We start from the raw sequence: 115,650 nt of genomic DNA, 5'->3' as shown, positions 1-115,650 counted from the left end.
GCCCACTTGAGATCAAATTGGACTGTATGTGGCCCCTGAACTAGAATAAGTGTGTCTCTGCCTTAACCCTATAATGCAAAGTGAATCATATTTGATACATGAGTATCTACATCATCAATGTGATTATTCCCCCCCCCCTGAGAAACGTGATGTATAACATCAGATACATGTAGTGCACAGATAAGCCAATGCAGTGTTACTAATATTACAAAATATTTTGTAGTTTATTTTATTATATTAATTCCTGTTGAAAATGTGTGTATCAAATGAGATGCAGCGGGTACAGAATGCATTATGTATCATCATCATACATAAAATAGTTTTGTAGGTGGTGATTTGAGCTTTACGCAGGACCTATAAGGGCTTTAATCAACATTGTATTCATATGTTTTTTGTTTGTTTAAAAAAATCTATGAAAAATAAACTGCAAAAACTTCCAGATGTATCAAATATAGTACAAAATTAAACACATATATGCAAATGTGATTTTCTTAAATTAACACTAAACGAATAAACACTAAAAGAATTTTCTTGCAGTTATTTGATGGTTCAGGCTTTAAAAGCAAACAACAACAGTTAACAGCTTTTGAAGGCAGATCTAGGAGTGGACAGGATCCGGGGCTAAGCCCAGAGTACACAAAGCTTTTTTCTGGATGGTTCATATGTGCAGAATTTAATTTTACTGCAAGTTGAAAATCTTTACTGATGTACATTGTATAACTTGTTGAGAAAACAAATTATACAACGTACAATGCCTTCATCATCCAGGAACTGCCTACACACTCTGTCCGCATAAAGCTGGGCCTTGTCCTGGACCAGGAGGAACCCAGGACCCACCACCAAATCGGTCATGCTGGATGATGTTATAGGCAGCATAACATTCACCATGGCGTCTCCACCTCCAGCCTGTCACATGTGCTCAGTGTGAACTGCAAACATTAGTGGTAGTAGCAGTGGTTCATTATGGTCTTTATTAACAATTTTCCAAAAAGAATGCACATAGAAATAAATAAATAAATAAATAACAATAGGGCATTCAATCAAAAAGAAAACAAAAAAAATCACATTAATGCCTCAATTGAAAAGTCTTAAGAAGTCTTGCTCTTAATCAAAATTGTTACATTTGTTTAAGTTAAAAAATTCAACAATGCAATGACACAAAGTACTCAATAAGGACAAACACATAAAGGCTCCCCCACCATCCACACCCACTGCATCTCTTACAAGTGTCATCTGTACATAAAAAATGAATGAATAATAAATTATCAGACCAAATAAGATCATGTCTGCTTGTAAGCTAAAAATGAAGTTACTCAATCAAAAACAAGAACAAGCAAAGAGGTTTTGAAGTCATAGAAAGAAGCAATCAACCAGAGTAAAGTAGGCAAATTATTCCAATCAGTGCTTTAACTAGATGTTTGAAAGCACCTTCTTAGCTCCAGTCACTTAGGTTCCAATAGGTGCTTTACACTTAGCAATATTCATAAAAACGTATATAAACTATAAAACTATAAAGTCTCCCAGTTTCTTTAAAGATGGTGATTATGTAGATTTTCCAGCCAGAGTAAGGGTTTAGGGCCCTTTAAAGTGTCTTTGCCCAAGGACCCATCATCTCATAATCCATCCATGTATCCTATCAACACCTGAATTATTAAATACAATTTTTCAACCACAACAGACAGGACAAGAAAGTACTCACATAAGCTTTGATTGAAAACTTGCTCAGGTGTTGTAGTATAGGACGTCTGTAATGGGATATCTGGTCTGTATGTCTGTAAACGTGCTCCCAAGATCAGAGTATTAAACCAAGGTTATTAGAATGGGGAAGAAATTGGTACAGATAAGAGCACAGAGATGATACCAGCAGTAACATCTGGCCTCTTTTTGCTCTTTAAGATTTACAGTAAATTGAGTTATCTGACAGTTGCCGAGAACTCATTCTCTTCTTCCACTGAAAACAGGGAGTATTTTTTTTATTTTGTAACCTTATCAGTGCTTCTCTGCTGAGTCATGAGTCCATTAAGCATACCAAGCCTGAGAAAAGACCCTTTCAACCAACAATTTCTTAAAGTTGCTGCCAAGTAAGGCACTGGCGAGCTTCGAATAGCCGCATCCACAATTGAGGCTCTGAAATGGATCTACTTGAGGACTCGGCCTCTTGTTATGCAGAAAAGCTTCTTCAAAAGCGGGAACTGAAAGACTTCTGGACATAAATCTCTGCCCAGTTGCTCCACCAGATGTTCGAGATTCATCCTCAACACCTTTGGCTCTGTCCTATAGCCTCTCCAACTACTAATGCAACTCAGCTCCAGAGGTGTACGTTTACCTTATAGTCTTTGTGGCAAAGTGAACAAATTGCAGATTTGTTTGGAAATGTGAACTAAAGCATGATTGGTCTGCTTTTTTACCTAATCTTGAGGCGCTGTTGGCAGTGTATATTCCAATATACTGTAGGCTAAGTGTGTTTTTTTGTTTGGTTTCTGAGTCTTTGGACAAAATATGATGAAAAATCAATAGAGAACAGGAGGAAAGATATCTTATTTTGTACCTAGCAAGTTGATCCGGTCTTGCACATTTTGCTCTGGATGACTCTAAAAACTCAAATAAACAAGTTCCAGAGCTGACACTGTGCAGACGCCTAACTACATAGTATTAGTCATAATCAAAGCTGGCGCTTTTTCATAACCAGAGAGCAGTGGCCGGAAAATTATTCAGAGGTTTTACTTAAGTAAAGCACCACGTAAAAGTACGTAATTAAAATTAAAGGGCATGCATTTCAATATGTAAAAAATGTGCTCATGTGCTGTACTTAAGGAATTAGATGACCGTGTATTAGTATTAAAGTTTTATGCCACTTTCAGAAGGTAAATATTTTTATTTAAGTAAAAGTACCAATACAACAATGTTAAAGTACTCTGTAACAAGGGTCACCAGATACATGTGAGGGGGCGTGAGATGATTAATGGGAGAGGAAAGAAGACAAAACAAAGCTCTGATTCAAAAATCTGTTTTCAGTTTTTAGACTTTTTCTCTAATCTTTGACTTTTGGGTGAAACATGGGTCATTTGAACATTTTCTTGAGATGAAACCGTGTAAGAAGTTTAGATGGGAAAAAAATCACTATTTGGTGGAGCTGTTAACAACTCATAGACATCTGAAATGTGACACAGGCTACACACTGCTTTCTGTAAAGACGCCAAAACTGATGAACCACTGTTTCATCTTAAATAATGAGTTTTCCACTGTGTCAAATCTTCATAAATGCGGAGTATAAAGTACGACATTTTCCATCTGAAATGTAGTTGAGTGTAAGTAGGCATATAAAGTAGCATCAAATGGAAATACTCAAGTACAAATACATCAAAATTGCACTTCAGTACAGTACTTGGGCACTTACTTCACTCTGTCACTTGTATCTTAAAAATACTTTTACACTACCTCACTGCTTTTCCTGTGTGAATTGCTACGTGACTGGCGGTGACACAAACCATTCTGTAGAAACAGTGTTATCCGGGAAATAAGAGAGAAAGAAAGAAAGAAACCCTTATAGGGAGGAGGAAGGAGTGCTGGATGATCATTGCGGGTGGTTTGATTTGCATGAGCCCGGCCCACAGGGAGTCGTTTTGGGGAAGGGGTTACAGTACACTGTACTCCTATCATTGTTGTTCACACACCATGTGACTGTCAGTAACAAGCTGGGTGTCACACCTCACAGCAGCAGCAGCAGCCTTTAAACCTGAACTTGTATGGATTTATTTTATTTATGCGTGTAACAGCGTTTTCTGGACGTTTTCTGCATAAAACCTCTCAGAGATGTTTTGGTTCCAGCAAGGATTGTGCTTTTTACCAGCGTTTCTGGTCGTCTGGTCATCCAGCACTTTTATTGTTTCCTACCTTATTGCGCTTTTCAGAAAAGATGTCGATGTGATCTTCCCCTACATAAGGTAAGTTTTAATACATTTACTTTGGAAAGGAGAAGAAAAGTCAGCTGTTGTTTGGTCTTTAATAAATATTCGGTCGGCTATAAAAACGCGCATGTAGATTATTAATTGTAAGTGAAGTGATTACTGCAAAACTTTAGTTTCGTTTTCTCTCGTGTTGGCTTGGCTGCAACCCAAACTCCCATCTGTTATTTCAGGAAACTCAGAATACAGCTTTTCTTCTCACTTCTCTCTTTAAAATTAGACTTATTTTAAGAAAAAAGTCGACTAAAGGTTGAATTCACCTTTAAATTAAAACCTGCATAGACCCAAATAACGGGAAGTTATGACTTAGTGTTAACAAATGTCTGCAGTGTGGAGTCTTAGCATGTCTTTTCCTTTTTCAGTGATACAGCTGCAAACCCCCCAGAGAGCTGCATTTTTGGCTTGATGACTATCGTTTCTGCATTTGCAGGTATTTTCACCAGAGTTGCAACAATACTGATATTGAATAGGTTGAATACTGACTCAAATGTCTTGATTGGGTATCTGTGACAATGGGCTGATGTGGTAGCCTATCAGATAACATTATTTTAATAAATAACAATAATAATTTTTTGCTTTTACAAATTTAGGAGAGCAATGTTTAAGTAAAGCCTGATTTTGCTTTACACTTAAAATAATGATACCAGTCTCTTCCACATAGTGAGGACTACACTTTTAATACACATACACTATTAATTAAACACTGATACTCTGTCTAGGTATCTGTATTGTTAACTTGGATCCTTAATTTTCATTCAATATCAACATCTGAAGCCTCATCTCTGCATGACACAACTTTGGGCTTTTCCAAGGGAGGAAACCTCCTGAGTCACACTTCCCTTTTTTAAAGAAAATGAAAGAAGAGTTTACTGGATGGGATGAAAAAGTTTCTTTTTAAAAAAAAAGAAAAGTTTCAAAAATGTTTTTGGTAAATGTACAATCTGAATTTCCCACAGGAACAGCCACCATCTATGCCAGGTACAAGTATGTTGAGAAGCTGACTGGGGAAACAAGAGTTATTCGTCCATGTCTGAATAAATTTGTTCTTGTGTTGGGGTTGTTGTCCTGTTTGGGCATGTGCATCGTGGCTACTTTCCAGGTATGTCTTCACACATTTTAATCACATATATATTATTACAAATATATATATATTTAATGTTTAATGTTGAGTTGTTGTTTTTTTTTCTTTCTGATTGCAGGAAACAATACTGCAAGCTGTTCATGATACCGGAGCGCTGCTGTTCTTCATCACTGGTGTCTTATACATCATCTTCCAGTCTTATATATCTTATCGTGCCTATCCATATGGGTCCTCCCTGACTGTGTGTCGATCTCGTTTGAGTATCGCCGTCCTCGCGGCTGTGGCAATTTTTCCCAGTATCCTTTCACACAAGTTAAATCTGTCAAATTCCTGATTTCCTGTTTACTAAGAAAGCATGCATTATTTATTTGGTTATCTTGTTGATATTATCATTAGTGTCACTGACAATGAGTGCATGTGATGCTGTTTACACATTGTTAATTGTCATTTTCCTTAATGAATAATTCAGCTGTGATCTGTGCGTTTTTTGTGACACAAAGCACGCTGCACAGAGACAAATACGATGAGGTAGGCCGCAGTCTGTCAGTGTTGTATGTTTGTTTAAAGCTGAATCAGTTAGTTGAAAATTGATCAGCGACAATTTCAATTGCAAGTTTAATTTTTTGCAATTTATCAAGCAAAAATGCCAAACATTCCCTCAGTTTATGCTGTCTTATGTGATAGTAAACTGAATATTTTCGGGGTTTTTGACTTTTTGACAGACAAAACAAGCAATTTGAAGATGTTAACTTGGACTTTAGGAAATTGTGATTGTGACATTTTGTGACTTTAAAAAAACAAAAACTTTTTTCTACTTTTTAAAGGGAGGAAAGAAGTTCATGCGCTCATGTTAATGTTCACACTGGCCTTTAGAAGATACTCTTTATGCACACTAACAATACATGTATGGGTAAATAGTCAGTGTTTTCCTGTTTAGCCGCAGAAAGAGAGAAGTTGGCAAAAATGTGGACTAATTTGGACTATTAGAGCTTCATATGGATAACTAGGTATAGTTCATTCGGGACGCTTAGGGCAGATTTGAAAAATTCTGACCTTATCCTTTAAAGATCTCATGTCTAACTGCATCTGTGTCCCCTCTTGCAGGACTATCCCTACCATGTAGCCAGCGCCGTGTGTGAGTGGATCGTTGCCTTCAGCTTTGTCTGCTTCTTCCTCACTTACATCCACGATTTCAAAGTGAGTATCACACCACTGCACAAAGTGGTGACTCAGCTTTCCTTTAAAAGTAAAAACTAAAAGTCATTTTCATCTCTCCACCCTTCTTATTTCCTACAGACGTTTACCTTACGAGTGAAAACGGATTATGAAGAGTAGCCCGGATCAATCTGCAAAAATCATGGTAGAAAAATCATTATCATCGGTGAAAAAAATGTGCCTCAATGGTTTTGGGAAATGTTTGCACTATTATACATCATCAACCGCACAGCTTTTCGTAGATTATGTGTTTCGAATCACCTGATTGATTTTTTTTTTAGTACAATAGGTACCTTTTATGTTATTTATACATTTTGTACAACAGGCTGTCTGTCAGGTGTGTCATTATAGAGAAAAAAAGACAACTGACCACAGCCTTTATACTTTTTCATCCTCATTATACTTTTTTTAATATACAGTTACAGATGATTTCATATCCACATATTGCTGTATGTGTTCAAACGTCACTTTGCACTTTGCACCCGGTTGTTGCCACAGCAGCGTGACACATGAGACCTGTGACCACTATAAAGAGAAGTTCATCACACAGTTAACACATGATCACTGTGCAAGTGGTTAAATGAGAAAACCAAACTAATGATGCTTTTATCTGTGGGGATTTAGCAGTCTGATCTGTTTTCTTAGAAACTGTAAACTGAGATGTCACACTGATACTGTGTGAAGGTGCTTATTAATTCTTAAATGTTGGGATTATTGTTCAAAAGCTGCCAGTTTCTTACCAGAGTTTGTATTATTTTTGTAGCATCTTACAATTGTGCCCTCTTTGAAGCATTATGTGACAAAATATTAGGGAGAAAAAACATCTTAAATCTTGAAATACTCCAATCAAGAGTTCTGGTTCTGAATCAGGGCACAGACTCTTGTTCTACAGTGCAGCTATGAATGTAATCTTGCATGTGTCTACAGCCTTTAGACGTCTCATTCAACAGGTATTTGGCCAATTAGTAGAATGACTCAAGCTGTCGGAGTTTGTTCAGTAAAACTGCCAAATGTAATATTTGTCTTTAGTAAAATAGATAGGGCTTTTTTCACTTCTCACCCCTGGAAGTCCAATTGAAATCCCATTTAATCATCCCTATTTGGAGTCAGAAACAATGTCAGCATGTTTTTTAAATGTATTGTTAATATTTTCGTATTATTATTATATGAAGAAAGGAAGTGTCTGAGGTTTGTTTGGTGACATTAGCTGATATGCTTCGGGTGCTACACAGCAAAGAACTGTCTCCACAAACATACAAAGATTTCTATATATCCACACAGACCTGAGAGTATGTTTTATAAAGTGTATTTACATGCAACTAACAAGTCAGTGCTGTGGCTACAAGTCATTGACAGACTGCATGCCAGTAACAAGGAATGTTAGATGAGCAATGACCAAACTAGCATTTAAAGGGTCTGAAGTGACATTTTCATGTGTGTTTACAGCTGTTTAATGTTTAATGTGTTATTAGCTACCTATCCTTCTAGCTGATATTAGAGGTAAACTTTTATCTGTTTGTTTGGTGGCTCCATCATCAAGTTAAAGTGCAAGACAAGACGTGTGCTGATGTTTGTAAGTGAGATAAGAAATAGACTTTAGCAGGAAAACTATTATGGGTTGTTGCTGGCTCAGTGTGACCGTCTGCTCTGCCTATGATAGAACTATATACGTTTATGCTGTGATTTGCTGTATCAAGATAAGGTTTTCAGCTCTGTAAGAAGATGGTGGAATGATATTTTATCAAAATTATATAAAAGGGACACAATCATGAAATCGAGGAATTTAAAATATAATTTTATCTTTTGGTTTCTGATTTTTTTAAAAAGGAGAACAGAGGACATGTGACTCACAGAGCAGACATGCTGTAGTAGACAAAAAAAGGCATTATTACTTTCAGTTTGACTTAAAAACTAATTATTGCCTACTTCTGACCCCTCACCACAGGTTATGGCTTTAGTATGGATGTGCATTTTAAGAAGTCAATCCAAGTAGTGACTTCTCCTTCTCAAATTGTGTAATACAATGAATTCTCAAAGAAGAAAAAACAAATTATCAGAGAAAATATAATATTTTTTATAACAGATGTTTTATTGATTTATTTTTTTATATATATATATATATATATATATATATATATATATATATAGCTTTATTATCTCTTTATTATGACGGTGACCCATTATTTAGGGACCCCTTGTAGGGTCATGACCACTAGGTAGGGAACCACAACGTTGAAGCATATTGCCAGTACAATAGACTGTAAGAATCTTCAAATTTGTGATTAATTGATAGCATTGGAATGAGGAAAACTGTGAAATACTACCTGGCTGGTTCAGGTAGTGAAATGAATTTCATTGTGTTCCTCTCTATTGTTAAGAAAAGTGCTTGTTGGTACATCAGTGGCCAGTATGTTTGGAGCAAGTTTATAGTCTAGAATTGGTGATTGAACTCTCTCAGTATGCTGCATTTATATGATAACCCTCTGAAAATAATCCTGTAATGTAAAGTGGACAGAAAGGGGATCACATGACCCAAAATTAACTTTGTCACTACAGATACTGTATTAACCTTGGGAAACGTAAAAAAAAAAAAAAAAATCATTTATTTTGTATCGTTGCTGTTTTGCTTATCACATTATGTTGTATGCTGAGCTGAATAATAAAAAAATACACTTTTTTAAAGCAAAATGTTTGAGTGTTTATTACAGGCAAAATCACAGATCTCAAACTCCTCGCTTTTGTATACAAAGTGCTTTCCAGTACTCTTATCACTTTTTCACAGTCATTATAGTGTGATAACCATTCATAGAAATCTTATCAAAGAATGCCTTGTGTGCTTAAGCATTCTTCACACTCTACTTTACTATTTCACATGTAGACCAACGAAGAAACAACAAAACCTGCAGTTTATCTTTTTCTTTCAAGTGGTGATTATCAATGATTTATCCCATTAGTGGAAGATGTAATTATAAAATACACTGTTATTCCTTGCATAAACATTATCATCTATCACTGCTGGCTGAATCATAGTTTTTATCTGTGTGATAAATCTTGACACATCATTTTGTTGTCTCAATTGTGATCACTTTAATGAGAAACTTACAAGTTGCTACGCAGCTGTAAACCAGTTAAAACACTGGGAAAGCATGATGCTCCTCCACTGCGACTTATTTACTATGTCCTGTATTAACACACCAATGTATTACTTTTGTTTGAAGTGAACATGAAATCATTGTCTTTGCACACAGCAGCTCTTTAAAAACAGACAGAAACAGGTATTTCAAGCATTTTGTAAAAAGGTCAAAATATGGCAGAATAATGTTAATTTAACTTCCAGTTACTTTGCAGTTCAACGTAACATGCAAACTTCCTTCATTCCTTCCTTCCTTACTGTGATATATTTCTCCCTGTACACATTCTATATTCAAAATATATTTATTTTCTATTTTATCTGGACCCTGTAACAAAAACAGACAAAACTTACAACTGATGAGTGCATCTGTGCATCTGTTAAAGGACCAATGTGTAGAATTTAGTGGCATCTAGTGCAACAGACTTTGCAGAAATGGAGAATAATATTCGTATGTATGTTTTAATTAGTTTTTAATCCCATCAAAATAAGAATCACTGCAGAGTGGGTCCTCTTTCTGAAAGACCCGCCATGTTACACTGCAATGTTTCTACAGTAGCCCTGAATGGACAAACCAAACACTGGCTCTCGAGACTCTTTTTGTGAGTTTCTCCTACACACTTAGACGGGGAATGAGAGATGCGAGTTAAATCCTACACACTGGTCCTTTAAAATCATTAGACTGTGATAATAGTGGTGCCTAAAGAAAAAATAAATGATACGTTTAACAGAAAAACTACTTGCTACTGTCACAATCTGCTATTCGTAGATCACCAACAGGAAATCTTATTTCTCGCCTTTCTGTAAAAATAATCATTTCTCAAAATGCTAATGACGTATCAAAATCGAGAGGGTCACGATTGACCAATAGGAGAAACATTTCAGCTCATTAACGCTGAAATTACAATCACACACAGCAGATTCTCCTGTTTCAGGCACCTACAGTACATCCGCTGTGAGTTGTATCCACCCTCTCTCGCTGATACTCACTTATAGGCACACTGCAACCAGCTTCACCATGTCAGCACAGGAGTAAAGAAGCTCGGATGGCCTGAACAGGATGCTTTGTGGTGATGGGAACAGAGTTGAGATGTCAATCACTGAAAGAAGATTCACTGTCAGAGCTATTGGCATCAGCATCTTGGTCCTCTGCACTATTTATTTCTCCATCAGGCACGGGGGCATCTGGTTTGCTATAATCAGCAGTAAGGGAATCATGAGTGGCCAGTTAGAAATAAATAACATGAATGCAGAAATATTTGGTTAAAAGGGGAAAATTATAGTAAACTCACTCAAGCAGGTTGGGATCTAAGCCTTCCATGGCCATTTTATTCCTTATAGCCTGAGCTGGAACCCCCTGTAACAGTCGAAATATGTTTTAAGATACAAAAAATGTTACGATGCCCCTCGCCTCCCTCCTCCCCCGACTCCTCCAGTTGTGTTTGATCACTCACCACTTGAACCATTTTCAAGTATCGGGCATAACGTGGATCCTTGGCCACCGTCATGACATTCACTGCAGCTGCTTCTGCTTTCTGTGTCACTGCAGCTTCTGGTGCGCTCTGAGTGGGCTGCAATACATAAAATATGCAAATTAATGAGTAAAATAAGAAGTGCTTCAGATGGAGGTAGATATCACATGCAGTAGCTTATTTCTGCCTCTCTGATGGGTGGTTCACTTTTGTAGGTGTTATAATTGTGAATTGTGTGAAAATGTCTTCTTGATTTTCGATCACGTGTTTATAATACTAAATGAACTAGATCACCAGCTACTTGTAATAAGTGTTTGTACATTTCTTAGACATTTTCAAGCCATTGTCTTATTTTTATATGACATTTGATAAAAACGACACATCTGGCAGACTTTAGCTGGACTTTCATGGCTTTACACATGTATTTTTGGGCATTTTAAGCTTTTTTTTAAAAAGTAGATAGCGTAGAGGCCAACAGGAAACAGGGAAAGAGAGGGGAATTACATGCAGCAAAGGTTGCCTCCCTTGCTGGAGTCGAACCAGGGACATTGTGGGGCGATTTTGCAGCATGTGTGGTAACCACTCTGGCACCAAAGTGCTCCGACTTTTTTGACTGAAAATGAGTTTAAAAATCCCTCCTAGCTTCTGGCTGTTCTGTGCAACAATGTGGTTCAACAATACTATATGCTTATTTGTGTGTATTTGGCTGTATCTACCTCTGGGACTGGCAGGCTCCCCGCTGGTGCACCATCTGTCTGGCCCTGACTGGCAGCGGCGGGCCCAGACGTCTGAGCAGTTTGCTGCTGACCGACTCCATCAACCGTGACATCATCCAGTCCAGGAATGGAGGAGAGCTGCTCGGAGCATTATAATATTCCACATATTATACATTTGTGAACATGCAAATGACATAAAGTATCATAAATTACAGATTAAATGATTAGAGACTAAGGTGATAAACCCACCTTTGCCTCCAAAATGCACAGCGTGGTTTCAATCTGCTGTATGCGAAGAGATATGTTTGCAAGTTTCTGTGGGAAATACATTCAGGATATTCAGTAAAAGGCAACGTGTTAAAGAAAGCAGGAAGATACATTTATAAAAGTAAAGAGCAGAAGTACAAACCTCTTCACAAACTGTAGAAAATCGGTTGAGGAACCGAACCGTGTGAACAACAAACTGATTGAGATAAGCAACAATTCTTCTCTGCTGAATAGCAGGAACCTGAAGGAGACACATAGATGAAGTTTTTTTAGTCGGTGGTAAGAGGAGAGGAAGAGACCCGGGTGTCACACACAGAGGAAACGGAACAATTCACACCATACTAATAGAGTAGTTTCACCTCTGCTTCCAATAAAAAGCAAGAAAATACCAAAAATGGAAAAAAGAAGGAAATCCACTGATTCAATTTCAATATATTACACATGGTGAAATCTTACCTGAGTGTTCAGCTTAACACAAAGCACTATAAGAAAGGACACTTACACAAACACACACTAGTAGTATTGTAGTGTAGTAAGCACCTCAGCACTCTAGCACTCAGACACTTTGATGTGTCTACACTATAATTAAGTTTGCTGCTCCTATTGTTCTATGGTGGTTTTTGCCATCTATTGCTTTGTTTTAATTTAGTGTTTTTATGAATTGCACTATGGCCCTTATTTCATTCCTGCTTTCACATAATCAGTAAGGAGAGGAATGACAATAAACTTGAACTTGAAGACAGACTGCTCATCTAAACTTTAATTTTACTAATCACATCTGTTGAATTTCAGTTTCATATTTTGGTAATCTTTGGGTACTGTCTGTAAATGCTGCTGTTATCATTATGTATATAGTTTGAGAAGATTATATCCATCCATCTTGCAGCTGAAATTGTAATCAGACCATACTATTCAATGGGTCACAGAATTTTCTGTAACACCCCAGATAAGATAAGATGATCAACAATAAAAGACAAAATAGGATAAAATAAATGAAATACTATATACAGTAAACAATCCCTGTGTAAATAAATCTGCAATATATAAATGTGCAAAATGCAGAAGTTCCTCAGATTTACATACAGATATATATCCTCATACTGACTAAATTAAATGTGCAATGTGCAGAAAATCTGATATATTTACATGTGCAATGTTCCTGAGATTTACAAAGTGAGGTAAAGTAAATGTAAGAAAGCTCTGCAAGATATTGCTTAAGTATGGCAACATTAGCATTTTCAGCAAGAGTGTTCACAGACATTTAAGTTTTTACGTCCTTGGTTGGGGGCACAGCTGACAATAATGTTTGCTAAATAATAATCTCATTGTCAGCTGTTTTAGTTACAGCTAAACACCTTCAGTGGCTTGTTATTCACATTTTGACCTGCTGTCTTGCAGAAATACTGTCAACAACTGCCTGTTTCTGCTCATTTCCTCCATAAGCTAACATGTTAGCTGGACACGCACCTTGGTAAGATCAACTCCAGACCCCACAATGGGCAGCCCGTCCTCGTCCATATTTGCTACTGAAGCCTAGCTGCAGATTTTAGTGCAGATTCAGTGTTAAAAATAACACTTTTATGCGGGAAAAAGCAGGTATTGCGGGATAAAAATGTATGCGGTGAAGCGACTCATGTGACTCTGAAACGTATGATCGCGTCGTGACGTCACCAAAGGCTTCTGACGGCGCCCCACCCCCACCCGCATCCTGCGAAGACCCGCCCCCTATGCTGCGTCTGATTGGTTCTAATCCGACGAACATTAAGACTACTAGCCAATCAGATGCAGAGTAGGGGAGGGGTTCCTCGGAATGCGGGTGGGAAAAAATAAGGCAGGAGGAGAGTTGAGGAAACGGGTGTTTGCGTAGCTGCAGCGCATGTTAGCCACTAAAGCAAACAACATCATTTTAAATGTATTTTCCAACTCTATAGGAGACGTATCATAGTTATGGAGGTTCTTGGACCAACAGAGAAAATGAACGGTGTGTATTTAAATAATCTGGCCCTGTTGTAATACAAAACAGCTTGTGTTTGTGTTAGTCAGACTGATAGCGGGGCCCGTCTATTTAAAGGAATCATGATATGTAAAGCTAATCCTTTTACTAGATTAATTCAGATTTAAAAGATGAATGTCATGTCATTTCAATTAATTGCCTCTTTATAGATGTTTAGGTTGCAAATTCAAAAAACAAAACATATTAAATAGGTTTATCCAGCAAGTACACAGGTTCATAATAGTAACAACTAATAAGAGTAATAGTTTGTAGTTAACACACAGGGCATGAAATATAAATCCATCAGTAATTGTGTCAAATCTCATATTTTGCAAATGATCACTTCATGTTATAGATCCATGGTTAATAAGATAATTTAAATAAAATAGTTGATATCAAATAGGTTTTGAGGAGTGTGTCTGAATTGAATGAAAAAGGGAAAAGCTCATTGCTGCCCTCTAAAGATCAACTCTCTCACATTACACATTTCTTTCTTTCAGACTCAAGCTTGCCTCTGTCATCTCTTCGCCTCCTGGTTCCTCCATTGCAGCTGCTGTCTGCCGCCATGTGGCAGCTGGCGAAACAGAAAGATGTGATGAACTACAGTAAGCTTCAGGAGTTTGTGTTCATGGTGACAGAGGCAGTGCCAGGACTGATGAACCACAGACAGAGAGCCCAACTCATTCTGGGCCTGAGAGCGAGAGTAGGTACAACATGTGGTTCAAATAAGCAGGGTTGGGAAGGTTACTTTGGAAATGTAATAGGTTACCGATCATTAGTTACCTTATTTAAAATGTAATAAGTAATGTAAATATTTCAATTCTTATTACATTTGATTACTTTTCTAATTTTCCAATGAATGTTTTCAATTGTTAGGGTAAGTGTACACATTAAGCACCAAAATCTAAGTTTAGGTGTTTTTCATGGATACTGATATGATTTATAAAGGAGATAATTTCTTTTTTTCTCTCATCTGAAAATGTATTCATTAGTTCATGTAGATTTTGGAATACAAAATAAAGATATTTTGTGAAAAAAGTCAAAAGTCTGGCATGGGCTTAATTGTTACTGTGACACCATTTAAGCCCATGTCATGATTTATTTACAAAACATAAAAAAATATTGATTTCAAATAATTAAAAACAGTAATAAATGTATTCAGTAACATGTTAAATATTAAAAAAACAAGGAAAAAACCTCCTTGAACAAAATCTTAAAGATCTGACTTCAGATTTAACCCCCTTTTGTAATCATCGACATTTTCATAAGTTACTAATTTAATAACACATTTTTTCTAAGTAACTGGAACACAATATAGTTACATTTATTTTGTAATTAAATTACCTAATTAACTAGTTACTCCCTGACACTGACTATAATGTTGCATTAATTCAATTCTTTTAACATTTTCAGCTGATTCTGGAGCTGTGCAAAGGCTCCCATCGAGGTTCGGTTGATTCTCAAGTTATCCAGACTCATTTAGAGAGACTTCCCATAACCTCTGCAAACACAGATGTAAGTACAAGCAAAGCAGCACCTGTTAGAAAGCAAATAATGATCTGATAAGTCTTCCTTTAATGACATAAATCCAATGTGTGGCAGTACAGGGATGCAGAGGTGAAAACAATAGAGTCCACTTTCATCGCTCTTGTTCAGAGCCTGCTGAAAGATCCAGTCGAGAGAGCGTACTTCTTCCAGGTCAGACCAATGTTGATAATCACCCTCTGTGCATGAGAATACTCTTTTAAGAAGTAGTCCTGTAGTAAACTGTTACTTAATGATCTCTTACAGGAGGTATTTCCTGTTGAATATGGCCAACAATACGATGCTGCCCTGCATATGTTATTGTGGGAGTTGCTGTCAAAACTGGAAAAGCTGCTTCCAGTCCCTGACCTTAAACAGGTATTCAGTCCGTCCAGCCAGACACTTCAGGTTATTTATTTTACCTTTGCATAGACATGCGCTATTTAACTAAGAACTTAATAACAAGTGCACTGTGATTACAGACTGCTGCCTGGCTGGGCTCTGCTCCCTCTGTCTTGGAGGAATGTGCTCAGGCCACACCTGAAGAGCTGAACTTAATCCTCAAGCACTACAAGAGTTCAGGACTATTGAAAATGCCATGTAAGTAGAACCAGAAACAATAAGTTGATCAGTAACAGTATTTTTAGTCAATAATAAAGCAGACATGTCAAACATTTACTGCCTCCACCTTCTCAAATGTGAGGGTTTGCTGCGTATCATTAGGACTTGGTTAAACATTTTTTTCCAATTGATTGCAAGTTTAAATTCAATTATCACACTATCAAAAGATTAGAAAAGGAACTACTAGTTATAATTCTTATAATGTTATCATATATATGGAATTAAAGCAGCATCCATATGGCTCCAAACTATTCAAAGATCAAATAATGAGAAAAAGTCAAAGGTAGATATGGAAAAAAGTACCACTATTCACTTATTTTAAAATTATAAAGTTGTATGATTTATGATGGCATTGTGTGTGTTTTTATCTTTTTTTACAGATGGCCCCTCGTCCACCATTGGTAGCTGCATCATGTCTGCTTTATCCATTCCTCCCTCGCAAAAAACAAACATCTCATTCGGACGTGAATCCATCCACAACTACGCTAACGTGCTAAACCCCGTCACCATAGTCAGAGCGGACCAGTACAGCGTCGTGGCCGTCTACACCGAAGTGGAAGTCGGAGTGTCGGAGGTGGGTGAAGAAGTAACCGACTCGGCTGAAATGAACGTTCATACGGATTGCTATGAAGAAGAGATCGTGACTGTAAGCGCGGATGTCTCCGGCGGTGAGGAGTCTACGAGCTTGAGGGCGGAAGAGACGAGTGAAACCGTGGATGTCGCCAAAGCTCTGGAGACTCTGACGAAAACGTTTGCGTTAAGGAAGGAGAGCCTCGGTCCAGATGTGCTGACAGAAAAGATTAACGACTCAAATAACGAGTCAACTGTTAACGACGAGGCCTTAGAAAATACAACAAACGAAGAAAAAACACTTGAAGGACCTGAAACAAGCGACCAGACTGACGAGCAAATAAAAAACGTTGTTGAAGAGATAGAGGAGGATTTCCAACCTGAATGCACAGAGAGCAACACGAACTCCGGCACAGAATTAAAGGATAGTTATGAATCCTTCTCTGTCCATGAAGAAATGAGAGATGTCTCCAATGAACTTCCTGAAACACATCAGTCTGCATCCTCAGCTAATGTACGCAGATCCTCTCGTCTACAAATGAAGCCTTCACCGAGTTGGCATGAGAAATTCAAGAGACGGTCGAGAGGAATCAGCGAAGAACCGAAAATGTACAAAAAACATTTATACTCTTATACTATAATTGCTACCATTTTTTACAGTCAGCAGCTGATTATCTCAGCTTAGCACAAAGACTGGAAACAGGGGGAACAGCTAGCCTAACTCCATACAAAACAAACAAAATCTGCTTACCTGAAAGCTAATTCAAACTAACTTAACAGGTTATATCTCATTTGTTTAATCCTCATATAAAAGCAGTGTAGCACATAGAAATACTCCAATGCCATCAGTTCCTTAAACAGTTGCTTAGTCATTGTTACTATATTGGTGAAGCTACTTATCCCCCAGTTCCTCACAAGAGCTTTTTTACTTGCTGACCAAATAACTATCACTTTCTAGTACATTTTCTTACAACTCACAGGGGTTTCTTATTGTAGTATGTGTTTATATGTGCGTGATCAACATAAAAAAAATCCAACTACAATGTCTTTATGTCACTAGGAGCAGAGCTGATGTGTCAGTTGCCCCATCTGTGATAGCAGTCAAAGGAATGGACAAAGGTAATATTTATCATATTTAAATAAATTAATATTTTAACATTAAACTAAAGTGACCTTAATGTTTTATTCACTCTATTTTTCTTTTATTTGCAGGTGATTCAGACGAGATGACGTCCATCATCTTCACCTGCTCACAGTGTCCCTTCCATAACTCCGAGGAAAACAGCCCTGCTCACTTCCACATGCAGAGTGTTCGCACTGAAGTATACAAGACTCTCTCTGGAGCTAAATTCACACCGTCTCCTTCCAGTACAGACGAAATTTTTACATCCATTAAACTTTTTCCTAAAGGAAACGCAGAGCAGGTCAAAACAGAACAGCCTCATAATCAGAACATCAAAGACAGCACAGTTAATGTTTCTCAGTCCCACAGCAGACAGAAGGCACTCACATGTGAAACGTGCGGGAAGACGTTCACCCGTACGTCAGACGTCAGAAGACACCAGCTCACTCACACGGGGGAGAGACCGTTCCACTGCTCAAGGTGTGACCGCACCTTCCAGCACTCGTGGGATCTGGCAAAGCACGAGAGCAAACATCACAACGTGGCCATCTCTTTTTCCTGCCACCTGTGCGGGAGCTCCTTCTCCAACCTGCGCGCGTTAACCGTCCACCACAAGAAGTCTCACTCGCAGGAGAGCCAGCTGCCTCAGATCTGCTCCATCTGCAGCCAGAGCTTCCCCTCTTCCGCTGAGCTGCTGGAGCACCGAAAATCCCACGTCACCAGTAAACGTTACATCTGCCAGCAGTGCGGCGAGGGCTTTGACACCCTGCTCGCACGCTCCCAACACCGGCAGATGCATCAGGTGAAACATCAGTTCAAGTGTCCACATTGCGAGAAGACGTACACTCGTAGGTCTGATGTGAAAAGACACCTGTCCACCCACACTGGGGAGCGACCCTACCAGTGTAACCAGTGCAGCAAGCGGTTCTCGCTCCGCTTCATGCTCATGAAGCACCTGCGTGTTCACACAGGTGAGCGGCCTTTCCAGTGCTCCCACTGCCCCAAGAGGTTCACCCTGGTGTCGGTGCTGGCAAGACACGAGAGGATGCACACGGGGGAGAAGCCGTTCCTCTGCTCCCAGTGCGGGAAGGGCTTTTTATCGCAGGGTGAGCTCTCCAAACACCACAGGTCACATGTGGACGACAGGCCATACTCCTGCCCTCAATGTGACAAACGCTTCAAGAGCAAGAAAACCCAGCAAGAACATATCGTCTCACACACCGGCGCCCGCCCGTACCCCTGCACCTACTGCGGGAAGGGCTTCACCAAACCGTACGCATTGACCAGACACAACCTCATCCACACGGGAGAGAGGCCGTTCCCCTGCGGCCACTGCGAGAAATCGTTCCTGACCCTCAGCGAGGCTCAGCTGCACCAACGTATCCACACGGGGGAAAGGCCGTATCCCTGCAACGCGTGCGAGCTCAAGTTCAAGAGCTCCTCGGAGCTGGCGCGACACAAGCGCAGCCATTCGGGGTTGAAGCCGCTGAAGCCACACTGTGAGCTGTGCATGAAAACATTCACATCCAAGGCAAAATTGAAGAAACACATTGAGACACACAGGGAGGAAGGAGAAGCAGCACAGTCTTTGGACATCATACAGCCTGAAGATCCCAATAATAGAATAAATAACTCAGTGGTTAATTGAGTAAAATAGTGACAATGAATGTTTATAAAGGATGCTTGAGTTTAGATGTTTAGCGTCATCACATGTTTCAAGTTCTGATTATAAGAAAATATGAATCAGGAGTCCACAACTACCTGACTTGACATGAAGGTGTCACATGACTTTACATGTTCCCGTTTGGAGGGTTTGTTACTGTTACAACATTTGCAGTAAATTACTCGGAGAACTGACCTTTTAATACACATCATTTTAACATATCTGTATGTATATCTACAGTATATATATGTACAATTCTCTCATCTCCACTTTGCCTTCCTGTTGAAGCCAAAAACTACAATCATATTTCAGTGATAGTGAATAGTCTGTTTTAAATGACAATCATAGTTGGAAGAAAATGAAATGACAATAGTTTGTTTTTTTTCACTCTGAAATACTGTCTGTTCTTTCTCAGTTTTGTCACTGTAATTTTGGTGCATCTGGTGTGCACAGACACTTTAGAGACTCAAGGGCTACAAACAAAACAAGGGCACCTTCTCCGGTCTTTAGAAGCAGAGGATCTGTACTGTATCATCCAGAAAGAAGAAAATGTCTTAAGGCCAACATTAGATTGAATACTGGAAAATATACGTATATTAATGAGTGGTATTAATGAATCATGCAATAAATGCTACCTTTCTTTTGGCTGAGGTTGTGATTTTAGTGATTTTAGTGCTTTGGTGTTGAATTGCATTATGCTCGTCAAACCCCTCAACGGTTAAATCACAAAGAGTCATGGGAGGATGAACACAGGTGGTAAAACACATTTATGCTGCACAAAATACGCTTTTAGAATCATGTTTTTTTCCTGTAGTGCAGCCATGTGGTTGCTACTATTAGGTAGAGCTGCAACAATTGTTTTAATAATCGATTAGTTGCTAAGGATTAAATTAATTGCCAGCTTTTAATAATTTACCGTTTTGAGTCATTTTTTAAGAATATGTCCAAATTCTCTGATCCCAGCTTCTCAAATGTGAATATATCAGGGTTTTTTTTTTAGCCTTTCATAAACTTAATATCTTTGAGTTTTGGACTGTTTTTGGGGGCATCATCTTGGGTTTTAGGGAACGACTGATCCATATTTTTCACCATTTTATGGACCAATGAATTAGATTAATTCCTAGTTGCACCCATAGATGGACTGCCATGAAATGTGGTAGATCAATTTTAATAATTGATGATCCCTTAACTTTTAATCAAGCTCCAGCATCAAGTCAAAAATATAATTCCTCAAATACCTTTCCTATAAACTTACATTGTGAAAAAGTCCCAACTCACAAAATGACTAATTTCACTATCAGAATTTGATCAATTTGGTCCGATCATATTCAATCAATCAATCAATCAATCTTTATTTGTATAGCGCCAAATCACAACAAAGTTATCTCAAGGCACTTTACACATAGAGCAGGTTCTAAACCGTACTCTTCAAGTTTTAATTTATAAAGAGACCCAACATTCCCACATGAGCAAGCATTTAGCGACAATGGCAAGAAAAAACTCCCTTTTAACAGGAAGAAACCTCAGGCAGAACCAGGCTCAAAGTGGGCGGCCATCTGCCTCGACCGGTTGGGGTAGAGGGGAGAGAGAGGAAGAATAGGAGAGAGAGAGAAGCACATAGAAAATAAACATTGAAGCTAGAAGGTCCGGGACTGGAATCTGTCATCCGGACGTCTACAGGCCCAGATTGCCTGTGAGATGAGAAAGCACAGACAACTCCGGGGAAGAAGTGTAGGTTACTGAATGCATTAATAGTACATGAATGTTATTGGATATAGATGGATGGATATAGAGAGAGAGAGAGGAGGAAAGAGGAGCTCAGTGCATCGTGGAGGTAGGAGTCCCCCGGCAGTCTAAGCCTATAGCAGCATAAACTAGGAGCTTGCTAACTATAAGCTCTATCAAAAAGGAAAGTTTTAAGCCTACTCTTAAAAGTAGAGAGGGTGTCTGCCCTCCGGACCGAATCTGGGAGATGGTTCCACAGGAGAGGAGCCTGATAACTGAAGGCTCTGCCTCCCATTCTACTTTTAGAGATACTAGGTACCACAAGTAGGCCTGCGTTCTGGGAGCGCAGTGTTCTGGTAGGTACATAAGGTACTATGAGCTCTTTAAGGTATGATGGAGCCTGACCAGTAAGAGCTTTAAAAGTGAGGAGAAGGATTTTAAATTCTATTCTTGATTTTATGGGAAGCCAATGCAGTGAAGCTAAAATAGGAGTAATGTGATCTCTCTTTCTAGTTTTTGTCAGAACGCGTGCAGCTGCATTCTGGACCAGTTGGAGAGTCTTTAGAGACTTGTTAGGGCAGCCTGATAATAATGAATTACAATAATCCAGCCTAGAAGTAACAAATGCATGGATTAGTTTTTCAGCATCATTTTGAGACAGAATATGTCTGATTTTTGAAATGTTACGCAGATGAAAATAGGCAGACCTTGAAATTTGTTTTATGTGGGAATTAAAGGACAGATCCTGGTCAAATATAACTCCTAGGTTCCTTACAGTAGTACTGGAGGCCAAAGTAATGCCATCCAGAGTAGTTATATCATTGGATAATGTGTTTCTAAGGTGTTTAGGGCCAAGCACAATAACTTCAGTTTTTTCTGAGTTTAACAGCAGGAAGTTACAGGTCATCCAGGTCTTTATGTCCTTAATACATGTTTGTAGTTTAGTTAACTGGTTGATTTCATTAGGCTTTATTGATAGATATAATTGAGTATCATCTGCATAACAATGAAAATTTATTGAGTGTTTCCGAATAATATTTCCTAAAGGAAGCATATATAAGGAGAATAGTATTGGTCCAAGCACTGAACCCTGAGGAACACCGTGTTTTACTTTTGTTTGCATGGAGGATTTATCATTGACATTTACAAACTGAAATCTATCTGACAGATAGGATTTAAACCAGTTTAATGCTGTTCCTTTAATGCAAATTAAATGTTCAAGTCTCTTTAACAGGATTTGATGATCAATAGTATCGAAGGCAGCACTAAGATCTAACAGGACGAGGACAGAGAGAAGTCCATTGTCTGATGAAGTTAGGAGGTCATTTGTAACTTTTACCAGTGCAGTTTCTGTACTATGATGAGCTCTGAATCCAGACTGAAAATCCTCAAATAAGCTGTTATTATTTAGAAAGTTACACAGCTGATTAGCAACTGCTTTCTCTAGGATCTTAGAGAGAAAGGGGAGGTTCGATATGGGCCTATAGTTAGCTAAAACCTCTGAATCAAGAGTAGGCTTCTTGAGAAGTGGTTTAATGACAGCTACTTTAAAAGACTGTGGTACATATCCTGTCACTAAAGACAGATTGATCATATTTAATAAGGAAGTACTAACAGAGGGAAGGACTTCCTTAAGCAGCCTAGTTGGAATCGGGTCTAAAAGACAGGTTGATGGTTTAGAGGAAGTGATCATTGAGGTTAATTCTATAAGGTCGACTGGAGAGAAACAGTCTAAATAAATATCAGGTTTAAAAGCAGTTTCTGAGTTTCCTATGTTAGAGGATGAATCAGTGCTTATTGAGGGCAAGAGGTGATTAATTGTGTCCCTAATAGTTAAGATTTTGTCATTAAAGAAACTCATGAAGTCATCACTACTGAGAGTTAAAGGAATACATGGATCAGTAGTGTTATGACTCTTTGTCAGTTTAGCCAAAGTACTGAAAAGAAACCTTGGACTATTTTTGTTCTCCTCTATTAGTGATGAGTAGTAGGCAGCTCTGGTGTTACGGAGGGCCTTCTTATATGTTTTAAGACTGTCTTGCCAGGTTAGGTGAGATTCTTCTGATTTGGTGGAACGCCATATTCTTTCTAGTTTTCGTAAAATTTGTTTTAATTGTCGAGTTTGGGAATTATACCAAGGAGCTGTTTTCCGTTGTTTAATTACCTTCTTTTTTAAAGGAGCGATGGAGTCCAGAGTTGTTCTCAGTAAGTCTGCAGCGCTATCAACAATACAGTCAATCTGGGGGGGACTGAAATCAGAATAAGTCATCTCTGTTGTATTGATACATGGCATTGAGCTCAACATTGATGGAATTTTTTCTTTAAATTTAGTGACAGCACCATCAGTCAGACATCTAGTAAGAACATGTCTGTCCAGTGGTGTATAGTCCAGTAATAAAAATTCAAATGTTATTAAGTAGTGGTCTGATAAAGAAGGATTATGAGGGAAAACTATTAAAGGTTCAACCTCAATACCATATGTCAGAACAAGGTCGAGGGTGTGGTTATAACAGTGAGTTGGCTCATTCACATTTTGAGAGAAGCCAATTGAATCTAATAATGCAATAAATGCAGTGTTAAGGCTATCATTCTCAACATCCACATGAATGTTAAAGTCACCTACTATAATTATCTTATCAGTGCTAAGGACTAAATTTGATAAAAGCTCTGAGAAGTCAGATAAAAATTCGGCGTACGGGCCAGGAGGACGGTAGATTACAACAAATAAGACAGGCTGTAAAGTTTTCCAGGCTGGGTGAGAAAGGCTGAGAACAAGACTTTCAAATGATTTATAATTAAGTTTAGGTCTAGGGTTGATTTTTAGGTCTGAGTTAAAAATGGCTGCAACTCCACCTCCTCGGCCGGTGTCTCGAGGGATGTGGGTATTGATATGACTGGGAGGAGTGGATTCATTTAGACTGACATATTCATCCTGACGCAGCCAGGTTTCAGTAAGACAGAATAAGTCAATATGATGATCTGATATTATATCATTGATTAATACACCTTTAGAGGAGAGAGATCTAGTGTTTAAGAGTCCACATTTAACTCTCTTATTTTGATGGTCCATTACTGGAGTGGTATTAATTTTGGTCAGGTTTTTATGTATCACTCTTCTATTAAAGAGAACATCTTATTATATTAACCTCATTTAAATTGGCTAGAGGGCTAAACTGGAAGTTAGCCGTCTCAGCTGGTGGAAGTCTCTAATGAGCATGCTTCATGGGTGCATAGAGTGTGCACAGTATTTTTCATCAATGTCTTTTTTTCATGGCATAAAGTGACTTTTTTGGCTTCATGCACCATTGAGCAACTTTCATATGAATGAATGAGGCCCACCTCCGACGCTGTATCCAGCTTTCTTTATTCATCTGTGCTACAGATATAAAGGGAGTCATTTTTAAGGTAAAGAAAACACAAGAATTCCTAATTTCAGGTCCCCCTAAATCTTACCCATTAGTTCATTGGAAGAGGTCACCGACTTCTTAGACTTCTGTTCAGCACAGCTGTATTTTCAAAAAGCTGCAGTGGAAGTGCCTTTAAAATATCAACCTGTGTGTGTGTGTGTGTGTGTGTGTGTGTGTGTGTGTCAGGTGATGTATTTCATTCATTCCTGTCCAGCATGCACATAAAAGTGAATGGCTCACAGAGCTGATGGTTATAAAGCAAAGATTAATTATAAACATCATAAACATAACCTCATTTCCTCTACAGGCATCCAGCTGTCTGTGGTAAAATCCCTCTGTCTAAATCCTGCTCACTGTTGAATTTCTCATACACTAGAGAGAACAAGGTGCTAAAATACGCCTGTTGTTACATTGCAATTGCAAACCATGAGTCATTGTGCAAAGTTATTTTACCTTTTTATTTGTATTTTTAATCCAGGAAAATTTGCTTGGTTGTAAAGTTATTTTCTTCTAACCCAAACAGAATTTCACAGGATGTAACGAGTTTGTACATTGCACGTCTGCACACCCTTTCCTCTTCCCTGGCCGATCTATTTGGGTGTTCCCCTTTCTGTCATCATGTCACTGTTACGGTTGCCCTTATAAAAAGAGGCATTTGCACGTGATTAATTAACCGAGAGGTTTTAATTAGCTATTATTGGACTGGGGGGTTGATGGGTGGCCAAGCAGGAATCACCAGGATAAAGACAGCTGCGTCATTTAACTGGGGGAGCAACAAAGGGCAATTACAGTGCAGTCTAAATGGGGGAGGTTTTTGTGGTTTGACGATAATTTGCTATTTTTAGCAGAGAGTATACGTTTCTAAATGTTTTTTCACACAACTATAGTACAAATAAAAATGGCTATTTATAGATGAATACAGAAACTATTTTAGGATAATGTGAAACAAACTGGTTAATAGATGTAAATTAGAGCCCCATTACATTACTACTGAAGCTGTAAGAACAGTTTTATAAAGTCCTCGGTCGCTTTTGCAGGAGCTTTCTAAAGGCAGAAAATAACCCTGATGATGTCACGGTGATGTTATCGGGGTTATCTGGTTATCTTGGAGGCAATTTTTCGTGAAAAGCTTACAATCCACAAAGGGACACAACGTTTAACAGACATGACATCTATCAGGCAGGGAGGATCTATAGAAAGCTATTTCAAGTTGGTCCATTGGGAAGGGAGGAAGGATCCAGTGTTTTTTAAACCTGACTCAGCCTAAAAGTCAGCATATGTGAGTTTCAGTTTTGACCATTTTGACCAAAAATCTGAATTTCATGAATGTGCAATACTAAGTTGCTGAAGAAAGTAGGAACACTGTAACTAAAACAGTTTTTAAAGGGTGATTTGGCCAAAATCCATAGTAGGCTACATTAACAAAAAACTTCACAGGCATATTAACAGAAACATATTGAAATTGTTACGTAGGGCATGTACCATTTAACCACAACATCCATGGCTCAATTCCAAACCAGGATACCCCTGTAGCCACCATATAAACCCCCAATTGAAGGCAAAATAACCCAAAAAATAACATTAATAAACAAATGAACAAAAACAGCCACGTGTCCACATATTGATGAAAAATGTTATCAGTAATTTAAATGAAAAAATCTATTGACTTTGTTGCTCACACTGCCTCATTGCAATTAAGACTTTGCTAATAATAAACTAGACTTTTAATAATGAAATAGGGTTAGGGTTTTTTTTTCATGCTTTACCTTCCATGTCATGTTTACTTAATGTAATAGAGAAATAGGTTAGGGTTAGTTTTGAAAACAAGTTTTCGGGGACTTTCACATTTGTGTTAGTAAGTAGGCAGTGCTCAGGTTTTAGATGACCTGCATGAGGAACTGACTTTATGTACTAAAAAGTTTGTGTTTGCATGTCCTTCTGAAGTAATGAAAAAGGTTGCTTCAAGACTTTTAAGTTTTATTTATTTGATGTTTGAATATGCAACACAAAAATCTCTCTATCATAAACCCTTTTTTCCAATCTACAATGTCTGCTACTTCTTATTTGTCAATAATCATTAGCGTTAAACATGTGGAAAGTTTAGATTTAACAAAGATAACACTGTTTAGACATTGGGATTTTTTGCCGCCATATTTATTTTACAAAGGAACCACAGTTAAACTCAAACGGATGTCTCCTCCACACCGAGAGAGGGTGTGCACGGCTGAATTCCTCGTCCATCCCACTGCAGTCACCTCTTGCCGTGACCAGAGCGAGGGGCAGCGTCGAGCGAGCAGATGTGGGGATGTGGAACTCAGCCGAGGAATTCGGAGTAATGGTGACCATGCAGGTGGAAAGAACACCCGAAATTAACAGATAAATAGGGTGGAAACAAGCGGGCTGCGGATGCAGATAACAGCACGACGCGACACCCATCAGTGTGATTTACAGTCCAGCCGGTGTTGGTGGCGGATTAATAACCAGTCATAAAGAAGTGGGAGGGGGATTGTGTATTGCAGGAGACGAGAGTGAAGGCACTGATAGAAGAAGGACGAGAGAGGGAGAGTGTGTGAAATAGAGAGAGAGGAGTAGATAAAGCCGGAGCCAGCATCATGAGCTCGGCACTACCGTACGATTCCCTGTCAGCTCGGCTGAGCCCCAACAGACGAGCTCTGGATTGGGAGCGCGAGCAGCTAGCTGTGCGAAGACTATCCTCTCCAAGGAGTCTCGACCTCCTCACTCCTCCTGCTCTTCCTCGTCGGCCATCGCCAATCCCGGGCTACCTGCTGTCCCCTTATCAAGAGCAGGAGGAGCAGCTTCACCAGCAGCAGCAACGACTATCATTGTCCGTGTGCTCAGAGGCCTCCCTGGCGCCCCCTGCACCTCCACCTGTGGGCGCTGCCCCACCTTGCTGCCGCCCAGTGGGAGTCATGCACCTCCTGCGTCTGGGTCTCCTGGCTTTCAGCTGCCTCTTCTGGGCAGCCGGCTTGGCCCTCTTCACCCTGGGAGTGTGGGCTCAAATTTCTCTGGCTGACTACATGATGCTGTCCGCCAATCGCTACCCCAACGCCCCGATCATCCTGCTGTCCACCGGCGCTGCCGTCACCGCCTGGGGCTTCCTGGGTTGTCTCGGGGTGGCTGCAAACCTGCCTTGTGTGCTACGAGCTTATGGGTTCTTTCAACTTGCTGCACTTGTAGCAGGTTTGGCAGGTGGACTCTCGGGCCTCTTTTATCGTGAAGACATTGCTGGAGGATTTCGCAGTGGCCTACAGCGAGCGGTGGCCGGCTACACAGAGGATGAAGGCCGTGCCGATGCTTTAGATAGCCTGCAGAGGGCCCTGGAGTGTTGTGGAGCTGAAGGTTGGCGCGACTGGCTCACTTCGGATTGGGCTATCCAACATATGACCTTTCCACCCACCGAGAATGGCACCTCAGTATCCCTGCCGGACAGCTGTTGCGTGAGGCGCAAGGGCTGCAGGAACCGACCTCTGCCGTCAGACGATAGCGAAGGAGTGATTGCTGCAGGAATCCATCCGCACGGCTGCTTCCGCAAAGTTTTCAGCTTGGTCAACGACAACGTCTTCCACATTGCTGCCACTGTGTTGGGATTGGCCTTCACCCAGATTGGAGGCATTGCCCTGGCGTGTCTGCTGGCCAACAGGCTGGCACCGAGACAACACCGACGTGTAGTGGCACATTAATGGTCAGTTTTAAAAATTAGGCACGCTACGCCACAGATCAACCAATTTGTATATAATTAGGATTTGCAACAAGTAATCCTCTTTCAGTATAATAGAGTTGCAGAGTGGGGGGAGATTTTTTGGGGGGTGTTAGGAGCACTGCAAAGGCTTAGATGTTCAGTTCTGTTGTGTGCAATACTAATAGTGAGCTAAAGGTTACACTAAACCTGATTATACCTCCAGCACTTTGAATCAATCCACTTTTATTTTTTTGGGTCAACTGTGGATGAAGTTCGGCATGGTGTTTTGTTCCCAATTTTAACAATGAAGCATTCTGAATTTGTTCCAGCTGTAATTTGCACCTCTGACTGGCAGCTGATGCTCATGGGTATCGTAGCATTTAGAGCCATCGACCATCAAACTGCCAAAAAACAAATCAATACATGATTTCTCAGAAACAAAGATGAAACCATTAAAAGTGACAGTCACAACAAAAACGTATAGTGTTGTTAAATCGTCCTGGAGACATGTATCTTTTTCTCTATTAAGGACCATTGAAGGTATCATTAAAAGAAAACATGCAAATGGGCATTTACAGCTGTAAAAAAAAAAAAGGCTTCTCTGACCAGCGGCTCCTTTCACTTTTCAACTCTATTAAACTCACTGTCTGCCTGACTCTGCCTACTGCAAAATTTTGAAAAAAATACTTATTTTATTCAGTGATAATGAGAGGAACAGGGTGGGGTGGTAGAGTGTAATGTGTCAAATGGGGATGGGGTTAGATTGGGCAACAGATTTAAAGTGATTACACTAGAAACAGTACTGTGAGGCTTTTCTCCCTGATTTTCTGGCGTTTGATTTCTTAAATGTAAAAAAAAGAGGGCATGGATTCATATGCTTCACATACGGAATATATAAAAACATAATTATGCATAAAAACTATGATTTAGAGTTGAAATACTCTTTAATCCCCTCTTCTTTCAACTCATTTAGTACACTTCAACACTGAAAATGCACAAAAAATGTTCACCAGCAGTTTTTCTTATCAAACAATTCAACCTGGCTGTGTCCAACAGATGTTGGCATTTAGTTGTTTGGTTTTTTTGCATCACATGGACTACACTGGGCTATAATGGTGCTTTAGACAAGAGCTTAATGATCACTTATTACTGTCTGTGATATTTTGTGCCATTCATACATCGGACCAGCTGTAATAATGTTTACTGTGTTGAGTGTTTTGGTAAGAGATGGTAAGACTGCTTTAAAATGGTTTCTTTCAGGTGTCACTGTGTTGCTTTGAATGACTTTGTATGCCCTAAAGCACAAGTTCATCTTAAATCACTGCATTTTATGAATGACTTGCTTCCTATAATGCTCAACATGCATTGGCATGACCCAAATGTTGAGCGGCCCACTACAAGCATGAATCACTGAGAAGTCTAGACTAAACTAGACTTCAACATCAAACTAAAGTTGACTTAAAGAAATAGTTTTACAGACTGAGAGATGCAAACCAGAGCAGATTCACATTCTTGCTAATACACTTTTGTTGAATGCATATAATAATAAAACAAACAATGTTTAATGTGTTAATTATTGAACTTCAAATGTGCTGGTAGACAGATATATTACCTTTGGACTGAGCCAAGCTAGCTTTCCCCCCTGTTTTTATGCTAAGCTAAATTAACGGGCTGCTGGTGCTAGCTTCAGTTAGCATTCAGACATGAGTGGCATCTTTTTTTAAATGTAATTTTTAATTTAAGTGTATTTCCAAAATGTCAGAATACTAATTTAACTCTTTAGCATACTGTTCAGGTCAAATTTGACCTCATTTTTACAGAAAAAACACCCTTTGCACTATTATTTGAGCTGGAAATTTACCACCAATTTACTGGACTTTACCACCCAGAATATACTTTTTTGTGTAGCTGGACATTTGTACATTTCTATTTGTACATACTGTAGACATAATTCATACATCATTCGAAAAATAAACAAACATGGTATCTTCATATTAATTGAAATTATTATTGCTGTCACTGTTTTATAACTTTATGACCATAATATACTGTGATTGTGAACATTTTTTCTCCATAAACCAATAGTGTAAAAGATTTGTGGTTGTCTGATATAGAGACTAATTCTGTCTAATTATGTATTGAGTATGTAAGGATTATTTTATTCTCATATTGTTGTTATGTGTGTATCATACATAGCCTTTACTCACAAAGACACCTTCTTTCCTTCCTCACTATAACACATTTCACCGTTCCATATGGGGTATTTTTATTGCTCTTGTAACTGTATGTATAATATCTATATCCCACATACTGTACAGTAATGTATCATCTATTCTAATAATCACCTACAGTGCAAACAAGCATGACTGAAACTGTAAACTATATCTGTCAACAATAAACATCAATAAAAATCTTTCCCTAATTGCAGATTATGATATTGAGTTGAATGTAAAGGTCCGCTGCCCCTGAATCTATTAAAAATGGTAACAGCCTTTATGCAATGTAATGTAGTATGTACACAATCAATCAACAAACAGTATAGCAATGCAGCAATGCTAGAGGCACATATTGTCTAATAAAGATCTTGTGAATTGCCAAAATGTTGTATATTTTAAGTTTTAATGTGAGTTTTTCCTGTTTACACTGAAAAATAAGCAGATCATTTATCCCTCAACTTTATAGGCGGCAGATTTGAAGCTGTTGTCTGCATTTTAAAGACCTTAGAAACAGGTCTGGGGTTTTATTTTATGTGAAAGGCCATGCTGAAAATGTGCCAAGGTGGTAAATTCTCCTGCGCTGGCTGTCGTCGGATTGATCTTTAAACTGAGACCTTTGGCCGTGCAACTCTGAATTATGGCTAACTGCATGACATCTCATTTCTACCACCTGAGACAAAGGTGATTAGATCTGCCCTTGAAAGGAGACACAGATCCTGACAACGCTGCTGGGCGTGATGACACACAACAGTCTGACCCAGCATTGATTCAATCACAGGGCAGAAAGTCATGAACTATATCCTGCGGTCGAACTGGGCAATCACATGATATGAAGCAGATTGTCATACATTCACAGTACAATTTACCTTACAACCCACATATATCAATGTTCAGAGACAGATGAAGGCAATGGACCGTGGCCTTTAAACAATGACTACCATTTTCATGACCTAATTATGGTATTGATTAGCCTACATTAGGCTCTAGGCTTGCGGATGATTTCTGTCTGATTACATTGTCCTTGTTTAACCTATTTTGCCTGAGATTGCCACATTCCCGACAGCAGTTTCATCAAACAAAAGACATTCGAGCAACACTTTAAGTCAGGAGAACCACAAGGGGGATTTTTTCCTGACAATACCTCTGAAAACTATCCTGGGTTGGACAATTGGGCTGCTTTAACGTGCACTATTTATTACTGGCACTGCATTAAAACATCTGGCGACCAGAAGGGACACAAAATGACTGCAGAGTAGGGCAGAGGAAGTCTCTGTCATATCTGTATGGCCTCAAAGCGCTCACCAAAGATAAAGAGAAGTGAAGGGAAAGTGCAATAACTCGATGTTTTACAAGCTTTTACATGTATGTTTACTAACCCTACATTATACAATATATTTAGATTATAACCTTCGAAACCCACCAAACTATTAAAAAGTTGTAGAATAAGTTCTCACATTTCTATTGTGAATGTTTGAAACCTTTAATAATAATCATAATAATCTAAAAAATACCAGGTGGTTTTGCATATTTAAAATGACTATAGCATCCTTGAACTTCTTGAACTGCTAATATAAATGTGGCTTTAGGCTCTCTGTATAAATGGGTGTGTCACCAAAGGCTGTGCAAGCCTCCTGAATCTGATAACAACACGGATACCTCGTACTTGGTCATGGTTTTTTGGTTGGCAGCAAACCCAGAAATACAGAAACCAACTTTGTGATGATAAATATCTCAAACCCTGGAAATGTAACGTATTGGATATGTCTAATTTTGTTCTGTGGGTTTGTCCATTTGTGTTCTAAAGTTAAGAGCATATGACAAAAAACAAAAAAAACCTAAAGTAGCCTATATTTTTGTGGAGTTTCATTCAGATGGTGACAGTAGTGTTTTATATTTTTATAATATCTCTTAAATGATGAGACAAGTATTCACTGTAAAGGAACGTGTGGCACTCCGCGTTTTTATCTCTACTCTCCGCCTCTTTAAGTCTGCCCTACATCTGACTGCTTTTGGTCCCCTTGCAGTGTGCACTGCAGTCTGTGCTCTGCCCCACATTTTATTTGGCAATTCTCACCACCGCCGCTGCGTAAAAGCCATCGCGCTGCGCTTGGAAATGTAGTTGTTTTGCGCACGCCGGGGTCTCCCAAAAAAAAAAAAAATGGACCTAAAATCCGAACTCCTCAAGTCTATCTGGTACGCTTTCACATCGCTGGACGTCGAGAAGTGCGGGAAAGTGTCGAAATCGCAGTTAAAGGTAAGCAGAAAAAGTATGGAGTCATTTGAAGAGCAGGAAACTGAGACATCCGAGGGGCGTCCGCTGGACAGCACAGAAACAGCCTCTAACTGTGTGTTTAACCTAGTTAACCTATTTACTTTTAACGCTGCGTTTGGCTGAAGTCCAACCAGACCTCAGCAGATTATATAGTGGTCTTTATTTGTTGTGAAAGGTTTATGGGCGAATTTGTGTAATTATTTGAAGAGCAGTCATCACCAGTGTAAATACAAACTCAAAGCCAATTATTTGAAAAAGCTTTAAAAGCTCCTCCAACAGACATATAACCTGATCAGACTGGAGGTAAACTGCCCACTTTCAGCTTCAGGATGAAAGTCCAACCTTTTCCCTCTGGCCAAGAAACATAAATAGTGACACAATGCCACCACTGTCAGTCTTTTTTTTTTTTTTTTAAACAAGACAAGACAGACTTCAACATCTAGATATCTTATTTTGCCATCTTTCGCTTTAGTAAAGTGTTATTTTTGTCTGTCGTGTTGCTTTCCGTCCAGTTCTTACACGCCTGTCTGAACCCCCCATAGGTGAGAAGAATCCAAGGAAATAGCAGAAAGCTGTCCTGACATGCTTAGTTACTGAGGAATAGCTGCCTGTGCTTGTGTCTGTGTGTTTTGTGGATATATGAAGCAAGCACAGACTGAAAGCGCAGAGGACACATTGGAGACAGACTGCTGACATTTACACATTCACAGTGACTTCACCTACTGTATATATCTATAACTATATCTGTGTTTATTTTTCAGGTGCTTTCCCACCACTTGTACACAGTGCTGAACATCCCACTCGACCCCGTGACCCTTGAGGAGCACTTCCAGGACGATGATGACGGCCCGGTGTCTAATCATGGCTACATGCCCTACCTCAACAAATATATACTGGATAAGGTACTGTGGCCTTTAAAATTACTGTTCAATTAATCTGTTTGCTCTGTTTCTTGAAGCACTTTTCAGGATGGGTTAGGGTTAGGGTTATGACTAAAGATCACATTTATGACCACTGACAAACTTTGACTTCAATATAAATTTATGAATATTTGACATAACAAGATTTTTAAAAAATGGATAATTATAAATCAGTTGATATACTAGATTGAAATTAATTTTACCCCTTTTCTGTCAAGGGTTCCCCAAACTTGTTTTGTTTGTGAGCAAAGTGACAATAATATACATTTTGAATCAGGATATTTTACTTTCACAGTAAATTTTATTTCAAATGTGACAGTAAAAATAGAACAACATGATCTTTTGAACTGTGAACTGCACATAATATGTAACGTATTTATCTTCTCAATTGACTGCTGATCCTTTTTCCGGTTATGTTGTTTAAACAAGTTTTAAATCGTTGGTCATATTTTATGTGACTGTATGAAAAATGTTATTCTTGATTACACTGCAGTTTTTTAACTCAGATGATCAGATGATAATCCCGGTTTCCTGAATATTAAAAGGACATAGCTGATGATTTTATAGTATTTTCCTATTCTTAACAAACGAAACCAACAATAAATTGATCCTACTGATCTATCGTCTTCCTCTGCACTGTAGAGCTCCACTATTGTCCCAAAAAATGATTAAAAACACATCAATGAACCATGTTGCTGCACTGGTTGAAGGTTCCTTCATTACCGGAAACATGGGCACATGAGTTTTACTTTGAGTCATTCACACTGTCCTTCTGATGTAAATGCTGAAAAATGTCATAATCCGCTGCTAAAAATAGTCCCCCTGTATAAATGTGTTATTTCCTCTGGTTTGAGTAATGTTTGCTAAAAGCTACAATGCCCAGCTGTTTGAGGAAATGATTTAGCCTTTTCAAAACATGGACCTGTATGTTTTTGACTTGTTTTTAAAGATTTACACCTTTAGGACTATTTGGTTTTGGGCTTTTCATGGTATTTGCCGGCAATGAGAAAACTAAGGAATATCACCATTCTTACCCTTTAAGTTCCTCTTGTTTCCTGTAACAGTTTTGACATACTTGTAACATCTACTACACACTTAATATCTATCATTAACTGGTTTGAAGTTATTTTCTTACTTGGAAAAATTTGAATTTTAGTTCGACTGGCATTCCTCGGAAGCAGAGCTGCTCCAGAGACAAAAATAATCTCACTGTTTTTTTAGTTAAACCTCACTGGGTGGAGCAGTTTTCCATGAATCGGGGTTAGGGTTAGGAGAAATAAATACTCTCATTGGTTGAGAGATTCCTCACACCCATTACATCTAACATTAAAAATGTTCACATCACATGAAGTTTTAATCCAGAGTCGGATAAATTTCAGCCATGGCAACTGTTTTTGTGCTTGCCAGGTCAAAGACGGGATGTTCGACAAGGAGAAGTTTGACGACCTGTGCTGGATGATGACCATGAAAAAGAACTTCAAGGGGGTAAAAAAGGATGGACTGCTTTCAGAGAGAGACTGTTTCAAACTCTTCTGTTTATTCAACCTCCTGTCTGAGGACCGCTACCCACTGGTGATGATACAAGAGGAGGTAAAAGAGACAGATGTGGACAGTTGTGTCTCATTGTAGCATTTTGGGATTGTAATTTTCTTTTATGGTTGAATATTTAAAACAGGAATTTGTGATATGATGTTGGGAGAGATGTGAATTTAGGATTTAATTGAGACCTAATTGATTAGGGGTTGGCTCGGAAGAATCGACAATATAGTTTATTTGATGGATTTTTTCAACTCATTTTTTCAAAAACATTTTGACACTACGGGAATACAAAAGGGACATATTTTGACATAAATAATGAAATAAGTGCAAAACTTAATTTTCTTTTTATTCACTAGGCAGATAAAGATGGATATAAGTTTTAGTTGCACAGGAACAGAAGGCATTAACAAAAAAATGCATATGAGGCACTTTCACTGTGATTGGGTGATTTCCAGAATTAAATATTATGATTTATATCAGTGCTTATCAACTTTTTTGGCATATGATCTTATAAAATGAAGCAATGTGTGCTTCTGAACCTGACATCAAAGGCTCTGGCTTGGTATGCACATGAGTTGTAAGCAGGTCAGACAAAAAGGGAATTTTTTTCCCTCTTCCCAACTTTCAGTAGAGGGATTGTAGACATGAAGAATGATAAGAATTTGTAGAATAGAAAAGTAGTCGGGGGAAAAAAGGACTTTTGTACAAACTTGCCTTTTCTTATCCCTTAAATCATCTGGCGACCATTTAGTTTTTTCCTTGTGGACCCATGAAGGGACCCGAGCGTCGACTGGCTGGGAACCACTGCTCTATTTAAACCAAGCTTGTGTCTAGAGCTGCAACGTCTAGTCGATCGACAGGAAATAATCTGCAATTACTGTGATAATTGATTAATCACTGTAGTCATTTTTAAGCGAAAAAGAAACATTTTTTAGTTTCAAACTCTCAGATGTGAGATATTTGATGTTTTTCTTTGTAATACATGAGAGCACACTGAAGATCTTTGGTTGTGGGAAATGATACTGGACATGTTCACAAAGCTATTAATCTACAAATACAGAAAATAATCTGCTAATTAGTCATCAATGAAAATATTTGTTAGTTGCAGCCCTTCTTGTATCCCAGCAAAGTCAGATCTCTTGACATTTTTTCACAGTAGAAAAAAAAGTGCAAGTTAGTAAGTTAATGAGGCTCTTCCTTCCTGCACTTCCTCCATAATGCTTTTGGTTTCCTGTAGACACAGGCAAAAATAAACCGCTTTTGTCCTATCAGCACAGTAGCTACCCCTCTAAAGATAAATGTTAGAGACGTACACTGACACGATATGTCAGCATACTGTTAGTATCAGAAAATAAAACCCTTATCTCCTGTCTTATATTCACTGTGAATGTTTGATCTTTTCTGCAAATGTTTTCTGCTCTCAGGTGGAGTATCTACTCAAGAAAATCTCCACAGCAATGAGCCAGGAGTGGGATGAGAGACCCTTTGAGGACTTACTATCCGAGGATGCTGTAGCACGGGAAGAGGGCATGTCTGTGTGGGCCTTCCTGGAGCACATGGGTGCACGCAGGCTGCTGAGGGTCACCAGTGCTGAGGCCTTCAGTCTGGCACTGAACGAGGTCTATCTGGAGATGTACCACAATGTCCTGAAGAGTGTGAGACTTTAGTTTGTACCTCTCTGCCTTTTTGTAGCCTTTCTTGTTTGCTGCGTTCTTCATTCTCTCATATATTTCTCTGTTCTTTAAATCTCCGGTTCGCAGGGCTACATGTGGAAAAAAGGGCACGTACGCAGGAACTGGACTGAGCGCTGGTTTGTGCTGAAGCCCTCCTTCATAGCTTATTACATCAGCGAGGACCTCAAAGACAAGAAAGGGGAGATCCAGCTGGATACGACCTGTGTCGTAGAGGTTGGTGAGGGAATTTTAATTCAGTTTTGCATGTTTAATTACTGTATGGAGAAGGTGGATGTTATAAGAAATCAGAAACAGGTTTATTGCCAAGAAATTTGCCTTGGTGTTGTGGTACATAACAATAAAACATAAAAGGTAAGAGAAAACACAACTACCAAAATGTGACATACATGTATAAATACAGTTTTTTACAACTAAAAAACAAAATATCATGAACATAGTAGTGAAATGAGCTGTTGTGCCAGATATTGAAGCCCTTTGCAGTGCCATAAATCTCCTAATTCTTGCGTTTATGATAGATTATATGAACTAAACTAAACTAAACTATATAAGATGTGCTCTATTTTCTAAATCTGATTTCCTCCTCTTTATATTTCAGCCTGTTCCAGACAGAGAGGGGAAACGCTGTTTGTTCTGTGTGAAAACCCCAAACAAAACCTATGAGATGAGTGCGTCAGACCAGAGACAGAAGGTCGAGTGGACTCAAGGTGTGTTGGTGTGTACAAGTAGCAACACACTCGTAGACGTGGCACAAAGTTTAACTGCATTGATTTATTTGTGCGTGTGGTCACTTGTGTGTTGTGCTTGTAGGGATTTTACGATTCCAGTTTATGATATGATATGATTTATTTATCGGTTACAGGCACCAAAACAAAAATCCAATGGATGTTAAATTGAAAACAGTTATTCCCAACTTTGTCTTGTGCTTTTTGGTGAAATTTTTGTTGCATGATCATTGGTTTTGGACATTGTGTTTTCCACCTCCCACATCACTTATGAACAGGGTTGAAGTTTCCTTTGGAAATTTAAAAGGTTACAGATTACTAGTTACCTATACAAATGTAATAAGTAATGTAAATATTTCAATAACTTAATCAAAGTAATGTAACTTATTACATTTGATTACTTTCTAACAAATGTTTTCAGCTGTTGGGGTAAGTTTTCATGGTTACTCACATGATTTATAAGGGAGATCATTTCTTATAAAGCAAGATTTATCTCTCATTTGAAAATGTGTTCATTAGTTCATGTAGATTTTGGAATTTAAAATAAAACATTTTTAATAAAAAAGTCAAAAGTCTGGCATGGGCTTAACTGGTACTGTAGCACAATTTAAGCCCATGTCATGATTTATTTACAAAATATAAAAAAATGTTTTCAAAGAATAAAAAACAAAAATATTAAGCATTCAAAATGAAGAAAAAAACCCTCCTGAGCAAAATCTTTAAGGTCTGACTTCAGATGTAACTCCCTTTGTAATCAACAACATTTTCATAAGTAACTGTAATTTAATTACTTAATTTTTTCTAAGTAACTTAAATAACATAATGCTGTTACATTTAATTAGTCACTCCTCAACACTGCTTGTCAGCTAGTCAGTGGGTTTAGTGCTGCCTGTTTTTTGTTTATTTTTACCTGGGATTTCTTGTTAAAGGCAGCTTTTCTATAACCTTTTTATCATGGTAACCACCACTACTCGTTATATTTATTGCAAAAATGTTGTGGTTACCAAACACTTTCACTTCCTTCTGTTTGTTGAGTTACTTACTCTTGAATGCTGGCGATAATGATGAAAAGGAGTGCTGGATAAATTAACAAAAAAAAAAACTACAAACGTTCAGAACAAAATTGAGCTGCAAGTATCATTTTTTGTAAAAATGAACCAGTTGATAATTCCTTTGAGTTATCGATTGATGATTGTTCGAGCCGGAATTTGATCCGAAATAGGCGAGTGGACAACACGAACAACCGATGGAGCAACCATAGCAACAGCCTTAGCAAGAGAGGCTACATAACGAACCACTGCTTTTGGGCATGCATGAACAATCAGATAACAGTTTGATGGAGAAGTAGAGATAACTTTGCATATGAAGACATCCAGCATAATAACTGTATAGAAAACATATAGAGCATCCTTTATTGGCAATTCCCTTTATTGTAAGGATTGTGGAGGCTATGGAACCACCAAGGAATAATTCTCTTTCATTCATAAAAATAAAGAAAAATGGGCCATATCAGTATCTATCCAGTTTTTATTCTTCATCCAAGCAAACAATCTTGTATTGAAATATCTATGCATGTGTGTGTCTGTGTGTGTTGTATTTCCAGGCATCCAGACAGCCCTGCGTCTCCAGAACGAAGGCAAGTCCTCCTTTCACCATGAACTCAAACTGAAGAGACGGGTCCAGCGGGAACACAGCCAACGGGAGCGCAGCCGGAGCAGCTGCAGCAGTCGGAGCAGCCAATCAGACGAATTTGCTATCCAAGAGATGGAAAGGTTGGAGAAAGAGAAAGACAGACAGGATCAAGAGATAGAAACCATCATCCAGGTAAAAGAGGATGGGACTCACTGTTTAAAATGGTCAACAACATAGAAAAAAAACATCCCAAAATTAAAAATACAATTTTTGTTGTGTACAATCATTACATTTTCATGTAAAATGTCATCATATTAACTCATTTATATATCAAATCAGCTCTCACTATGACCATATGTGTGCAATCTGATGCTGCTGTGCTGTTAAAGATGTAGTTACCTCTCCTGCCACGTCTCAGCTCTGCACATAGAGTAAATACAAAGTGTCTGTGTCTTCTTGCAGCAAGCACGTGAATTGGAAACCCATCGAAGGGAGGCAGAGGAGAGAGAGAGGAAGAAGCAGCGGGAGGTGCAGATGGAGTTAGAGAGACAGCTGCGAGAGGCCGAGATGGTAAGATAAAGTTTGCCAGATGACAACAATTATTTACAGTTTCCTGAAATGGGATTAAGAATCCATCCCTTTGGCTTTGATCTCAGCTGCAAAAAGTTGGCATTATAAAATTCAGCCTTAACCTTCAGTGATTTTTAGTGTTTTTAGTGGAAATGGGTAATGTCATTCCTGGAAAAGGTGATTCAGGAAAAGACAAGTTCTTTCCATTCAGTTGGTGTGTGTGTGCGTGTGTGTGTGTCGTCTCCCAGTTGAGAGACAGCATGCAGGCTGAGATGCAGGAAAGGGCACGGGAGGCCGAGCAACAGAAGAAAAGGATCCAGGAGTTGGAGATGACGCAAAGTAAACTGGAGGCTGCTCTCAACATGGAGATCCAGGCTCGACTGGAGGAGGAGAGGGTCAGGCAGGAGCTGCAGAGGTAACACACACACACACACACACACACACACACACACACACACACACACACACACACACACACACACACACACACACACACACACACACACACACACACGATATCACCCTATAATCAAACCAAACTGTAAAGAGAATCATAGTTTACTCTCTTCTTAAGGGTGCTGCAGGCTGAAGACGAGAAGAAGAAGCAGTTCCAGCTCCTTCAGGAGCAGCAGAGCCTCAGCCCGACACAGGACGCCTCAGATGACAGTATGAAGTATGATACCCCCTCGGCCCTCCACTCGGCCTCTCAGGAGCTCCAGGATCTGCGTCTATCTCGCCAGAGGAGCCACCGACGCCTGGAGGTGAGACAGAGGCAGTGAATTAGAGCAGGCAGCATGAGGTATATAACACTATATGTTTTATATGATTAAAAAAACGGTTTGGTCCTCTCACTCCAGGAGGTACAGGAGAAGCTGAGGAATGCGAGTCAACACGTCCGGCATTGGAACGTCCAGCTGAACCGCCTGATGACGCCCATCACTCCTGGAGGTGCAGTATACTCTATGTCTTGTTTATTTGGGTCTGATCTGAAGGGCAAGATTGTGAGAGAACCACTTTTAGTCTGCAGTTTCCCACATCATTTTTCTATTTGAATATTGAAAAGAATGATTCATGTTTATTTTTTAAAAAAAAGTAAACAGAACAGTTAAGGAGTAGTTAGGTTAGTTATGTGCTTTACTACATTTCTGTCTATGTTGACTCACTGTACACATAATGAAACCAGCACTCAGAGAGTGCTAAAGATACATTATCCCATCATTTGCTTTTAATACAATACTATGAAATATTTTTCAACATGCATCTGGATCCAGATCTGCATCAAAATACAGACATGTTAACCCTTACATACTGTTCGTATTCTGCATCCTTGCAGTATGTTTGTCGAAGAATCCCCTCATAAAATGTGTCTACCAAATTTTGAACCACAGATCTATTTATAAAGCATCAATAGCCTGTATGTCAGATGTGTGAATAATGTGTGATTAAACCTTGATTAATGTTTCAGAGAGAAGAGAGAGTGTATTTTTTAGGTTTTTCACCACTTGTTTTTGGAGAAAAAACACCTACTATCACCCAATATCATGTCCTATTTTACCCAAGACATGAAAATATAACATAGCAATAATGATTTAAATGTATTTTATTGAAACTGAAAATTACAAGAACTTTATGGAACAGTGGGGTTTATTGTATAACTGTAACACCCATCAGTCATCATATTATATTCATATTAACTATTAATTTAACATTAACTAATATTTAACCAACAAACACCTTAAAACATCATAAACAGCACCCTGGGGAACTAGTCTTTGCATTCAAAGCAGTAGTACTACATCAATGACCTGATCCGATCACTCAAACCACTTGCTGAGGTGATCTGGGACACATTTGACCACAAACCTTTTCTAGTGTAAATGCCTGTGTGTTTGCAATGTCCAACAGGTGCCTGTCTCTATGGCAACCTGTGCAAATATGGTGGGACCACAGGTAGTTCTCCTGACAGTGTCAAGGCCCCCCATGAATTCTGTCACCACTGTCCCATAAAAAATATACACAGACATCACATGTACAGTTTCAAGATTCCCTAAAACCACAATTGTCCTTGATTTTTCCTTCACTGTGGTGAATCTAAAAGCTATGCCAATAGATACGGCTCAAATTTGACCCAGAACGGTAGTACAACATTTCTGTGCATTTCGGGCCACAAAAGTTATCAAATGATCGAACAGTATGTAAGGGTTAAGTTATGCGATTTTTTTCCCATTCAAGTAAGTGCATCAGTTCATGAGAAGTTACTGAATACTAGATAATAAATAATGTCAAATATTGTTATGTAAAAAAAACTGTCTAACTATGCACCAAATGTAGTTCAACTGTTTCATTTATAACCTTTTTTTAGCTATCCAGCTAAGAAAGTAACAGTGAACCAAAACATATCAGTTTATGGAAATTATTACAGTGTTGTAATTTAGTACAGTCGATTTTTGAAGAACTTGTGCCCATGAATCAGTGAATATGACAAAGTTCAAATGTTTTTTTGTTGTTTTTTTGTAGAACGATTGGAACATCGCCTGTCATCAAAAAGCACGTGTCCAAAACAGGAAGGTGCTCTGGCCAGTAACGAGTTTATCACTAAACTCAAGATAAGAACCGATCCGAACAGCATGACACCTGAGAACAACAAGACACTCGAGGAGCTGGTGGAAGCCGCAAACCTGTCAGATGGGTGGGATGAACAAATGTGATCACCAGGTTGACGGTTAGGAGGGGAGCCAGTTGTCAAATCGACAAGTTCAACAATGATTCAACAAAGAATGTTGTGTTGTATTTATATTTTGAGATGCACACTAAGATGGACACCTGTGATGACAAGCACATTGTAATGCAGGATTTAATGAAAACACATTTGAATAAGATCAACTGAGATTTACAGTTTTGTACAATAAAATGTATGTTAATAATGTGACTTCATGCTGTGATGTTTGTGATTTTATTCCTCCACACTTCATTGACAACTCCCTGAAAGACTCCCTTATTAACTTACTTTCCATGTCAGCCTTCTCTGCTCTAGGCCAGCCTGTACGTCCATATAAAGACCTGCAGCTGGTGCTAGTATTAATTTTCCAGAGTATGAAGTTCTATCTATCCCATCTTCTTCTCCTGATCTCCTCTTCCACAGGTTGTTAGTCCGCTCTCTGACACAGTTCATTATTGCTGATTGTAACTGTTCAGTGGATGTTCGACACCCACCGCAGGCAGCTGTTGATGAATCTTTGTACTTTTGTCATTGTGGTCTTTGGTCTCATTATCTCTAATTCTATTTGCTGTATACTTTCTGTCAGGGGGTTTCAAAGTCTGAAACTGTGGGCCTCCCCTCAGACAAAGCTTGGAAAAAGCCCCCCCTCACATTCCCTTAGTTTACTTCCTCAGTTTCACTCAATTCCTGGATGTCAATGGGATCATGATTATGTTATTTGATCTCACAGACACTTAACAATGGAGCCAAGATCGCCTGATAATGCTGTTTCACATACTTCACATTATACCTAATACATAAAGAAGGTCAAAACTGCTGTATCTCTCAACTATTAATACATCACACACATTTAGGCTATTCTACATGACATCCTTTTGATAACTAATATAATAACTAATGTAATATTTTTCACTTTCAGTCACTGAACCTCCCCTGAAAGTATTTGGAGCTGCTCTGAGGAGGCCTGCCTCCCACTGCAAAAACCTCTGCTTTATATCGACTTACATTAAAATCATTGTAGAGATAGAAAAGCTTTTCTGTAAAAAATGTAATAAATGAAATACATTAAAATTAAAAGGAATATTATAGTACTAAAATATAAGGAATAATTAGGCCATAATTCAACCTAGAATAAAAAATAAAAAAGCAAATTTAAAATGTTAAATGATCATTTCAAAATGTAAAGTTTTCTGTGTTTCCTAAAATATTGTTGTATTTTATAAAATGTTGTGTTTTGACACTCAGGGCCACCATATCCTTGATACTGTTTGAAACATAATCACCTGGTTGTCGGAACTGTGTGATAAGTATTCTTTTAAAACAGACAATACATGTTGTAGCAAAACCTTAACTTTGCTTCTCCTTAAATAAATAACGTGGATGCCTTTGCTCCACTTTCTCCATTGCTCAGACACTTACAGTAAAGGGTTAAAAGTGTCTGCCTCTGAGACACCGCCTCTTTTCAGTGACTCAGCATAACAGGAAGCAGGAAGTGCACACACAAACAAGCTCGTATCTCTGTCACAGGACTTGAGGAGTAAGGCTGACAGGTATGTGTGTCTCTACCTCGTTTTATTTGAAACTGACTGTTCATGCATTTGCTTTTAAAGCCTTTAAAGACTGATTTGTATTCAGTTGTCTTCATATGGTTTAGTAAGCAGAAAGCAAAGCAAGTAATCATGGGTATCAGCTTTCACAGTGTTTGAACAGTTGCCTTTGCCCTACTTTCATTTTCAGAGTAAACACAGTGCTGGGGTCAAAATGGCTGGCAGGCTCTCACTCCCACAGGTGGACCTCTCCTGTCCTATATGCTGTGACATCTTCAGGGACCCGGTGGTCCTCAAGTGCAGCCACAGCTTCTGTGCAACCTGTCTGCAGTCGTACTGGGGTCGAAGGGGAAACAACCGAGACTGCCCTCTGTGCAGAAGCCAGTCCGTGGATGATCCTGTGCCCAGTCTTACTCTGAGGAACCTGTGTGAGTCTTACATCCAGGAAAGTGAGGGTCTGGAGGAGACGGACACAGCAGGAGAGCTGTATTGTGATCCAGGGGAGATGTGCCCTCTTCATGGAGAAAGGTTGAAGCTCTTTTGCCTGACAGACAGAGAGGCCATCTGTGTGGTTTGCCACACCTCCAGAAAGCACAAACAGCATGATTGTTGCCCCGTCAGCGAGGCTGTTATGGATGTAAAGGTAAATATTTCACCAATATAACATTCAGTAGAACAAAGGTGGAATAATTTTATATGTTCCTTGCTGCAGGCTTGGATAGAGAAAGAATTCTGCACTTATCAGCTTCTATTTAAATGGCTTTCAAATGATGTTTCTCTGAATTATCTTCTCAGGAGAAAATAAAGACTGCGCTCAGCTCTCTACAGGAGAAGAGGGATGCTTTTGACAAAATGAAGAAAAACTATGAGGACACTGTGGTGCACATTGAGGTGCAGAGCTACTTTTGGTAACTTTTTTCATGCTATTTATAGGCCATGCTGATTATTTCAAAGCCATGCTTATGCAGGTTTTTATTTCAGGTCCAGGCTCGATTTGTGGAGAGGCGGACCCGCGAGGAGTTTGAAAAGCTGCATAACTTCCTCCAGGCCGAGGAAGAGGCCAGGATGGAGGTGCTGAGGAGGGACGAAGAGGTGAAGAGTCAAGCCATGAGGCAGAAAATTGAAGAAATGACCAGAAATATAGCGTCTGTGTCTGAATCCATACAAGCTTTAGAGGAGGAGATCGCCTTGGAAGGCATCTCTGTGCTTCATGTAAGTTTTTAAATGTTTGAAATGTGAAAATGGATGTATACTGTGTTACTGTTCAATCATATTAGTAAAGTCTATTTTCTTTTTCAGCGATGCAAGAGCACGCAAGCAAGGTAAAAGAAAAAGCTTTATGTATAAACCTTTTATCTTTCCTTTTTATTCATGCTGTAACATGAGATTAAAAACTGTTCATTGCTTTTGTCTGCAGAGCTAACTGCTCAGTTGAAAATCCAGTTATGGCTCCAGGAGCGCTCATAGATGTGGCCAAATTTCTGGGCTCCCTGTCGTTCAACGTATGGCGGAAGATGCATGAAATTGTCGAATACAGTGAGTATAAATGAACTGTATAATTATGACTGTTCAGGTCATAAAGGGATGTATGGGGATGCTTCATGAGTTCCTGAGGTGGAGGGAAGGTTATAATTCTGAATGAACATCAGTCTATATGTTGCTACAGACAGCTGACAATCTACCGTGTTTCCTTCAGCTCCAGTGACTCTTGACCCCAACACCGCCGCCCCGTGGCTCATCTTGTCAGAGGACCTCACCAGCATCTGTGACAGTGAGGAGAAGCAGAAGCTGCCTGACAACCCAGAGAGATTTGACCCAGACACTGCCGTTCTGGGCCGCCCTGGTTTCACCTCCGGAAAGCACGTGTGGGAAGTGAATGTGGGAGAAAATACAGCATGGGTGGTCGGTGTGGCGAAAGAATCTGTCGAGAGGAAAGAGAAGGTGTCTTCAGTGCTGAAGAACGGCTACCTGTCCGTGTACTTTTACCACAAAATGTACTTTGCAGGGACCTCACCGTTGACAAGGCTGAACTTGAAGAGGAGCCCGAAGAAGATCAGAGTGCAACTGGACTTTGACAAGGGCAGGGTGTCTTTCTACGACCCGCATGACAACACACACATCTACACCTTCAAGCATGCCATCACTGAGAAAGTCTTTCCTTATTTCTGGGTGGGTTGTCAGCAGTGTCCTTTGAAGATTGAACCACAGGAAATTGTTATAAAAGCTATTGATAATTGCTGAGAGCACATTCATACTTCACAACTCTTCAGCACAAAACTACCAGGAACTGTTTGGGATTTAATTATGTTGAGTGGAGTGCTCAGAATCTAAAAATCAAATTGGATAATTTCTGCATTTTCTTTGCGGTCCCACTAAAATATCTTTCAACTTTTTTTTCTGATTTTCAGTAATAAATCACCTTATTTGTACTTTAACTTGATTCCTGCACTTTGATACTTTAAAGAGATACTAATTCCTTAAAAGGTCTTGTCTGAGATATTGATACTAAAGAGAATGTAACAGAATATTAATAATATTTGACAGCATATGCTTGAGAAAATCACAGTAGAAAAAAACCCCAGCTATTATTGAATAGTTTGAAAAATGATTCTGCATTTGCATGTAAAGCTCTTATTATTGATTATTTTATGGAGCCCAATTTTGTTAATAACTGATCTGTGGCAAACAACACTAAGTTGGCTTTATGTGCAAATGCTGACGTTACTAATATTTTTGCATTAATGTAAAATAAATCATTTGTAAATATGTCTTCCCTCAGTGGTGTGCCTACTGCAAGTTCAGTCCATAGTACAGACCTATAGTAATAAAGATATTTTGCCAAAAAACAAACACACAAAAAACAGTGAATTGATGCTTTATATTAAAAGATTCTGGAACACTGTATGTATATGGTAAGAGGTTTACTGTTGGTCACCTTATTTTTAGTTTACAGTACATAAGTTAATTCCATATGAAATTAGCACATGTAAATATTCACTCATCGTTGACATTTCAGTAGATAAAACTACATGAATACAGGATATGGCCTCATCAGCAGTAAATATTTCACTTAAATTTCTAGTATCTATGAAAACTTACTTCTCACCAGTTTTTCCCCCTTCACACACAAAAAAGCGTCTCTAATTTTATTTTTTTTATTAATAGAATTTGTCATACTAAATTATTCAGAATTTGTGTAAAAGTGTGTAAATAGTGAATGTAAATGTTGAGTGTAAATGCTGAATTTGTGTAAATTCTGAATCCCTTCATGAGGATCTCAACGTTGCCTTAACAATGCCGGGAATAATGTGGTGGATTTCTTTAGTTTAAAAGTAGTCAGATGTCTTCATGTGTAAGTTTTTAGTTTTAATGTAACTTTTCCATGGTTGCTTAAAAATAAATATATTAATTTAAAATAGTTTTCTTCTAGAGGGATTGTTGTGTGTATCTGCAAGAACAATCTATTTTGCTTATTTAAACATTTTTGTAATAGCAATACCAATACAGACCTCTATACACACTCACTGACCACTACACTGTGCAGTCTAATATGATCCAATAACATTTGATGACAGCAAAACTTTGGAAGAGCATATCTCTATTAGGTGTTGAAAGATAATGTTGGTTTCGCCACGAAGCTGAGACTTTCCTCTTAACAGTAATTTTGAGAGCTTATGCAGTTATTGCACAGTAGAGGAACATTATGGACAGTAGGGGGAGCCTGACCCCACAATAATTAAGTGTCGCACTTTATATACAGACATGATAATGCCGCGTTGTCGCCAACTGGGAGTTGGCACACGCTATAAAACAATTGTGTTTAAAAAAAACAAAGAAAATCATGGCAGCTGATTGGATGAACTACCTGTCTATCACTGACTAACCTTGCGAGGCAGTTGGATGCACAACGCTGATTGGTGCAGGTAAAAGCTGCTCTGATTTCCCACAATAAACGTGATTTAAGGTTAATTACAGCCCCCAACAACACACGGTACGTTCTTTTTTTTGCCTTAATGTGAGGTCGTTAATTACCCTTCAAATGTACTAAATAGCCTCTCATATGCGTAATTATTTAAAGTGAAAAAAGTTAGAAGTTGAGAATTTTATTTCACTTAACAAGTTGTCAAAAAAAATGCATAGTTCATGCTAGTAAACACTTCGGTGAACTTGCATTTGAATGAATTTTGACTTAATTTTAGTGGACATATCAACCACTAAAATCATCATAATTAAAGCATTATTCAAGATAGGCTAACATCATTTAGTTTTCATACTTGATAGTGAATTTCATAGTTTTTAGAATTGCATGATCTTAATTGTTTCTGGAGATGGTTGGTTGAGGTGACATGACATTTTTGATGTCCTGAGTGTAAAATATAAGTAAATAAGAGCAAAATATGTGACAAATTGTGGTTGTATTGTTTAGAAAATGCGGTTTTATATGAACATACAGAGCAGTCATGAGATTAAAATCTTCCTGTTTTTCACAATTTTCAACCTAACCAGAAAAAGCTCATAGGGCGTGACTGTAAAAAGGGTTAGGGTTAGGGTTAAAAGAAAAGAAATGCAATTTTTAAGCACAAATTGATAATCTAGATGTCTACCTGTGAGTCTGTTCCTCTAAAAGTCCAGGTGTAATATTTTGAATCAGCCCTAAACAAAAAGATGTTGTCCCAAAATTGGATATCATGTAGTGTGACACCATATTATTTATATATTAAAATGGGAAATTGTTTGGAGACCCTTGAATCTATGTTACCATGTTGCAGTGAGGATTTTGTTATTGTAGCTTGTTAACTTATGACCACAACGCTCATTGTTGTGCATGAAACCTCATATGGTGTGACAGGGTTTTGTCATCACACTGTATGATTAATGTGTCACACTTTACGTTAAGTTTAATGGATATTTTGTCATATGAACACATTTTAAAACATATTATTTAAGATGTACACTTACTGCATGTATGGTGAATCCCTACTACCCCATTTTTTAAACTGATTCCATATTAAACTACAACATTTTGTCATTCAAATGTTTCCCTTCTATGTTATTTTTCAGCTTGAGGCAGATTTCAGTAGAAAGATGATGAGTGCAGAAAGAACAAAGAGATACAGGGAGAGATTCAATGCAGGTCCAGTTTGACTCATTCAAGTGTCAGTAGAACAGAACTCAATGCTTTCCATTCCTAATATCTGAACATTGTTTTCAAAAACTTGTTTTCAGCCCAATATGTCAACCACCCAGATACTCAGAAAGAAGCCAAAATTGTCAGCAGATGTTTCAGCTTTAGAGCAACAGTCCAAATCTTCCAAAGTCACCTTGCAGAGCCCATCTCTTCTCATCCTGGAAATCCCCCCTGACACCAACACCAGCCTCCCGGTGTGGGAGGCCATGATGTCCCAGCAGGTGGCCAGCACCTGGACCGTCAACCCCTACAGCATCGGTCTCCATTTAACCCCTGCGACCCCAAAGCAAAAGAACACTACAGCTCCCAGGAAAAGTGAGCGCGTTTCCAACATGGCAAAGACCTCCAAGACTCCTTCCATGTTCGTCCACCCGTATTCAACGATGGTCATCCAGCCCATCGCCCAGCAGCATGGGGCCTCCCAGAAAACCCCCAGCGTCCTGCTCACTTTTCCCCAAAACCAGTCCCAGGTCCTTCCGAGTCCTTCAAGTGAGTCTCAAAACGTAGCTCCAAATCCAGCCATGTCATTCATTGCCTCCCTGCCTCTGCTCATCACCCAGCCTCCTCCTGCTCCCAAGCCCATGATCCAGATTCTCCCAAAAGCCACCAATGCCAAGCCTCAAGCGCCAGCCGGGCCACAGTCTATCCCATCCCTGTTTCACACAAAGAGCTCATCTGACATCAACATCTGTGACAGATTCCTCTTAAGTGTGTGTCAGGCAGGGAAGAATTGCGACATGCACCACACGCCTTATCCCTTTCACTGGCAGCTGTGGTGCATTGTCAGCCACCAGTGGATCAACATCAGCCTTTGCTCTCAGGTCTTACTTGAGAGGATCTACTGCAATGTCAAACACGAGGGTGTTAAAATCAACGACGGGTGAGTAAGCGGGTACAACTGATTTTAGATGTCCTGTACAGTGTTTGACTCTTATCTGATATGTTGTAAATGGGTTTAATTTGTAATCTCACAATCATGTTTTGTCCAATATTCCCTTCAGAAAAGACCACTACACTCTGGGCTTCGAGTCAATGGAAGTGAACGGCACCTATAAATATGAGAGTGCTAGACGACTGTCTAACTCTGATAGTCTCATTATTAACCCTTACTTTCCCACCAAATGGAGAATCTACTGGTGGGACTCTGGCTGGGAAGAGTACGACCAGGTTAATATTCCTTCTTTCTGTTTTTTGATTGCCTTTTTTGTACTTTTCATTCCCTTTATCATGTCCATTCCAGTTTTATCTCTTTTGTGGTTAAATTGCACCCACTCAAGGTGCCATTTAACTGCAGCTGCTAGTCCACTGATTGGTCCGTCTCTTTTTAGGACACGTCTGACTTGCTGCGCGAGAAGATGAGTGAGAAGGAGTCAGAGTGTTTCTTCCATATCGGCCGCCAGGAATACAAGGTAGACTTCGCCATGATGACTCAAACCAACGTTACCACTGGATACCAGAGAGCAATTCGATGCAGACCCATCTACCGCTCAACTGATTCCATGCAGCCTTACCTGAAGTTGGTATCCTGCCTCTTCCTCTCTGTCTTTCTTGTCTTTGTTTCATTTGCTTGAGAAGTCAACCGTTCAGTGTGTCAAGCAAACATATTTTTAAGAGTAGTGGCAGTCCACAAACTGCTCTGAAAGCTACAAGGATCAAAACCAGAACTCTTAAATATAAAAATGTGATTTCTTAGAGAAAGCAGGAGATGCTTAGATGTTGATTGCTACATTTTAAAATAAAAAGACTGCATTGGGGTTACAAGTGTTGAACTCATCCCACTTTCCTCTAATGTGAACCTGCTACCTCCAGTACTGTACCTCAGTATTCAGATACACAAAAACAATCTAAAAATACAAATATGACCATGTTTGAAAGATTTAAAATGCCACAAAGGCATATTTGTAAAAAAAAAAAAAAAAAAAAAAAAGGATAAATGTATCAAACACTGGCTAATATCATCAAAAAGGAAAAACCCTTAAAATACGAGTATAGATCCTCTTTCAGACAAGAAGGCACAGTAAAAGCCAGGAGAGTCCAGTGCGCCTGCTCCTCATCCAACGAGAAGCCTGATACAACAAAGACTAGACACCCCAAAAAACAGCACTTTACCTCACGTAATAATCCTAAGAAACAAAACAAATGACGAATACAAGAATACAGACAGCACATACAGGCTGGTGATTACTATAACTTGACCTCATGGCTTCTGTATACAGATATTTAGAAGCTTATGGTGCCAGTTATTAAGACATGCTTGTTCTGCTTGGATTATCTGTGATACAGAATGTTTTGGAATCTAATTTGATCATGTTTTTGTAATTTATTGTTTTATTGGCATTCAGTATCAAACAAACATTACCGTGACAAGTGTTTCAGATACTGTAGGTATATATCAATCTATTCATGTTTGTCACATATCTCAAAATTGTCCTTTTCAGAAGTACACACACAGAAAAGTCTTTTCTTTACAACATAATCATTGATTTGTGAAACTGATCAACTCATCACATCGACTCATTCACTGTGCAGATATTTACTACAAGCTATCAATTGTAAGAAAGGTCCTTTGAAATGGCTACATATCTCTTCTTCATCACATTAATATCCTGCCTTTCTCTTCCTACTTTTACTCTCCACACCCAGGACAGGAATTGAGACGGACCCCATCCAGCCTGCTACTGATCCCCCTGGGCACAACTTCAGCGTGGACCCTCTGAAGGAGTTCAGTTCCTGGTACCCTCCAGTGTGGGGTCTGGCCTCAGAGCGGGACTACAGCCTGGTACATGTTCCGGCTGGCACACGGGCCTACCGCTGTGTCCAAAACCTTTTCTATGAGAGCCTGCATGCCACCAGCGTGGACATCATCAGCATCCAGCAGGTCCAGAATATCCTCCACTGGGACAAGTACCAAAGGTCTAGCTGTTGTTTGTGTGTCTTGTCTAAAAACTATAAAGTTCATATTCAATGTACTGACTCATGTCGCCCTCCGTCACGAGTTCAGGCAAAGTGTTGAGTGAAGTCTGCATGTTTTGGCAACACTCAGTCTCTGCAGTTGAATGCATGAAATAAACTTTATGTGTAAAAGATTAGACTTTAAGCTGAAATGCTTAGTAAGTAAGCAAGTAAATATGTTTTTATCTGAAAATGTTGAACTATTCCTTTTAAGATCTTTCTTGCACTAATGTATTGTTGGTCAGTGATATACTTGAATTAGCATTGTAAAAAACAGCACCTGTATATCTAGGGATGCAAAATTATTATCATTTTCACAACCAATAAATCTGTAAAATGTCCGGAAATTGTGAAAAATGCCAATCACAGTTCCTCAGAAGGAATTGCGACATCATACAACAGTCAAAAACCAAATCATATTTAATTTACAGTGACGCACAACAGAGAAAAATAGTTAACATTTTCCATTTTTGTTTGGTAAATGACAGGCTGTTTAACAATATTTTAAAGATCAGCAAAATACTAACATTAGTCTGCTCAGAGAGAAATATTAGTCCTAGTTTCTACGTTTGAGTGAAATATAGAAATAAAGATGAGAAGGGTCAGCAAAGTTGCATCATAATATGTATTAAACCATTTGCATTGTCATTACAGGCACAAGGCATACATGCAGAAGCAGCCCTCCAAGTCTAAGGAGCCTCTGGAGAGACATCTCTTCCACGGAACAACCAAAGAGGCCTCAGAGGCCATCTGCCACAACAACTTCGACCCCCGTGTGGCCGGCGTCAACGGCACATCCTACGGTAATGGCTCCTACTTCGCCACCACTGCCGACGTGTCCAACTACTACTCGACCTTGCGAGATGACGTCCGCCACATGTTCCTGGCCAAAGTCCTGGTGGGGCAGGTGTGTGTGGGAAGGACAGACTACCGCCGCCCACCGCCAATCAAATCCAAGATGAGCCAGTACCGTCTCTACGATAGCTGTGTGGACGTCATGAACAAACCCACCATGTTTGTAGTTTTTGATAGCTGTCAGTGTTACCCCTACTACCTTATCAAGTACAAAGACCTGCCCGCCGAGATTGATATTTAATGAAATAGAGTACAGCTGTTGATAGCGGGCGGGTTACAGTGTTCAGTGTGTCAAGTTATAATATGTCCTGCAATGTTCAATCAATTTATCAAATGTTTGTTACAGCAAATTTTCAATGTTCTTACATAAAATACCCAAAATTTCAATCATGTGCGATGAAGTTCTACTTGACAGCAACATGAACAGACAGTTAAAATGTTCAAATATATAATATAATATAAACATATGAAGCACTTTATTTTCACACAGTACCAAAGATGAAGGTTTTTGAAGTATTTTATTTGATTTCTATTATATGCACTGTGCCAAAAATTCAAATAAAAAAACAAGTTCCACAAAAAAAAACAGTTTTTATTTTGGTTATTTAAACGTTTTACATGGATGGAAATAAGTACTTTTGTTTTGCTCTGAATCAAGTTGACATTGGTCATGTTTAGGAAAATAAACAGTTTGCTGAATACATTAATCTCTCAGTATATTAACATGATTCACACGTTTGATCATCCATTGATATTTTTCACCCTGTTGAAATGCTGCCTCGACTGGAATGTGTTTCACCAAAGTCTCTTGTAATAAAAGTATACAAATTCCAAAATATTTTTCTATAAACTTTTTTTTCTCTCTCTTCAAAACTCCCATTGCACACTTTCTTCATAATGTCTGAGTACAAAATGACAAAAACTCTTAAACTGCTGGCACACAGTTATTTATGATTATTTGTAACATTGATTTCTTTGAAAGTATAGTATACAAGATATTTATAGTTTGCATGTTGCCTACTGAGATAGCAGTTTAAGTTCAGTCTACCCCTGAAAAACCATCTTGATGCAGGATATCCCACTGAAGACTTATGAGTGAAGGATCCAGATTAGGTTGTATTAAAATGACTGCCACTCAAAATGATTCACTGCTGGTTGTATGTACTATACAGATGTTTTCACTTTTCATTTTCATCACATGCATACAGTACACTTAAAAAAAACAAAATATTAGGGACATTTAATGATGAGCCATATAAAAGTCCATTATCCCTTATTGATTTCCCTTAAGTTTTCCTCACAATTCAAAAGAGAAGACACAGGCAGTTACAGAAGGCAGGCCAACATGATGTGGTGTGTTTAACATAAGGTCCGACTCTTTCTCTACTCAGTATAAAACGTCACATATACTGTATCTTGTTCAATCAGTGTAGACACAGTAGATTTTCTACATGAAAACAAACAAAGTCTTCTCGGATGATTTCTGTGTTTGTGTCGCCATGAACTTTTAGTATTTTATGCTTAAAGACGGCTAGATTAAATGAAATAAGAAGAAGGCATTACATTGTATTTTATATACAGTATGTATATCTTTTCATTAAATGTGCAATTCTGCGTTTGCTTTTTTTTTTCTCTCTCCATGATAATCCAACTTTGCTAAAACAAAGAAAAATCACAGTCACAAGATAAAAATGACACTTATTCACAAAAACACAATAAACATAAGACAGGTCTCTTTTTTTGAATAATGCACCTTCCACACATGAAAAACAAAAGGAGTGATGATAACATGATAATAAAGACTGAAATTAGTAGTAGATGGCAGATTAAGCCGTACTGCCACGTTTAAAGATGTAAACAAGACTTAAATTCTGCAGCCATGCTAGCGGAGGAGACTGTAACGCTAATTACACACCAGGAAAAACAGTACAACCACTTTGCTTTTTGCCTTGTTACTAAAGCAGGGTAGAAAAAGGAAGTCTAAAGTTTGGCCTGAAGGTGTCGCCAGAGGAAAAGCCATGCAGTTTGGTTATTATTCAAAATGGTTTATGCTCTGCAAAGTGAAACCTCAGACTCCATTTGTCAGGCTCAACTCTACATTGTCAGGTTTGACTCATCAGTCCAAGCTGCATTTCATCAGCCTCAGGTGTCTGGCTCGTATAATCTCAGCTGCAGGAGGGACAGAGGACGTCAGTACCAAAAATCCCCACAGCGATCCATCAAATGTTAAAATACTGCAGCCTGGATAAATTTGTTGGACTGACACACTGATCGCCATTAAAGCCGCGCCGCTAGCATGGCAAAAAAACACTGTGTGAAATCAAATTTAAAGGCAACTGAAACAACAGAAAATACATGATTGATACGAATCTCACTGCTTTTCAAAAAAGTACTGTCATAAATTAACACTGGTTCTTTTTTGAATCAGATGTATGATAAAAGCGCCTTTTCTCCAGCACTGATGAGAGTGGTGTGTTTTGCTTTGTCTTTTCCCTTTTAGGTTGTATACATGTGTACAAATACACATAAACTGTACACAAAGGATAAACTGATATTGAAACAACCCCTGTAAAAAGTGGCAGGAAAAAAACAACAACATTTAAGTCTGGAGGATCGCTGGATTTGCCAACAGAGCACCGACATTCCTCACCAGCATCTTCTTGCTTTTATTCATATTGGTTTCTTGACTTCGGTGTGAACAAATTCCCGATGATTTAAGCGGCGATGCTGACGGCTTCCAAGTAGTTCAGCGAGAAGAGATTTTTGCAGGGAAACAGGAAAGGCGGAGGCGTGGGAGCAGAACTGGCGGCGGTTCATTCACAGGCCAGCTTGCTGTCAAAGCTCGATAAGCCGATGGCGAAGGCTTGAAGAGCACACATGGGGTAGTTGAAGTCCAGGGTGAAGATGTCTTCGGCCACTCTGCCGAACTGCATGACAATGTAGTCAGCTGGAGGGAGGGGGAAACAGAAAGTCCAGTATTAAATGCATATGAGCATTTAAAAGTGTGAAAATGTGTTCTATTTACTTCTATGGACTAATTATATCTATCTTTTTTGTCAAGTGTGTTTTATTGAAAATGGAATAATGGAGGAAAGGGACCCAGTCTACATATTCAATTGAAAAGGGAAACAAAGAAAATACAACCAACAGTGTCCAAAATAAACACACGCACGCACGCACGCACGCACGCACGCACACACGCACACACGCACGCACACACACACACACACACACACACACACACACACACACACATCTTCATACGTATACCCGACCACCCTTCCTTCCCTCCCCTTCTGCTCAGTTTGTACTATAACATGTCAAAGGTTAAAGAGTAATGAGTGTCTACTATGGATTGTTTCTTGGGTAACAGACAAGGTACAGCCAAATCTTGTTAAATTGTGATTCTCTGCTCCTCAAACAGAACCTTATTTTTTCAAGGTGAAGCTTGTCAGTCATTTCCTTGAGCCACTGCTTGAAGGTAGGAACCTCCTTCTCCTTCTGAGCTCTATTGATATCTATCTATGCACAGAGAGAGGTAACTTACGGTCATTGTCGTGAACTATTTGAAAGTTCTTGACCGAAGCTTGAGTCACCCGGCCGTGGAAGTTCAGCACATAAGACTGGGTGTCATCGTTCCACACGGGGGCCTTGTTGTGCAGCTCGATCAGGTTGTCCAGTGAGTGATTCTGCCACCTGCTCAGGAGGCTCTCCTGCTCCTGTAATAGTTATTTTGAGATGTCAGTTTGGGTACAGATGAACAGAAACACACTAGGTTGTTAAAAAATGATGCACAGTCAAAACAGGATCGCATTTCATGACCGTCAGACTCACATTTTGAGGCCTTACAGGGACTCTTTCAAAGTTCATGTTCATGCCCGGGATGATTACAGTCATCTTACGTGGTCCTTTGAATCCCAGCACGTTGGTTTCCTGCCCAGCGGTCGAGAGAATGAGACTTAATTTCATGAATGAACTCAGGATGAAGCGAACACATTAATAGCTTGTGTGTGCGCGAGTGTGTGTGTGTGTCTTTGTTTCACACTCACATAGCAGATGGCAGCCAGCTCCTGTCGCGTGTTGCTCTCCTCCAGCAGCGCTCCGGGGTTTTTGCAGGGATTGGTGCCGTTGTCGTACACTGTGAATTTGGTGCCCATGAGGTTGGACCTGGTAGAAATGAGAACAAAAAACACTGATTGACTTTGTTGAAAACCAACCAAATATCACTACTAAAATACTCATGTTTAGGCAATAATAACTATTAAGAGCTGCTGTTAATTGTCTGGAAAATGAAAATAAGCACTGCTCATAGTTGTGCCACATAACGCAACTATTTGACTCATATTTGTGGATTAAGTAGTTTGTTTCATACAATCAGCACAAAACGCAGTCTTGTAGCATATACAAAAAACAAGTGAAATGTTGTTAACATCGTCTTAATTCACCAACACTTTCAAGTGGATTTACGCAGATGTTAGTATAGCGATGTAGAAGATAATCCAGGTTCTAAAATGAGTTTAAGAAATGACCATGTAGCCCCTCATGGACTAAAACAGATCTAATAGAAAGTGTGGTTTTACCTCAGTTTACCTATGAAGCTCTCTCCCTCTCTCGACAGATCAGTAGCATCCACTGAAATAAGGTAGTTGGATGTCTTACTCTTCTTCCTCTTTCTTCCTGCCAGCAAAAACACCTGAAAAGAGACACCATGATGTATTTATACCGTATCCATAATGTCCACGATGGGTTGAGATGGTAGTTTCTTATTAAGTGATGGATATTCAAATATCTTTTTTTGTGTATGTTTTTCTTTAAACGTCTCCAAACCTCACCCTCTTGCCATCCTCTCTCTCCATGTGCATGAAGTAGGTTGGATAGAGGCCACGGTCCATGCCCTTCTTGTCCCTGGTAATTCGACATTTGACGCTGTTGCCACGCGGAGCCGGACGCAAGACAAACTCCTCTAGATTGGTGACATCGATCAGCGAGCTCTCTGCAGTGGGCGATCCGGACGTCACCTCCTGAGGTAGAATCAGTACATGAACTTTGTACACATTGTTTGGCTCTTGTTGAGGAGTTGTGTACTGTTGTGTAGTGCTGGCAATGTTAGGATGTTAATTGTGAGTGAATTTATTGGGCTACTCACTGAAACGTCCTTGCCACTGGCAGCGGAGGATGGTCTGGTTGTGTCTGCGTTGGGGGACAGAGAACGTGTCCGCTCTTCCTCCGCGTCATCCTCGTGCTCGCTGGATTCATCAAAGTTCATACTGCCAGACAGACCTGGTAAGGGACACGAGGCAACGGTGAGCTTTAATGTTTAGCTTTAAGTCTTTACCATTTTCATGCTGGGAAGCTTTTTCAAAGAAGACCAAAAAAAGGGGAAATGAAACCCAGAGGCTCTCTGCATATCCCCAAATGTACAAGAATCCTAAACACTTTATTTCATTTCCTCACAAAGTTTTTTTCATTTGGCATCAAATTGTCCCCAAGGTGTATTTTACATCATTTTGGTTCATTTATAGTCTTTGATGTGTGACAACTAATTACTGAGGAACTGATGTAAGAACTGATGCAATACTTGAGATGATAAAATTGTGCATTATACACTTAATTATAAATATAAAAGGACTGGAGTGATAAATGATCACTCCTTTTATATTACTGAGAAATATTAATAGAGGTATTGTTTTGAACACAGGGGAGATTCATATCTGTAACTTCATAGCAAACAAGGAATCAGAAACAAATCCTTGTGAATCTGAGCCATCTCCACGCTGCTTTCTATCTGACTGAACAACATATTATTCTGTTAAACTGCTCATCACTCACCTCACCGAAAGGTCACATTAAGCTAATGGCCTCGACTGGCCCTACCTGTCAAAACCTATGCATCCCGGGTGTGATTAATGTCAAGAGATGAGACTGACATCCCTCCCGTGGCTCACATCTGTGTCCTCATGGAGAGACAGCTCTATGCAATCATGCAGTCATGCAGATGTAAAATCGGCATAGTTGACTGCAGCTAGTCTGGACTGCTTGAGACATCTGTTTCGTCATTGATAATTGGATTTATCAGCCAACTCTTGGATGCAGCTGTACCCAATTTGAATGCACTGTCAGAAGATGACAATGATCCAATGGTATGGAGAGATGTCAGTAAGCAGAGGAAACTGTTGCAGTATTTAAGATGTATGTAAAACGTGGGCGGTAAGAACATTTCAAACTGGGATTAAAATGTAATTTGTAGATTAATTGCTTGACCAGAAGCAACATTAATTATAGTAATGTGGCTGCTATAAAATGATATGTTGCATAAGTCTGTATAATTACTGGAATCCAATCTTTAGCTTTGACGTGTATAAATTACAGTAATTTTGGTTTTGCTTCTTAAGGCGCACAAAGCATTTTCCATTTGGCAGACAAAAGAGCCATTATAGCCTCAGACACCTCTGACACCTCCTCCTGTTACCAATCACTTGGACTAACATATCCTGGGCAGGTTAGAGGGTGTGCAGGGTAGGAATTGAAAAAGATGAATAATGCGACAGGCAGCACAGCCAAAAACAATATTTAAACTGGGTTATTTGCAAGAGACGAACCCTGGATATGCAGCAATCCCTCAGAGAAAGTGAGAGCCATCATGAAATACAGATTGCAAATGTTAGACTCCCTCTAACAGTGACTCCAGGGCTCCAATTAAAACACCAAACAAACTTATGTGAGCCAGTGGGTTATGAAATCAACCATCTGGAAATGTCAGAGAAGACTCTTAATGGGCTAAGCAGCAACCTCTCTCAACACAAGAACTTTAAGCTAGTAAATAAACCAAAAGAGACACATATCCACATCATAATAACCTCACAGGGAGTTTCAAGTTTTGCCCTCACCTGAAAATACAGGTTGTGATTGAATGAGCTCATCAAATATGTATCAAATATGCCTCAGAATCTGAATTCCTTCCATTTCCTGGAGGGCTGGGATAATATCAAGGGACAGGGAGCCAAAAATACCTGTCTCAACTCCTGAGGAAATAATGTATTCCTATGCTAAACTGGGGTGACATTAACAATGAGGCTTTGCATTACTGAGGAGGACAATGACATTTGCTACTGCAGCATCACGTCACATCGTAGAAAAAAAGATGCGGTAGCTACGGCAGCCTTTGATCAATTTTTACCCAATATTATTTTCAAAATCAACTAATTTCCTCCAACATCTGGACCAAAAGTGGCTTTGCGATCCCAGTTTTGAACTTTTTCTGTAAGTCAATGTGCATTTAGGATGGAGAAAGTTGTTTCTGCACCACAGCAGCAGGTGGATCAAAAAAAAAAGTACATAACCCACTCGGGTCATATCTTCCATAAACTTTATAAATCCCTGCCCAGCTGGCTGGTGTAGTGTGGGTGGTAGTAGCTATAATGAGGCCACAGATAAGCGCTGCAGTGTGAACAATGCTCCGGCCTATTATTAAATGACCCATTTCTCACTGCGTCACCATCAATCACGCCACTGTCTGCATCCATATTCCATACTGCAGCAAGGGCTTGAAATTCTGGGCATGTCACAAAGTCTGGCAATAAATGCTAATCTGGAGTGACTCAGAGGTATAACTGCATTAACTCTGAGTGCATAAATACATTATACACTCTCAGAGTTCAGGTGATTGATTGTCATCCTGATACGAAAAACACTCTCTTGCCATTCCTCGACAATTAGTACCGTCAGACTCACATTTAGTACCGCTTTTTTTCCCAGGTAGTCTATGTCTAGGGGGTGATAACTGGTTGTGCAAACATTATAATTTTGGGGAAAGTATTAACTTTCTTCCAAAAACACTTAAGCAACAAGTCTGTTCCCTCTAAAACCTAGATCTTTATTCTATCTATCTTATTCTATCCCATGTGCTAAACTCACACCTTGTTTCTGCAGCAGTTCGTGGATATCTGTCTTGGGCTCCAGCAGCGTCTCAGTGTCTCCGTCCCTCTCAGGCTCCTCCGCAGCAGCAGGGGACTGAGGCTTGGACTGGGACTGGGGTTGGAACTGAGACTGGGACTGGGCCTGGGGCTGGCTCACCGACAGGATTTGAATTTTCGTTCCCATATCAGGGGCTTCTGATCCCAGGAAAGCTGCTGGGCCGTCGATACCTATGGCAGGAAAAACAATCAGTTGTTAACGAGCCTGTGTTGTGATAATTACGCAGCTGTGTTTGTCTGTGACTGAGCTGAGTCGTACCTGAGTCATCACACTTACTGAAAAGCTTCACTACGAGTGCCTTAAACAGACTCTAGGTATCTGGTATATGATTGTGTACCGTTTATTATCCTGTATGTGCTGAGTTTCTCTTCAGGCTTTTCTTTATTTAGCATATACCTGTAAGCTTCACCTGCTAAGAGACAGTTAATTAAAATGTGTCTAAATGAATAATCCCTCCCTTGAATTTTCACTTAATAACATGTTTTTATGTTTAAAATTATAAGAGTCTGTCTAAATAAAACACGGAACAACCATATGATTAAAGAGAATTTAATTATTATAAAAATTGAAAATGACATACTACTAATTACCACAACATTAATTTTTGCTATGTAAACTATCCTTAAGTGACCTGCTAAAAACCTTGGCAAAGGAAGAACACGTCAAATATGAACATTAGTGTGTGTGTACAATGCAGTAAAATCTACTATTATTCTGCTTTTAATATCTGATAATAATCTGCTAACACATAATTCTTGGAGACAATATGAAATGATGCTATAAAATGGGGCACCGCAAGTGGTTTTTATTTTTTATCCAAAAAAAACCACCAAGCTGATGTCAGTGGAACATTGAACATGACAAATTTGTGCTGTTAAGGTTATATAATGTGTTTTTTTTAAATAATACCTGTTGCAATATGAAGTCAATGCCCACTTTTGAGTGTGTGGAGAGAAGATTGTTTGAAGATGCCTGTGTGATTTTACATGCCTTGAGAAAAAAAACGTCCCTCATGAATGATGCAAAAATGATGCAACACAAACCAGCGACCAGTGTTTCCCTCTTACCATCCATGATGACATCGTTGATGATACTGAGTTGAGACTCCACCAGCGGGGCCTGCTCCTCTCCACGCCGTGTCCTGGAGCGCCGGGGTCGAGCCTCTGTGTTGGGCTGGACCATCAGCGGTTCCTGCCGCTTCCTCCGCTGCTTCTGTTCCAGCAGCGCCCTCTGTAGACCAAAAAATGCGTTAAACTAAACACATTTAGAGACTCACATGGCACCAATCAAAAATCACAGCATAGATAACTATAGCCAGCGTGGCTGAGACAATTTAGCCAAACTGGAGAACATCGGCTTTATGAAGTGAGGGTAATTACATCTGTATGCATGATGAGATACAGCTTGTAATTTCTGCTATCAGTATGTATTGAAAATGGCGAAAAGGATAACATTGAAGATAAAGTCACAGGTGTCAGCTTTGATTTCCATATTACTTTTAGGGGTAATCAACATGCAAATCTGGATTTATCCTCCTCAGACTGCAAATGTTTGTACAAAACTTCACAGTAATCCATTAAATACTTGTTAAGCCATCTTTCTGACCCACCTATCAACATTTCCATCCCAAGAGCCCCTCCACGAGCATAGCTAAACACCAATCTAAACTGGACGAGACATTTTAGTCACACATCAGTATTCTGTTTCTGTAAACCACCTGAACATCAGAGGGAAGAGGTCTGAGCCTGTTAGGCAGTGGTATAAATCTTGCATATTGACATGATGGAATAAGTGACTCAAAATGTGAATAATTTACACGATAGATAAAGCATCCTTCAAACTCCTGCACAGGGAACACTCTTCATTCAAATGATAAGCACTGTGATAAACAACCACACTTCATCTACGGTGTAAATGAACAGTACAGGTTATGTTTTGTGAATACTGAATGACTCAGTGAAGCCAAAAGAGAGGAGGGGGAAACATCTATAATAAAGCATCACAATCCTGCCAAAGCATGCACTGAATGGGTTCACTGAAAAGCCAAAATGAGGGGTCTCTTTTGGTGTTATGTTGTATGCTCTATTCAACGGCATCAAGATTCTAGTAACGATGATCCAGGACCCATCGTAAAATAATTGGCGAAATTTGGTATTGAAAATGTGTATTTGAATTAAACAAACCTATGATAAACCTATGAAAAATACATATTTAGCTAAATATTTTTTTTAAAGAAAGCTAATAAATTACCTTCACTTCAGCCTTTAACTAGCTTTCATTTTCACACTGATGCACTACTTTCAAAACATTGTATTTTACATGATTTTATATATTCTATTTATTCTATGTTTTACTAGGCACTATTTTTTTTATTATTTATTATTATGATTTTATTTTTATCATACTGTTTTTATTAATGTTTTTTTTCTCCTTTTAGGCTTTTCTAATGTGAAACACTTGGTTTATGTACTTCCTTTAGTTGTAAAGCACTTTGAGCTGCATGTCCTGTGTGAAAGGTGCTATCATTATTATTGTTGTTGTTATTATTATTATTATTGTTGTTATTATTGTTTGATAATTGCTCAGAATTGGTATATACAGCAGCTAGGTATGGTGTGGTATAGTAAGGGTTGGGAATTCACCCTAGTCAAGCTTCATCCACTTCACCCCCCCAAGCCCTTGTCTCTGTGGTCAAAGCAGGATAGATTATGCAAGAACATTAATTAGCGCGCCGAATGCACAACAAGTTCTCTTTAGTGATGCTTAGCGAGCTGGAAGAGACCAGTAGGCCTTGTCTCATATTAGATGGAGCAAAAAGCTTTCATAACTCATTAGTCATTGAGTTAAATACTGAAAATGTCTCAAAATCTGCAACAGCAACATCAACAACTGGATTTATGATTTATGAGTGGAAAAGTGGATTGAGGTGATTTTTAAAAAATTGACCAGCATTATAAACAATCAATTTCCACCATGGGTGCAATGACCAGAGCCATTATTAATTGACAAAGGATGAGAAAATATGCTCATGTGACTCTACTATGATTATGAGCAACATAAAAAGGTACATTTGAACTCTGTATCTATGTATGTATGTTTGTTCTTTAATGGACAAGCTCATGATAAGTCTGGGAGCTCCATCATTCAGACGTGGGTTAGTTATCATTTCAAAAGACTCCGCTTTTAAGAGGACCAGGATTTGCATTCTCTCTTTAGTGGCTATAAATAAAAGAGACGACTGAATAGAGCATAAAGCGCCGGGATTATCATAATTGACATTATTATTGTTGTTAAGTAATAAATGGTTGTGAAAATACTGCCAAATTTCAGGATGCACAACAATGGTCGCAAAAGAAAAGAAAAAAAAAACACAGACAACTGTAGATGAAATGCTTACTGAGCTCAATTTTGTCCTGGTAGTTATACATTTCTTGACAAATTTTACAGTATAAAATCTTTATATTGTGTCTTTAAACATAATATTTAAGATTATCTTTACTCAAAAGTGATTTATTCTACATTTTGTCAAGGTACTGGCTATTAAATTAAGTAAAACTGCATCAGAAACAACTTTTTTGACTGAAATTGACCTTTTTAGACTGATATTTACTTGCACTGTAGTTCCACACACTAGACCAATTCTTTGTACTATCGCAGTCTGACCAGTATGTTTTGTCTTCCCTCCCAGTGAGCTATTTTAAGGCAGTCCATTGTAGTATCCCATTCTTTGATAAAGACTCAGGACTTGGAATTATTTAGACTAGGGTGTGACTCCATGCAGTCTTTCAACGGTTCTTCCTGTGTCGGCCAAAACATGGAAAAAGTGCATCAAATTTATAAAGCATACGTTGAGTTGATGAGACTTATAACATATACGTGTGTGTGTGTGTGTGTGTGTGTGTGTGTGTGTGTGTGTGTCCTTGTAAATAATGTGTTAACAATAACATGACCTACATGAGATGAAAAAAGACCAAGTCATGCATGCACAACATTCACAGTATAGTAAGTGAGTAAAATCTGAGAATTGTCAGTGAAACATTGTTGTCTGGATTCTTTCTCTCTTATCTCCGGAAGACAGATTGGAAAAACAGTCAGAGAGGAAGACTGGATAATCAACAGCCACGTACACTTTGTATCACTCATACAAACTCTTCAGACAGCTGAAAAAAAGGTAATATATCAGAGAAAGAAAATATTAAAAAGTTACCAACCCGTTCCATTGACATCCTGACAAATCGTAAGCCAAATTTAACAATTTTCTCTAAAGTAAAAACATCCCTGGTCCCATCTGTCTTCAGGTCAGATGGAGCTACATTCTCCCCGAAACGAGCAGCACTCCCACTGGGCAGAGCTCTGTCTTCCTGTCCCTCATTCCTCCTCTGGAACTGAGTTGACGATCAAAAAAGAAAAAAGAAAAAACCCCAACAGCCTCCTCTGCACTATGTGGTCCTCTGACATAAGAGGGGTCTGTCTCTCAGCCAAATACTGAGCGCTGGTGTGTTTGTGTGTGTGTGTGTGTGTGTGTGTGTGTGTGTGTTTGTGTGTGTGTATGTGCGACCACCGTTGCTAACTGAATAAGCAGTCATTAGCGCTACAGCAGAAAAGAGACAGGGAGGGAGAGAGAAAGAGAGAGAGAGAGAGGAAGCGGTGATAGAAGCTGTGAGGTACGCTCAAAGTGAGATACAGTTACATGAATAATTCTTATTTGACTATTTGATATTAGGGTGGGTAAACATGTAAAAACGCAGTAAAAAGGTGGATTTGAACTTTTATTCTTTAATATTTAAATATTTTTTTCATATTTTCCATAACTTACCTCTGATCTCCCTGCTGAGCTCAAGTGTTTGTGAGTTATATAAGAACACAAGACTCTCAAGCGAGGCTGTTTCGACTCGGCTGAAAGTGTACGGCACCACTGAGCCACGGAGGAACCATGAGACACACACACACACACTAACACACACACACACACACACCAAAACACACACCACTTACAAAGCCAGGCACCCCACACTAAATCCTCCTCTCTCTTTGAACTCACCAATCTGGCCCTCCTGTTTCTTTCTGCCTAATGTGTGAGATAGCGGCGTACGGCTTCCAGCTTAAACCAAAGCTATGCGCGCCGCAGCTTTACAGCAAGGTCGGGTTTGGGATCAAACATCTTACAGAGACTCGTGGGAAGGAGGGGGGAAAGGATGAAGAGAGAACAAATGTGCGACAGAAGAAGGGCTCTGTCAGGTAATGGTGGGATAAAGAGAAACAATCCAGCTTCAGGAGTGAGTAAGCATTAAATATTCCAACAGCTCGGCATGTGGAAAAAAGAAGAGATTTCCAAACCGACGACATTAATCATTAAATTGCACAACTGGTGTAGTTTTGTCGAAGCTGCTGCCAACAGCGGACGCCACTGGGTGACACCGGAATGGGAGAACACGGGGTCATCTCTGCTCTTTCACTTCACCAGACCAGAGCAAAACTCTTAGCAGTTTCTTATAAATACAACACAGATTACCATCTATTTGTGAGTTAGGAGACTTAATCAGACGAATGCTGCACCGTAATCACTATTGACGACACCAGATGTTCTTTGAAAGACCCTAAATAAAGTGTGAATTTGTTTGTGAATTAAGTTTAACTACCAACCTGTTTTTCCAGTTTCTGCTGCATAAGACTGGAGCTGTCATCTTCAATGCCGCTGCAGAGAAAAGTGGGAAAAGGTTAGAGACTTAACACATTTATCTTAAAGCATCTCTACTATACATTGAGTGTGATTATCCTCATTATACCAGTAGGGGTCACCACTGCAGTTACATTAATACAAATATTTTTTATCATGGATGGACTTTTATCACTGCAGTGACATTTTCATCAAAGTGTACGTAGTTAATGTTGGGAGAGTTAAAGCCAGTGTTGGGGAGTAACTAGTAACATTTAACAGCGTTATGTAATTAATAAATGTAACTGTAATGTGTTACAGTTACTGAGAAAAAATGTGTAATTAAATTAAAATTACTTATGAAAATGTTGATGATTACAAAGGGTCAGACATACATTACATCAGAAGTCAGACATTTAAGATTTAGCTCAGGAGGGTTTTTTCCTCATTTTTTAATATTTAACATGTTATTGAGTACATATATTGCTGTTTTCTATTCTTTGAAATCATTAAAAAATTAATATAATATTATAATATTTAGTTACAATAAAAATATTGTAAATAAATCATGACGTGGGCTTAAATGGTGTCACAGTATTCATTAAGCCCATGACAGACTTTTGACTTTTTTCATAAAATATCTTTATTTTATATTCCAAAATCTACATGAACTAATGAATACATTTTCAAATGAGAGATAAATCTTGCTTCATAAGAAATGATCCCCCTTATAAATCATATCTGTATCCATGAAAAACACCTAAACTTAGATTTTGGTGGGCTTAGTGGTACACTTACCCCAACAGCTGAATACGTGCGTCATAAAATTAGAAAAATAATCAAGTAATCAAATGTAATAAGTTACATTATTTTGATTAAGTAATTGAAATAGTTACATTACTCATTACATTTTAAATAGGGTAACTAGTTATTTGTAACATATTACATTTCCAAAGTAACCTTCCCAACCCTGGTTAAAACAATAATGATCTCTTAGACTAGAACCAAATCAAACAATAAAAAAAAAGATAGAAGCCGACTTGACTTTCTGAGTCTTGGCATCTCTGAAAGTTGTTGACAATATTTTTAGTTTCGAGACAGAAATAGACAGAGAACAAGAAAGAAAAAAAGGACAAGGCTCCAGCTGAGAGGATTCATTGTAGTCTGGGTCCTCTGGGCATTTATCCCGGACACCTATCTAAAGGGACCAGGTCCATGTTGCTTAGCTACAGTGAGGAGAGAGACGGAGAGGAGGTCAACAGCAGGAGTCTGTACTGTCAGACACCTACAGTATCTCTACTCTTCTCTCTTTCAAACACACACACTCCATTTCTCTTTGTCTTTCCTCTTTTTTTCCCCGTCACAGAATATATTAAACGTCACATGCTCCGGTGGGCTGAAATAGAAAAAAGGATTGATGATATAGAATGAGAAGTCTTTAAATCACGCTGCCTATCTCTCCATCAAGTAAGCTCATCAGATATCTGACTCGCTCATCCTCCTCACTCGCTATTTCCATCTCCCTTAGTCGCTCTCATATGCTTTCCACTCGTGTGTCGGTGACGATGATGACACACGCACACACACTCACACATACATTGCTTAAAGCACCTCAAGCCCGACGCCGGCTGACATCATGGCTCATATTCTGAAGGACGGACACTGAATGCCAAACTGAGTGCTGGAAACACATCTATACCACGAAGCTGAAACACACACGCTGTAATAAAGCTGTGTTACAATCGTACCAGAGTGTTTTATCATAACTCATAAATCCTTCTCCCTGGTGAATATCCCTCACTGTTGACGCTGGCAAAGAGATGGGTTCCCTTGGAGGCCATGATGGTGCAGGTGACAGAGAGAAGGGCTTGAGAGTGGAGAATGATGGTAGGTAGGGATATCGACCGAAATAAATCAATACCAAGTAGAATGGAAATGTCTCCCATCGAACAATACCTGCAATTGATCATTTTTGCACCCAGAGCTAGATAATATGACTATCTGTATGGACTTGCTCACAGCCAATCAATGCCAGCGTTCTTTGATTTAATGTGACATGTGATTGGCCCACTGCCACAGCAGCTACAACCGATCTATGGTGGTGAAGTCTCGGTGAATTTGAGTTAGTGCTCTTAGCAGTTCAGCAGCCAAGATGCCACCTAAATGCTCTAAAGTGTGGCTTACACTACACACCTGTTACGCCAGACAAAAGCAAGGGCACAAAATGTGTAATGGGTATCAAATGAAGTACTCAGTTCAGCATTTTCCATTAATTATATAAGTCTAATTGTAGTCTAATTTGTGCCACTAATTTTGTAGTTTAGTTATTTGAAAAACATAACACGAACTTAAAACAATGTAGAAAAAGATATGTACTTAAAAAAATGTCAAAATCTAACAGTATTTTATATGTTGCCAAGTAATGCACTAGTTGAACTTGGATAATAATTTCAGCTTTCTTTGTTTTTAGAGCTGAAATATGGGCATTAGTCTTCTTTGATGGTTTGTTTGGAGCATTTATGAACAGTTTTTTTGCTCTGTCATCACCATTCATAACTATACAACCAGTAGTTAAATTACTAAAGCACTAAATTGTTTAAAATACTTTTTATTATTGATATAACTTCTTAATTTGCTCTCAGAGTGCACCTGAATGATACATTTGACTTAAAAATGTAAAAAATGTTCTTCCAGGGGAGGCAGACCTCCCTAGAGATCCAACCATCATAGTCTCTCAACAAACACTGCAATTGGTATCAGTATCACTTTAAGGGTACTTGGATTGGAACTGGTATCATAGTTTTTTAAACGATACCCAGCTCTAAATGGTAGGTGATGGTTTTTAATGATGACACATTTATTACAGTAAAGAGATGGTGGAGGCTGCGCAGGTGGGCTGAGAAGCCAGACCTGGGTCACTGTGGATTGTTGCGGGTGTGTTTTGGACACCTGTGTGGATTAGATAACTTCTTCTAGAGTTGCATTTTTACCAAAAGACTCCCAGATTTACAATACAGTTTGTCTCCAACTAATGAGATAATGGCCAATTGTAGGAGAAAGGCATTAACAACTGATTAAAATGTTTGCTGAGATTTCCCATCAGGCTGTGCCAGTAATGCTGCTGTTTGCTACAAAGCATTCACAGTCTGATAATGGTTAAAGATGCACCTCCCTGAGTTTCCCTGATGAATTCAACCTCACACAAAATCTTTTTGTCATCATGTTATAACCCTGGGGGGAGATTTTTGTGTTAATATTGTAATTAAACTGCGCTTCAGGATATTTTTCATATAAAAGCTTCATCATAGCATGTGCAAATATATGCTATTCATTAGGATTGTCTGTAGCCTGGAGAGCAATCAAAACTGATTAAAAAGTGGAAGAGACACAGCAAAGAGTCTTGACACAGTCTTGAAGCAGTTCTAAAAATGTTGTTAAATAAATATGATGTTTAGTTTATGGATAAAAAACCTTTGAAAACGCATATTTTCTTGCTTGTGCTGCATGATCACAATGTGGTTTTCTTTATCATACAGGAGTAGAGGTTAAATTCAACCTCCTGTCCAGTCAGTCGATAATCCTCTGTGGACCGGGTAATTCGACTGACAGATTGTGGAAGAAGAAGGTTTGTGTGTGAATGTGTATGTGTGTGTTTTTTGGAGGTTTTGGAGGGGGTTGTATTGGTGTTTACCTTGCTGCTGAGTTAGAGGAGAAGCTGGCAGAGCTCGAGGGTCTTCGGGGACGATGGAAATTTGGCACCAAGGCAGCGAGAAGCACAGGACGTGTGAGAAAAGAGAGAAAAAAGTTACGCAACAAGACAAAACAAATATAACACGTAATCTAGGGGACGTTACTGATTTGAAGCTAACAAAGTGATAATGCAATGTAAAAAAAAAAAGTGTTCGGAAAAACCTCAATGTGTTAGGGGTTAGGAGAATGTCCTCATCACACACACACACACAAACGCACGCACACACACACACACACACACACGCACAGGGCACCTCGTCACAGCTGCCAGTGATCAATGTTTCATTAGTCTGTCACAGCTTGGGTGACAAGAGGAGGACACGCCGCTGTTGTCCCCTCCTTGTGTGTCAGACCGGCGTAACCATGGAGATTTCAGCTCCGTCAGCGGCGCACCTCCACCGGCATTGATTAAAAACCTGCAGCCGGCTTCTGTGTAATTGGAGGCCTTACTTAGCACTGTGCTGTAGAGATTTACAGACTGCTGCACGTCATAATATCTATTAAAAGAACATTTGTGGAGGTAAATATGATTTTAAATATGCCTGAAAATTATTTTAATAGCATAAGAATAATGGTAATGTTTCCTCTTCAAAGCCTGGTGTGTGTTTTCCCTAAACTGGACAAGGATAAGCACTCAGGTGGTTTAAACACTTTCTAATCTATCAAGTAGCAGGGTTAGAAAAGGCAAGTGTAAAAATGGTAATTACTGTCCATTACACCGCTGTTCATTCACAGTGAAAAAGAAGACAAGTTGACCAGTGACCTCTTTTCAGATATTTAAGCTATTTAAAAGGGGGGGAAAAAGATGCATGTCATTAACCGAAGGGATCCTATTATCAGAGCGCCGTCCATTTTGCCCATTGTTCGTTTTAATTAAAAGTCTTCCACTTCGCCACTTCAAAAAGGGGAATTTGAAAGTTGAATGAGCTGAACTTAATTTCTGCCACGGGCGATTCAGCTTTTCAAATGTAGAGAGGACACAGAATTTAAAAAAAGGAGGACTGATAAGATTAAATGCTTAATTCCCTCCGGGGGAAGAGAGAGAGAGAGACAGAGAAAGAGCGAGAGAGAGAGAAAGAGCATCACAAAAATACACATAAATGAATGAAAGAGGGATAAGTGCAGTAGCTCCTCTCTTAGTATGAAACTAGCTGGTGAGATTTAACTTTTCGCCTATTAAGCTCCCTTTGCTCGTTCTGGCACAGGTTCTGGTTTTAGGTCTGAACAGGCACAAAGGTACCAAACCTGGCAACTTCTCCATGACGACAAGACTCCGCAGCAGCAGCAGCAGCAGCAGCAACACAGTCGTTACTCCCAGCTGTTGTTTGGTGAGGTGTAATTACAGCCTCAAACCCCCTCCCCAACCCTTTAAAAAAAACATATTTGCATGTTTGTTTGTTTTTTTAACATTTCTTGATGTGCTGAATATTCAAGCTAAATTCAACTTGTGCATTCGTGAGCTTATGAGGTGCTGACAGGTAGTGTTTAGAGGTGCTATACTTACCCACATCTTTTAATCTTACTCTCAGAAATGAAGCGAACACAATTCTACTTCTTTTATCTTTCTTAACCCTTACATGCTGTTTAATTTGACAGCTGTAAAAACACTGTAAAATCTGACTTTTTCCTAATGTGACCAGCAGTATACAAAAATGGAAATAAAAAGCATCATTAGTTATATTTTTGTGCAGCTGATACATATTTTAATATGTGTAAAATTCAAACATCAGCATTAAAACATGTTGTATTCATCATATTCAATAAAATCTTCTCATGGACCATATAATAGTGATTCTCCATAAGATTAATCAAACAGAACATTTATTAATGACTGACAGGGAATTTATGAGTGTGTATTGATGTAGAGATGAATTAGGAGTCAGAAACTGACCAGTATGTGATGGTAAAAGCATAACTTTGGCTCTCAAAAGAGTTTAAGCTCCTCTGTCAACGCAGGTTCACACAGTTACGCAAATGACGTTTATAGGTGTGGAGTTCAAGTGATTGTGCAATTAGCTTTTTCCCAAACTGGATAATTACACACATTCAATTCGGGATCTACACATTTCTGAGTGTTGCCAAAGAAAAAAAAACACACTTTCACACTTTTTCAGCTGTTTCAGTAATCAGCTGGAGGGATATTCTGAGCACATCCTTAGTTACATGAGTGTTCCCATCAAGCAGCCAAAAAAAAAACAACAACCCTATTAAGACACACACACACACACACACACACACACACACACACACACACACACACACACACACACACACACACACACACACACACACACAAATCACCAACTCTGGTTACAGCACAGTCACTGCCTTACGCTCTGAATAAGTAACGACATGGTGGCAGAAACATGAGCGAGAGGCACACATCTTTGACGGCGGGGTCAGCCATCCAGCTGGCCAGCGCAGGGATTAAGCAGTGACTCGGAGGAAACATTATAGTAGTGCTGACCTGCGTCCTGGCACGGGCCATCCTGCAATCTTCCCCTAAAAAACAACACGGTTTGCAGAAACTAAAGAAAAAAACTGGTTTGTCCGTGTCTTGATAGAGTAGCTGGTTCTTGGAAGGCACACAAAAGACAACTCAAACAACCTCTTCTAGCACTAACACTGTCATATACGGGTCAATGATGTGATGCAACCCAGTGTCAATTGGTGTTACCAGTATTTTTTCATTAAAATCTGATTATATACAGGGAAATAAATGTGAACTAAAATGTAGAATAAATATAATCTACTTTTAGCAATGCAACACTATGTTTTCTTTAACACATTTTACATCATTTGTCAAAACTGTTTTTAAGATATGTTGTGCTCAATATTGACAAAATTCTCTATAATTCAAATGTAGAAATAATCCAAAAATCTTACTTATCCTTTGATGTTTTAAAAATGAAGTAATTATTTGTATAAGTACACTTAAATACACTGTAGGTAGATAAAAACTATCTAATCTTTATCATTCTTTTATGGTTACGCCATTTGACATTTTCAGGAGCATTTAGTTCATTTCAAATGACATAAAACCAACAAATATACAAAATGTACATTTTAACAAACCTGATGTTCTTAAAAATATTTTTAAAGATATTTTTGAATTGCTCATCTTGCCAACCCTTATTTGTCCCTGACCCGCATGTGTGCCTGTGTGTGAGGCTACCTGTACGACCAGCGGCTGTAGACAGGCTGAGATCCACCGTTCTTTACAGTGTCCATGGATGCTGCCTCAGGAATGCTAGTCCGGGGGCTCTCCTATCTATACGAGTATCACAAAAATATTCATTTACACCTCGAGCCTGGAGCCTGGAGTCAACTCTGCAGTGCTATTAAACAGTAAGCCTCCCAGATCTCCCTGCTGTTATGTCACTGAGACACAGAGTAGCTCCGTCCCACCCAGGGGAGTGACAGCTACTATAGTGCCGAGGCGAACTGAGGTCGGAGGCTTGGACCTGTTACCATGACTTCGCACTTCATGCAGCTGCAGAAGGACTCAGCCGGAAGCGAGGGGGACCATGAAATCAGCCTTTTTATTTTCACAGACTGTGTGTTAGGTAAAGTTACTTTAACACGTCTGAGCCTGTTCATGCTTGATATTAAAGGCCAGTGGCTTTCTAACTAGTTGCTCTCACCTAATTTCCCCTCATTTTTACCAACTTTCTGAGCTCATTTCCTCACTTCCTCTGACTCACATATAACAAACCACAGATGCACATTCTGTCTGGCATCTTTCATACGCAATAGTGGGAATTTATTGAGCTTTAAATAGCCTGAAATCGCCTCTAAAAATGAATACTCTGTCTGTTAATACTTCTGGATTACCCTACATACGCAACAGTTGGTGTGTGAGTAACATATTAGTGTCTGTGTTCCTCGTGATACCGCTGATAAAAAAGTACATGCTGCTATAGAAAAGGTAACTCAATAAACCAAAAAAAAAAAAAACCTATAGATTACCCTTTCTAAAAACCGACACGGTGTAAAGGGGGGGACCTTAATCTAGTTGCTAGGAGACCAGAGCCTCCCAATCTTGTTGCTGTGCCTATTTGCAAGAGAGTGAGAGAGAGAGTGAGAGAGAGAGGGAGATAGAGAGAGAGAGAGAGGAAAAAAGGAAAGCCACAGAGGAGAGAAAGCATGTTTGTGTATTTTTTTGTCCTGAGAGACGGCGGTAAAACGGCGTATAAGTCGACACTGATGATAAGTGGAGGGGGCGGGGGCGAGGGGGGATCAATCACCACAGGGAGTAATTATTGAGCTCAAAACAAAATGATGGAAATAAGCTACAAGAGTTGTTAATAATACCATTTCCCTTTGGGGCAAACACGATGTACAAATACGTTGATTAGACAGCTTTTAAAGAAATGTAAGCAGCTTTTTGACACTATAACTTAAAATTCATGTAAAAGTTGCAGCATTCAACATAGAGAGAGAGAGAGAGAGAGAGAGAGAGAGAGAGAGAGAGAGAGAGAGAGAGAGAGAGAGAGAGAGAGAGAGAGAGAGAGAAAGAGAGAGAGAGCCCCCCTTTTGTTTCTTAAAAAATACCAGGGATGTTTGTTTTTTTCGTCTCTCTCCGTGCATGGGAAACAGAGCAGATTTACTCGGGCCAGCTGGCCGTATATGTCAGGAATCCGGCAGACAACCGCAGTGAATCACATCCGAGCCACAAGCCATCATTGCTGCTGCGGAGGTTAACCACTATACTTTTTTTTTTTTAATCAGTTCATTGATTTATATTGATCGTGTTACAATATCCAACTATGATAAGCAAAGTGCTGCTTTCGGTTCATTCATAGTTGACAGCTTAGGCAGAAAACTTGTTGGTCAGCATGTTTTTAAACTATGCTGAAAATCCCTGAAAACCAGTGATGATGTTTTTTTAATTTAATGATGTATTATGTAAATAAATAGCAGGGGCGGAGCGAAGTTCGTGGGGGGGGGGGGGGGTGCAGCCTTGAATGTTTTGTGATAGTTGATTTTATCAATATCGCCCAGCCTTAATTGGGAGCTGGAGTGTGCTGACTATTGTCTTGTTTCTAATAAGTACAGAAATAAATCACTACTACTACTATTAATGTTTGCAGTAGTCATACAAGGCAGTAAAATGACATTCTGCACATGTGAACCATCTAGAAAAGAATCTGACCCTTGCTCTAGGCGCCCTTGATCTTGTCCACTCCTAGATCAGGTGATGCTGATTAATAGAACTAGCGGATGTTATTATAACCTTGAAATCATGTCAGCTGATCATTTGAGGATGTCGATGCTACCGAGGAGGACCCCTGCTTTTCGACACCGCGCTGACGTATAAGCAGTTCTTGTGTCGCTGTCGGGAAAACTGTCACTCCTCAGATGTGTCATCTCTCAAAGCAGACTCTCGGATCCGAAAGTGTTACAGTCTGCAGAGTGACTCAACGGTCACCAGTTTGAAAAGAAATGGAGTAAATATAGAAGAGAGCCTTGAATGTGCAGTGACGTTAAGCGACGAGGAAATATATAACAGAGGAAGTTGGGAAAATGCCCCCTTTTTTTTTTGGTTGATCATTACAAATGCTGAGCCAGCCATCTGTGAACTTTAACACAAACTGTCTGGGTGGATCTGAGCTTACGACCGAGCGGCGTGCATCACAGCTGGCGTGCTGATCGGGGAAGGAGTCTGTCGTTGTGGTTCACATTACTAACCAGACACATTTACAGAGCCAAGACGAGACTACGCTGTGTCATTTTCTATGTAGTAGCTTCTTTATATTCCCTGAAATAGAAAGCCACATATTTATTTGTAGTGTAATCAACAAACATACTATTGTCTCTGCCTTAAACCTTACATACTATTCTTATTCTGACTCATAGTTAGTCTCTATACCTTATTCACATTCATAAATCCCCCATAGGTCATTAATATATGTTTGATTAATGAGCAAACATAGTGTTTATCTATAGAAAAAAAGACATTCACAATCACTATATTATGGTCCAGGAGAACATTTAGATGGGATAGGAAGAATACAACATGTTTGAATGGTGTTTTTTGGTGTTTTTATACAAAAATGTGTATCAGCTGCACAAAAATTTAAAAAAAATATGCATTAGTGTATACTGTGGGTCAAGGTCCAGCTAAAAGAAATGTGTATATGGTGTTTTTACAGCTCTCAAATGTAAAAAAAATGGGTCAAATTTGACCATGAACAGTATGTTACGGTAAAATGGTAGCACTGGTGTGCAAACTGATAAAAATCAAAAATTCAGATTGAGACTCTAAACTGTCTGACAGGAAAGGGTGGGAGCTACGATGGATTTTTATCTCACTGAACAATAAAAGCAGACGTCTGCTCCAGTGCTTAAAATAGTGTAAAGTAGCTTCTGTCATGCGCGCACACACACACACACACACACACACACACACACACACACACACACACACACACACACACACACACACACACACCCTAAATTTGCAGGACTTTAGAAAGGAAATGCAGGACTTTGGTCCCCAGAGGGTTCCTGGTCCCATTAAGGTTTGTGTTTATACCAGAAAGGGTCCCCAAGAGAAAACAAGAACGCGCACACACACACACACTATACGACCTGTATGTCCGACACCTGTTTGCATGGACATCAGAGGGTATAGAAAGCACTATCATGAGGTATGCTGAGGTGAGCCAGTTTTTGGTTGTTGTTTTTTTCCCTATAAACATACGTAGTGGAGAACAGGCTTTGAATTCCTCATATACTGTATCCTGTATAGATTCCCTTTTAATGGGTTTAATGGGAGGCTAAAGTGTCAGGTAGGAATAGAGTGGTCTTACTCTCCTTTAGCTGATTCTGTTCAGAAGATACAGACTGTCAAATATGTGACAATCGCCCCCGTCATGGGGGTTGGTCGTCCCCATGTTATTATAATGGGGAAATTTAAAATTAAAATGTAGGCAATCTTAGAAAAATGCTAAGTTTCATTGAAATACAACAATCATCAGACAACACATCCCCTGCATCAAGAGAACATAAACAGGAAAAATCATTCCTATCAGTGCTTTTTTAAATCCTTATATGGGTCAGTGACAAATAAGGGTTGGCAAGATGAGCGATTCAAAAATATGTTAAAAATAGTTTTAAAAGCAGCATCAGGTTTGTTCTAATGTACATTTTGTATTTCTGTTGGCTTTATGTCATTTGAAATGACATTTGCACCATTTTTAAACCAAAAATAAGACTGAATGCTCCTGAAAATGTCAAATGGTGTTCACAATTATTTTCCTGTATATAATCAGATTTTGATGAAATAAATACTGGTTACACCAATCGACACTGAGTTACATCTTGTCATTGACCCATATAACAATATTCTGCATTTTCTCCTCTCTGACTGCTCTGAGCTTTACATCAGGTGGAATCTGGCTTTTGTTGGTCTTCCTGACAAAATCCCTGCTCATTTTGCTCTCTAAAAAGAAACAAAAGAACTAAATATATCACACCATATATGTATGCAACCAACCTTGTTCTCCCTCTATGTGTATAATAACATACACACGTTTTATATTTTACCCTACTGGCTCTGATTACCTAATAGCTTGTTGAGTCAAGAGCCGAAGTGGTCTCATTTTGGGTCGTGACAAAAACAGATGACTCAAAGGGAGACATGTTCAAGCATGACATGCATACATGTTTTTCTTTTTCTCCTCCTTTTTGCCTCTCACTTCATTGTACTCAGAGCTTAGGAGTGGAGGCTGACTGTGGCTATATCTTGATATCTTGTGTTATATATTTTAGGTGATATATTGTAAATAAACAGAGTGCTACAAAACACAATGCAATCTTATATATTTAGCCAGGTGGTGTAGCTGTAATTATGTTTTTAACAATTTTTACTCTCTGTGTGGGTTAAATAATTGAATAATGGCTGCTCTTACATCGGGTTTTACAGCGTTAGATGAGTGACATCCATTGGTTTTCCATTTTATCAGGGTAGTGGACACAATGCTTATAAACAAGCAAAGCTAAAACATCATTAAAGCCTGTTAGCCGCTTCATCTGTGTATATATGTGCCAGCTGCGGTGTGTTATAACAAGCTTGTTACCATTTAGATGCTAACATTAGCCTTTTCTAAAAAGTTGTGAAGTTTTTCGCGTGTAAGTTTTTTTTTCTCGTTAGCTTGTCATTCTCAAAGCTGCCGACATACAACAAATACACACACAATTTAACCCCCCCAAAAAGTGTATTGTTTAAACTCACCTAATGCTGTAGTAACTCATGTTTATCCACGGTTGCTAAGGAAGATCAACGTGCCGCAGTACGCTCTTTTTTTTATGTGGACGCTGTTGAGGAGAACTCTCGGTCCTTAGTTACCGAACACACGTAGAACGAGCGCTGCTATTGGTCGAGAGTTTATGTAGGTTGAAGCTGATTGGTGGATAATCTGGAGAAGGGGGAGGAGAGAGAGAGAGCCCCATTAACTGTGAATGGCTCTTTTTATTTTTCACTCTATCTTGACAAATTAGCACACACACAAATAGCAAATGTGTTGTCGCAGGAATAACTAAACCAGGGGTGTCAAAAAATCTGGACTACTGTATAAAGATAAAGATAAAGATAAAGATAAAGATAAAGATGAAGATGAAGATGAAGATGAAGATGAAGATAAAGATAAAACTTTTATTGTTCCAGCCCACCTGAGATCAAATGTGGCTGTAGGTATGTGGCCCTTGGACTAAAATGAGTTTGACACCCCTGAGCTATACAAAAGAACAACAGTGTAGAAAGAGAAAGACTGAAAAGAAGGGAGTGGAGCCTAAATGGTCTGCCCAGGACCGGGGGACAAACAATTACAGGTTCATATCAATCATATATTGAACATTAAGCAAAATGTTGTCAATCAGCATCTTCTGTGCAAAATAATCTGCAAAAGACTGAGACATAATATTGTTGAAACTGCAATCATTTTTCTTAAGACATCTCAGCATATTCATCTCCGTTGTAAATAGATGGTTCATTATAGTAAAGTTACATTATGTATTATTTGTAGGTTATTATACAATGGTTTTACTGGTCCAGCCCAATTGAGATCAAATTGGGCTGGATGTGGCCCTTGTACTAAAACGAGCTTCACACCCCTGAGCTGAATAAAAAGAAGGGTTAAGACAAGTAACCATGACAACACGTAGTTACAGAAAGCCAATGAAGCTCATCAAGATGTCCTTCCAACAAAACTGGACCCTAATATTTCATTTCTGACAGTATGACTGACATCTTAGAATATAAATCAGAATTATAATTATTTTTCACTCTACCTTGACACATGCCACACAAATAGCAAATGTATTGTCGCAGGAATAACTAAACAAATAGAAGAATGGGTTAAGACAAGTAACCATGACAACAAGTAGTTCAAGAAAGCCAATGAAGCTCATCAAGATGTATGATTTATATCCTAGAACACTTTGTTTTAGCAACAAACCTTTTTTGTTATATTTTTTCATGTTAGTTATTACACTGCACTGAGGAATGACTGCAGCCTAATGGTAATAAATTAAACTGTGCTCGCTGCACTTATATATTTATTTAATGTCTTTTATGACCCACAATTGAAATACAAAATATGCTCTAACATCACACAATATTGCTCACAATCACCTACAGCAGCAATCAAACCATCTTTCAGCAGTTCTAGCGTTAAACCAGTGACACAAGATTTCATATTATTGACAAAAGTTATATATTGGGCTTGTATATCTGTTATAATACACATAGACACAGCTTTGTATTCATCTACCATTAAAATGCACAAGTATATGAATATTAAACAATAAGCTTTTGCTGTAAAAGGTTAGTACTGGACTGAGGATTGAAAGATTGTGTGTGAATTGCAACTTCATCTATATACAGTATCACTAAAATCTGTCTAAACAAATATTCAACTGCAAGTTTAATTGATGAATTATTTAATTGGACATACATAATCCTGCCATCTTTACTTCCAGATTTGTATGGAGGGGGTGGGTGGGAGAGTCATTACATGCCATCCTTGACTAACCATTCAGACGTTCAGCCAAGCTAAAAAGAAGTAAACTTTCATTGAACTGAAAATTGAACATCACGTAAGATAGTTCATAGAAAGGATTCTGGTAACAGAAGTGTTTCTGGGAATATTTAATGTCCCCTCTTTGATGAGGTTGTTGCCTGATCCTCTTTTTAATGACATCAGCTTGGAATTAGTGCATCCGAATTGGAGAGATGACCTCTCTCTATTGACAACAACATCAAACCTTTCCTTCTCCTCCATGTCACCTTCACCCCATAGTCCCTCTCTGGTGTGTCAGCCACCAAAATGTCAGGCGGCTGATTATGTGGTGGTGTACACGGCCGAGCCAGTAGCAAATGTAGAGCGGGGGAGGGGGAGGAGGGACAGCTACTCTCTTCTTGTATTGCTTTTGGAGTGTCCACATCAGGTGGCAGAAAGACTTCAGTGCTGACATCAGCAGAGCTAAACTCTTTGGAAGCAGGTGTTGATGCACCTTCTGCTCGAATTCTGCATTTCTCTGTCACTTGGATGGGTGGAGGCTTATCCAAACATCTGCTTAAAGAGGCAGCACCATCACAATATGTCCCTGCACTCCTTTTTCTGATTGAGGCAGACTGTCTCTTTGGCGTGTCGAGGCACTGTGCACTAGAAACTCCACTTGTGATCTGGCAGGATCCCAGTGGCTGATTGCCTGCATCGGGCACGACAGCAGACTCTGTAGCTTTCCTTCTGCGTGTATGCTTTGGTTGATGAGGCTGGTCTCTTCTTGACCTTGTCTCAAACGTTAATGAGGGGAATTTGCACACACTGTTTTTCCTGGACAGTTGACTGCAACCGTCAAGAATGCTTGTGGCAGAGTGGCATTTTCTCCTCCCTCGTCTCACAGGGAGTGCAGCTGCAACTGAACTGTCAAATTGTGGGTTTACCTAAAAAGATTAAAAGTGCAGTAAACAAACAGCTAAATAAAACTTAAGTCAAATATAGCAATGCTGAGAAATGACTGTACAGGAAGGTCAAAGTGTGGACTCTTTGAGACAGAAGAGATTCTCTGACACACTCAGTGACATTTTAGCAGTGGGATCTGGAAATACAACAGACATCTTACCCAAGAATTCAAATCTGAGCTCGTATGTGCTTGTGTCTCTGAGAAAAAAGCTTTAGGATTGTGTGCAGCTCTGACTTCAAGGCCATTTTTGAGTCTGGCTCCACCCACAGGCCGCTCCAGGAACAGCAGTGGAGGCTTCTCTGTCTTTATGCTTTTACGGGGCATTAATAGAAAATCATGCTCGAAGACCTGGTGGAATCAAACATCAACAAATCAGTTTTTAAAAAGTCTTATAAAAATAGCAGACATTTACATTTCACAGACTATTGTTTACAGTTCAGATATCTATCGCCAGCTGGCCACAAGACAAACCTAACATTAAACTTACCTTAATGAGGTTCTTCACATGACATACATCTATCTATACATGCTATTTATTTCATGATCTTTGTCTACTGAGTTATAACTGTTTTTAGTTGTCCATCTTCTTGTATGTTTGGTTCTTATTATTTCCCGGTCTGCAACATTGTCGAGATTGTCGTCCCCTGATTGGCTAACATCACACGTGTCTACTGCCACCTGCTGCACCGGAGTATGTATTACATCACCACTTTTCAAATAAATTATATTCTGGATATTAAAACTTGTGTGTATTTTAAATATTTATATAAAAAAACACTTGAAACATTTGTCCTGAACAAACCATTTAGGCTCCACTCCTTTCTGTTCAGTCTTTCTCTTTTTTACACTGTTGTTCTTTTTTTGTTTTCTACCCATTGGTGCTTTTACACCACGTGGTTAATGTGACTAGGCGCAGCACCCACAGCGCCAAAATTCAAAAAAACCCTTTTTTTTAAGAGAGTCGACCAGACGGCAAATAAACACGGATAATATACAATACATTTTCCTATTTCTATCATCGACTATGAGCCAAGCGTTTCAGCTGATAGTAAGAGTCCAGCCGAGCGGAATAGCCTGAAACATCACATTAATATGAAGGTTTGTGTTTATTTAACAAGCTTTTACTCTTCCTTAACATTTAGCATAGTTAGCACTGTAACATAATGACTTGCCACACGGCTAACTTAGCCTAGCTTCCAATGAATTATAATGTATATTAAGTGCTAGTAGAGTGTTTCAGTGTATCCTTCTTTACTTTAAGGCTTTAAGACATTAGTAGAAATGTTAAGTTATTGCAGCCTCCATTCAAAAGCTTTGTTAAATTTTTAACATATAATGAAAGGATCACACACACTGCAGTCCGTTTGAAAAGTGTTTCATTATTAACACCACAAATGTTTTTCTGCATTGAATTAACTCAAAAATGTTTAATTAACATTTAGAAATACTCCCTTCAAGTCGGCGAACATGACGTAATGCTAAAACAATGCTGCAGCTGTTATAACTGCATGCACTGGTGCAGCTTGTTGCTTGGATTTTTAGCAATACATGACTATTTTAGGCTTTTATGTAACTAATAATGATGCAAATATATACAGTGTCTATATATTTTGTTGTTTTTTTTAACTGTTTTTTTCTATAAAACAGTGTAACAGTAGAAGAAACAATGCAATGACGGGGGGAAGCAGCAATGACAAGCAATGATCTCAGTGATATGTAGTTAAACAAAGAATGACTCGTTATTTTTTACATTAGATTAGATTGAACTTTATTAAGCTAAATAAAATACTAAAAGTAAAGTGACCAAAATATAAATAATATTGCACAACCAGTTTGCGATGTGAAAAATATAAATACAGATATAAAAATATAAATATATGATGAGTAGTGGTGGTGATTGAGAGAAGAAACTACAACATGTTCAGGTTGTGCAGGTGTTTTTGATGATAGATTAATCTTTTTAATTCAATATTTTAAGAGTAGATGTTTTTTAAATGTGAACATTATCTTTTTTTTTAAATTTATTTTTCTTTTAATTCTCATTGATAATAAAACTAATATATATTCATGTTCTGGACAGTTTTTAGGGCTTTGAGAATAGACAGCGATTGGCATTTTTTGACCATTGTTCTGACATTTTATAAATCAGCCAAATAATCAATTAAGAGACTATGATTGACATATAAATCCGTAATAATGGAAATAATTGTTAATTTCAGCCAATAAACGCTGACGTCAAAAGCGTCAACCGTAGACGTGTAACCTTAGCGACTGTCTCCGTGGAGCTTCATCAACTGATACCTGAAAATTGATCGCTTAACGCGGTTTAACACGTAAACAGTAAAGGGTTAAAATTATTTTTTTAGGTCAATAATATATCAAAGTTCACATTAATAAATTAGCCTAGACGATATCTTATAACTGGTATTTGATATGAGATAATTTCTTCGAGTCTGAACCTAACTACAGTAGCAGGTAATTAAACCCTAACGATGATAAACTGGTTAATACTAATTAGCATCATTTGGTTTTGGTGCTCAGTGGACATTGCCAAAAGCTAAATGTTTAACTCCTAATGTATGGCAGGTTTGAGAAAAAACTACAACTACAAGTCCTTTTGTGTAATAATATAATCTGTGTGCCTTAAAATAGTTTCAGTTGTTTAAATATGGCCTACTGTTAAAAGTATTGGCGCTGTTTGCACCTTTTTTTTATATTGCATATTGCAATTTATCACCCTTATAGAGATAACTAATGTTATATTCATTCCTGTCCTAAAATCTACTACTACAATATAAAAATATATGTTGTTTAAGGTAAGATAAGATAAAAATTTGCATTGATCCCACAGTGGGGGAAATTAATCGCTACAGCAGCTCAAAAAGATAGTGATATGAGAAAAAACAAATGTATACAACAATAAAATTTAAAAAAGGACCTTAAGCTAGCTTTTTTTTATCAGTCTGTTGAGTCTGTTCTTGTCCCGCTCAGAACATCCCCCTACCCAACACACCACTGCACAAGAGACCACAGATGCAACCACAGAGTCAAAGAAGGGTAGAGTAAATTTTTCTTATTTGTGTTTTTCCTTGTCTAGAATATCAGTGAACACCAAGGGACATATTCAGTGATTTGATGACAATGAGACAGAGCCCAAGGAGACCCCTGATCCTCAAAAGAAGAAAGTTGCCATTTCAGCAATATGATTCGCCAGCAGCAGCAGCACCGGAATCGCAAAGCCAGCCTGATGCATCATCGGGCCCCAAAGAGCCTCCAAAATCTTCTGCCAGTCAGTGCTTCCCCGATGGCATCCGCATCATGGATCACCCGTCCATGTCTGACACACAGGTGGTGGTCATTCCCAAAACAGCCGACCTTCAGAGCGTTATCGGGGCTCTAACTGCTAAGGGTAAAGAGTGTGGTGCCCAGGGACCCAACAAGTTCATCCTTCTGAGTGGGAGTGGCAACAGTGACAATGGGTCTTTTTGTCAGCCTGCTGCCGAAGAGGATGACACCTCCACAAGAAGTACAGTCGGGCAGCCAATGAATCCAGACAGTGGGATCAACTCCCCGGATGCTAAACCTCTCACTGGGATTAAAACATGTATGGAAATATGACTTTTCAGTGCGGAATTTGAATGTTATAATTATATCTTAACTGCTTCCTTTTTGGTTTAAATAATAATGTCTTGTTGGTTTTCTTTAACAGTGAATAAGGACCCGGAGTGCGGCCCTTTGGATGACAGCCTCACCAATATTCAGTGGCTGGGCAAAATGAACACATGTACCTTCGAACCAGATGCAGCTAGGCAGATGGCCAACAAGGAGAACCAAAACCAAAATTCACAAACTGTACAGGTGAGCTGCTCCAGTTTATCATCCATAGCCATCTTTTCACCTCAGTGTGATTGTTACAGATGTTTGAGTGGAGGATCTGTACCGTTGATCTCAGGCATGTCTCAGCATGTCCCTCTAACACACCTTTTGTATTATCCAGTCTGTCTCACTTAACCGTCACAGAATTTCCTCACAATTAGTCTCAATAACAAACTTCTGAACCACAAATCATTCATAAATACTTCATCAAGTTTTTATGAGGGAAAAAGTATATAAAAACACTATTATGGTCCAATGTTTCATAAGACAGGAGAAACTATTTCATCTAATGGTATTAAATGTGAAGAATGATTATTTTTGACATTTTGGATGAATCTGTGTTCACCAAGTTAGCTAATAGAATCAAAACATCACTGTGACATCTGCACAATATTGTATATCTGTTAAATTGATCATTATTTGAGTTAAAGTGTTCATTTGTCTTTCTTCTTTTCTTCTATAGGCACACAAACCTCAAACTGAAGCAGACGCTGGTCTTAAGCAGCCCGTGTCAGAGAGGCCACCGTACTCCTACATGGCCATGATCCAGTTTGCCATAAACAGCAGGAAGAACAGGAGGATGACACTGAAAGAGATTTACATGTGGATTGAGGATCATTTCCCTTACTTCAGAGAGGTGGCCAAACCAGGGTGGAAGGTAGGGAGCACTGTAAAATATTTATGAACATATAAACTACAGCAAATAGCAGATTAAACCTTCATTTCTTTGATTATCACTTACAGTAAATACTATAACTATTATTACAGAACTCCATCCGGCATAACCTCTCTCTACACGACATGTTCATTCGTGAGACTTCACCAGATGGTAAAATTTCTTTCTGGACCATCCGGCCCGAAGCCAATCGGTGTCTCACTCTTGATCAGGTGTACAAGGTGAGCACAACTGACTCTGTATTACTTTTCACATCTCTCCATCTCTGTAAAAAATGTCCTTATTGTGGTTATCATCGTAACCCACGGTGTCGAGGGAAATGTGAATGCTGTTTTGCGAGCTTTTTTCACATGACAAGAACATTTTAGGAGAGATCACTAATCATATTACTGTTTAAAACCTTTCTGGTGTGATTATGTTCCTTAAATATAATTTCCACCTTTCCTCTATGTTTTGTTTGCCTGATGTCATTTGCAGTGCTTTTACAGTCATTTTGGGTTCCAGGATCATTTTGTAATCTTTGCAGTTTTCTTCCCTCTCATTCAATATCCTTCTCTACAGCCCGGTTGTGATCCAATGACTGCTCCTGTTCCCGTGCCAATGCTTTTATTTGCCCACCAAGTAAGAATGGATTTACCCTTCTTTTGAATTCTTTAGGAACAATCTTCACCTCAGCTGAAAAGGGACAGACAGATCAGAGGATGCACAGTTTCACTCGCCTGTTTTGTCAGCAGCCCCAAAGAGCGCAGCTGCAGCTGGAGGTCCGAGGTGTAGCTTTTTCATACAAGTGAAGGGAAATGTTTCTGTTGCAGGAGATGATATGAGCTGAATTCATATTGAAAGACCATTCTGCCTTCGGACCGTAATCTTTGTCTATTGTGGACAAATGTTAATATTCATCAATGTGTCCACCATGCCTCCATATAGTGTAGCGACAGTCTTTGGAGGTGTTGCTTTGACTTTTTCTCAGTTCATGTTTGCCTTACTTAAAAGCAGTGTAAAAGAACTGGAGCTTTGTGCTGTTTTCACTAAAACAGTCATGTGTTAGGGAGCACAGTGACTACCTGAGTTGTGTACTTTGACTCTTTAAAGTGATGTCTTGGTTTGTTTTTATCACAGCAACAAAAAAGGATGCTTCCTGATGCAAGGAAAACACCAAATGGCTCTGGTGAGTTCACAAAGATAGATGAAGTTGATGGACTAAAAGTGGAACTGAAAATGTCCACGTAAATTAAGCTTTTGCCTTTTTTCTAGTTTAAGAGTTAGACATTAACATGCTGGGTTTTTTTCCTGCTGCTTTCTCTTCCCACATTCAGAGAGAAGGATGAAACCTCTCCTCCCTCGAACCGATTCCTACTTGGTCCCTATCCAGCTCCCCGTCACCTCCTCTGTCTTCCTGCCGTCCTCTACATCATCCCCGTTCCCCGTTTCTTGCTCACAGCAGAAACGCAACACGCCACGAGGAACCAAGAGAGTCCGGATAGCTCCCAAGGTAAAAAAAAAAAAAAAAAAAACTGTATTGCAGAACTATGGCTGAATATACACAGTCTTTGATGTGTAATCAGCATCTGAAGTGAAGTCTTGTGAGTTAACTTTGGGGGAGTAACTGGAGAATTTAATTATGGATGATATGAAAATTATATGAGTCGTTCTGTGGGAGAAAGTCATTTTTACAGAAATGAAAGTTTTAGACCTGCAAGTGGAAATGTAATAAAGATGGTGACAGTGGCACTTTATAAACTGTCTAGATTTTGCCAAAATTACATGTTTGCATGTTTATTTGAAGCACACACACTTGTATAAATAAGTGTATGCTTGTATGTCTGACAGGTGACTCAGAGCGATGCCCCTACTGTGGTGATGTATCCCCAGAACAACAAAGAACCCAAGGTCGAGGTGAAGGAGGAGCCAATTTATACTCCGATTAAATGCGAGACTCCTAAGTCCCTTCCAAAAAGTCAAACCAGCAGCTCTCGGCGTAAACAGCGCCTGGTTCACTCTGTGCACGAGGAGCCCGTCCTCCTCTGCCCCGATAATACTTTCTTTGACTCTGGCGTAGTCTCAGACGTCTCGACTTTCCACGACAGGCGAGATACCGAGCTGGACGAGCACCAGGACGAGCAGCACAGCCCCGACCGGGAGTTTTCCTTCAAGACCCCCATAAAAAGTAGCAGCCACCTGGCCTCCTCCACTCCCAGCAAGCCCCCCTCTAACGTGTTACCCGAGCCCTGGAAAGTGACCCCAGTGGGCAAAGGGAGCCAAGACATTCTGGACTTCAGCCCCATTCGCACCCCGGGGGGTCCAGCAGTAACCCCCCGGCACGACTACACCACCTTCAGCTTCAGCAGCACCCCCTTTAAAGACTTGCCTCTCTTTAACTCCCCCAGAGAGCTGCTCACATCCGCCCCTTCCAGAGCGACGGGACCGACAGACTCTCCCATCGAATGCCTCCGCAGCAGCTGCTCCAGAGAGCTGCTCGGGGCGGGAGGCACCACGCCCATTAACCGCTCCATCACAGAGGGCCTCGTCCTGGACACCATGAACGACAGCCTGAGCAAGATACTCGTGGACATTAGCTTCTCTGGTCTGGATGATGATGACTTGGGTATGGCTAATATCAGCTGGTCGGAGTTCATCCCTCAACTAAAGTAGACTGAGGGACAAAAAGACATTTCACTTTACATGGCAGTGTCGTATGTTTTCCAAAACAATAGAAGTAAGAAATCCCACCGAAGAATAGCAAAGCAGATGCAAATGTTGGATGATTTACTAATTTTTGCACAAAAAAAGTGAGCAACAGAAAAATAAGTAGATATTGTCCGTTTAGAAAAGGTCTGTAGAGACTGCAGCAATTGGATTAAAAGAAACATTTAAATTATTGACACCAACTGAACTCAGAGAGAGTTGTAGCTGAATGCTGCATCAAATACATTCAGATAAACCTAAAAGACACCAATTATAAGTAGGTACATCACTAAGAATATGAAGCATACTGTAGATAATCTGTTTGGCCATCAGAGGTGGAGCTAAATAATCTGGTATATATGGGTTAAAGGTGAATCCATGTTTTCCAGCGCCAAAAAAAATCCTCTTTGCTGTAGTTAGAATGTGCTTAAATTTGCGGATTGCAGCTTTAATATAATATAATTAATTAATGCCACTTCCCATTCATTTGCTTTTTCAGTTGCTTTAGTTATTCATTTGGACAATGTAAGTGCCAAATAGGGGTTTATGTTTCAAGACCATTTGAGTTTGCTTCCTTTTTCATCTGCTTTACTGTCTACTGGACAATGTTTCTGGCAGCCATTGGGAATAGAGGACATTATTTGAATGAATGAATGAATGACGGGGACACTTGTTAATAACCAAGCTGCTCATTTGTCGTCCCTCAGCCTTTGTACATGTCAGGTTTTTTTCTTTCCACTTCTGATTTTACCTGCCTTTTAATGTCAATGTTTTCCCCCACATCTTTAAAACTTTCTATGTTGAAAACTTCACACACAGCAAGTCTATACAAATTTTTGTTTTCTTTGATCATTTATCCTACCTGTCATATCTGTCTGTACTCTTGAAGGAAATGCTAGAGAAAGAGAAATAAGTCTAAGTGTATATGTATGTTGATTTGCACATTTTTAATATATATTTAGCTTTTGCATATGTAAATGTAAAAGACAGTAAGTATATTGCCTGATCAGCCAGTGGGATGCTTTCATGCGTCAAGTCTCCTGGAGTAGACTTTTTTTTTTAGATGGTGAGGCAGGATTGTTAGCAATAAACAACGATAAAATAAAACAAATAGCACTAACAGCAATAGAATAGGTCTTGTGTACGTTAATCGTAGAAACTGTCTTCACCACACGACTTTATAATAACTCACAGTAATTATTCACCACTATGCCAGTACCAACTTCAGGGCACTTTGTACCTATAAAGAGGAATGTTTTTCCATGCAGTGGATCTTCATGTCAACACCATATCTTACTTACCTTGCTATTGTAAAAACAAATACAAAATATTTTGTATCTATGTAGCACAGATTGTATTTGTTCAATAAAGACGCATGGTGACTATTTAATTTTTCTGGAAGCACAAATGTGACGTAGATTTTATTTAAATAAAAAAGTGTTTGGTTCCTAGCAGAATAGTTAGAAGATAGAAAGGGAGATGTACCTTTTTTTCATTTTGAAGATGCCACAAAAAAATAATGTATGGCTTTAATTCCTTCAGGTTTGTTAGCATGTGTGTGTGTTAATGTGAGAGAAGTTACATTTCAGCGAGTTCATCGGTCGGCTCTGAATGGCACGCAACAAGAGGGGGGAAGGTTGTTGTGGTTTCTTGCAAACAGTTGTCAAAGCATGTGCCTTATTCTGCTTTCTAAAGTTGGTGTTTCTATGTACAATAAATCTGTTGGTGTTTGGTGTTTCATACAGAAATGTAGAGCTTTTTATTCTATTTCAGCTCATCTTTACACAGTGTGAAACAGACAGTGAATTTTATTTTTTTTACAAACTGAAAAATACAGTACAGTAATATTGAAACTCAGATTGTATCTACAAAAACTACACAACAAGTAGCCTGTTTTTTTTATTTATATGTCAATAAAAGCTGAAACCGTCTAGATTGTCTTTGTGATTGAAAAAATGAATTATAAAAATATAAGTATCTTCAGAACTCTTCCAGTGGAAAAACACACTGCAAAACTGTCCATCATGATTATTAGTCTACTTGAGTATTACAATGCTGCACTTCTAGTAGCTACAGTCGTTTCAAGAGAGTTTCAACAGATACAAAAACTTTAAAAACACAAATGAAAACTGACCATGTCGGTTTTCTCTGGACATAAAAAAACTAAAGGATTGTTTGACTTAAGGCGGTATCACAGCTGCCTGCCAGTAGAGAGCAGGGCGTCTTTAAGGTGGGGGGTCTTCAGTATGTCTTGACCTCCTGTTGAGCCACCTCAAAGAGAATCTGTAGCTGCTTGCTGCAGTAGTCTGAGGATGAAAGTCAGAGTTATGCACAAGTTGAGAAGGATTTTTGTACCTCCCTGACTTTAGCCCTGAGAATAAAATAGGAGTTTATGTTTTATAGTTTTTTTCTAACTCTGATTCACAAAATTGGGATAAAATATATCCAGAGTAGGATTTAGTAAGTCATGATTTTGTGCTCACACTGCTGTCTGTGTTATATTTACTGGGTTTTTCTTTCTTTTGGATGATAATTTTAAATAATATTTGTACTCTTGTTGCAGGTGTATGTGTTTTTTCTTTAATTTGTTAATGTAAAACAATTATAAACCCTGGACTAACTTTCTCTGTACTATTTTGAATGTGAGAGGCTTATTTCCCTCAGTCTTATGTCCATGCTCAAAAAGCACCTAAGTTTTTTCATGAATAACAGCCTGCTCCAACTTAAGCAGGTATATTCAATCACTTCATTTTCCACTCTTGTCTTCACAAATGTTTATACATTAAATACATTTTTCTTCTAAAGCTTAAAAGCAATAATCTCATTATGACTCACTGAAGATGTGTCTCCATCTATGGGGCAAGCGAAAGCGGTGGATGGTCAGGTAGTAAACTGGGACGCCAGTCAGTGTGAGGAGACAGCTCCACCCTGTGTTCCAGGGGTCCGAGTACAGAGACAGACCCACGATGAAGAAGCAGACCACTGTGAAGATGACTGCAATGGCCAGTGGCACCTTTGGGATTATTAAACAGAGCAAATATAACAGCGGTTGGTTATTTTAGTGTACACAAGGATGAAAAATGTTTTGCGGCACAGTAGAACAACCACAGACACACTAACCTTGAAAGGCCTCGGCTGGAGGGGGAAGCGATATCGATGGATGAGCATCCCTAAGGTTGCCAAGGCGATGAAGAACCAGCGAGCGAAGGAGGCAAAGTTGATGAGCTGGTAGATTTCTCCGGTGATTAACATCAACACCACCAAGGGGTACTGGAGACACAATGCAGCTATGATGACACATCCAGTCTAAATCTGTTGTGGCTGTTTTATATAGAGATGTAGAAGAGTAATCAATCTGTAAAATGTATCATTTTAAACCATATATTTGGGTAAAACTAGGGATGAGAATCAATAAATGTTTCCCATTCAGACTGAAGACTTGACTGATGACTAAAAAGAAGTGGAATAAATTAAATCTGCTCAGTGCATGGTTGATAGTTACCCCAGATTTTTAGATATTTTGTATTTTTTAAGGTACAAAAGTCTCAGACGGTACTGTATTTAACCCTTACATACTGTGCAGAGTCAAATTTGACTAATTTTTTTACATTTGAGAGCTGTAGAAACACCCAATACACATTCCTTTTAGCCAGACTTTTGCTAATATGAGCCACAGTATACAAAAAAAGGAAATTAAATGTATTGTTTTTTATTTTTGTGCAGCCAACACACATTTTTATATATGCAAATGTACAAATTTGACCTTCATATTCTATAAAATATTCTCTTGGATCATAAAATAGTGATTGTGGATTAATCAAACATTTATTAATGACTTATGGGAAATGTATGAATGTGAATTGGTGTAGAGATTAATTATGAGTCAGAATATGAACAGTATGTAAGGGTTAAAATTGTACTTTACCAGTAGCAGCACAGCAGGTAAAGGTGTGTGTCTGCGGATGTGAATCATGGAAAAGATGGGTGGCCAGTGGCCCTCCCTGGCACCCACAAACAGCATCCTGCAACACAAACAGTAACACTTAGGATCAGGCTGTTAGCTCTTAGTTGATTTCATGCACAGCAATAACCTTTCTGTACCTGGGCGATCCAAAGAAGCCACCATTAAGTGCTCCGAGGCAGGATAGGGCAACAAGAATGGGAATAACAGCGGCCAAACCCTGGAGCGCACGGTTGGCAAACGTCTGCAGAGACACATACACACAGTAGGATGAGACCAACCCTCCAACATATAGTACATATATAACTAAATAAGTATGCTGTAAAAGTGAAGCACTGACCACAGCTACTGCATCAGACAGCAGCAGCTCCGCGGGAGTCATCATGGTGTAGTAGGCGACATTAACAAGCACATAGAAGACTGTCACTGTCACCATGGAGCAGATTATCGCCAGCGGGAGGTTTCTGACAAGACAGGACACACACAGAGAGGTGTAATCGGGTTTTTTTCAAGTCAGCATGATTTTTTTAATATAGATTGACTGGAGAGCAGATGTCAGGTGTAACATACCTATTTGGGTTAATGACCTCTTCTGTGACAAAGTTCAGATAAAACCTGAAGGAAAAATGAGAAGCCCATCCACACAGGCATACGGTTCTGTGTATTTATCAGCAAGTTAGCATGTATTAATATATGTTAGTATTTATTAACAGCACAGTTATATCCTGTCTGTTGTTAATAATGATACTGATTAATGCACTGTATAATCAGAGTAGAAAAACATTTGTACTAATGCTATATTTGCTTGTTTACCATCCACCGTAGGCATATAGGCCATTATAGAAGGCCAATGGCAACTTGTCCAATGTTAACGAGTCAACCTCAAAACCATTCTGGAAATTGTCCGTCTTTCCTGCATAGAAAAAGATACAGGGACAACAAATTATTACAATTTCACCAGACCTCAAGGGGTTTGAAACATATCCGTCTCTTCAGAGGTAATAACCACATCCTCCAACCTTTTGCCAGTGCGATGACACCAGGGATGATGATGAGGACCAGGGCAAACATCTTAACGAAAGTCAAGGTGACCTGTGTTCGAGAGGCCATGGACACGCTCCAGCAGTTGATCGCTACGACAAATGCTAGAGGGGCACAATAACAAACAGCTGTTCTTGATCTATTTTTTTTGTTGCAATGCTGTAGTGTGAAGTATAATGGTGTTGTAGATAGAAGGAGGAGATAGACTTAGAGCCACTCACTCACTCCGAGGATGCTGACCAGTTTGATCAGCACTGTGGGAGCAGCACATGGTGCAAAGAATGGCTCCACCACGTAGCGACCAAAAGCCAGGGACACATAGGAAGCCACAGCTGGCCTGTAGATGAAAAAACATCCGCTATGTGCTGTGATTTGACATTAGGGTCTTTTTTGTTTTTAGCCTGTAAACTCCAAAACAAGCGACCAACCTGATGAACAAGAACTCCGCCCAGATTCTTAAGAAGGCAGGCAGCGGCCCCAGGGTCTCCAACAGATATGTGTAATGGCCACCAGATTTAGTAAAAGTGGTACCTAGTTCGGCGTAGCACAGGGCCCCTAATGGAAGAGAAATAGAACAGAATTTCTTTATTGTCATTGCACAGAGTACAACCAAATTGAGTAGCAATCCTGACGGTTTTTTTGCACATTTATTGAATTGCAGTGGCCCGGTATACAAGTAATGTATTGCAGTTCAAATGTAGACATCTTGCAGTTTTCTATAAATGTGACTGCAAGTATTTTTTGTGCTGAGCAGAGTTTTAAAAAACATGAGATGTAAATCAAGTGTTGACAGTCCTTAAGTTTATAGACATAATCAATGATTATGTTGGAATTAAGTAGAAGCAGAGTAGAGGTTTCTGGCACAACTTCATCTACTTCCAAGATGCACAGAGAAGAGAAAAAAGTCTATAAAAAGGTCAAAGCTCTAGTAACGCTTGTAGAAAAAAAGGTAAAAATGTTGGCATTAAGGACGTTTATTCCAACATATTGAAAGAATTTGTAATATTGCTTTAAATTTAAGAAAAAAGGCTGTTACATTTTTCTGTACTTCATATTCCTTTTATGCTGATCTCAAACTGAACACATATATTTATAAATGACAATCTAAAACACAAACATTTGATGAATGATGAATTATGACATCAACCATCTTACCGAACAAAGAGAGGACCCCACACAGCGTCCACACCAGCAGAGAGAGCCCCACGCTGCCACTATTCATCAGGACTCCTTTGGGTGCGATGAAGATCCCACTGCCCACCACTGTACCGATGATGAAGGACACAGCAGGCAGCAGACCAATCTCTCTCCGGAGGTGCACCACCTCCTCGTCTTTCTTCTCCTTCTTGTCATCCTCTTCTTTCCTCTCCATTTTTTTTGGTGTGGCTGCAACTCAAACTGACCTACTTTGTTTCCTTAATGCTGCTGATTTGAAGATTACATCTACATTACAACTGAAGTTCTTACCTCTTTTTTTTGTTGTGTAATGTTGCTCACCAACAAAACAGCACCAGAATCCTTGCCTTTACTCTTTCTGACCCTAATCTCAAGACAGCAATCGACAACTCTTCTTCGTGCTTCTTGTCAACCCTTCACACTTGATTTTTTTGTTGTTGTATATGAATGTGCATGAGGCTGTGGTTGGAGAAAAACCCTGTTGAGCCTACCAAACGTGGCCCCCTCTCGCTCTTCACTTTTCCTGCATGTTTTTCTCTCCTCATTGGCTCTTACCCCACCCGCCCAGCCAGAGCAGGGAACAAAGCCAGCACTCTTCCAAGCTTCAGCAAGTAATTACGGCAGTTTAAAGGCTAGACCATTTCTTGCATTGTACTGTTTGCAGTGTGTGCATGTGCTCTTTGTGTGTTCAGCTTGACAGGAGGCCTTTCTGGCTCAGGGGGAAAAAAAGGGTCAGGGTGTTGTAGAGGCAGCTGCACAAACTCTTGGAGGGCTACTTTTAACAACAACAGGCCCAACGGAGAAGATTGGCATTTTCATCTTGTCCCCTCTAAAGCTCCCTCTTACAATATTTGTAATGGCCTGGTTTAGATGATTAAATACATACATGTTGAGTTAATAAAGTAGATATCAGTTACTCTCGGCTTTCATGACCATGTGGCTGCAGCTGAGTCTGAAATGCTTGCGATATTTCTGCCAAGATCAAGCAGGCCTCAGAGCTGCTCAGAATGGCAACGGAAAACAAAACCAAGGACACTCAATTAGCTTGTTTTTCCTTATTTTCACTCGAGCGACCACCGCATGCATGTCACTTTCACTTCATCAATGATGGCTTCTGCTTGTTAAAATTCCTACACACACAGTAAGAGGCTCCTCTGGTCCAGATTTATGAAGTGGGAACAATTGCATCTGTAGTCAGAGCTCCTGTCATCTGAATGCAGTCAAAGCCTAAAACTAGATATTTGAAGGTATTGCAAGATTTTGCAGTTTTATTTCTGGTATTTTCAGCATGAGAGGATCATGTGATGTCCTTGTTTTGTTGGAGGGCTGAGCAGCTGAGAGATGTGGACGTGGAGGATGTCTTTGGGGATTTCCTGCTATTAAATTCAATAAATAAACATGTGACATTCTACATGTTAAAGAAGTTAAGAAACACAGTGAAGATTGTCTAATTAAAGATATGATGGAGAAAGCAGAAAAGCAGGAAGTTACTTCCCTGATGTTTCTCTTCCTTTGACCAGTAGATGGGACTCTTTTACTTGCTAAATGTTTCTAAAGTCAAAGTACATGCACTTTTTTTTCTGTCCAGATGATGGCAATCTCATATTATCTCACACTGCATATCAATGAACATTGGAAATTACTACTGCTTGCTACTTATGTGTATAGGTTTTCCAAGATTATAACTACTAACTAACTAATGGTACTTCCAGCAACAAGAAGCATCGTGTTAAGTCTGAGTTCGGTTCAGAAAAAATCCGAAATGTATCTCAATTCATCACTGGTTGCTAAGCTTTGGTTCTTAATTTCATCTAAACTGTGACTGTCAGAGTTCAAGATAGAGGCTGTAATTTTCTCCCAGGTATGGCTGTAGGACATCTTGTGCATCTCAGTGTGAAATCCCAGGGTAGATCTGAATTTAGCCCCTCTCTTAGCGGGTAACGCTGCTGTGGTCTCACACACCAGCCCCAGGAGATGTGAGCCCAACTCCCCTGCTGTTTTCCACCTGACCTCCCGAGATCCCTGCCCAGTCAAGTGGAGGCCAGACCAGCCACAGTCGCTCACTCCCAGCCGTTTGTCCAACAAGCTCATCCGTCCTCCTGAACCAACTCCCACCGCTCACACTGAGTACAATGCAAGAGTCACATGCCCTGACATTTCCCATGAGCCATTCCCAGTAAGATCTTTCCATTCTGTAAATCAACAGTTTTCAAAGTGTGGTTTGACGACGTAAAAGTACATCAAGGCTTCTCAAAAAACAGAGGGCCAGTTTAATTTTTAACCCTTACATACTGTTCATATTCTGACTCATAATTAGTCTCTACAATACTTCTTAATACATGTTTGATTCATCTTATGGAAAAAAGACATTCACAATCACTATTTTATGGTGCAGGAGAACATTCAAGAGAATATAAAGAATACAACAACATGTCACAGGTCAAATTAGTTGATTTGTATATATAAAAATGTGTATCAGCTGCACAAAAATAGAAATAAAAAGATACACTTTATTTCCATTTTTGTAAACTGTGGGTCACATTAGGAAAAGTCCCGCTAAAATAAATGTGTATAAGATGTTTTTACAGCTGTCCAATGTAAAAAAAAAAAAAAAAAAAAGAACAAAAAAATTGGTCAAATTTGAACCTGAACATTATGTAAGGGTTAAATTAATATGATTTCCCTAAGTAGATATCCCAATTAAAAAAAGTACAGGAACAATCACCACGCTTTTGATATAGTTACATCAAATTTAATTAAATGTTAACAGCCAAATTCTTAACATATGGCTCTCTGATTAAACTGGAATCTTCTGGGATCTGATGCTGGCCATGGTAAAAGGAAAGACACTGAGGGGTTAAAATCTCTCTATCTCTCTCTCTCCTTATAGATTATCCCTCTCAAGGTAAACAAGGAGGAGAAAGTCATCCTCCATATTGCTCTCATGGAGACATTGCCCTTGGCAACCAGCTGAGGTCTTTGCATGCATGGAGCAAGGTGCCTACAATCCCCCAATTACAGGCACGTACATATACTGTGTGTGTGTGTGTGTGTGTGTCCCTGTCCTGGGAATTAATTAACCCTCACACACACACATACAGACCACATATACACATACACACACATGACTCATGAGAATTCAGCCATACAACCAGAAATAAATGCTCATACACACACACATGCACATTTGGTGTTTGTGTCTTAGCATGGCAGAATAAACAAGCTTTGTTGCTTTTGTAGTAGAAGATAATGTGTTTCCTGAAGTTAAGTCTGACATACACTACATTACTACAGACATTACTGCAGTTAACAGCAAATGTCAAGAACTGAAGACCTAACTAAATACAGAGGAAACAGAAAAAGTCAGATTTAATGTGATTCACATGATTCTTCCATTTGAATGCCTGGATTTTAAACCTTATTTCTAATAGTTGTGTCTGGGTCAGTCATTAGTCACTGATTTTCACCGGGGGCATCTCAAAAAGGGTTTGGAGTTTCTTTCTAGCAGCCCACTTTTTTCTTCTGTTGATTTGAAACATGAGGTTCAAAGTTCATTCTTGGCATTGGAAACAGCAGTTGGAATAATAATGGGAAAACTGCCTCTGCTGATGAAGATAATGTAATATGATGAACAGCTACTAAACAGACCTTGTGTATCAAATACTTCTCTTTTTTAGACTGTAATTTCATTTGACAATTTGTTGGCGCTATTAATGTGATTTATTTAAGTCTCTTTTTTTAACATAATCGCTTCTCTTTAGACGTGATGCTTTCTATATTTCTACACATTTTCCTTTCAAATCTGCTTTTTATACCTTTTTGTTTGATCATACCTCACTATTTAAATGAGGCTGTGAAAGTCATTGCCCCCTTCATACTGACAAAGGCATAAGCCTAAACGTGTGCTTATTATTCTTCGCCTCCATTATGAAATGAATAAATACATTGCCCATATTAACCTGCTTTGGAGCCTTGAGGCAAAAATGAGCTCACGTGCCTTTATTAAATCCCAAGATCTCCCCTGTCTGAATTTTTTTTTAACCGTATTGCTACACAGCCTCAGGTTTGTCGTATGGTAATTTGAAGCGTGGTGCCAAAAATTGAATCACACACAGGAATATCCACAATGTAAGAACAATATCAGCTAAAATAATGGACGTCTTAAAACTAGATTTTGACACAGGTCCCAGGATGAAGTAATTAAACCAGGACTAACCTTTATGCTTATATTCTATTACTTGGTATTTGGTTTTAGTAGTGATTTTTTCCAAATTGCCAAACAAAGTTAAAATTAATGAAACATGGGGCTTTTTCTGACCAAACAGAACAAACCACTTTGTTTCCTTCTCATTAATTCTCAACAGGCAATATCATAAAAAATGGTCTTTCGTGTATTATACTGTCAACTAATGATTAAAAAAAGAAATCTTCCAAAACCTCACTGGGAGATTTGAATAGACACTAATGATGCAAGGCAAATATATGTGTATAGCACATTTCAACAACAAGGCGATTCAAAGTGCTTTACATAACACATGAAATGCATCATGACAGAATATAAAAGCAACATATGGCAAAATAAAAAGACATTTAAGACATTAAATGTATTAAATTGGAAATAAAATTAAGCTAAAACAGAGTAAGACATAAAAACAGGAGAATAAAAAGTTGCAGTGCAGTGTAAGATATTAATCCTGAAATTGAAATTTAATAAAAAGCAGTCGCAAACAGATACAGATGCTGCTTTAGTACACCTGACAGCCCATCTGTTATTGCTCTGACACTGGCACACCTCACACACACACACACACACACACACACACACACACACACACACACACACACACACACACACACACACACACACACACACACACACACACACACACACACACACACACACACACACACACACACACGCACACGCTTCACCTTGCAGTTTCAAATATGAAATGTGTAGGGTGTGTGGAGGGGGATCATTAGGTGACACACATTACACATGATGGATGAGGGTAGGTGAGACTTCTTGGAGAAAAAACAATTGACAGGTAAAAGCAGAATGTCGGCGGAGCATGCTGTTTGATTAAGTATCTCACAACGCATTCTCAAATTATAGTTCTGCCCAGGAGAGAAAAAAACAGAAGTGATAGAAAATGTGGAGAGAAAGTCAGTTTAATGTTGCATTTTCTTGGGTGCTTCACCGTAATTTTGACTCTGTGGGTTCTTTAGCTGGTAGAGAAACAAGAAAGGCTGTGTTGCAAAGCCTTCTTTGGGATTTTAAGGGTCTTTCCCTGTATCTGACGTGTAAATAAACACTGCTGCCTCTGTAGCGTGGTGATACGGACCCCTACTGTCCATAAGCCAAGATGCAAAGAACCTGTTTTAAAAAATAGAAGAAAAGAACAATACATCATCCTCGTCTGACTCAGTGGCTCCCAAAAAGGAAATCTCTCTCCTGCTGTAATCTCTAATCTCTTTATTTTCTTTCTTTATCGTCTCTTTCTTTCTCTCCTCATACAGGCACACAGACACACAGAGTCCTCGATAGACTTTTGTATCCATCTACAGGGTGTGTGGTAGAAGTTATTTTGAGGTCTGGCGCTGTAACAATATAGAGAGTGTGTGTGTGTGTGTGTGTGCAATCTAATCTCCAACAAACAGCATTTCAACCCCAAGAAATACATCCATAAATAGATGATAAGTAAAGATTTGTTTCTGCTCAAAAGTGCAAAATGTCAATGATGCAAGGTATTGATAGAGTGATGATCAACTCCAGTGCCATTTCTTCTTTAAAACTGCTTTGTTCACCCTTTTTGGTTGGCGCTAGATGAAGACTCAATTAGAAGCAACAATTTTGATTGAGTCTTACATTGAGAACCTCCAGTATAAGTATTCTTAACCCAGATCTTTCTGTCATGTTGCTACGGTGATATACCTTTCATCCAATTATGCAAAACCACTTTGTGCTGCTCTTTTTTCCAGCTATACATAAGAGGTAACTCACATGCATAATCAGACTAGGCGGATTGCCCCACGTGTCTCATAATGCAATGACATTTCTGAGAGACCTTATTTTGGTGAACATGATAAAAATTTGCATTTTTTATATTAATTTGTCTGAAGAGCCGCATAAGTAAATCACTAACCTAAAGTAAACAGCAACTATCTCCATTAAAATTGGGATTCGAGTGAAGTGGCTGATCAGAAATAATGAAAACTATTAATAATTCATCACCTTCACTATGCAATGGCTGGCACTGACTGCAATCATTTGTTGTGAATATACTTTGTTGTCATAAGGTGGCACCATGAATTATGGATGTAATCGTCTTGTCTAAATGTTTGCACTATTTTGATTCACATCAGCCTGTATCAGTGTCATCAGTCATCAAAAAAAACAACCTCAGCTTGGTACCGACATTGACACGTGTGTGTTCTTTACATAGTTTAATGCAGCTGTTTATTCAATTGCAGTCTCACAATAGTGATATTCAGCACCAATAGTCTCACAGGTTATGTGTTGCCCTGCAGGTTTCTCATGTCATCTTATCATGTCTATTCATCCTGACAGCCATGATTTGCCTGGAAGTCTGTTTGCGATTTATATGTATTTTATATTTATTTCAGAAATCTTAAGAATTCCGAAACACACAATGATTTAAAGTCAGAGACAAGAACATTATCTATGGACTCATAGTTTGAACTATTTGTGTTCTCTTGGTTTCCAGTGTGTTTAGTCATTTGGGTTTTTTTATAGTAGGATTTTGTAAGTATGTTTTATACATTTTGTTAGGTCTTTTGTCTAGTTCTTGTCAGTTCTTCTCCAAGTTTATTCAGTTCAGCTCTGTATTTTTGTTTTTTGTACATATGTCTAAGGAAATAAACCTTTTTCTGCAGCCCCGCCTTCTGTCTCTGCATTTCGGTCCACCTGCTCTGCTCTCCATTGTGATATTTTTGTGTTATTAAGCTTTGCAGCCTTCTATCCCCTTCTTAACTGTTTGACAAAAAAGAGCTTTAATAACTTTATTAGAATTGGGTAACACACTTGTACACACACACGCACACACACACACACACACACACACACACACACACACACACACACACACACACACACACACACACACACACACACACACACACACACATTCACCAACCCACCAGAGCAATTAGGGGTTCAGTATCTTCCCCAAGGACACTTCAACATGCGGAGCAGAAGAGACGGGGATCAGACCACCTATCTTCCAATTAGCAGATAACCTGCTCTACCTCCTGAGCCGCAGTCTTCCCTTTAACTATAACTCTTCTTTTGAGGAAACCACCACTGGTTTATAAACAGTTAAACAATTACACACTTTATAACACACAGTGAAATTATTAATTTTACGACGGTATATAAATATACTTGGTTTTGACTTGGCTTTAAATTAATTTTGAAGCTTGTTTGCCCACTTAAGGGTTTAAAAAAAATAAGATTCATGTTTGTGAAATTAGACTCGATGGAGCACCTGGGCAGGAGCCTTGATTTATTAATTGTTTAGATACTAATTCTAAATCAGGAGGTCAAAATGATCACCAAAAATTATTTTAAAGGGATAAGAATAAATTCTCACACCAGATGTTTGACTGTTTTCAATCTGCTGATTATCTTTTTGACCTTTAAGGCTCCCATACATGTTTCTATTTATTCATGATTTCTTTATTACCTGCTTCTAATTGTTATTTTTTTTATAGTGACTTTGCTTCAGTATTCCTTCATGTGATATGAAATGTGAAATATACTGAAAATAAATTATAACTCATTTTCTTTTAGTGCTTCTGTATGTGAAGGAATTGTTCCAATCATGCATTGTATTTCTCAGAGGACTCCTTTATGAATTTACGAGAGCATCAGAGCAGGAATGAACCCACGGTGTCTGTTCCATCGTAACACAATTAATTGCTCGTTAAAGCCAATTCTCATTCAACAGATATTGATTTGGTCAGAGTAAAACTGTAATTACATCGTATTACTTACACTGTGATGGAGTGCTGGGCAGCACACTTTGTCTCTGCTGACCTCTTCTCATGCTGTCAATGCCACGGTGATAAGCTGCAAGTAATGTAACTTGTCTGGCTAGATTTCAAGGTGTATACTCTGTAATGAAAATGGACACAAACTGCTGCAATAAGCTGTTTGTTAACAAAGTGGAGGGGAAAAAATCTGTGTTTAAACAACTGTAGACTGTTTCCTGTAACAAAGCAAAAAATTTAGTGCAGGCTTATTTATTTATTTATTATTATTAACTTACTTTTAGTAGCATGCAGAGAGCTCAGTATTTGTATATGTATTTGTACGAGTCCCAGCCTGTGCACTGTCAAATTAAAATTTTAAAATATTTATATAAAATAAATATTCATACCCATTATTTGTGCTTTTCTCAATACCATATTCGGATTAATCTTCCCCCCTAGTCACTACACAATCATTCATAACTAAAACCAAAGGTAAGAAGCCGAAAAAACTCACTGTTCACGATGCTCTCCAGACAATCCTTTCTGTCCATCGACTTTGACAAATGACACTGTATACCAACAACTACGTGAGACAATTTCACAAACACAACTGTACATCGCAAATCTCCTCTGCTGTTATTTCATTTTGCATAAAGTCTCTTTAAGTTAATCAAAGAGTCAGTACTTATTCCCTGCAGGGTCAGGGATTTGGATACGGTTCTCACACGAAAAACAACTGGATTTTTTGTCTCTTTCTACTTCATAAAATGACCCATGTTTACTTTCATCCATCAGTTAATAACAAAGGCAGAAGTACAGTAAAGTGATGGTATTAGTGCAGCAGAACATTATTGGAAAAGATCAGAGTTAATTTAAAGCATGTGACTTCGCATGCATGTTTATTCTCATTCCTTCTGAGAGTCAGTGTTTTCTTCTAAATGTGATATTTCCCTAATCTGAATCAAGCTTTTTTTTAGCCCCCTGTGTAAGGCCTAAGGCCTATAAAACTAAATACCATAATCAAGGCAGACAGATAAAGCATTCAGAAAATGGTCATATGAATCATTTTTGTATCGGCCATGTGTAACAGATTCAGAAAGCACAGGAAAAGGATGTTGTTCTGCTGAAAGGGGCGTCAGAACATAATAATATTCATGTGTGTAATATGGGGATTTAATTATAAATCAAATTCAAGCTCACCTGAAAAGCAACAGATTAATGAACTTATTATGTAATATTGTATCTTGTTTACCACTGACCTTTCCTGCTGTACATAAAGTACCCATAGTGATGCATTAAAATGGGCCATTTATCACCATTATCGTCATTTTACATCAACTACAAGTCCAGCATGTGGCGGTGATAAACGACTCCTTGCAGACGCCCTGGAGAAGCCAGACATCATATATATGTCAGGAACAACCACGGCTACATGGATGTTATGTACTGCGCAGGCATTATACACTGCACTGTATGTGATTCACAGCACGTATAAAATCTTTCAGAGCGCTGTAAAACATATTGGATCCCTCTATAACCTTGTAAATACCCCGAGCACCACAAGTGTGACACATGACTCACACCTTGAGAACAGATATGATGCTCACATGAAATGTGTGTCTTTGATGTTATAGGTTTCATTTTTAAAAAGGATGTTGAATGCATACAGCTCACATACTGCACTCAAGATCAATGTAATTAATGGACTTTGATTAAATGTCATCAAGGTTGCATAGATAGCATAGATCTTGACTTCGAACTGTTGAATATACTCTGAAAATTGTTCAGCTCTTTTTTTGTTAGAAAGGTTTAATCAATGTCTCGTTCTAAAAACTTTGCTATAGGAAGGAGTCACCATGGTGATGTTGCTGTTGTTTGAATAATCCAGCTAACACTTTTCTTTTGTAGGTCTTCTAATGAGTTGATAGAGGCCTGCCAGGCACAAAATCAGCCCCTGCCACGCAGACCAACACAACAACGCACTCCCTAATGTAGGAGACATCCACAAATCCGCTATCTGCCCTCTGGAAGGGGTTCGAAGTGCTGTTGAGCAGACTGTTTGCGTGAGAGCACTCTTATTGCATTCATCTGGGCAACCCAGCAGTTCCCCTGATGGATGACAATCGCGGGACGTCTGTCTCTCCCGCTAGGAAGACTCAGCCGGCTGGGCTCCTCTCCAGCTCAGCAGGAGTGAGCTGCCTCCACTGGAGATGTCTGCTGCTGTCTGCTGGTGCTTATGACCTGCCTTATCTGCTCAGGCACCGCATATAAGTAAGACCATGATAGACTGCTGAGAGAGAGACTGGGGAGAGCAAGTCCATTTTGGCTCTTATGAATGCAGCTCTCAGGACATAGTTGTTCTTTCACTCTGGATTACACCCAAATGACAGTCTGTTCTGTTCAGAATATCAATAGGCTAACACTTCTCTTAACACCCTTTTGCAAAAAATTTACCCCTCACCTCATGAGAAAAGCAGATTTAATATGAACATAAAGGATAAATCTGCTTAAATACATTTGAAACAGCAACACACTATACAGCATAGTAGTCAGCAAGTGTTGCCCTTGTTTTCAGCTATCAAGCACTATGAATGTCTGATTTGTAAATGTAATTTAAACAGCCGTATGTTATTTACTTTACTGGCATAAAGAGATAAAATCCTAACATTTCTCTTACTTCTATAACTCGATGCAATCTCTCATATTCTTAGATAAATGAATTTCTAGTACAGCGCTTGCTACTCAAATTTAAAACTTGTCATGTATCATCGTAACCCTTGCTCACTTTTAATGTCATCCTTCCAACTTTTTACTGTAGCTGTAATTGCTTATTGGCTTAATCAAAACAGTACTTAATATGAAATACACTTACTTGTTATTTCAGAAGATCAGCACCACTCTCATATTGAGCCAAAAGACAAGCTTTATAGATGCTGGCTGGCAGATTTTTTTTTTCAACCTTTGGGAAGAGCCATGTATTTTTTTTTAATACCATCCCTGTCCAGAAAAAAGAAGTAAACTTTGTTAAAGTGATCTGAGGAATACTGAACATCAAATGAAAGAAACATGAAATCCTGCATATTGAAGTTGACTCTGATAATGGAGAGCAATTTTTTCAAGGCTCAGATGTATCCCCAGAGTTTACTGTGCCCTTCCCTTCTGGACACATCATATTATATATGGTGCCAGTAAACTAAACTTCCCTGGCTTTGCATTCCTCTCACTTCACACAGGCTCCACATATTGCTGTGCAGCTTGCAGACAAACCTGCCTGATGGGCTGCAATGGCATGGGGTACAGCTGTGATGAGCACCTGATGGATGATTGACTGTGGCACTTTATTACCTAAAGGGGCGTATTCAGCTCATCCCAGTGTGCTCAATCAATGTAAATCTGTCTAGCCTGGGAATTTATGTCCCACATGATGAAGAGCTTTGCTTTACTGTGCTGCATTAATTTGACGGGGCTGTGATGTAGTCAACGACACCATTTTCACTCATTGTCAAAAATAATAAGGGAGACATTCAAGTAATTCAAAACACTATAATTTGTCCGGTCCTTTGGTGTCTGCTTTTAGCTCTCTGAATGACCCGTGTTTGCTAATTTTAAACTCATTCTTATTTCATTTGAGACAGAGAGTAATGTAAAACATGTTACATAATAATGTGTAAAAAAAGAAAACAGGAGCACACTCAAAGTCAAGGTTCAAACTGGCAACATTATCATTCAAGATCTTGCAAAGTAACCACTCAGTTATGAGAAAAGTCCATCTCTTCTTCACTAACACTATGGGAACAGTAAGGCTGCTGTCAATTGTCAGACTGAATATAACTTTGCAGTAGCCTATCTTGTTGTTTTCTTTTATTTATTACCCATCCATGACAAGTTTCAAGTGTCTGCAAGCTGTAAAATCAGTGAGAGGTGCAAAATACTGGCCGGTGTACCAGGGCTGCAACATACTGATTGGTGTAGCAGGGCTGCAAAGTACTGGGTGGTGTACCAAGGCTGCAAAGTCCTGGGTGGTGTACCAGGGCTGCAAAGTCCTGGAAATTTTCTAAGTGTTTCGACTGGCCATAGAGAAGCTAAACCCTTCAAGCGTTTTGGCTGCTGGTTTGTGCGGTAATCCCAAGCCACCAACCGCACGATTTCAGAAACCCAGTTATTGAGAATGTAGGCCTCCAGAGAGCAGCCCTGTCAACTCACCAGACTTGTGGCCCACCTTTGTGGGGTGCTTTCTGGGTTGCCTAAGCAGGAGTTTGGCAGCCCAGACTGTGGTTCTTTGCAACTTTGTTCCACTGATCGATTGGCAGTCCTGACCAGGGCCCACGCTAGTTGGCTTTGCGCCGGTGTTCGGGTGGGTGGTTCCTCTAGCCTGGAGTGAAGAACATGATTTCGGCTGGCCACTTGTCCACCCCACAGCCCCGGTGGCTGCAGCAGGGTTCAATTCCGCAACTCCCTCTACCAAGTCACAGGTTGGGCAGGTGTTCCCGTGCTGACCAGTCACTGAGTGGTATCTGATTGATACTGTCAGTTGCATATATTTGTCTCCAAGATTAATCCATGAAAGCCTAAGTACATGCAAAATCGGTTGGGCTGCAGTTATGGTGGATTTATCAAATCCATAAGACATGCGGGGTGCGCCTCGCCATACCCCACTGTCCGAGGCAGATGGGCCTGACTGCAAGGGTACACCTATTATATGCTTATAGTAATGCCTTAAGGTGAACTCAGGGAGGACAGGAAACTGCCGTGGATCAGAAGACAAAAATTAGCTAGATCTTGATCAGTATTAATATTGAATGTGAATGTAGACCATTATGATACCTCTTGTGGGTTTGAAGCATGAGGTAAAAACTTATCATAACAAAAATGGAGGTGTGGTGGTCAAGCGATGTCCTTCATTTTTCCTATCATCTGGTGTACGGCGGGAAAAGTGACATCGCTCTTTTATTTCCTCTGGGTGGCATCACTTAATATGGGGTACCAGGGGCACCCCATGTACTTTGAGTTTTTAAATATTCTCTATTCAATTTTTACACAGGGATAATTCATTTAAGTAAAAGCGATCATTTCAATAAAATATTACATCTAAAAAACAATACTTCATTAAATAATCTTGACAAAAAAGATATAGAATATAAATCTATAATGGTACAGTGTTTATTGTCTCTCTCTCTCTCTTTTTTCTCCTCACATTTGTTGAATTTGTCACCAGCCTCACGTCAGTTCATCAGGCCCACCACAGTGCTGTGCCAGTGTACTCTACTCCTGAAAACACTGGCTGACCGAATGCTTCAGCTAAGAACCAGTTGCTAGGAGACACCTCCTCCCTGCCCAGCGGATGTCTGGGTTGCCCATTGTAAAAGCGTGTGTGTGTGTTCGTGTGTGTTTGTGTGTGTTTGAGAGAGACAGTTTAGATTCTGAATTCACAATGAGTAACAAAACTGCCCTGGCTGATTTACAAGTGCTATATACTGTATAGCCTACTATTTATTATATATAAGTATCCATTTCTTATAACTAAATTGCAATATTATAAACAAATAAGACCACAGCAGGAATGTCTCTGTACCCTCTTATTTATTCATCTTGTAACAGAATTCAATTGCAAGCCAGATATATGTTATTTAAAAGATACGACAGGCAATTTTCAAGGCATTTTATCAACAAATCTCATCTGCAGATCTACTTATAAGTATTCTGTGTGTGCAAAGCCTGATATATCTTATTCCTTTGTGCTGTAGACCTCTGTTGTAGTCCAAAATGTTTTGGGCATGTTAGTTTGTTAAGAAATGGCCCCAAAACTGTAATAGTGATCACATTTCAGTCTCTGGAGAGTAGTTCTCTGAAAGGCAGACGCTGCTCAGCGGGAATGCAGGTCTGTTTACAGAGCTTTGCCTGCTTGTTGTGCTACATATCACATATCACAACTTTATACTGAAGTTCTTTGAGACATTTACGATGTAAAGTCAAGAGGTTGTGATATGTAGCAGCCTTATCCTTCAACACTGTAAGAAATGTCTGGATGCCCACCGTGGGTACAGTCAGGAATGAGAGAGGCCCAATCTTAGAGTGGACGGTCAAGTAACAGTTTCAGAAGATCCAAGGAGCCAAATCCACTGTTCTGCATTTAAGAACAAATATGTATGCTGAAGTCACACCATTTTACTTTGTGCAGAAGATGTTGCTTTATTTTCTCTACTGGATTTGGAAGTTTGATCTCTCAGTAACTGCACTGGTGGGAAAAAACTAAAGGCACATTGTGTACAGACCTACAATGTGCAAAATGTAACCCGCGAACCTGCCTTATTGGATCTAATTTGATCTTGATGAGAAACTTGATGAATTATGGATTCTATATCTTACCCAGTAGGAATTACTTCTCTCGTGTGGTCAGCTAATAACATAGCTACCAATACACTGTGTTGTATGTCATCAACATTATTTAGAGAAGAGGAAGGCCAAATCTTTTCTTTTTTGTGATTACATGGCAATGCTCATCTTCCACTAAATTGATCAAAACCAGCCTGCATGATACACAATACAATATATTGTACACTACTGCACAATTCTCATTATTTAGCCTTTCCTTTAACAATGTGTTGTGTGTTATCTGTAATTTGGTTTTTAAAATGTGCCATTGTCTCTCTTGTGACATCTGAGATCTATCTTAACTTAACTGAATTTCTGAATTTATGTCTATGTGTTCAGATTTTTCTTTTGCGGAGCTGTGAGGTAGAGGTTTACTTTAACAAATGGTTTCTGCTGGAGTAAAAGGGTCCCTGCAGTTTGCGTGGTCTGGAGTCAACCTGCCTAAAAGCGTGCATAGGGATGGTAGGAAGAGATGCAGAAGTGCATGTGGGCTGTTGTTGTCATCAAATGTGACCACTTCATTCAGTCTTATCTTACAAAGAAGCTGATGTTTCCAATCAGTGCATATCCTCTCTGACTTTCAGGTAATTAAACTGAGGTTATATTCAGAACCAGAAAAAATGCTTTTCTATGTTTCTTTTAAATACTTAACCACACTTATATTTATGTGAAACTTACAGCACAGATTAATTGACATTCAAATACATCTAAGAGCGAAGTAAAACCAGCAATTGGTCTTTGAACATAGTCTGCAGTATGGGTCATACTGTTAACTACTGAATTCCCTCCACAGCAGCACCTTATCTTGATTACATCGACTGGCAAAGGGGCTTGAATGATGTATTATTCGAATGAAACACAGCACAGATTGTTTATGAAATACGTTTGGGATGTGGAGGACTCAGCTCATAAAAGCCAGAGAACACCATTATGAAACACAGAGTTCATAACAGAGATTAAATCACAGTCTCTATGGTGAAGCTCACGGCAACAAAACACAGAATATGCTCGGTCGGAGTCGTCCATCTCACTTTTGCTAACACATAATAATCAACAGGAAAACAGCATTTAGCCTTTCCGTTGTGTTTGACTCGTGTTTACAACCTGTCTGTTCCTGTTCATGAATGAAACCTGATAGATCTGTTAATAAACCATCATGAGACACCGATTAATATCTACAGTTTATGGCACTTATTGTTTATAGCTGCTAGAATCAATATTTTTATATTAAAGGTCCAGTGTGTAGAGGTATCTAGCAGTGAAGTTGCAGATTGCAGCTCCTTGCTCTCGCCGCTCCTTTCCAAGCGTGTAGGAAAACCTACAGTGGCTGCATAACTCAAAAAAAGAGCCAGTGTTTGGTTTGTCCGTTCTGGGCTACTGTAGAAAAACGGTGCAACATGGTGAGCTCTGTGGAGGATGACCCGCTCCCAATGTAGATATAAAGGGCTTATTCTAAAGTAACGAAAACAGAACAATTCTTATTTTGAGGTGATTATACACTAATTAAAACATATGTGAATGTTATCATTTCATGTCATTTCTGTCAAATCCGTTCTGCTAGATGCCACTAAATTCTACACACTGCACCTTTAACAATGGATCAATGGACTATGTGCATGTCAAAGGTACCTGTTGCAGTAATTAATTTACCAATAATTGTCACCTGACTCTGCAGTTCCCCTCTACAGAGATAATTGTTTTGGTTTTATGGTCGGAAACTTTTATGATTTAGTTCTCTCACCACTCTCATCATCATCGTTTCCAGATTTAGCAGACAGTTATTTCAGTGGAAAAACTTCGAAAGCTCACAGTACACTACCTGTTCATTACCAAATGGGGAAAAAAACACTGTTAGTTACTAACTGGTGAAAATAATGGAGCTTCTGGAAGCTAAAGACCCAGGTATTTCAATCAGGAAAAAAAATGTAAAAGGAGATTTTAACAGGTGTCCAGAAACACCATTTTAATGTATTCCTAATTGAAAACACACTTCACCATATCATCTTAAAAGTTGATTATTTACTATATTCATGTAGTGTTTAAAGGTTGCTTCTGCTGCCCCCAATTGGCCAAACTTAATTTAGTTTCCTTTTATAAATGTCTGATGTAAATGAAATGTTACCACTTGATTTAATAAACACATTTCATGTATGATTTGGACAATAGTAAACACTATTGTATTGAAATTTGGGTAAAATGGGATCTCAATGATTAAAAAAACCACACATTTACTATTACTAAAATTATAATTAAGTTGAATACCTAGAGAGGCCCCTGGTAACACCAGTGTACACAAATGATGTGTACAGTGTGCAATACATGACAACATCCAATTACATGGAGCAATGATACCATAAAAGTAATCATGCACGATAAAAAAAGACTAAGACCAGATGGGGAGCTAAAGGATATTTTTTATTATGTCAGCTTCCCGCAAGCATCTTCTAATCACACACTTAAGTGGACATACAGTGAAGTGTCCTTGCTGCCCATCTCAGATTTGGTCTCACAAGTTGACAAGCTGTCATCAACCCCACAGTTTCAGATCAATAACACAGCTGTTTGAACTCCATCTCTATCTGCTGTGCCTTGCTTGATGGACGCTCTGTCAGTCTACCTGTCCATCTTCACTGTGTTTAAGTGTCAGTCTGCGAAAATAAGGCACACAGACAGATGGCAAGACATATCGACAATCAATACTTGATGTGAGGTGTGGGTAGCTGGAATGAACTGACTGATCGCCTTTGTCGTCTACATTCATGTTGTTCTCCAGTATAACTATCATGTTGCCTTGGACCAACCTGACAAGTGATGTCAAACTTTAAAAAATAAAATAAAATATGAATTATCTTTTTCATGTTGACCATTCTGTTATTTCCCTCAAGTTGATCCACCTTGAAGTCAGCATTTCCTTGTGTTTCTTGTGAAACAGCAGAATATGCTTAAGCATCAAAGGACTGCTACAAATCCACACTGACAGCAGCAGATCCTACAGCATTACACTAGGGATATGTAAAAAGACAGAGCTTGAATGCACTTGTTTGGGGATGCCATGAAGAATTCAGGCGAAAAAAAAATGTTTATAAAAAAAAAATCACACACAATAAAAACTGAATCAGAAAAATGTCACTTGAAGTCGAATTCTGTAGTTGAAGCAGGCCACACTGACTATAAGCTGTGGTAAAGATTGTACTCAGTCACATTTTAATGTGAAGATCAGTATAATCTTAACAGTTTTAACAGATCTGTGTCTTTAAAAACATCTGAAAATCTGAAAAACCCAAATCAGAAGAGCCCAAATGATAAAATTACCATTGTTCTTCAGACTGTAAACTCAATTACTTTGACTGTTCTGCAAGCCAACATCAGACTTAAAGCTTAAAATCCATCTATATTAGTTGCTTTGGAATTTCTTTTCACCGTAACACTTAAAAACGTATCGCGAAATGGGACAAATCTCCCTCTCAGGTACGAGATGAGGAATTCTGATAGCTGACATAATAGAAAATGTCATCCACAGAAAAGAGCGAAAAATAATATGTAGAGTAAAAAGAGAGCTTTTCTTCTTGCCAGCTTGTATTGATTCTGCTCCAGGCCTTCCTGTGAGGATGGCCCGACCCAAAAGCAGCCATGAATAAATCATGGGGCAGCAAAGCATGAAAGAAAAATTGAAATGAGGACTCAAATGTCTAAAGGTGAACTGACAGTGCAAGATCTGTTAACTTCTCCGTTTATACTATTCACCCTAAGAAGATTTCAAGCATCAAACATGGATATCCGAGAAGGCTGCTACCAGTTTTGTTCTTCCTGATTCACGTAGTCGGATTTGTCCATGAAGCCTGCCATTTGGTTTATACTGAAGGGTTGATTGAGCTGGGTTGCACTTGAGCTACAGTTGAGTCTTCCGAGGCAATCCCAGCAGGTGTGTGTATGAATGTGTTCAACAGGCATCAATGGGGGCTTCAGTGAGCATTTGGGGCTGGAGCACACTGGTGGATTATTGACATTCAGCTTGGTCACTGCAGCTGACCTTTGCTTCTCCATACGTTATTCTGCTGCTAATGACAAGGAAGTGGATTTAATTCCTTTCCCAGAGCTACGTGTTTTCTCGGTGAGCAGTGAATCCCTGCATACACTGCAAAAACAGATGTGTCAAAAAAGATGTGAGTAGAGCCGTTCGTGACAGGGCTGGGGTGCGGCCAGTTGATGTTCGCCCCTCTCCTATCTCCCACCGCATGTTTGTAGAGAACCTGGTGCTAAATGAATTGTATTCTGGGTCAGGGTTTTGTCCGTAGCAGAGCAGCTCCCTTGCTGCGATCTATTGAAAGTCAGCCCTTGATCCAAGTTTTTGTCGGCCGAGGGCGTGGGCCCTTTTTTAAACTGTAAATCAAGATATTCCAGAATAGAAATGTAGACCTAGAAATGTTCATAGCTTCTGCCTGCTGGGAAAATGTCATAGTCAGAAGTAGGAGATGGTGAGAAGGGCAGTAGTAGGTTGACCTTAGGTCTTTTCACTGAAAGCCTGAGGTAGGATGAGCGGAGGAATCTAGTGCACCTACGTTTGTATGGTAGCCTAATGATACAAAAATTAAAATTTGTCACACTACCAAATAAAGGACACCCAGTTTAGTCCTGAATTTCAATCTCAAGTCAGTTGCCCTTGTGTTAAGAATCTCTGTTGTTAGGGCTGGTTGGGGCTTGGTACCCAATCTTGGAGTTCCCCTTCTTCCCCCTTCGTTGTACCTGTGATAGCAGTTGTTTGCAGATTTGACATTGGTGTCAATCTTTATCAGTTTCATCAGTTTAGATGTTGGACAAACTGGTTTCCTGGGTTTGTAGTTTCGATCATCCTGAGGTAGCATATATGTCATCTGGTCACTGTAAGACTGGGTGCGAGGTACAAGCCAATAGACCAGAGTGTAAATCCACTGAAATGAGCCCGACCCTGGTCGAAAGCCACCACGGGTCGATGGAGTCTGACCCACTATGATTAAGTGGGAAATGTTCAGGGCTTTAAAATGCATTTAGCGTTCTTCCTGCTGTGTTCCTGGATGCTCTCAAGGGAGAGACTACTAAATATCCTTTCACCTCTGGAGGAGATGACTTTGAACCCTGTGTTGTTCTGAGGATTTGGTTTTAAAGGGCTCAATTTGGAATTCCCAATCTATCATTGGAAATCATATTCCAGTTTGAGAAAGGGAATAGCACTGGATGTTGTCTCCCATTGTTCAAAATTTGAAATTACTTTAATTGATAGTTTGACATTTTGCGAAATAAACTAATTCACTTTCTTGTAAGGACATAGTTGTGTAGCTGAGTTGTTATAGCGCATGTCTTATATCTGTGATGTCCCTGGTTCGAATCCGGTAAGGGACCTTGGTTGCATGTCATATCCACTTCTCTCTCTCTGTGTTAAATTATGAAAAAAGAAATTGCAGTCTTGGCATGAAGAATGCAAACAGGTCAAGTTCAAAATAGTCCAACATCCCTGTAAAACTACAATGTAGGTTTTTTTACACTCTGATTTTGATGTAAATTAAACTAACAAAATAAAACATGTTAGCAGCTCGTAGGCAGATTTTGAACAAAGCTAGGCTAGCTGTGTCCCTCATGAGGGCAGTTCTCATCTATATGAAAAGGTGAAAAGGTGTATTTACTATTTTGAGTAATATGTCATTTGTCATCAATTCATTTGTCCTTTTTTATGTTTCTTAGTGGCTTTGTGAAGCTACTATAGCCTCTTCAAACCACAACAACAACCTGCAGACAGTGAGGGGCTGTGTCTTGGTTTCCAATTGAACAGAAACCCTAAGTGTTCTTGCTCTTTAAATGGTGCCTCCAGCCCTTTCCACATCCTCATATCGGCTACCCACCTCCCCATTTAATCACACAGGTTAGAGAAATTGGAAAAGAATGTCTCCTGTTGGTGGGAGACTAAATTAAAGATTCAGGCATTGAAATGCGTTTGTGTGCGAGGGAGAGGAGATGACTCTGACCAGGAGGATAAGAGGTAAGAGTAGAGAAAAAAGTGTGGTAGGTTGTGAATGTATGTAACGACACTGAGAGGATGAGACTTGCATGCGTGTGTGTCATGATGTTAAATGTGATGGCTTGAATGCATCCTGCTTGTAAAATGAGCAAATCAGATGCAGGCTGATGTTACTGTCATTGTCTCCTTAATTGTATCTCTCTTCTGAATTATTGCACCCATTGGGATACATGGTTTCTGAGGTGGTTTTCTTGAATGCTGTAAATATGTTCAGTGTCAGAGAACATTTGGTAGTTGAGTGGTTACAGTCCCTAGTTTGATTCTGGCAAGGGACCTTAGCTGCAGCAATAAGAAAGAAAAAAATCTGTTTAGTGTCTGCACTGAGCTAAGATTTGGACCACATGATAAAATCATGCATTTTAGCGAAGTAACTGTGTTTTAAAGGATATGAAATCACAAACTTGGTTCTGGGTGCCCATGATGGAAAAACTCATCTTCTACTCAATCAAACTCAATGGAGATGCACCATG

At 39.1% G+C, this 115,650-nt stretch overlaps 12 protein-coding genes across 13 annotated transcripts; 8 read left to right on the top strand and 4 right to left on the bottom strand.

Annotated features, from left to right (window-relative positions):
- Positions 1-3,713: 3,713 nt before the first annotated feature.
- On the top strand, positions 3,714-8,311 carry dram1 (DNA-damage regulated autophagy modulator 1). The gene is made up of 7 exons (XM_062443957.1): positions 3,714-3,944; positions 4,328-4,395; positions 4,922-5,064; positions 5,165-5,342; positions 5,516-5,574; positions 6,151-6,243; positions 6,343-8,311. The coding sequence occupies exons 1-7, from the start codon at positions 3,814-3,816 to the stop codon at positions 6,379-6,381; spliced, it is 711 nt and encodes a 236-aa protein (XP_062299941.1). The 5' UTR covers positions 3,714-3,813; the 3' UTR covers positions 6,382-8,311.
- Positions 8,312-8,439: 128 nt separating this feature from the next.
- Positions 8,440-13,487, bottom strand: washc3 (WASH complex subunit 3). Its single transcript, XM_062443958.1, has 7 exons — positions 13,314-13,487; positions 11,989-12,087; positions 11,829-11,894; positions 11,580-11,717; positions 10,846-10,962; positions 10,684-10,748; positions 8,440-10,584 (listed from the first exon to the last, which is right to left on the bottom strand). The coding sequence occupies exons 1-7, from the start codon at positions 13,362-13,364 to the stop codon at positions 10,485-10,487; spliced, it is 636 nt and encodes a 211-aa protein (XP_062299942.1). The 5' UTR covers positions 13,365-13,487; the 3' UTR covers positions 8,440-10,484.
- A 211-nt stretch (positions 13,488-13,698) lies between these two features.
- LOC134004323 (uncharacterized) lies at positions 13,699-16,976 on the top strand. The gene is made up of 8 exons (XM_062443553.1): positions 13,699-13,827; positions 14,340-14,542; positions 15,253-15,354; positions 15,442-15,537; positions 15,631-15,741; positions 15,846-15,963; positions 16,365-16,810; positions 16,920-16,976. The coding sequence occupies exons 1-8, from the start codon at positions 13,794-13,796 to the stop codon at positions 16,974-16,976; spliced, it is 1,167 nt and encodes a 388-aa protein (XP_062299537.1). The 5' UTR covers positions 13,699-13,793.
- LOC134004634 (gastrula zinc finger protein XlCGF26.1-like) lies at positions 16,924-19,985 on the top strand. Its single transcript, XM_062443972.1, has 3 exons — positions 16,924-17,163; positions 17,615-17,673; positions 17,767-19,985. The coding sequence occupies exons 1-3, from the start codon at positions 17,012-17,014 to the stop codon at positions 19,323-19,325; spliced, it is 1,770 nt and encodes a 589-aa protein (XP_062299956.1). The 5' UTR covers positions 16,924-17,011; the 3' UTR covers positions 19,326-19,985.
- Positions 19,986-26,923: 6,938 nt separating this feature from the next.
- LOC134004653 (tetraspanin-7-like) lies at positions 26,924-28,173 on the top strand. Its single transcript, XM_062444002.1, has one exon. It carries the CDS (start codon positions 27,085-27,087, stop codon positions 28,171-28,173), a length of 1,089 nt encoding a protein of 362 aa, XP_062299986.1. The 5' UTR covers positions 26,924-27,084.
- Positions 28,174-32,334: 4,161 nt separating this feature from the next.
- On the top strand, positions 32,335-42,666 carry LOC134004719 (differentially expressed in FDCP 6-like). Its single transcript, XM_062444086.1, has 12 exons — positions 32,335-32,642; positions 33,422-33,562; positions 34,988-35,170; positions 36,544-36,774; positions 36,880-37,026; positions 37,409-37,517; positions 39,139-39,359; positions 39,630-39,737; positions 39,986-40,152; positions 40,312-40,498; positions 40,595-40,685; positions 42,255-42,666. The coding sequence occupies exons 1-12, from the start codon at positions 32,547-32,549 to the stop codon at positions 42,443-42,445; spliced, it is 1,872 nt and encodes a 623-aa protein (XP_062300070.1). The 5' UTR covers positions 32,335-32,546; the 3' UTR covers positions 42,446-42,666.
- Positions 42,667-43,935: 1,269 nt separating this feature from the next.
- Positions 43,936-47,299, top strand: LOC134004498 (E3 ubiquitin-protein ligase TRIM35-like). The gene is made up of 7 exons (XM_062443797.1): positions 43,936-44,006; positions 44,194-44,646; positions 44,799-44,894; positions 44,985-45,215; positions 45,303-45,325; positions 45,421-45,539; positions 45,700-47,299. The coding sequence occupies exons 2-7, from the start codon at positions 44,218-44,220 to the stop codon at positions 46,242-46,244; spliced, it is 1,443 nt and encodes a 480-aa protein (XP_062299781.1). The 5' UTR covers positions 43,936-44,006; positions 44,194-44,217; the 3' UTR covers positions 46,245-47,299.
- A 1,936-nt stretch (positions 47,300-49,235) lies between these two features.
- LOC134004322 (protein mono-ADP-ribosyltransferase TIPARP-like) lies at positions 49,236-53,239 on the top strand. Its single transcript, XM_062443552.1, has 5 exons — positions 49,236-50,071; positions 50,193-50,358; positions 50,520-50,707; positions 51,835-52,104; positions 52,798-53,239. The coding sequence occupies exons 1-5, from the start codon at positions 49,236-49,238 to the stop codon at positions 53,237-53,239; spliced, it is 1,902 nt and encodes a 633-aa protein (XP_062299536.1).
- Positions 53,240-55,800: 2,561 nt separating this feature from the next.
- Positions 55,801-73,755, bottom strand: tulp3 (TUB like protein 3). Of its 2 annotated transcripts, XM_062444088.1 has the most exons (12): positions 73,554-73,755; positions 70,320-70,361; positions 66,616-66,667; positions 62,040-62,202; positions 60,915-61,142; positions 58,145-58,278; positions 57,831-58,019; positions 57,579-57,691; positions 57,048-57,165; positions 56,833-56,931; positions 56,546-56,717; positions 55,801-55,945 (listed from the first exon to the last, which is right to left on the bottom strand). In XM_062444088.1, exons 1-12 carry the CDS (start codon positions 73,607-73,609, stop codon positions 55,812-55,814), a joined length of 1,500 nt encoding a protein of 499 aa, XP_062300072.1. In that variant the 5' UTR covers positions 73,610-73,755; the 3' UTR covers positions 55,801-55,811. The 2 variants fall into 2 exon arrangements, with proteins under 2 accessions (XP_062300072.1, XP_062300071.1); XM_062444087.1 differs by lacking the exons at positions 66,616-66,667; positions 70,320-70,361; positions 73,554-73,755 and adding an exon at positions 65,184-65,301.
- Positions 73,756-79,956: 6,201 nt separating this feature from the next.
- On the bottom strand, positions 79,957-81,948 carry rhno1 (RAD9-HUS1-RAD1 interacting nuclear orphan 1). Its single transcript, XM_062444005.1, has 3 exons — positions 81,837-81,948; positions 81,509-81,697; positions 79,957-81,329 (listed from the first exon to the last, which is right to left on the bottom strand). The coding sequence occupies exons 2-3, from the start codon at positions 81,671-81,673 to the stop codon at positions 80,583-80,585; spliced, it is 912 nt and encodes a 303-aa protein (XP_062299989.1). The 5' UTR covers positions 81,674-81,697; positions 81,837-81,948; the 3' UTR covers positions 79,957-80,582.
- A 367-nt stretch (positions 81,949-82,315) lies between these two features.
- foxm1 (forkhead box M1) lies at positions 82,316-88,770 on the top strand. The gene is made up of 9 exons (XM_062443869.1): positions 82,316-82,447; positions 84,447-84,953; positions 85,059-85,207; positions 85,689-85,883; positions 85,994-86,122; positions 86,463-86,522; positions 87,021-87,069; positions 87,218-87,393; positions 87,732-88,770. Exons 2-9 carry the CDS (start codon positions 84,485-84,487, stop codon positions 88,551-88,553), a joined length of 2,049 nt encoding a protein of 682 aa, XP_062299853.1. The 5' UTR covers positions 82,316-82,447; positions 84,447-84,484; the 3' UTR covers positions 88,554-88,770.
- A 2,057-nt stretch (positions 88,771-90,827) lies between these two features.
- On the bottom strand, positions 90,828-102,689 carry si:ch73-352p4.8 (cystine/glutamate transporter). The gene is made up of 13 exons (XM_062443896.1): positions 102,672-102,689; positions 94,744-94,954; positions 94,017-94,143; positions 93,810-93,925; positions 93,567-93,692; positions 93,361-93,460; positions 93,118-93,162; positions 92,888-93,011; positions 92,688-92,791; positions 92,512-92,608; positions 91,707-91,856; positions 91,422-91,599; positions 90,828-90,892 (listed from the first exon to the last, which is right to left on the bottom strand). The coding sequence occupies exons 1-13, from the start codon at positions 102,687-102,689 to the stop codon at positions 90,828-90,830; spliced, it is 1,461 nt and encodes a 486-aa protein (XP_062299880.1).
- Positions 102,690-115,650: the final 12,961 nt, after the last annotated feature.

Source organism: Scomber scombrus, chromosome 22 (assembly GCF_963691925.1).
Source record: "Scomber scombrus chromosome 22, fScoSco1.1, whole genome shotgun sequence".
Lineage (NCBI taxonomy): Eukaryota > Metazoa > Chordata > Actinopteri > Scombriformes > Scombridae > Scomber > Scomber scombrus.
Note: the sequence above shows the minus strand (reverse complement) of the source record. Positions and strands in the feature narration are given on the sequence as shown.

What these genes read in the sequence shown, in the direction of transcription:
- dram1 (XM_062443957.1), top strand. Translation starts at nt 3,814, where the DNA reads ATGTTTTGGTTCCAGCAAGGATTGTGCTTTTTACCAGCGTTTCTGGTC. An exon ending in GTGATCTTCCCCTACATAAG is followed by an intron (nt 3,945 to 4,327) that starts GTAAGTTTTAAT and finishes TTCCTTTTTCAG; the next exon opens with TGATACAGCTGCAAACCCCC. An exon ending in TATCGTTTCTGCATTTGCAG is followed by an intron (nt 4,396 to 4,921) that starts GTATTTTCACCA and finishes AATTTCCCACAG; the next exon opens with GAACAGCCACCATCTATGCC.
- washc3 (XM_062443958.1), bottom strand. Translation starts at nt 13,364, where the DNA reads ATGGACGAGGACGGGCTGCCCATTGTGGGGTCTGGAGTTGATCTTACC. An exon ending in TTTCTACAGTTTGTGAAGAG is followed by an intron (nt 11,895 to 11,988) that starts GTTTGTACTTCT and finishes TATTTCCCACAG; the next exon opens with AAACTTGCAAACATATCTCT. An exon ending in ACTTGAAAATGGTTCAAGTG is followed by an intron (nt 10,749 to 10,845) that starts GTGAGTGATCAA and finishes CGACTGTTACAG; the next exon opens with GGGGTTCCAGCTCAGGCTAT.
- LOC134004323 (XM_062443553.1), top strand. Translation starts at nt 13,794, where the DNA reads ATGGAGGTTCTTGGACCAACAGAGAAAATGAACG. An exon ending in AGAGAGCGTACTTCTTCCAG is followed by an intron (nt 15,538 to 15,630) that starts GTCAGACCAATG and finishes GATCTCTTACAG; the next exon opens with GAGGTATTTCCTGTTGAATA. An exon ending in CAGTCCCTGACCTTAAACAG is followed by an intron (nt 15,742 to 15,845) that starts GTATTCAGTCCG and finishes CTGTGATTACAG; the next exon opens with ACTGCTGCCTGGCTGGGCTC.
- LOC134004634 (XM_062443972.1), top strand. Translation starts at nt 17,012, where the DNA reads ATGAGAGATGTCTCCAATGAACTTCCTGAAACACATCAGTCTGCATCC. An exon ending in ATCAGCGAAGAACCGAAAAT is followed by an intron (nt 17,164 to 17,614) that starts GTACAAAAAACA and finishes TTATGTCACTAG; the next exon opens with GAGCAGAGCTGATGTGTCAG. An exon ending in AGTCAAAGGAATGGACAAAG is followed by an intron (nt 17,674 to 17,766) that starts GTAATATTTATC and finishes TTTTATTTGCAG; the next exon opens with GTGATTCAGACGAGATGACG.
- LOC134004653 (XM_062444002.1), top strand. Translation starts at nt 27,085, where the DNA reads ATGAGCTCGGCACTACCGTACGATTCCCTGTCAGCTCGGCTGAGCCCC.
- LOC134004719 (XM_062444086.1), top strand. Translation starts at nt 32,547, where the DNA reads ATGGACCTAAAATCCGAACTCCTCAAGTCTATCTGGTACGCTTTCACA. An exon ending in ACAAATATATACTGGATAAG is followed by an intron (nt 33,563 to 34,987) that starts GTACTGTGGCCT and finishes TGTGCTTGCCAG; the next exon opens with GTCAAAGACGGGATGTTCGA. An exon ending in AGCTGCGAGAGGCCGAGATG is followed by an intron (nt 39,738 to 39,985) that starts GTAAGATAAAGT and finishes GTCGTCTCCCAG; the next exon opens with TTGAGAGACAGCATGCAGGC.
- LOC134004498 (XM_062443797.1), top strand. Translation starts at nt 44,218, where the DNA reads ATGGCTGGCAGGCTCTCACTCCCACAGGTGGACCTCTCCTGTCCTATA. An exon ending in AGGCTGTTATGGATGTAAAG is followed by an intron (nt 44,647 to 44,798) that starts GTAAATATTTCA and finishes TTATCTTCTCAG; the next exon opens with GAGAAAATAAAGACTGCGCT. An exon ending in TGCAAGAGCACGCAAGCAAG is followed by an intron (nt 45,326 to 45,420) that starts GTAAAAGAAAAA and finishes TTTTGTCTGCAG; the next exon opens with AGCTAACTGCTCAGTTGAAA.
- LOC134004322 (XM_062443552.1), top strand. Translation starts at nt 49,236, where the DNA reads ATGTCAACCACCCAGATACTCAGAAAGAAGCCAAAATTGTCAGCAGAT. An exon ending in GGTGTTAAAATCAACGACGG is followed by an intron (nt 50,072 to 50,192) that starts GTGAGTAAGCGG and finishes TATTCCCTTCAG; the next exon opens with AAAAGACCACTACACTCTGG. An exon ending in TCCATGCAGCCTTACCTGAA is followed by an intron (nt 50,708 to 51,834) that starts GTTGGTATCCTG and finishes CTCCACACCCAG; the next exon opens with GACAGGAATTGAGACGGACC.
- tulp3 (XM_062444088.1), bottom strand. Translation starts at nt 73,609, where the DNA reads ATGGACACTGTAAAGAACGGTGGATCTCAGCCTGTCTACAGCCGCTGG. An exon ending in AGCAGAAACTGGAAAAACAG is followed by an intron (nt 62,203 to 66,615) that starts GTTGGTAGTTAA and finishes TTTGGTCTACAG; the next exon opens with AGGGCGCTGCTGGAACAGAA. An exon ending in AGAGAGAGGATGGCAAGAGG is followed by an intron (nt 57,692 to 57,830) that starts GTGAGGTTTGGA and finishes GTCTCTTTTCAG; the next exon opens with GTGTTTTTGCTGGCAGGAAG.
- rhno1 (XM_062444005.1), bottom strand. Translation starts at nt 81,673, where the DNA reads ATGCCCCGTAAAAGCATAAAGACAGAGAAGCCTCCACTGCTGTTCCTG. An exon ending in GCTCAGATTTGAATTCTTGG is followed by an intron (nt 81,330 to 81,508) that starts GTAAGATGTCTG and finishes TAATCTTTTTAG; the next exon opens with GTAAACCCACAATTTGACAG.
- foxm1 (XM_062443869.1), top strand. Translation starts at nt 84,485, where the DNA reads ATGACAATGAGACAGAGCCCAAGGAGACCCCTGATCCTCAAAAGAAGA. An exon ending in AAAATTCACAAACTGTACAG is followed by an intron (nt 85,208 to 85,688) that starts GTGAGCTGCTCC and finishes TTTCTTCTATAG; the next exon opens with GCACACAAACCTCAAACTGA. An exon ending in GAGTCCGGATAGCTCCCAAG is followed by an intron (nt 87,394 to 87,731) that starts GTAAAAAAAAAA and finishes TATGTCTGACAG; the next exon opens with GTGACTCAGAGCGATGCCCC.
- si:ch73-352p4.8 (XM_062443896.1), bottom strand. An exon ending in TGGGGTCCTCTCTTTGTTCG is followed by an intron (nt 94,144 to 94,743) that starts GTAAGATGGTTG and finishes CTCTTCCATTAG; the next exon opens with GGGCCCTGTGCTACGCCGAA. An exon ending in TAGATGGAGACACATCTTCA is followed by an intron (nt 90,893 to 91,421) that starts GTGAGTCATAAT and finishes TTTCATCCTCAG; the next exon opens with ACTACTGCAGCAAGCAGCTA.